Source organism: Leucoraja erinacea, chromosome 38 (genome assembly GCF_028641065.1).
Source record: "Leucoraja erinacea ecotype New England chromosome 38, Leri_hhj_1, whole genome shotgun sequence".
Classification (NCBI taxonomy): Eukaryota; Metazoa; Chordata; class Chondrichthyes; order Rajiformes; family Rajidae; genus Leucoraja; species Leucoraja erinaceus.
In genome coordinates, this window is record NC_073414.1 from 5,813,840 (window position 1) to 5,924,796 (window position 110,957).

The following is a 110,957-nucleotide window of genomic DNA, read 5'->3' on the forward strand; positions in this document are numbered from 1 at the left end:
ACATAGCTATTTAAGAAAGAACTGCAGATGCGGGAAAAATTGAAGTAGACAAAAATGCTGGAGAAACTCAGCGGGTGCAGCAGCATCTATGGAGCGAAGGAAATAGGCAACGTTTCGGGCCGAAACCCTTCTTCAGACAAATGGTACAATGCCCATCATTGCATGAGGTTTTGAGTTCCTCAGCAGGGATATCTTGATACAATTATATGTGTTCTTGGAGAAAGGACTGGCCATGGTTGAGGAGGCCAAACTGTATCTGCATTGCCTTTTGCGTACTGGTGTCAGCAACAGCTCTGATGAATGAATGAATGAATGATGCTTTATTGTCACATGTGACAAGTCACAGTGATATTCTTTGTTTTGCATACCCTCCAGTCTGAAGAAGGGTCTCCACCCGAAATGTCACCTCTTCCTTCGCTCCATAGATGCTGCCTCACCTGCTGAGTTTCTCCAGCATTTTTGTCTACTTCAATTTTTCCCGCATCTGCAGTTCTTTCTAAAATAGCTATGTACGCAAAGTGTTGCCACATAAAGGGCACCGAGAAAATTACAAAGTATTCCATTGTACGCAAACATTTTTTAACACGTTCTATTTGTAGTCGTCACCCTGTGATTGCTTGCACCTTGCAACTAAGCTCTGCCCAAGACCACAAGAAATTGCAGGAATAGATAGATAGATAGATAGATAGCCTTTTATTGTCATTCAGACCGAAGTCTGAACGAAATTGCAGCAGTCATACATATAATAGCATACAATAAAACTCATAGGCTCATAAACCCACAAAGCGAAACCAATGTCTTTACCGGGTTTGGTTGATGGTCTGGGCTGCGTCCACAATTCTCTGCAATTTTTTTGCGGTCCTGTTCCCAAACCATGCTGCGATGCATCCCAATAAAATGCTTTCGACAGCACATCTATAGACATTGATGAGAGGTGTTGGGTACACACCAAACCTCCTAAGCCTTATGAGGAAGTAGAGGTGTTTATGTGTGTTAACTTAGAAACATAGAAACATAGAAAATAGGTGCAGGAGTAGGCCATTCGGCCCTTCGAGCCTGCACCGCCATTCAATATGATCATGGCTGATCATCCAACTCAGTATCCTGTACCTGCCTTCTCTCCATACCCCCTGATCCCTTTAGCCACAAGGGCCACATCTAACTCCCTCTTAAATATAGCAATGAACTGTGGCCTCAACTACCTTCTGTGGCAGAGAATTCCACAGATTCACCACTCTCTGTGTGAAAGGTTGTGTGTTGAAGTTTTCAACCACCTCTATTTAGGAGCTGTGAATGTATACCGGGGCATGCGTACCACTTTGTTTCCTGAAGTCTATCACTAACTCCTTTGTCTTGCAGACATTGAGAGAAAGGAGCTGAGAACGCATCCTTGCTGAGCACCAGTATTGAGGATTATCGTAGAGGATGATTTGTCAACCTTCAACACACTAGGGGCAATTTACAGCAGGCAATTAAACTTCAACCCTTCACAACCTGCGCATCTTTAGGACGTGGGTGGACACCAGAGCACTCGGGGAAAACCCATGTGGACACTGGGAGAACATGCAAACTCCACACAGAAGGCATCCAAGGTGAGGATGAAACCTCAACCCAATAGTTTGCTTTTACATGGAGCATCCATAGAACTTTGTAGAAGTTAAGAATATAAGGCGTGCTCAAACAATAAGATCTGAGTGGCACAGATGGTAATGAGAACAAAACAAGTTCTTTGGACTAATTTTCAAATAATCACTGATTTCCACGAACAGATTGTATCTGCCATAAATAAATTCCAGTCAATCTGCAGAGGTTGAACTTTAAGCAAAACAGAAAGAACTGGAGGAAATTAACGTTAGTTCCGGGGATGTTCCCACCCCAAGTTTATCTCCTGCTGTACTATATAAGAGATACTACACAATGCTCATAAGTTCAATCCGTGTCCCGGAGTCCCCAGAGCAGAAAGAAGGAAGGCGAGATCCAGCAAGATGATGAAACAGCTGCCCATCTATAACCCGGTATGAAACTCTTATAGAAACTTACAAAATTCTTAAGGGGTTGGACAGGCTAGATGCAGGAAGATTGTTCCAGATGTTAGGGAAGTCCAGGACAAGGGGTCACAGCTTAAGGATAAGGGGGAAATCCTTTAAAACCGAGATGAGAAGAACTTTTTTTTCACACAGAGAGTGGTGAATCTCTGGAACTCTCTGCCACAGAGGGTAGTTGAGGCCAGTTCATTGGCTATATTTAAGAGGGAGTTAGATGTGGCCCTTGTGGCTAAGGGGATCAGGGGGTATGGAGAGAAGGCAGGTACGGGATACTGAGTTGGATGATCAGCCATGATCATATTGAATGGCGGTGCAGGCTCGAAGGACCGAATGGCCAACTCCTGCACCTAATTTCTATGTTTCTATGTTTCTAAACAGCAATCCCACCCTGTCGGACGGACCCTGTTGTTGTTTTGTTCATTGGTTGTTTTCCCTGACAATGTCCGCGGCGATTATTTCATTGTTTCTCCCACTTTTTAGGATATTGAGTCAAAGGCTCAAATGGGGATGAGGGTTTGGGTGAGGTTCTGGGTTAATTGGAGAAGTGTGGGAGGGCTGGGGAACGCAGGGAGTAGGAGCAAGGGAGCGAGGGGAAGGAAGAGGAATTGAGAGAATGGAAGATAGTGAGAGAGAAGAGTGTGAGAGGATGTGAGAGATGAGGTAAGGGAGTAGGAATGAAGGGAGTGCGGAACAGAGAAAGCTGGGGAAGATTGAGAGGGAGTGGGGAGAGCGAGAGGAATGTGAGGAAGCATGAGAGGGTTTGAGAAACGGACTGGGGAGAATAGGAGGGTCTGGGGAGCATGAGAGTGAGTGGGAGAAATTGGGAGAGCGAGAAGGATTGGGGCAAGTGATAGAGGTTGGGGAGAGTGAGAGAATGATATGCAATCTTCCTATGATCTTTGCTATGATCTTTGGTATTCAGCAAATCCTAATATTGTGAATAAAATATCAATGAATGCAAAGGCTGGCAGGACAGGATCAAGGATTCCGTTTAGTTCAGGAGCAACCTTTTTTACATAAGGGGCCAGGACCCTCCGAGTAACAACAATTTGTTTTGTTAGGTTTACATTTGTGTCTGCTAATGGACAATAGGTCCAGGAGTAGGCCATTTGGCCCTTCGAGCCAGCTCCGCCATTCAATGTGATCATGGCTGATCATCCACAATCAGTACCCCGTTCCTGCCTTCTCCCCATATCCCCTGACTCCGCCAAACAAACCACGATGGAGAAGGTGAGGACAGCCTCTACGATGCCCATATAGAAATGGATCATCATTGCCTGTGGCAGATTGTACTTCCTCAGCTGCCGTAGGAAGTACATCCTCTGCTGTGCATTTTTGACTGTGGAGTCGCTGGTAGCCCCCCCACTTAAGGTCCTTGGAGATGATGGTTCCAAGAACTTAAAAGACTCCACAGATGTGACTGTGGTGTTGTTGATGGTGAGTGGGGTGAGCTCTCCTAAAGTCTACAATCAATTCCACTGTCTTAAGAGCACTGTCAGAGTCAGAGTCAGAGTCAATTTAATTGTCATTTGGACCCCTAGAGGTCCAAACGAAATGCCGTTTCTGCAGCCATACAATACACACAAATAGACCCCAGACACAACATAATTACATTTTTACATAAACATGGAAGGCCAAATAAACTTATCTCTCCACTGCACTCTCTCCCCCCCGATGTCAGAGTCAAAGTCATAGCCCCCGGCTGGCGATGGCGATTGTCCCGCGGCCATTAAAGCCACGCCGGGTGATGCGAGGTCGCACACCGGGTCTTGGTGTTAGAGACCCCGGTGTGCGCTCGCAAAGTCCCGCGGCCGTTCCAGCCGCGCGGGGCAGTGATGTAGGCCCCGCTCCAGGAGCTCTTCAACCCCGCAACTCGGGCGGGAGAAGTCGCCGTTGCAGGAGCCCCGAAAAGCGGTCTCCCTCCAGGGATCCGTCGGCTCCCGGTGCCGCCGTCCGCAAACCCGCAGCAGCAGCCTCCGACTCAGCAGCAGCGGCAGCAGCAGCAGCAGCAGCAGCAGCGGCAGTGGCAGCGGCAACGCTCCTCCACCACTCCACCCGCTCCGGTCTCGGCCAGCTCCGCGACGGCAATGGTGAGTCGGCACCAGAGTCCCCGGCTTCTTCCCGTTGGAGGCCGCTCCTCGTTGCGGCCTCAACGACACCTGAGACCCGACGAGAAAAGGTCGGGTCTCCAGTGCAGGGAATGATTCAAAAAGTTTTCCCCCCCCCCCCCACCCCCACCCCCATCCCCCCACACACACACACCCAACATAAAATAACAAAAACTACATGAAAACACAGACAAAAAATAATAAAATGCGGACAGGCTGCAGAGGCCGCTGCTGACCAGAGCCGCGCAGCCTACCGGATACGCAATGAGCTCTAGGTTGTTGCAATGGCACCAGGATGCCAGCTGTGACACTTCCTGTCTGTAGGCAAATTCCTCCCCATCCTGGATCAGTCCAATCAGGGTTGTGTCGTCCGCAAACTTGAGAAGCTCGGCAGAGGAGTCTTTGGAGGTGCTGTCATTGGTGTAGAGAGACTAGAGGAGGCAACGAAAGCTGTGGGAGCATGCGTTCATGCGTGCGCAACTGATCCGGCCCAGCATGAAGTCGCATTTTGCCCAATCTGGCCAGTGACCAAAAATGAGTTTGACACCCCTGAACTAGACCAAGCATGGACCCGATGGGTCCCCCTCCCCCAACGCAATATTCCCCCAGTAGCAATCACCTATACACAACGCTGGATGTTAAACTGCCGATCCCAACCCAGCAACCCTCCCCCAACTACGCAGGCGTGGCTGATGAATGCCCGTTGTGATGCCAGAGATCGCCATTGTACGCGTGTCAAAATGGCGATTTCAAAATGGCGGCGGGCCCAGGTTCCCTGAGACATGAAAATTATTTCAGGGTTTCCGCAAGGGTAAAAAGGTTGAGAAATGCTTCTGTAAACACTGACTCTTTGGGATAAAATGAGACTTTTATTATTCTAAGTATATTTGTTCCTCTTTCAGGTAATGCCCTTTATTGGGAAAATAGTGCGCGGACTTCAGGATGGGAAGATAGTGATAATTCAAGGACAAGTGCCAGAAAAAGCTATAAGGTAACATAGTTAGCAGTTTGGTAACATGCGGCTGTCACTCTACTCAACAACGTACCTCGGTGACTGCCAATCACCACCCCCCCCCCCCCCCCCCCCCCCCCGGACACTTATTATTATTTTTTTTAATTCAAATCGTTTGCTATGTCGCTCTTCAAGGGAGATGCTAAATGCATTTCGTTGTCTCTGTACTGTACACTGACAATGACAATTAAAATTGAATCTGAATCTGAATCTGAATCTAAAGAGTGTGACACCTTCTCCCACCAACAGTCCTGGAAGGATTTTATATTACATTTTACTAGTTTCCCTAGCTCTGACAACTCCCACACCATTTGACATCTTCTTTGCTAAAGGAGCAACAGCAATTTATCCATTTTCTCCAAGCTGACATGCGTCTATTTCTTCCCACCACTTCCCCTCCACCTATATTCCTTCCTCTGGCTCAACAATTCGCAACTCTACAATCCTCATGTTTCACACCATCCTTTTTTCTCATCTTTGGTCTTTATGGAACAATCAGTCTATTAATACCCTCCTTCACCCGTGTTCACCTATTACCTGCCACGCTATATCCTGTCCTTTCTCACTCCGAGCTTTCTTCCCCCTCCCACACCCACACGATCAGTCTGTAGAAGGCTTGACCCAAAATATCACTAAGCCATGTTCTCCAGAGATGCTGCCTGCCCCGCTGTTAATCCAACACTTTGTGTCATTTTAACTGACAGGTAGATACAGGTTTAGTTTATAGTTTGGAGATACAATAGACAATAGATAATAGACAATATATAATAGACAATAGGTGCTGGAATAGGCTATTCGGCCCTTCGAGCCAACGCCACCATTCAATGTGGCTGATCAGCCACAATCAGTAACCCGTTCGTGCCATCTCCCCATATCCCCTGACTCCACTATCTTTAAGAGCTTTATCTAACTCTCTCATGAAAGCATCCAGAGAACTGGCCTCCACCGCCTTCTGAGGCAGAGAATTCCACAGACTCACAACTCTCTGTGTGAAAATGTTTTCCCCAATCTCCATTCTAAATGGCTTACCTCTTATTCTTAAACTGTGGCCCCTGGTTCTAGGCACCCCCAACATCGGGAACATGTTTCCTGCCTATCCAAACCCTTAATAATGTTATATGTTTCAATAATATTTCCTCTCATCCTTCTAAATTCCTGAGTATACAAGCCCAGCATCTCCATTCTATCAACATATGACAGTCCCGCCATCCCGGGAAGTAACCTGGTGAACCTACGCTGCACTCCCTCAATAGCAAGAATGTCCTTCCTCAAATTTGGAGCCAGAAACTGCACACAATACTCCACGTGTGATCTCACTAGGGCCCCGAACAACTGCAGAAGGACCTCTTTTCTCCCATACTCAACTCCTCTTGTTTTGCTCCTATACTCAACTCATCACTGCCTGCTGCACCTGCATACTTACTTTCAGTGACTGATGAACAAGGACCCCCAGATCCTGTTGTACTTCCCCTTTTCTAAACTTGACACCATTTAGGTAATAATCTGCCTTCCTGTTTTTGCCACCAAAGTGGATAACCTCACATTTATCCACATTAAACTGCATCTGCCATGCATCTGCTCACTCACCCAACCTGTCCAAGTCACCCTGCATCTTCATAGCATCCTCTTCACAGTTCACACTGCCACCTAGCTTTGTATCATCTGCTAATTTGCTAATGTTACCTTTAATCCCTTCATCTAGATCACTAATATATATTGTAAATAGCTGTGGTCCCAGCACCAAACCTTGCAGTACCCCACTAGTCACTTCCTCCCATTCTGAAAGGGGCCCGTTAATCCCTACTCTTTGTTTCCTGTCTGCCAATCAATTTTCTGTCCATATCAGCACCCAACCCCCAATACCATGTGCTCTAATTTTGCCCACTAATCTCCTATGTGGGACCTTATTAAATGCTTTCTGAAAGTCCAGGTACAGTACATCCACTGGCTCTCCCTTGTCCATTTTCCTAGTTACATCCTCAAAAAATTCCAGAAGATTAGTCATCCTGCTACTGCTATCCAAATATGCCGCTATTTCATCTTTTATGATTGACTCCAGCATCTTCCCTACCCCCGATGTCAGGCTAACTGCTCTATAATTCCCTGTTTTCTCTCTCCGCCATTTAAAAAAAGTGGGATAAAATTAGCTATCCTTCAATCGACAGGAACTGATCCTGAATCTATAGAACATTGGAAAATGATCACCAATGCGTCCACGATTTCCAGAGCTACCTCCTTAAGTACCTTGGGATGCAGACCATCAGGCCTTGGGGATTTATCAGTCTTCAGTCCCATCAGTCTACCCAACACCATTTCCTGCCTAATATGCATTTCTTTCAGTTCCTCCGTCACCCCAGATCCCCTGGCCACTAGTACATCAGGGAGATTGTTTGTGTCCTCCTTAGCGAAGACGGATCCAAAGTACCTGTTTGTACAAGTTCGGATCCAAAGTACAGCACGGAAACCTTCGGCCCACCGAGTCCGCCCCGACCAGCGATCCCCGCACATTAGCACTATCCTACACACACTAGGCACTAGGCAAATTAACCTACAAACCTGGAGAGTGGGAGGAAACCAAAGATCGCGGAGAAACCCACGCTGGACACAGGGAGAACATGCAAACTCCATACAGACAGCACCCGTGGTCAGGATCAAATCCAGGTTTACGGCGCTGTAAGGCAGCAACTCTACTGCTGCGCCACCGTGCTGTCCCTGAAAGGGAAGCTTCCAAATGACCTCCCTTCAATAACTATATTAGATACAGGTACATTCTTCAAATGGCAGTCTGCCTTTGGGAAACATCCACATCCTAGCCAGAGCTATTGCTGGTGACCAAAGCTATGTGGGAGTTATGAGTGTCTCAGAGAAGCTGATTGATTGAACTTTGCTTTGCAGATTTGAAGTGAACTTTGTGTGCAGCAACTCCAAACATTTGGACATTGCTTTTCACTTCAACGTGCGTTACGATCAATCCACCGTGGTCTGCAACACACTGGAGAATTACAATTGGGGAACTGAAGAGATAAAGCACCAGATTCCCATCAATGCCAGATCCTACTTTGAACTCATCATTAAAACATGCAATGATCATTTCCAGGTATGTAAGCTAGCTCCACAGTTATAGTCGCACCCTAACCTTGGCCTGAAAACCTGTAACCTAGAGCGGGCCAATGGATTAAGTTTAGTTTTATTATTATCGTCACATGCACAGAGATACAGTGAAAATGTTTTGTTTGTGTGTTGTTCCATCAAATTCGATAATACTACACATGAATACAATTATGCCAAACACAAGTACAATAGGTGGAGCAACTAAAAAAACATGGGACCTCAGTACTTTTGAACATTTAGATCAATACCATCAACACGGGGCTAATGTTGATGGGCATCTTTGCCAAGTTGGGCCAAAGGGCATTTTACCTTGCTATATGACTTTATAACTCAAGTCAAGTCAAGTCAAGTCAAGTTTATTTGTCACATACACATACGAGATGTGCAGTGAATTGAAAGTGGTAAACACAATCATAACACACATATACCTTTACATAATAAATAATGGAAGGAAAAACGTTAAGTAGAGTTAGTCCCTGGTGAGATAGGCGTTTACAGTCCGAATGGCCTCTGGGAAGAAACTCCTTCTCAACCTCTCTGTTCTCACCGCATGGCCGAACCGCCACTGGACCATCCCCGTCCCTACCGAGTGCCTCTCCCTCGTCCGGGGGCGGCTAGAGATGTCGGGAGTCAGACTGGAGCAGCGCTCCATACGCACGGCCAGCGCGGAGAAGCAGCGCTAACTCCAGCTCAAATCTGCCTGTCCCGTCGGGTTAATCTACAGTCATGGACTGACGGGACACAAGAGAGAGTCAAGAGAGTCAAGAGTCAATTTAATTGTCATTTGGACCCCTAGAGGTCCAAACGACACCAGGCCGGAGCAGTGAAGTTAGCGCTATTTCTCCACGCTGGCTGTAAGCCTGGGCTACCACTCCCTTCTGACTCCCGTCAGTCCAAGGCTGTGAGTTAATCCCGGCAGTACAGGCAGAGTCTGGCTTTTTTCTAAGTAACACGGATGTTCTCTTCTTCCACAGGTCTCTGTGGACGGGCAGCATTTCCTGGAGTACAAACACAGGTTGCCCATGATGAGTGTCGGCACCCTGAATGTTACCGGAGATGTTCATGTGAATGCCATCACCTTCAAAGAACCAGACGTGGGTATCACACTGTTTACTTACCGAGCACAAGCCCGGTGTGGAAGGGCAGAGACTGAGGCAACCAGACCCATCACTCGTGTTTAGCACTGCCTCTGCTAACGATGGGAGTTTGGTTGCAAATTTGCACAGGCTGCCTCCTCACACAGCAGGAGTACACACATAGGAGGCCCAGATGGTCTGGCATCCAAATTAGTAGGCCATTTGGCCCCTCAAACCTGCTGCCCCATCTCTAAATGAGATCAATGCCAACCTGCTCTTAACTTCAACCCCACATCCTTGCCCACTCACGGTGACCTTCCACACCTCAATCCTCAAGATCCTCTCAACCTCAGTCTTAAACATATTCAAATAATCTGCTTCCACAGCTCTTTGAAGAAGAGTTTTAAAGACTCACAGAGAAAAGAAAGAGTTTAGTTTAGTTTATTGTTACGTGTACTGAGCTACAGTGAAAAGCTTTTGTTGCGTGCTAACCAGTCAGCGGAAAGGCTATACATGTTTACAATTGAGCCATCCGCAGTGTACAGATACAGGACAAAGGGAATAACTGAGTGTAAGATAAAGTCTGATTAAAGATAGTCCAAGGGTCTCCAATGAGGTAAATAGTAGTTCAGCACTGCTCTCCAGTTGTTGATAGGACGGTTCAATTGCCTGGTAACAATGTCTGGCCTTGTGTCGGACTTTATTTGAATGCATTGGGTTTTGACTTTGTTGAAGAATCTTACCAACATAGGATACGGTCCAAATGCAGATAAATGGGAAGAGTGTGAATGGGCAATAAAAGGTTGGCATTGATGTGGTGGGTCAAAGGGCCTGTTATTGAGCTGCGTGTCTCTATAGTGTTCATTTGCCTTCTGATTTTGGACTGGACTACTGCCATGTGTTTCAAGAGTCCGAAACCCTTTCTTTGGATTTCACAAGTGATGCCAAGTCCAATTCATTCATGTGCTTGGAGAACCTATACCCTAGAGTTTCCCGCCCCTCCCCCCCTGTTCAAACACCTCCTGGGATTTATCACTCCCAAAATGTAACCCCTCCCAGCCCCACAACACTCTGAGGCATTCATTCACCTTGAGGTCTTCCCTTTTGTCCATCCCCGACCCGGCTCCAAACTTCCTTAAACCCCTCATCAATATTATGACTTCCACCAGTCCCTGCACACATCAAACGTACCAGGTCCTGCACTTGCAATCTTCCCAGAGAGTAACATTGAACATAGAATACTACAGCACAAGATTAGGCCCTTCAGCCCTCAATGTTTGTGCTAAACATGATGCCAAGTAAACTAATCCCATGTGCCTACTTGTAATCCATATCCTTCCATTCCCTGCATATCCACGTGCCTGTCTACAAGTCTCTTAAATGTCACAAACTGCAAGAAGGTGGGAAGACTTGGTACAAATGGTGTGTTTTAAGGTCTGCCGCAAAGTACCAAGACTCCACATCCCGTTTGCTGCATTTGGACAAGGAATGTAGAACATAGAACAGTACAGCATAGGAACAGATTCTCCAGCCCACAATGTCTGTGTCAAACACACCAGAACCAACTCTTATCTATCAACACATAATCCATGTCCATCCATTCCCAATCCAAAAGTCTTTTAAATGCCAATATCCATCTGTTTCCACCAGCTCTGGCAGTTCCAGCCACTCACCACCCTCTGTGTCAAAAATCCTCTTGTCTTTGTCCTTGGTTGGATTTCCAAATTAGTTTGGCTATTCCTCTCTTCTGGGTCTTTTACTAAGGAGAGCTGGGAAAGTTGTTGAACCTTCACTGTCCTGTGTATACAGGTACCATAGAATCATACAGCATGTAAACAGGCCTTTTGACCCAGAGAGTCCACACCAGACATCAACCACCCAGTTGCACTAACACTACATGAATCCCGTTTTATTCTCCGCATGTTCTCATTAGCTCCCACTAGGTTTTACCACTCGCCTACATATGAATGGCAGTGACCATGTAACCTATCTACCCGCGTGTCTGCGGGAAATAGAGAGAACTGGGGGATTGGTTCGAACAGGGAGAACATGAGAACTCCACACAGACAGCTCCCGAGGCCAGGACTGAATTCAGGCCTGCGGGACAGCGGCACTACCAGATGCGCCAATGAGATCTCGTTGATCGCCGCTCCTGCTCAAGCAGGGGTTACCACTTATCTTCCCGGCTGATGCAAGTCATGTGATCTCAGTGGGCATTTTATCTTCAACACAGCTGTCTGCTTGCAGGAAAGCAGCGGGAGAGATGGTTCGAGTCCAGGGTGTGGTGTTAGGTAGATTTGGAAACCTGGGATGTCAGGCTAAAGTGGTGTTCACTGGATGGGTACTAAGGAACATCACAGTCACACGTGGCTTGGCCTGGCACATGTTATTATTACCTTATCAGTCTGAAGAAGGGTCTCGACCCGAAACATCACCCTTTCCTTCTCTCCAGAGACGCCGAGTTACTCCGGCATTTTGTGTCTACCTTCTTAATACTTTTATGAAATTTCCCAAGGAAAATTTGAAACAAGTTTATTCATGGATAACCCCTTGAGATGGACAGTCATCTCGTTTTCGAGGGGGTCCAACATAGAACATACAGCACAAGACATAACATACATAGAGGCTCTCATTGACCCACCTTCTCACACACCAATCCCAAAACCCCTCCATCCCCACTTGTTATAGTTTATAACAATTGTTAATTGGCTTTACATATCCAATAATAACAATAGTTATGTGTTACAGCATAATGTTGATGCACAATACCATATACCACCTATCAACATTATTACATGATATATTATTTCATGATATTGTGACATAATACAATATAAGACCTTGTTACACTATGCAATACAATAATACATAAGTGTAATGGCCATGCATATACAATAGTTATGCCAAATGATCACACACACAAAATCAATTCCTTGCTGCCTCATAGTGTTTCTTAGTGATGGTATCCAGTGTTTTGTGGCTTTGTTTAAGGGGTTTGCCAACCCATGGAGTAAGTACTAACATTTTATGTTATTGTTTTACAGAGCACACCTGCCCCAGTGACTGTGTCTAATCCAGTAAGTATTTGTTCAAGAAAGAACTGCAGATGCTGGTAAAATCAAAGGTAGACACAAAATGCTGGAGAAACTCAGCGAGTGTGGCAACATCTATGGAGAGAAGGAATAGGCGACGTTTCGGGTCGAGACCCTTCTTCAGACTGATATCAGGGGAGGGGGTGAGACAAAAGAAAGTAAGCGGAGACAGTGGGACTAGTGGGAGAACTGGGAAAGGTGAAGGGATGGAGAGAGAGAGAGAGCAAGGGCTACATGAAGAGGTTCTAATAGCACCCCTCGTTCTGTTGTTTGCCATTGTTTAATTATTTCCTCATCATTTTCTCCCTCCCGTTTAATTTTATTCCAACATATAACCTACAAATCCCCCCTCCCCTTCGCTCCCTTTTTCCCCTTCTCATCCCTGTGCCCCATTTGGATGCTCCCCATTTCTCCCTTTCCCCCTCCCTCCATTCCCTTCCACCTAGAGTCCTGCATCTGGCTTCACACTTCATGCCCCTTCTGTCCTCATCTCCTAAACACACACTTTATGTAGTTTTGACACAATCATAGGGAAAACATGCAAACTCCACACGGACAGCTCCCAAGGTCAGGATTGAAATCATTTTCTCTGGTGTCAAGAGGCATCAGCGCCAACTGCCACACCACAGTGCCGCTACATTTTATATGAATCATCGCACAGCCTTTATGAACTCACACACCCTCTCAATGATACAACGTGATTAACTCTCTCCCTGGCCCCAGCTCTCCGTATTGCTGTCATCTTCTCCAGCCCTACAGGCTTCAGCTGCCCACACTGTTGAGCTCATTGCTCAAACTCAAAGTGGTGGGCGGCGCGACTCTCGTCAGCAGCGGCCTCTGCAGTCTGTCCGCGGTTTATTATTTTTTGTCTGTGTTTTAATGTAGTTTTTGTTATTTTTTGTTGGGGGGTGTGTGTGTGTGTGTGGGGTGGGAGGGGGGGGGGAAACTTTTTAAATCTCTCCCTGCACTGGAGACCCGACCTTCTTTCGTCGGGTTTCCGTTGTCGTTGGGGCCGCAACGAGGAGCGGCCTCCAACAGGAAGAAGCCGGGGACTCTGGTGCTACGACTCACCGTTGCCGTCGCGGGGCTGGCCGAGTCCGGAGCGGGTGGAGCGGTGGAGGAGCGCTGCTGCTGCTGCTGCTGCTGCTGCTGCTACCGGAGAGTCGGAGGCTCCAACGGCAGGTCTGTGGACGGTGGCACCGGGAGCCCGCGGCTCCCTGGAGGGAGACCGCTTTTCAGGGCTCTCGCAACAGCGACTTCCCCCGTCCGAGTTGCGGGGTTGAAGAGCTCCTGGAGCGGGGCCTTTACAGCACCACCCCGCGAGGCTTGGAATGGCCTCGGGACTCTGCGAGCGCACGCCGGGGGCTCTAACACCAAGACCCGGTGTGCGACCTCGCATCACCCGGCGTGGCTTTAATGGCCGCGGGACAATCGCCATCGCCAGCCGGGGGCTTTGACTTTGACTCTGACATCGTGGGGGGGGAGAGTGCAGTGGAGAGATAAGTGTTTTTGGCCTTCCATCACAATGATGTGATGGATGTTTATGTAAATTATGTTGTGTTGTTGTGTCTTGGGTCTATTTGTTTGTAATGTATGGCTGCAGAAACGGCATTTCGTTTGGACCTCAAGGGGTCCAAATGACAATTAAATGTATCTTGTATCTTGTATTGTGATGGATATCTTGGGTCATTCCTTAGGTTGTTCCGTACAAGGCCTATATCGGAGCCATCCGTCCACAGCAGCTGATAAAGATTGTTGGGACTGTGAACACCAATGCTACCAGGTAAGTTCTGACAAGTGTCTTCAACCTGAAACATTAACTCTCTCTCTCTCTCGGTAGATGCTTCAGTTGTTCCAGCATTTTCTGTTTTCTTTAAGCTCTGTGTGTGTGTGTGTGTGTGTGTGTGTGTGTGTGTGTGTGTGTGTGTGTGTGTGTGTGTGTGTGTGTGTGTGTGTGTGTGTGTGTGTGTGTGTGTGTGTGTGTGTGTGTGTGTGTGTGTGCGCCTCTGTGTGTCTCCGTGTGTGTGTGTGCGTGTGTGTGTGCGCCTGTGTGTGCCTCCGTGTGTGTGTGTGTGTGCGCCTGTGTGTGTCTCCGTGTGTGTGTGTGTGTGTGCGCCTGTGTGTGTCTCCGTGTGTGTGTGTGTGTGTGTGCGCCTGTGTGTGTCTCCGTGTGTGTGTGTGTGTGTGCGCCTGTGTGTGCCTCCGTGTGTGTGTGTGTGTGCGCCTGTGTGTGTCTCCGTGTGTGTGTATGTGTGTGCGCCTGTGTGTGTCTCCGTGTGTGTGTGTGCGCCTGTGTGTGCGCCTGTGTGTGTCTCCGTGTGTGTGTGTGTGTGCGCCTGTGTGTGTCTCCGTGTGTGTGTGTGCGCGTGTGTGTGCGCCTGTGTGTGTCTCCGTGTGTGTGTGTGTGTGCGCCTGTGTGTGTCTCCGTGTGTGTGTGTGTGTGTGTGCGCCTGTGTGTGTCTCCGTGTGTGTGTGTGAGAGACAACTGTGGCCCAGCCTTAAGAAGAAAACCTCTCATGTGAGCACTTCAATCTTACCGGTGTCTCCCATGTTTATATCTCGTTACGTCTGCGTCAGGTTGTGCTCAAACCGTTTCTGTGAAATAACTTTGAATCTTTGAATATGTTTTACTAACATTCTTAGTTTAACCTCGTGCATAAAGTCTGTTTCAAAAATCCTGAGTCTTTTTTAAACCCAGAATAATCACCATCTCACCCATTGGGGCAGGTTAGGAGATTATGAGAGGCATCTATCGACTTCTTCTTGTCTTCTTCTATCAAATCTTTCTGCAAAGTGGTGACCAGGATGAGAGTTTATTTAAAGTGTGTAAGAATTTCTTCTCACAGAGGGTGATGAATGTCCAGAGGTTTTTACCCAGGAGGTTGCGAAGGTTAGATTGTTGGAGGAGTTTAAAAAGAAGATGGATGGCAAAAGATTGATGAGGGCAGAGCTGTCGGTTCTATATGTGGATTTCAGCAAGGCATTTGACAAGGTTCGAGATGGGACGGTGCTCTGGAAGGTTAGATCGCATGGGATTCTAGGAGAGGCTAGCTGACTGGATGGAAACATTGGCATCATGGAAAGAAGCTGATGGTGATGGTGGAAGTTTGCTTTTCAGACTGTAGGCCTGTGACTTGTGGTGTGCCTCAGGGTTCAGTGCTGGGCCAATTACTGTGTGTCTTCTATATACAGGGACCTGAGGGGTAGTTTTTTTACACAAAGGGTGGTGGGTATATGGAACGAGCTGCTGGAGGAGGTAGTTGAGACAGGGACTATCATAACCTTGTAGTAATTCACTAGTTGTGAAGAAAATGATCTTTATTGGCAGATACAACTGTTAAACAAACGCACGGTAAGTGAGAGCTCTGAACTTCCCTAGCAAACGCCCGCCAAACTCAGTCACGTGATCATTTTACCTCTCTGACGAGGGTTCGATCCATAAGTGGCTCAACCACCAGATGGCGCCACAATGTTTAAGAGACATTGGGCCAGGTACATGGATAGGATATGGTTAGAGGGATATGGGTCAAACACAGGCAAGTGGGACTTGTTGATGGGGCATGTTGGTCGGCGTGGGCAGTTTGGGCCGAAGGGTCTGTTCCCACACTGTATGACTCTCTTCCCTCCAGTCCCTCTCTCAATTCCTCTCACGCCTCCTCACATCTCCTATGACTCTGTGATTCTATACATTTTTGAAAGATTGGGGTACTGAGGGCACAAAATGCACGATGAAGCTATAAAAATACAAATGGATTACTAAGGTAGACAAAAATGCTGGAGAAACTCAGCGGGTGAGGCAGCATCTATGGAGTGAAGGAATAGGCGACGTTTTGGGTCGAGACCTTTCTTCAGACTGATGTTGGGGGGAAGCGGGTAAAAGAAAGGAAGAGGCGGAGACAGTAGGCTGTGGGAAAGCTGGGAAGGAGGGAGTGGAAGGAGGGTAAAGCAAGGGCTACCTGATATTGGAGGTCAATGTTGGGATGTAAAGTCGCCAAGCGAAATATGAGGTGCTGCTCTTCCAATTTGCGGTGGGACTCACTCTGGCCATGGAGGAGGCCCACAACAGAAAGGTCGGATTCGGAATGGGAGGGGGAGTTGAAGTTCTGAGCCACCGGGAGATCAGGTTGGTTATTGCGAAGTGAGTGGAGGTGTTGGGCGAAGCGATCGCCAAACTTGCGCTTGGTCTCACCGATGTAGAGCAGTTGACACCTGGAACAAATGTCTAATGGAACAAATTACTAATGTCCTCAAAACAAATTACTTACCGTCATAGATGTTTTCTTTTTTTCAAGGTTTTCCATTAATCTGATGACGAGCTGCTGGGATAACATTGCCCTGCACATCGATCAAAGATTCAATGAAAATGCCGTGGTGCGGAACAGCAGAATCCAGCAGGAATGGGGTACAGAGGAGCGAGCTTTGCCCTTCCTCCCATTTGTGCCTGGCCAGACGTTTGAGGTACGTCATCCTCCTGGGCAGGGCCCAGGCTCGGAGTTTGCAGGCGTGCTGTAGATTAGGCGGCTGCCCTCGAGTCAGCAGCGTTTACCCTGGTAACGCTGTTGTTGACTATTTCCAGCTCGGGAAAGATATCCAGAGTGTGGTAACCGTACCCTTACGGTATTTAACCTGAAACGGTAGTCCTTGTGCAATTGTCACAAATAAAAAGGGCATCACGCTGGTGCAGCTAGTAGAGCTGCTGCCTCATAGCACCGAAGATCTGGGTTCTATCCCGACCTCAGGTTCTATCCATGCAGAGTTTGCACCTTATCATAGAAACATAGAAATTAGGTGCAGGAGTAGGCCATTCGGCCCTTCGAGCCTGCACCGCCATCCAATATGATCATGGCTGATCATCCAACTCAGTATCCCGTACCTGCCTTCTCTCCATACCCCCTGATCCCCTTAGCCACAAGGGCCACATCTAACTCCCTCTTAAATATAGCCAATGAACTGGCCTCAACTACCCTCTGTGGCAGAGAGTTCCAGAGATTCACCACTCTCTGTGTGAAAAAAGTTCTTCTCATCTCGGTTTTTAAAGGATTTCCCCTTATCCTTAAGCTGTGACCCCTTGTCCTGGACTTCCCCAACATCGGGAACAATCTTCCTGCATCTAGCCTGTCCAACCCCTTAAGAATTTTGTAAGTTTCTATAAGATCCCCTCTCAATCTTCTAAATTCTAGAGAGTATAACCAAGTCTATCCAGTCTTTCTTCATAAGACAGTCCTGACATCCCAGGAATCAGTCTGGTGAACCGTCTCTGCACTCCCTCTATGGCAATAATGTCCTTCCTCAGATTTGGAGACCAAAACTGTACGCAATACTCCAGGTGTGGTCTCACCAAGACCCTGTACAACTGCAGTAGAACCTCCCTGGTTATCCCTTTAACCTTGTGGGTTTCCTCTGGGTGCTATGGTTTCCCCCCACATCCCAAGTATTATGTGTTTGTAGATTAATTGATATCTGTAAATTGCCCCGTGTGTGTGTGTGTGTAGGAAGTGGATGAGAGAGTGAGATAACATAGAACTGGTGATCGATGGTTGGCATGGACTCAGGGCGGCTGTTTCCATGCTGTATCTCTGAACTAAACTAAGAGATCATTCTTCATATCTCACCATGGCATTTTGGTTATTAGTAGCAGAAATTGAATGAGATTCAGTCAATGATTCCATGACACTCAATTGTCACTTCTACCTAGGTACAGTGAAATTATTTGTTTTACATACACTTTGGTAAAATCATATGGTAGATCTCACAAAGAGTTGCCATGTTTCTGCCAAAGTTACAAAAAGTTCAATGACCAGTCTTACCTTTTTGAAGTGGCGAACAAAGCTTGCGGTTGCATGTGGCCCCCTCACTGGGTCCCCCGATAGTCTTGGCGGTCCCCTGCTGGGACCCCCTGTGTTCTCAGTGAACAGTCCACTTTGTTCTCGTTTTTTTTTGTTGACTGCCACCCAGTCAGCGGAAAGACTAAACATCAAGTTCAAGTTGAATTTCACATTTATTGCGCCAATTAAGGTACAGTGGAATTTGATTTACCATACAATCAAAAAGAGCACAATACACAATAGAATATAACATGAACATCCACCACAGTGGAATCAACATTCTTCACTGTGGTGGAAGTCAATGACGTTCAGTCAAACATGATTACAATCAAGCCATCCACAGCGTACAGATACAGGATTCTGGGAATAACATTTGGTGAAATTCAGATACAGTTCAGTAAAGTCAGATTGAAGATAGTCTGAGGGGTCTCCAATGAGGTAGATAGTAGTTCTGGACCGCACTCTAGTTCGTGATCAGAAGGTTCAATTATTTAATAACAGCTGGGAAGTAACTGTTCCTGAATCTGGCGGTATTCGTTTTTCACACTTCTGTATCTTTTGCCCATTGGCAGAGGGTAGAAGAGGGAGTGACTGGGATGAGACTGATCCTTGAATATGCCGGTGGCCTGGCCAAGGCAGTGTGCGAAGTATAGATGGAGTCAATGGAAGGGAGGTTGGTTTGGGTAATGGTCTGGGCTGCATCCACAATTCTCTGCAATTTCTTGCGGTCTCGGATGTAGCTGTTCCCAAACCATGCTGTGGTGCACCCTGATAAAATGTTTTCTATGACTCATCAGTAGAAACTGGTTAGAGATGTTGGGGACATGCCGAACATCCTAAGCCTTCTAAGGATGTAGAGGCGTTGGTGTGCTATCTTGGTCATTGCTTCGATATGCCTGGACCAGGGCATGTTGCTGTTGATATTTACTCCTAAGAACTTGAAGCTTTCAACCTTTTCTAATTTGGCGTCGTCAATATAGGTGTACCGCATTGCTTCCTGAAGTCGATCACAATCTCCTTTGTCTTGCTGACATTGAGGGAAAGGTCGTTGTCTAGGCACCAGGTTACGAGGTTCTCAAACTCCTTCCTGTACTCAGTCTCGTCAGTATTTGTTATCCGGCCTACTGATACATGATACAATTGATACAATTTATTTGTTGTCATTTGAACCTCATTGAGGTTCAAACGAAATGTTGTTTCTGCAGTCATACACACAAGAAAAAGAACCAAGGCACAACACAATTTACACAAACATCCATCCCAGTGAATCTCCTCCTCACTGTGATTGAGGCAAAGCCTTATCTCTCCCCTGCACTCCTCATTCTCCTCCCGATGTCAGAGTCAAAGCCCCCGGCTGGTGATGGTAAGTGTCCCGCGGCCATTAAAACTGCGCCGGGTGATGCAAGGCCGTGCTCCGGGTCTAGGTGTTGGAGCCCCCGGCGTGCACTAGCAAGTCCCACGGCCGTTAAAGCCGCGCCGGGCGATGTAAGGCCCCGCTCCAGGTAATTTTCAACTCCGCAACTCGGGCGGGAGAAGTCGCCGTTGCGGAAGCCCCGAAAAGCGGTCTCCCAGCAGGGACCCGCGGGCTCCCGGTGTCACCGTCCACCAGACCTGCGGTTGGAGCCTCCGAATATCTGGGGTCGGGTCGCAGCAGCGCGCCAACACTGCTCCTCCCGCTCCGAACTCGGCCAGCTCCATGATGGTAAGTAGGTCCGCAGCTCCGCGACTGTAGCCCCAGGTCGTTCCGGTTGGAGGCCGCTCCACGGTACTCGGCCCCAACGACAACGGACACCCAACAGAGAAAAGGTTGGGTTCTCCGTGCAGGGGAAATATTTTAAAAGTTTCCCCACCCCCTGCCCCCCACACACATACCCAGTTAAAAAAAAAACTCTTTAAACTACATTCAAATGAGACAAAAATTAAAAAACGACAGACTGACTGCAGAGGCCGCTGCGACGTGAGTCGCGCCGCTCGCCCATTCAACTGCAGCGGTGTCGTCTGCGAACAATGTTTAGGGTTGGAACCCTTCTTCAGACTCAAAGTCCGAAGAAGGGTTCCCTTCACAGATGCTGCTTGACCTGCTGAGTTATTACAGCACTCTGTGTTTTGTTCCAAATTCCAGCATCTGCAGTTCTTTCTTTCTCAAGAAAATGTTCTTTAATAAGTTAAAAGACTTTTATGATTTATCTGTAATTCTTTCTTGGCAGATGCAGATCATGGTTCAATCAAGCTGCTACGCAGTCTCTGTCAATGGAAGGCACCTCTTCAACTACAACCACAGGCTGGAGCCCCTGAACCAGATTAATAAACTGGAAGTCCTTGATGATGTCAGCCTTTCTTTTGTGCAGTACTAATGTTTTGAAGTAAACAATCTGCTTTATCCAGAAAACAAAATCAGCATAATCTTCCCAAATTCTCATTTTTAACCCTCTACTTATTTGGTGATCAATCCTCTAGATTGCTTATTGCATCTGAACCAATCAGAATAATGTAGCATCATTAACCCCAGCTTACTGTATACTTTATATTAACACCCACTTCCTACATTAAGTAGTCTTGGAAGCGGTAGTGATGAACTAACAACCTGCTGTACCGCTCTGCTATATGTTATAATTAAAGATGACTTAAACTCAAGATCCGTGGTCTTTCCATCATTTACAAATCCATAGTTGAACATCCATTTCACATCAATCAACGCATGGGTGAAGGTGAGGAAATGTATAATAAAATTGCTCAAATGATAAGTTCTTGTGTTAAGTTGCAAGAGGAGAGCTTGGAGTTGGGGCTTTCAGAAATACATGCCTCCACAAAGAAATAAAGAACAAAGAACACACACACAGGAGAACAGATGGCTTATCATAACATGGAAAGGTTGATCTGAATAGGCATATCTTTATTTATTGCTTTGAAGCAATAATCATGCTGTGAGAAGTAACAGTTGGTTTAGGTTGGTGTTTATAATAGAGGTTGTTAATAGTGCGGGTGACACAGGGCCCTCAGTAGGAAATAGAGTCATGCAGCGCAACAACTGCCCCTGCAGCCCAATTCATCCATGCCAAGACTGTGCATGAGTGTGCATTCACCCTATCTATTCCCCCTCGTAATTTTACACACCTGCAAGATCAACCCAACTTTCTACACTCCAAGGAATAAAGTCCTAGCCTGACTAATACCTTCCTATAGCTCAGGTCCTCATATCCTGGCTATATTCTTGTAAACCTTTGCTGAATACTTTCCAGTTCAGGCCAAAGGCTTTTCTGACAAGAGATTTAAGTGATATCCCACAAAGACAAAACTCTCTGGCTGTTGCCTTGTGTTCGCAGCCAGGGGAAAGTTCTGTATGATTCTAAGGTCCATCAAAACTGAACTCAGTGCAATGGTTACAGTAAATGCTGTTGAATTCCCCACTAAATATTTAATTAACTCAGTCCCAACAGTGTAGAAGGGGACTGGGACTTGCTTTTATTATCTTTGAGAGATCATTTTGGTGAGTTTGCAAGCCATTACTCCATTACAGGAAACAGACCTAATGATGGATAGGACAGTCAAAGAGGGTATAGACTAAAGATAAGAGGGGAGAATTTTAAAGGTGATCTGAGAGACATGTTTTTCCACAGAGGATCGGTGATTACCTGGAATGAGCTGCCAGAGCAGTTAGTAGCGGTAGATGCAATTACAATGTTTAAGAGAAATTTGGACAGGAAAGTTGAGGATTATGAGCCTAATGGAGGTAAATAGAATTATAGATAGGCATAACGGTGGTATGGATGCGGTGGATTGAAGAGTTTATTTCTGCTCTTCATGATTCTATGAATATTTGTTCTATCGCAACTTGTTTCAGTGATTGCATCAACATCCCAAGTTCATGAAACATGCATGGTCAGCTGTTGAGATATTTGACCATCAAGAAACACATTATTAACCACGTTCAGCATCTTTGACATTCTATTATCACAAGAATTGCTGATTAGTTGCTTAGAAAAGTTTTAACACCCCTGCCATGGCTACCTGGAATAATAAAAGAAACTGACCGGAGTATCAAAACAAAATCAAAGAATTAAATAACATGATATGATAGTAATTATTGGATCATAAAGTAGATGTACTTTGCATTATGACTTAATAAAACTCAAAGCAAACATTTACTGCCCCAGCCAAGCCCTAAACCTCCACAATAATAAATTGTTGGTGGATTCTTTGGAAAAATAAATAAATAATGTTTCGGTCTGGATTTATGCCAGAAATGATTCAAGATTCAAGATTCAAGATTCAAGTTTCAAGATTCAATTTAATTGTCATTTGGACCCCTTGAGGTCCAAACGAAATGCCGTTTCTGCAGCCATACATTACAAACAAATAGACCCAAGACACAACATAATTTACATAAACATCCATCACATCGCTGTGATGGAAGGCCAAAAAAACTTATCTCTCCACTGCACTCTCTCCCCCCCCCCCGATGTCAGAGTCAAAGTCAAAGCCCCCGGCTGGCGATGGCGATTGTCCCGCGGCCATTAAAGCCACGCCGGGTGGTGCGAGGTCGCACACCGGGTCTTGATGTTAGAGCCCCCGGCGTGCGCTCGCAGAGTCCCGCGGCCATTCCAAGCCGCGCGGGGCGGTGCTGTAAGGCCCCGCACCAGGAGCTCTTCGACCCCGCAACTCGGGCGGGAGAAGTCACCGTTGTGAGAGCCCTGAAAAACGGTCTCCCTCCAGGGACCCGCGGGCTCCCGGTGCCGCCGTCCGCCAGACCCGCAGTTGCAGCCTCCGAATCTCCGGAGGTCGGGCCGCAGCAGCAGCAGCAGCAGCGCTCCACCACCGCTCCACCCTCTCCGGACTCGGCCAGCTCCGCGACGGTGACGGTGAGTCGTCGGCACCAGAGTCCCCGGTCTTCTCCTGTTGGAGGCCGCTCCTCGTTGCAGCCCCAACGACAACGGAGACCCGACAAGAAAAGGTCGGGTCTCCCGTGCAGGGAGAGATTTAAAAGTTACCCCTCCCTTCCTCCCACCCCACCCGCACCCCCCCACACACACCCCCCAACAAAAAATAACAAAAACTGAGATGTTACCAGAAAAGGATAAGCAAACTAGGATGATTTAGGATGAGACAGTGATCCATCTTCAGCCCCGACCCCGCACTTTCTACATCCCTTCCTAAAAGCCTTTTAAACAGCACCACTATATCTGCTTCCAGTACCACTCCTGGCAGCGTGTTGCAAGCACCCACCACTCTCTGTGTAAAAAAAAATCTGCTCCAAACATCCCTGTCAACTTTGACCCTCTCACATTGGTCATACCAAGGTAAGGACTGCACAGGGAGAAGGGAGTCATCAAGTATGTCAATTTTCATGCGGTGCAAAACAAGGCCATATCAGTCCATTGAATCCATGTAACTTTATGGAGCAATCTTATTCCCCCATTAATTTTCCATCTCCCTATTCTCCCCACTTTTCCAAAATGGGTGAACAAGAGGAAGATGCAAAAGATGCATCCTGGCAGAGACAGAGACTGGCCTTGGAAGAAGAATTCACCCTTTCACCTGATTTATCTGTTGTTAAACTATATCAAAGCAATTAACATTCCCTAACTGGATTAGAGTTCCATAATCATAATTGCTCGCTGAAACAAGATTACTAAGAAATGTACACATAAAATATTATTTGTATCTTGCTCGTTGAATACATTTTATATGATTGCAAAAAAGCAACCTGCTTTATTGGATATCTTGCCAGGGAGGTAAAACAGCCCAGATCATTCAAGAGGGACAAAAGCATCTGGAATTGGAAGGTGCTGGTGACACAGGGCCCTCAGTAGGAAATAGAGTCATGCAGCACAAAAACTGCCCCTGCAGCCCAATTCATCCATGCCAAGACTGTGTTTTTAAGAAAGTTATGGGCTTTTAACTGTCCTCGATCACAACTTTTGTGGTAAGTCAATGGAAAAGCAATAGGGAACAAGATGATAATTTCCGAGTATGAAAATGGCCATAACTTTTTTAATACTGAAGATATGAAAGTGAATTAGGTGTCAAATTAAACTTATTTTTATGCTTTATCTGATGGGATACATTGCAGACTTGATTTTTTAAATCTCAACATTTTGTAACATTGCTACATCAATGAAGGTAAACATACCATATGTCTTCTTCACCACTCTATCTACTGGTGTTGTTGAACATGGTAAAATAACGAACTGGATGGAGGTATCTGATGCAATTTTTTGAAAAAGGTGAATTTTGTTTGTTGCATGCAGCCACCTGGCGATCAGTGGAACAAAGATTGCGAGCATTTCGTTGTCTCTGTACTGTACACTGACAATGACAATTAAAATTGAATCTGAATCTGATCTGAGCAGGCCACACGCCAGGTTGGGCGCCGCCATATTTGATACTGGCATCCGGCATTGTGACGGGAGTCACGTGAGAGGAGTAGCCGGAGCGGGGTTTCCGCGCGCGCGCTCGTGCGTCGCCGGAGTCTGGCCGTTGGAGTTTGGGGGTTTGATTTTGAATTTGATTTTGAACTTGAAGGTGAAGGGGAAGCCGTTGGCCGTGCGCGCCATGCCCAAGAACTGCGCGGTGAGGGAGTGCACGCGGCACGCGGGACAGCTGGCGGCGGACAACAGGAGGATCAGCTTCTACAAGTGAGTGGCCTCGGGCCTGGGCCTGGTCTCGGTCCCGGCCCCGACCGGACACCGGTGGGTGGGGGTGAGGATGGGTGTGTGGGGCGGGGTCTGGATGAGGGTGTGATCGGTGTATGGATATGAGGTGGCTGAGGGCGAGCGTGGGTGTGAGTGCGCGTGAGGGGGTGTGGGTTGGTGTGAGTATGGACGAGGGTGAGGGTGTGTGAAGGTGAGTGGGTGAGGGTGGATGTGTGTGAGGCTAAGGGTGGGTGTGTTGGGGCGGGTCTGCATTAGGGTGTGATCGGTGTATGGATATGAGGTGGTTGAGGACGTGGGTGAGTGTGAGTGGGTTGGGTGTGAAATGGTTGATGGTGTGTGAAGGTGAGTGTGAGTGAATGTGGGTGGGTGAAGTGAGTGGGTGAGGATGGGTGTGAGAGTGGATGTGGATGAGAGTATGAGGGTGGGTGAAGTGAGTAGGTGTGGGTGAGAGTGTGAGGGTGTGTGAAGGTGAGTGTGAGCGAATGAGGGTGGGTGTGAGAGTGGATGTGGATGAGAGTGTGAGGGTGGGTGAGAGTGTGCGGAGGTCGGTGGGGTGTGTGAGTGGGGGTGAAGGTGAGTGGATATGGGTGTGAGAGTGGATGTGGGTGAGGGTGTGTGGGTGAGGTGTCGTGTGAGGGTGGGTGTGAGAGTGGATGTCAGATTCAGATTCAATTTTAATTGTCATTGTCAGTGTACAGTACAGAGACAACGAAATGCATTTAGCATCTCCCTGGAAGAGCGACATAGCAAACAAACGATGTGGATGAGAGTGTGAGGGTGGGTGAAGTGAGTAGGTGTTGGTGTGGGTGAGAGTGTGCGGAGGTCGGTGGGGTGTGTGAGTGGGGGTGAAGGTGAGTGGATATGGGTGTGAGAGTGGATGTGGGTGAGGGTGTGTGGGTGAGGTGTCGTGTGAGGGCATGGGTGTGTGTGGGTGGGGGTGGTTGAGGATGTGTGGATGTGAGCGGGTGGGAGTGGAGGGCAAATCCGCTACTCTCCCGCCAGACCAGCCCCATCAGGACAGCAGCAGCAGCCCATTCGTCCCCTCTAACAGAGGGCGGCCATCCGATAATCTGGCATCGTGGGGTTTTAGTGTCAAACTGGCCGGTTCCCTGGGCTATTGGATGTTGCTAATAATATCCACACTCAGTGGTTCAATTGTCACATATATCTGAGCACAGTGAAATTATTTTTGCATCCAGTTCAGTGGCAACTCTACTATCCATCAGGTATAGCAAGAATCATACTAAGTATAAGAATGCAAGATTGTAGACCAGAATAAGTACACAAGAGTTGCATGCTTTATGTGCCATCCTGTAACCTTTAAGTCTGAGGTATTATATTGGCCATACAGTTCTGATATTTTCAGAGAACCTAGTTATTATAGACGGAGATAAAAATATGAAAGCATTGGTCTCAAATACACACGTGGTTCATTGGGAGGTTTTACAGAGATATGGGTCAAACGTGACAAATGGGACTAGTTTAGATGGGGCATCTTATTTGGCATGGATGAGTTGGGCCAAAGGGCCTGTGCTGTGTGGCTCTATTCCTGACCCCTGGAGCTCTAGCTGCGACCCTGGCATCGCACTCTGCACTCTGACCTCAGCTGTGCTCTGGACCCCAGGTCTGGCCGCATGCTCCAATGGAGTTCTGCCTCGCATTCCTAAACTAATTGTTCTACTTGTGTCGCACACTATTGTCATGGTTTATTTACACTGTCATTTTCTTTTCACTGTTGTAAAATTCATGTATAACTAATGTTATTGCGTGTTTGTTTGAGTCTTTTTGCCTGTTGTGCTACTGCAAGTGGGGTTTTCAATGTCCCTGTACCTTCCCTTGTGCATTTGGCATAAACCCAACGACACAAAATGCTCGAGTAAATCAGCGGCCTCGACTGAGGTCTCAACCCAAAACGTCACCCATTCCTTCTCTCCAGAGATGCTGCCTGTCCCGCTGAGTTACTCAAGCATTTTGTGTCTATCTGCAGTTTAAACCAGCATCTCCAGTTCCTTCCGACACATTTTGACTGATAAGTGAGCCAGATGCCAGATCATTGGGATTTCCGATCGCATGCTGGATAATTGGAGTTTTGCTATATTTACTCCTTCACCAATATCATTCAACCACAATAACTCTGTGATCTTGTTGAGTATGCATTGGGTTGATGCATTGTCTATGTTGGAAATGTGGTTTTACTCTAGAGGGCTTACACTGAGTGAAGTGTTCTGGAAGTAGTAAATCTTTGATTCTTCCTTCAAACTCCTTTGGATAAGAAGAGACACATTACTGATGAATCACTGGTTAGAAAAAAAAATCATAGAAATGTACAGCACTGATGTGGGCCCTTTTGGGCCCACCCTCTCTGTGCCAACTTTGATGCCTGTCTACATGAATTCCATCTGCACATATCCCTCTGTGCCTTTCTAAGACGTATCCAAATGCTTTTTAAACATTGTAATAATATCTGCCTATACCACCTTGCCAGTTTGTTTAAGATATTCACCATTCTCTATGAAAAACCTATTGTTTGGATCTCCATAGGTGTCTCTCGCCTTTAACCTGTATCCTCTGGTTCTTGACTTCCCTGCTCTGTGCGAAAAGATTCTGACCATCTAAGTACCTCAGAGACTTTGTAAACCTCAGTAAAGTCATTCCAATGATCCAGTGCGAATAAATCCACTCTATCCAATCTCTCCTTTTTACTGCAGTCTACAATCCCAGTCACAGGTGTAGGGGTTATGGGGGGGAGGCAGGAAAATTGTGATTAGGATAGATAGATAGATAGTGATTAGGATAGATAGATAGATAGATAGATAGATAGATAGGCCATGAGTAGACTTGATGGGCTGAATGGCCTAATTCTGCTCCAATCACATATGAATTTATGAACTCAACAGCCTGGTGAGTCTTTTCTGCCTCCCTCTATAGCTACCACATCCTTCATGTAGTACAGTGAGTGGAACTGTACACAGCACTCGGTATAGTCTAACCATTGATACAATCACAACACAACATCGCTATTCATTGATAGACAGAAATATGCTGAACTAAATCTGCGGGTTAGGCAATATCTGCTGTGAAAAATGGATGGGTGACGGCAATTGTTGTTAGGGGCAGTGTGATCCTAAGAGGGATACGTCATTGTGAACTGTGAAACTGATTGTTGACTTAGTGGAGGAAGGTGGGAAGGGTTTCTCCCCCCCCCCCCCCCCCCCCCCCCCCCACAAACAATCAGTCTGAAGAAGAATCCTGACCTAAAATATCTCCTATCCATCTTTGCCAGAGATGCTGCCTGTCCCATTGAGTTATTCCAGCATTTTGTGTCTTTTTTTGTAAACTAGCATCTGCAGTTCCTTTTATATTAGATTCTAATATCCATTACTTCAACCAATGAAGCCAAGCATACCAAGTGCTTTTTCACCACCCTATCCATTTGTGTCACAATTTTTGGGGCTATAGACGCACACCAAGGTATAGCTATTACATCAACGCTCTCAGGGTACCTGCCATGCCCATGTCCTGCCAGAATTTGATCTCTCTGAGTGCATTACCTCACATTTGTCTGGATTAAATTCCATCTGCCCCTGCTTCGCCCACCTCTCCAGCTGATCTATGTCCTGGCATATTCTTAGACTGCCATCTTTGTTGCAAACGGTTCCATTGTAATCATAATCTTTCCACTGACTGGTTAGCATGCAACAAAAGATTTTCACTATACCTTGGTGCACATGACAATAAATTAAATTCAACTCCACTCTAGTCAGAAAAACACTTATCCATCTTCATCTGAAAAAGGGTCTCGACCCGAAACGTTGCCTATTTCTTTCGCTCCATTGATGCTGCTTTACCCGCTGAGTTTCTCCAGCATTTTTGTCTACCTTTGATTTTCCAGCATCTGCAGTTCCTTCTTAAATATTCATCATCACTGCTTCTTTACCACCAAGCTAGTTCTGGATCCAATTTCTTAACACCCCTTGGTGCGCCTTAATGTTCTGGAACAGCCTACCATGTAGGACCTTGTCAGAAGCCTTATTAACGTCCACATAAATGATATCCACCTGCAAATCACCTCCCCAGAAAATGTAAGCAGATTTGTGAGATGTGGTCTTCTCTGCATAAAACCATGCTAATTTCTTCCAAGCCTGTCAAGAGTGTCTAGATTTTGAAGACAAGTCCACAATTTGACTGTAGACTTTGTTCCAATGTAATTGGCCTTCAGTCAGGGTATTGAGTCTAGAAGTTGGAATGTTATGTTACAGTTGTACAAGGCATTGGTGAGGCCGTATTTTGAGTATCGTGTTCAGTTTTGGTCACCGTGCAATAGGAAGGATGTTGTTTGCTGGAAGATTTACGAGGATGGTGCCAGGACTTGAGGTCCTGAACTATAGTTAGAGGTTGAGCAGGCTAGACTTTATTCCTTTGAGTGCAGGAGGATGAGGTGTGATCTTAGAGAGATAATGATAAGATAATGAGGGGAATAGAAAGGGTAAATGCACAGTCTTTTACCTAGAGTTTGGGAATCACGAACCTGGGGACATTGCTTTAAGTGATGGGAAATATTATATAGGAATCTGAGTGGCAATTTTTTCACACAGAGGGTGATGGATAATGGAATGCACTGCCAGAGGAGGTAGTTGATGCAGATCCTAAAACAACATTTAAAAGACATTTGGATAGACACATGGGGCGAAGGCAGGAGAATTGGGAAAGTTAGGGAAAGTTTAGAGGGCCAAATACAGGCAGATGGGACTAGTGTAGATGGGGTATCTTGGTTGGCATGGGCAAGTTGGGCAGAAGGGCCTGTTTCCGTACTGTATGACTTTATGACCCTAATATGTTTGGGGGCGCAGTTGACAAGAACAGTGTTAGGTTCAGAATTCATTGGGATGAGGAAATAAGATGTGAAGTACTATTCTGTTGAAGCTGCAGGAGCTGCAGAAATCCTCTAGATTTCATAAGAACAGCATAGTTCTCTGGCGTCCTGACCAATGTCACTAAAGCAGATTACATGGATACTTAATTCATTGGCTGTGTTTTGCTGCTGAGACGCCCTTGCAGAGATACATTAACTGTTGCCTTTTATGACAATGATTTGCATTTCAAACTTAATTATTTGTCCATTAAGCACTTTGGAAAGTTTAGGCTGTGTACATCTCCATGATGAATAAATCATGTCATTTTTATTGATTACTAGACCCCAACGCAGCCGTTCCCTACCCGTAGCCCCCACGGGAGACGTGGTCCTCCAACTCAAGCCGTTGCTGAACATAAGATTCCAGCACTCAGCAGTGCGGCTGTTTTTAAATGGCGTCTTTGAGGCGAGATGCGGGCGCCAGCAGCCATTATAGTCGCTGGCCAGCAGGAGGCGACAAAATTAGAAGGTGGTGGGGTGGGGGGAAGGATTTTATTAAAAATGTGTACATAAGCACAACAAAATTTAATGACGAGTGGATACTTGGAATGAAAAGTGAAATCTTTACCGAAATGGAAAAAATCAGGGGGTTTGTGGGTCGGGTGTTGGCGTGGCAATGAATCAAAGGCTGGCAGCCACAAGTCAAAAACACACACAGCCAGACACACACACAGTTTTAATATTATATATAGATGTTGTGTAGTTCTTCATTTCCCTATCTGGGAATGTCTGCACTAGATATATTAGTGTGATTGTAGGGAATAGATGTTGCACCATTTGGTTTCTTCTGAACTTGTGAATAAATCCATGTAAACCTCAGTTGCACACATTTGATGTATGGTATATTTTGTGCTACATTGCAGTTTATTTTCCAATATTTTTATCATTAAATCCTGCATAGATTACTTTGCTGATGGATAACGGCTGTGAAGCACTGAAAAGTTAATTTATGAGCTTGCCTTAAATTATGAGTAGCAGACTATTTCAATGCTAGAGTACAATTACACGCAGTACTTTTCCCTACATTCTTTTCGTAAGTTCCATCAGACATAAGAGCCGAATTAGGCCATTTCGGCCCATTGAGTCTGCTCCGCCATTCGATCATGGCTGATCTATTTTTTCCCTCTCAACCGCATTCTCCTGCCATCTCTGTCTAAATAATTATGCAATTTTCTCATTTTATTTATTCTATTTAATTTATTAATTATTGATATGAGCCTCTCTTTCCCATGATAAAGCAGTAGTTAATCTGACAACCATCTCAAAAATGAAATTTTATTTAATTCTTTTTGCTGATATTGTGAAGATTTTAAATTGCTGGGTCCTTTTGTATTGAATCTCCACTCAAAAGAAATGGTCAAATCACTTTATTTAACACATCACAATTTTAAAAATGGTAGCTTCCATTCCTCCACGAGGGGAGTACAATACTCCATGAGAGGAGTAAAACACACAGTCTTTTAAGTATTCACACCGCTTTTGAGCTGGTAACTTAATTGACAACTAGATTGGATGAATCATGGAGAAATCCTTAATTTATTAATGAAAACAACAGTGTACTTGAGACGTCTTGAGAGTGAGTGCAGTAGAATTAATGAAAATGTTACAAAAGACAAGTGCTCTGAATAAGCTATTACCTACAGTAACAGAAAGAGCCCAATGTCTTTTTTTTGAGTCTCACAGAAGCAACTTTTTTGTTTTGATTGAGGTTTCCATCGAATGACAAAGAAAGACTCGCGCAATGGCTTTCAAATATGAAAAGGGAGAAATGGGTTCCATCCCAGTACCAGTACATCTGCAGTGAACATTTCACTCCTGAAAGCTTTGAATGGAGGTGGGGGACACGATACTTGAAGGCAGGTGCCAAACCTACAATTTTTTCTTTTCCGGAGCAGCCTACGGTACGTTTAGTCTCAATAGGTTTGGATTATTCTGCCATATTTACATGCCCCGAAAGTGGATTAATACTGGAACTAAATCTGACATTGCTTCAAATGTAATGAGTGGTGCAACCAACCTCTAGTGTATCAAAAAAGAGAGATGATCTAAAATAGTGAAGATGTAACAGTTTAAGGTGAATGACAGAAATTGGGAATTAACGTCCCATTATTAATTGAGATTTGAATTATTTTATTTATTAAGGTTGGACATAAAAGTAACTTCTGCCAGTAAGAGTTTAAAAACCCAACTTTATCCATTGGAAAGGAAAATTGCTGTTGTTGTCCTGTCTGGCTTGTCACTGATGTTGAATCTTAACTGTTTCCTAACGTTCCTCTGGTCAGTGTGAACTGGCATTTCCATTTATCTCCACGTGCAGAGAGTGAAGTGTATTTTACAAAAAATCTGGCCGACCACTAAATGAAAGCTGCAGTCTAAAAGGTGCTCAAGAATTAGTAACCTTAGACTTGGATAAATGTTATATTAAATATCATATTTTTGCATATAAAGGATTTGTTAGAGAATCAGTTATAGAATATAAGACAATAAAAAGGGCACAAAATGCTGGAGTAACTCAAGGCAACATCTCTGTACAACATGGATCGATGATGTTTTGGGTTGGATCCTTCTGCAGTCCTGACCCGAAACATCTCCTAACCATGTTCTTCAGAGATGCAGCCTGACCTGCTGAGTTACTCGAGCACTTTGTGTGTTTTTGTGTAAACTAGCATCTACAGTTCTTTGTTGTGATGTTTTGATAATCAAATGGATTCAAGCTACAATTGAAGAAGCATTCAAAGCCAGGTTAAGCTATCTCAACCCAAACATGTGAACGCTGTCACGTATGATATTCATATTTTTTCAAATACAATTTTGTGGCCTGCAAGATTATTTAAAGCATGACTTTATAAATTGCATTTACTCTGGAATGCACAAATTCTGAAGAAAGCCATCAGGTTGAGGCTCTGAAGAAGAGAACATAAAAGCTATGTGGACAGGTACATGGATAGGAAAGGTTTGGAGAGATGTGGGCCAAACATGGGCAGATGGGATTAGTATTGATGGGGCATCTTGGTCGGCAAGGACAAGTTGGGCCGAGGGGCCTGTTTCCTTGCTGTGTGAATCTTAAGAGATGGAACAGTGAATCACTGACATATTTTATGCATATTGTGATGCCTTCATGAGTTGAGATTAGCCAAGCTCATTACTGGTCGCACCCTTGCAACTAAAAATTTTTTTTATTTCAACAGTGAAAACTGTTTCAAATTGAGGTGAATAGTCACTTCCATTGCAGCTTAGCTATTCTGGAAGTTATTCCATGGTCTGATGCAGATTTGTCTTAATTGCATGCTCACTTGAACATACCATGTCAATTTACTCTATCAACAACAAAGATATTATTTTCTTCTAAGGTGAGAGACACAAAGTATTTTCATTTCTTTTTTAAATGGACAGGTTACCAACCCGATTCACAACTCTTCCAGAAAAAATGGCCAGCTAAAATTTTGGAGATGACTTGTTCCATTCTGTATTACGAATGTGTGAGATTGTACCAGAACCTGATGGTACCAAGCATCAGATCTGTCTAAAGATGGGGTGAACCTCACCTAGGAGTGTTTCTACCGTCATGGTTCATTCATTGATCTAGGAAATTATCATTTTACTTGCATTTTCCCATACTGAATTAAATACTGACTTGAATTAACAAAGCACACGAGTATGGTATTTTAATCTATGCTGGTTCATTTGTGTCCTTTGTTTCAAAGTGGTATAGCTTATAGTGTAATTAAAATGGTATGAAGTTTAATACATTGAGATTGTCACACGGTGGCTGTTGAATATAATAATTTGTATGTCCTATAAGAACAGATCTGCAAATTGATAGAAAACACAAAATACTCTATATTGACCAAGTAGGGCAGCAGTTGTGGAGAGAGAGTTAGCATTTCCAACCAGTCATTGACAATTAAACTGAAATATTCAATTACCTGCCCAGATGTTGCCTAACAGCTGACTGTTTCCATTATTTTCAATTTGTTTCACTTTTCTGGTGAATGCATGGTGTTTTACTATAAGTCTACAAGCTGTTCTCTGACATTCTGCTATTTAGACTTCTTTTCCTGCATTTGATTGTCCAATAATATACAGTGGTCTCTTTCTGTGCCATCTCTGGCAACAGTTTGCTGAAAATAAATGCCTTATTCTAATAGGAACTAATAAGTGGTCATGATAATTGATTGTACCAGCCAAGTCTTTTTCGCTTGTTGCTGGATGCTTTGTAAATCAGAAGGTAATCAGAAAAAGTAAGTTATCTCAAATCAGAAAATCGGCAGTGTTGATAGTGAAGAGGATAGTCCCAAGTTAGAGAATGATATTGATCAATTGATAATACGGGCAGCGCATTGGCAGATGCAGTTTAATCCAGCTAAGAGCAATATGGTGCGCTTAAGGTAAACTTAAAGTAGGACAGACTCATTGAATGATAGAGTCCTCGGAGGTATTGAGAAACATAGGGAACATTCGAGGTATGTCCAACCTGAGATAGCAGCATGGATAGATAAAGTGGTGAAGAAGGCATGCTAAATTACCTCCTCCTAACATTCTCCTTCATTAATCTGGATCATGGCTGGTTGGTTAATGTTTGAAATCATATTTTAAAACGTTCTAATACTAAATTATATTGTTTCTCTATGTTCCTTTTGAAGAAACACACTTTCACACTTGAGTACAGTTCCACCTGGCTTAGTTCAGTTGCCCTGCTTTTTTGGCTCCATAGAGGTGGTAGGTTCAAAAGCCCTCTGTAAGATTCAACGGCACAATCTTGGTAATTGTAGAGATGTTCTCCAGGTACCCTGACTAACATTTGTCTATGTAATAATGTGACCACATCAAAGTAAAACACTTTGAACAATATTAATTACAGAAATATACTTGCAGGAAATGCATTGTATCCAGCTCCACATCAGCCAAATCATCTAACTTTCCAAAAGGACATAATGTAATGGAGTAACTCAGCAGGTCAGGCAGCATCTCTGGAGAACATGGATAGGTGATGCTTTGATTTGGGACCCTTCATCAGATTTAAGCAGAGGAGGTTCTCCTCAAGGCATGCCTACTTTGAAGAGATTCTCCTGCTTTGTCCAACGAGTTCTGTGAGACTCTCTCTCACTCCGTGATTTCTGTTGCTCTCCTAATCGACACGAGTCTGAAGAAGGGTCCCAACCTGATACTTCGCCTATCCATGCCCTCCAGAGATGCTGCCAGACCTGCTGAGTTGCTTCAGCAATTGTGTCCTTTCATGTAAACAAGCATCTGCAGTTCCTAGCTTCTACAACCTCGCCTTCCAGTTCTTGATCTGTAGCCTTGTACGCCCATCCAAGTGTATGTGTATAAAGGGTTTCTGCCTCTGCTACCATTGAGTCAGAGAATCCATAACACTACAGCTGTGAGTCAAAATCAATTTCCACAACCTCTATTAGTTTAAATTCTACTTTTTTTTAATGTTTCTATTAAATAGTCATTCTTCATTTATGAGCTAAGATGGTGCATGTTCAAATCTATTACAAGGCAAAGGACGTTCTGCTTGAATCATGTTCCAATTTTTCCACCATATTATATTTATAATTGAGAAGCATTGATCTTTTGCAGACTGCACGCCCACCAATATAACAGTAGCTATACTTCAAGAGAAAAGAACATTTATTTTTCTATATAAAATTCCTTGGGTCCTGAAGTCATAAAAAGGGGCAGATAAATAAAAGTCATCTTTTGGAAGAGATTAGTAAACATAACACATATAGTCATCCAACTTAGAAGTTCTGGTCCATGGTATCATATTCTGCCATGCTTTGCCCACGTCAATTGGGTCTTGAAGGCAGCTTATGCAATTTTCTTTTAAAATATAGTTTTAAATACCTACCAATCTATTTTTGAAGAATTCTTATTATTGGACAAATTACAGCCAATTGTTATTGTATGTGCCAGTGACTTTTGTGATAGTTACTGTACTCTAGGTACACATATAACATTGTTGCTGTGTTTTTTTGTTTAGTGGGTTTTGTTATTTATTACTTTAAAATTAAACATTTGAAATTGAATTTTTAACAAGTTCTATCTCTTAAATGAAACCTTTCAGCAGAAAAGGAAAGCTGTTGCTCGATCAAATGGAAATAAACGGCAAAAAAAGAGGTTGGAAGCTCAAACCAATGAAGAAGAACTGCTGCAGCAAGAGCAAACTGTTCCAGTCCAGTCTCCTGATTCAAAAGCACTCACAGTCCTAACCATGTCATCAGAATCGACTTGTTTAACTGAGGTAACTGCATCTGCATCAATAATTGAGTTTGATAAGGTTGTCATGTCCTCTGTGGATCCTTGTGACAAATGTATATCTGAAACTATTACACCATCTACCACAGCTTTATCAAATGAGGTAGTGAATTATTTTAAACCACTTCAGATGAATAAAGATGGACCATCTCATACTTTACTAGAAGAGCAGTCAGTGTTACCATTTGAAAATGTTGCAGCAATTGAAACTGTGCAACTTGCATCAACGTTGGCATCAATTGAAACCGAAGGAATTACTGCAATAATGCCATCTGTCAAAACTTTACAGTTTACGCCGATGCAAACATGTGATGATTCAGAATCTGAGTTAACATTAATAGAAATAGTATTACCGGAACAAGACCAGCAAAATGTTGAGACATTGTCAGCCATCCAGCAAGACCTTCCAACACCAGAACTTTCAACCATTGTAACATCTGCTTTTAAGAATGTTACTGCTTTAGCTGTAGATTCAACTTCACAAGTGTTATCACCCACAAACCTGTCTTCTCAGACATCTCAATTACTGACTGCTGCAGCTGAGCCATTGAAAGCTGTCTCTACTTTTCAAACAGAAGTAACGTTGCCCTCTACACTCATTATGCCAATTATCTCAACTCCACCAGTTGACCAGAACCACACAGCTACCCCTCCTGCACCAGTTATTGCAGAGGCAGAAACGGTCTTGACCACACAAAATGATACGCAGGAAGTACAAGATGAACATTCGTATCACAAAAACGATCTCACCATTGAACAACTTGAAGAGATTGTTGCTACCCTGCAGAAAAAAGTAAAAGTTATACAGCAGCGAGAGAGGAGAAATTCAGCCCGGCTGAAAGCCATGGAAAATCTTGTGGACCAACTGAAAAAGGAGAATGTTATTTCAGAGGAGAAGTTAAAAATAATGGAGATGGTAGGTGGAATTAAATTTAGGCTTATTGAGAGTCCTAAGTAACAGCATGCAGTGCCATCACGGTTGATAAAAGTTGCAAAATCAAGTACGTAGTAGTGATAAAGTGAGAGACTAGTTCACTATCTGTTCTCCTGGCTAGCCCTAAGAAGAGGCTGTTGAAGGGTCCCGACGCAAATGTTGCCTGCCCATTCTTTCCACAGGTACTGCCTGACACACTGAGTTTCTCCGGCACTTTGTGTTTTGCTCAAGATTCTAGCATCTGCAATCTCATCCGTTTCCTGGCTAGTATCTTATTTTTAACCCTTCATAAAAGTTTGGTGTGTTTAGAAACTTGTTTAGAAATTTGGTTGTAACTTACATAAGAACAGTTCAATACAGTTCAAATGTATAAACTAACAAACATTTGTTCTAAAAAATGTAACTTTTAAAACACGATTTTCTTGCCAGTTACGAGTTTTTGTAAAGGGACTCAAACAGCTCTTCCATATCCATCTAGCACTTGTTCCATTCCCACATTCGGGGACCCAAACAGTCTTTCCAGGTGAAGCACTGAATCAATTGCAGTTCCTCCAATGTAAAGCACTACATTCAGTGTTCACAATGTAGCTTCCTCAACATCAGATAAACCAAACACAGATTGTGAGCACCCAAGTTCACCCTGTAGGAGTCATGTTTAATTAATTATAATAATAATAATAATAATATCTTTATTGTCATTGCACGTCAGTGCAACGAGATTTAGTATGCAGCTCCAACCAATGAAAAAGAAAAGTAAAATAAATAAATAAGCTGTGTGTCGTGACCATCCGAGGGAGACAGTCCATGGGGGGTGGTGGGCACTCAGCAGGGCCGGTTCAGAGCCGCTATAGCTGTTGGAATAAAGCTGTTTCTGAGTCTGGAGGTTCGGGCGTAGAAGGCCTTGTAACGTCTGCCGGAGGGAAGTAGTTCAAACAGTCCGTTACAGGGGTGTGATGAGTCTTTATGGATGCTGACAGCCTTCCTGAGGCACCGTGTGTGGTAGATGCCCTCCAAGGCTGGTAGCTCTGTCCCAATGATCCTCTGCGCTCTGTGGACGACGCGCTGAAGAGCTCTCCTCTCCGCCTCCGTGCAACTGAGATACCACACAGAGATGCCATACGTTAATATGCTCTCTGTGGTGCAACGGTAGAACGTTGTCAGCAGCTGTTGGGGCAGACCAGTCTTTTTTAATGTCCTCAGGAAGAACAGTCATTGCTGTGCCTTCTTGACCAGCGCAGCAGTGATGGTGGACCACGCGAGGTCCTCTGAAATGTGAGTGCCCAGGAACTTAAAGCTGGACACTCTCTCCACACTTTCCCCGTAAATGGCGATTGGGGCGTATTCTCCATTGTGGGACCTCCTGAAGTCAATAATCAGCTCCTTGGTCTTGGAGGTGTTTAGTGACAAGTTGTTACGTGTGCACCAGTCCGCCAGGTTCTGCACCTCCGCCCTGTATTTTATTTCATCACCGTTGGTGATCAGCCCAATCACTGTTGTGTCGTCTGCAAACTTCACGGTGGTGTTGGTGTCGAATGCAGGAACACAGTCGTGAGTGAAGAGGGAGTAGAGCATGGGGCTTAGTACACAGCCCTGTGGTGTGCCGGTGCTCAGGGTGATAGTGGAGGACAGGTGCGGGCCCAGTCTCACTGCCTGCGGTCGCTCCGTCAGAAAGTTCAATCGCATATCGGCGAGCTGAGGCCTAGCTGGTGGAGTTTGGTGGTGAGCTTGGTGGGGATGACCGTATTGAATGCAGAGCTATAGTCAACGAAAAGCATCCTCACGTACAAGCCCTGTCTGTCCAGGTGAGTCAGGACAGTGTGAAGAGCCAGAGAGATGGCATCCTCTGTTGATCTGTTTGCCCTGTATGCAAATTGATGAGAGTCCAGTGAGGCAGGGATGCTGGATTTGATATGGTAGAGGACCAGCCTTTCGAAGCACTTCATTGGGATTGGAGTTGGGGCAACCGGGCGGTAGTCGTTCAAGTTGGTGACTTTGGACTTTTTCGGCACCGGCACTATGGTGGCTGTTTTCAGGCACTTGGGGACCGTTGCCAGAGATAGAGATAGATTGAAGATTCTCGTGAATACCTCCGCCGCACAGTCCTTTAGTACCCTTCCCTGTACTGCATCCGGGCCTGCAGCCTTGCGTGGCATCACACCATTCCCAAATTGATCTATCCGTCAGTCACCGCTTGCAATGTTACAAATACTTCCCTGAGGAACAACACCTCCATCTTCCATCTTGGCATGCCACAACCTCCTAAACTCAATATCAAATTCTCCAACGTTTGGTAACACACATATTCTTTCAGTTTGTATCAGAATTGGCCATATCTGCCGTTTATCATTTTGACTGTGTTTTTATTTTTTAAGTCTGATCTGCTGGGCATGCCAACAACCTTGATATTAGTAACATATTGCACAGTCATAGAAGCATCATTATCTCATCCTAATTGCTGCTCCTACTGCGACATTAACTCATCGTGTTTCACCCTATGAGCAATATTTCCTTTGTCTACTTATTCTTCCCCTACTTTCTCTACTCCTGTAAAGCAACTTGTTTTCTCTCTTACCCAGTTCTGTTGAAAGGCCCTAACATGATAAATTAACTTGCTCTTTCCACAGGGGCTGATTGACCCTCCGAGAGCCTCCAAATTTCTTTAAATGTGGCTTCCCATGATTAGCAACACCTCAGCTGCCAGACCCTAAATTTAATAATACCTACAATAAATATTTGTCTTTTCATTTCCTTAAAATTTACCTCAATGACCATGTTGCTTTCTTAAAATTATACCCAGTAACACTGTTTCGGATATTGTACTACATTTAAATGCTAGTTTATATTTGTCTTCATTCCAAGAGAGAATCTTAAGTTTAACAAAATAAAATAAATCTGAAAATTGCACTGAAGCACAGGGTTATGTTTGTTTTGACTTTAATATTTTGTTTTAATTTAAATTCTATTGAATGCAATTTAAATGGTTCTCACTAATTTTCTATATTAGATTGCCTTATTTCACTTACAGTTAATGGAAGCACATTTGATGGGAAGTGCTAGAAGGTGATGCTTCATATTTTGAAACTAAACATTTGAGCTAGAGTTTGTATCAAAGTTGTGCCCATTTAAGATTTGATGGTACTATCTCAGTCAGGACATTTCCTGCTTATATAAACATCAATGTAATTTTTAAAATTTTGGTTTTATCATTCGCTACGTTGGCTAGTAGAGTTGATTGCATATTCAAATTCCAATGCATTTTTGAAACTATAAATTGCTGTCAGAGAGGGAGAGTAATTGAGGTGAGGGTTTGAGGAAATCGTATTCCTGATAGCAAGAACTGCACAAACTTTGAGCAATATCATCATACATTTGGGATCTATACACAGTAGTTGTTCAAAGCCTTACCTTGATGTAGCTCGAGTACCTTGATGCCTGACCATGAGGTATACCATGAGGACTTAATGTAGGGTTAAGGTAGGTGTGAGTTTCTTCATGTATATTTTTTGAGGTATGCATATTGACTAGAATTCATTTCACATATACCTATTAGTTTTAAATTGATTTTATAGCTGTCTTTCTTGCTCCCAGATTTTCTTTACATTGCATTCTTTGCATTGCATTCTTATTGTGTATAAAATGTGAAAATGTTAACTGTTAGATGACAAAATGCTTACCATGAACATTAGCATGCATCATAAAGAAGGAAATAGAAATTGAGAGTGGAATTCAAGAGTTTAGCACATCATCAACGTTGGAGCAATTGAATTCAGGGATCATAAAATAAAGAAAACAGACAGAAAATGCTGGAGTAACTCAGCAGGACAGGGAGCATCTCTGGAGAGAAGGAATGGGTGACGTTTCGGGTGGAGATCCTTACATCAGTCTTGATCCTCGTAATATTCCTGCTCTATTCAGTGATAACATATTTTTGATTACCTTTGTAAAATCAGCCCTGAGCATCTCTTGCATATACAGTTACAATTCCTCCACTTGCTCTCAATTTAGGTGGTCCATTGATATTATTTGTTTAAGTATCCTTCATTCTGTCCTCTACAAAAACATTGGACTAAGCATACCACAGAGTCACCAAAATGTCTCCAAAGATCTAAGAATTAAATTAGAGGAGTTATATGAATGAAAAGTAGTATTCTCTGGATTATAGACGTAAATAAAGTTCTGTTTTTTTTTTAAATTAGTGGATTAAAGAGGGCAAATTCACACAAAAAATAGAACACACATGGGAACTTCCTCACACAGTGATGAATACTAACTCCGTGAATAATTTTGAATCCGAGACTGATAATGTTTTCCAATGAATATGAGAGGAGATGATAAAACAAGGGGAGTATATGATATGATAATATGAGAGGAGGTGATAAAACAAGGGGAGCTACACCTTGTTTACTAAACTCACGATATTAATGCTCAGTAGAAGAAGGTTGATGGGTTGAACTCATAATCCTATGTTCTAGTGTGATGAGAAAGCTTGGTAGCTTTCTCATAACACAACGTTCCAATCTGTACACGCTATTACAGTTACAGACTTACGAAATTTGGAATCAATTTGTTTTCTTTCTCTACAGTACTGTAAGCTGAGGCTACTGTATCCACCCATGTGTTCAAATCATCTATTATGTTCCGCAGAAAATAATCATGTCACTGTTAAGCATTATTCCAAATGTTTTAACCTTTTACACTTTTCTACATGAAAACGTTTGCCACCCTTCAGTCGAATTCTTTAATCCGATAAAACAATCCACGTTTAATTGGTTTGTTCTGTTGCTACCAGGTTTCACTCCCCTTTTCCAAATCAATTGTGTACGTAGTGAACAGGTATAGCCTCAACACTCATCCTGGAAAAGCTGCTGATCACTTCTTTCCAAGACGTACTGCACCCATGATTGAGGTCCTTTACATTGTGGAACAACTTTGGTTGCAGTCACGGTGATAATTGTCCAGATGTTACATTGCAGGGAGAATCGAGACTTTAAAATTTTATATGGAGCATTTTGACCTTAAGATATTGCATAACAGGGATTTTTTTTTAAATCCAAAGCTTGCATTTGAGAGCTGGGCCTCTGAAGAATGACATCCAATCTTGAAATAACAGTTTTGTTCTATGAAATAGAACTGTTTCAGGATTATCTCACAAATTAATATAGGGTGCCAAGAGTGGACGATCTACAAGGGATTGAAAGGGATAGCAGGGATTTAAATTTACTTTTTAAAAAGCAAATAATTTTTATGTCTAATATAAGGGACAGATCATTAACCATACACTTGTTAACTAATGAGAAAGATGAAAACATGATTCCAGCTTTGGATTAATTTTGTGAAAGGATCTTTCTTCATTCTCTGCCTTAGGAAGCAGGGCTGAGAATGTGAGTATGTGTTTTGTTAGTTTCTGTCTAGATTTTTAGTGCATCAAGCTATCATGAGATCATTTTTAAAGTGCTAGCTTTGTTAACCTGCAGTACTATGCCAGAATAATAAAATAAAATATTTTAGTTTGTGTACCATGACAGTGTAACTTTATGAATTTTATTACTCTCCTGGACATTTGTGGGAGGATCTCGCAAGGTTAAACTTAAATTTGAAAAAAAAAGTACACATTTTAAAAGCTGTACTTCACTGTCATAATGGCGTTAAGAAGTTGTGTTCTTTTATGCCTAATCATTGTTTGTTGTTGTAATTTTCAGACTTGCTCACAGACAAATGCTCAGGTTATTAATCCCTCCAATACGGTCATGGTTATTTGTGAAGACAATGGCAATCTGATTTATACACTTCAGGAGTCACCAATTGAAGATGATGACGATGTTCTTTGAAGAAAGTTTACAGCTTCAAGAATACCTGCTTACTAATCACTGCAACAGTTGTTGCATGTTTGTTTGTTTGTCATTCATTCGTGAAAATGCCTGTTTTTTTTTTAAATGAAAAGATTAAATTATTTTTTTATTTCTACCATTTCTCTGTTATTAGTTTTTCTTAATTCAGCTGCAGTAGTGGTTTGACGATGATCTTGACCAGATGTAGAGCGATGTGCTTTAATGTTCATCAAGTTAAGAAATCTTTGGGAGCTACCATTTATGTGCTATTGTGTGATCAATATACTAACAACAGTTCGGAGGGCTACACTTCAAACATCTAACCGTGAAAACTTAACGCACAATATGAAAAGCAACCTGTTTAATCAGCTGAATTGCTTGTTCCTACCATTTAAAAATTCTGCTTGCTTTATTTATCTTTACGAGTTTTTATCCCTTGCTCTTCATCAAAGATCAGAATTTCTTCCTGGTGCTTGCTCAAGCAGACATTCAAAGAGTCATAGCCATACAGCATGGTAATAAGCCCTTCGACCAAACTCGTCCATGGTAATCAAGTTGCCCTACATAAGCCAGTCCCAGTTGCCCATGTTTGGCCCATATCCCTCTAAAGCATTTCTACCCATGTACCTGTTCAAGTGCTTTTTAAATGCGAGCCTTAATGATAAATATTTTTGATCCTGTTGGTTACAAATAATTATTTTCACTAGGAGATAACTTCCCAGGTTTGTAGGTTAATTGGTTTCTGTATATTGTCCCTGGTGTGTAGGATAGTGTTAGTGTACGGGATGATCGCTGGTCAGTGCAGATTTGGTGGGTGAAGGGCCTTTTTTCTGCGCTGTATCTCTAAAGTTTGAAGTAGGTAGTATAACTGCCCCAGGAAAGATTAATGTGTTCTTGGATAGAGGTAAGAGAAGAAACGTATGAAAGAAGAACAATGCTCTTTTTCCTGTTATTGTCAACTATGCCCCAGTGGTCGTATTGTAACCTGGCCAGAAGGTAGTGGATTCAGCTTCCATGCTATAAACTTAAGTATATAATCGATGTTGACATTCCAGTACTGTACTGTTAAATACAGACTCCTGGATATACTATTAGAGCTGTCTTCACAGATGCTTGTAAAACATTGCATGGTACTTTCTAAAGTAGAGCTAAGAATCTTTCTGTGGTAGCCTAAATAATTTTTAACTGAAATGACTATCGTGTTGTTTACGGGGAAAGTGTGTGAAAATTAACGCGATTCCTGGATTACACAAATTATTTTTTTAAACTTCTAGATTGATTATAAAATGTCAAAGGACATTCTGCATTTTGAGACATTTAAGGCTTTGCTTACTCCAACAGATGGTCAAGATTTTGTATCTGATTCATGAGAGGAGAGTAAAACATGTCAAGCAGGTTGCTGCAGTAATCCAGAAGGTGGAGATAGAGAGAACTATTGTGAATGGTATTCACTGACTACTGCTGGAAAGTCAGGAAGAAGCTTGACTATAGAGCTCCACCATGGAAATGATAAGAGGCCAAAAAGTAACTCAGCGGGTCAGGCAGCATCTCTGAAGAACATGGATAGGTGACGTTTCAAGTCGGGATCCTTCTTCAGACAGATTGGGGGGGAGAGGGGAGAGGGAGGGAAGAAAGCCAGGAGAGAGGAGAGAAACTGAAAAATAGGTGCAGGAGTAGGCCGTTTGGCCCCTTGAGCCAGCACTGCCAATCAATATGATCATGGCTGATCATCTAAAATCAGTACCCTGTTCCTGCTTTTTTCCCATATCCCTTGATTCCTTTAGCCCTAAGAGCTAAATCTAACTCCCTCTTGAAAGCATCCTGTGAATTGGCCTCCACTGCCTTCTGTGGCAGAGAATTCCACAGATTCACAACTCTCTGGGTGAAGAAGTCTTTCCTCATCTCAGTCCTAAATGGCTTACCCCTTATTCGTAATCCGTGACCCCTGGTTCTGAACTCCCCCAACATCGGGAACATTTTTCCTGCATCTAGCCTGTCCAATCCTTTAAGAATTATATATGTTTCTATAAGATCCACTCTCACCCTTCTAAATTCCAGTGAATACAAGCCCAGTCAACCCATTCTTTCATCATGTCAGTCCCGCCATCCTGGCAATTAACCTGGTGAACCTACGCTGCACTCCCGCAAGAGCAACAATGTCCTTTCTCAAATTCGGAGACCAAAATTGCACACAGTACATCAGGTCCAGTCTCACCAGGGCCCTGAGCCTTGAGGCACCCCACTAGTCACTGCCTGCCATTCTGAAAAGGACCCGTTAATTCCTACTCTTTGCTTCCTGTCTGACCAGTTCTCTATCCATGCCTACCCCCAATACCATGTGTTCTAATTTTGCACACTAGTCTCTTGTGTGGGACCTTGTCAAAGGCTTTTTGAAAGTCCAGATACATCACATCCACTGGCTCTCCCTTATCCATTCTACTTGTTACATTCTCAAAAAATTCCAGAAGATTAGTCAAGCATGATTTCCCCTTCATAAATCCATGCTGACTTTGACCGATCCTGTCACTGCTTTCAAAACGTGCTGCTATAACATCTTTAACAATCGATTCAAGCATCTTCCCCACTATCGATGTAAGGCTAACTGGTCTATAATTCAGTTTTCTCTCTCCCTTATTACTTAAAAAATGGGGTTACATTGGCTACCCTCCAGTCCACAGGAACTGATCCAGAGTCGAGAGAACATTGGAAAATGATCAATGCATCCACGATTTCTAGTACTCTGGGATGCAGACCATCAGGCCCTGGGGATTTATCGGCCTTCAGTCCCAACGGTTTACCAACACCATTTCTTGGCAGGACAAAGGATGGCAAGTAATAGATTTATCACAGACAAGGGAGGGTTTTGATAGGCAGATGGATGGAACAAAGGCCAGAGATAAAAGCAGGTGTGGGACAGACGGATGGAAAAGTTGTGAATTCTGATGCCAGAGCAAGGAAAGTAGGGGGAAAAATAGGTGGGAGTCCAGTTGGGGCAAAGGGGAGGGGAGAATAGATTAATGCTTGTTATCTTTAAGCTAATAGGCAGAGCATTCCAGTGGAATCATTGTAATATTTCTTTAAAGTATTTGGACAAACAACGTTTCACTCGATCTGGTGATGGAAGAAATGGCACTTCATTCAGCCTCAACTAAATTGTTTTCTGAGTCAGAAGTCAAAGACTTGATCTGATTAAATTAACGTAGACAGACTGGTACAGTATGGACAAAATTCTGTTTTGATGGAAATGCTGTCCTTTGGGTGCATCATTAAACTAGGGCTCTCACTTATTTTGTTCGACAGTGTTGAAAAATCCCGTGGTGTTATTTTGAATATCGGAAAGGAGTTGATCATGGTCTTGCCCAATGTTTATTCTTGGCATTAATTTTTTTTAAATAGTTAAGAGCATCCTCACATCTTTTTGTGTGGTTAAGATCCTGTATTTGATGGCTGCTTATTCACTTTGGAATTGCTAAATGTGAATATATTCAATTTAAAAATGGAAAGGGGGAGCAGTTAGGGTAATGTAAAGAAATAAGGATATGGTGACGTTTCAAGTCGGGATCCTTCTTCAGACAGATTGGGGGGGGAGAGGGAGGGAGGAAAGCAAGCCAGGAGAGGGGAGAGAAACTGAAAAATAGGTGCAGGAGTAGGCCGTTCGGCCCCTTGAGCCAGCACTACCAATCAATATGATCATGGCTGATCATCTAAAATCAGTACCCCGTTCCTGCTTTTTCCCCATATCCCTTGATTCCTTTAGCCCTAAGAGCTAAATCTAACTCCCTCTTGAAAGCATCCTGTGAATTGGCCTCCACTGCCAGATTCACAACTCTCTTTTTGTGTGATTTTTTTTTTTCCCCCTCCCGAGTATGAATCATCTGCCTTGCCTACTTAATTGAGGCAGGAATACTTTCAAAGTTCTTGATTGGATGTAAAATGCATCAAATGTACTATAAAAATGCTTTTATGCATTTCTTTTTTGTAGTGTATTTCTAAATTAATCCAACATTGTGGCATTTAGTTGGATTCGCAATATTCAGATTCAGAGGAAAATGTTCCCATCTTAAGGAATTCATTTATTTATACTAAGCACTGTACAATTGACCTGAACAAGAGTTAAGTATCAATGTCCTAAAACAACTATATTGAATTAACAACATTGTGTTGAGAATATTTATATATGTTTTATGTTCCATTATTCCCGAAGTGCTTTATATCTGTCATATTGTGAATTTAAAATGATTTGTTGCTTTTAAACCAACCACTACCGTGTGTTTTGACGGTATCTTTGAAGAATCTTGAGCAAAAAGCTAACTGCTTGAAGGAGGGTCCCGACCCAAAGTGTCATCTGTTCGTTTTGATACACAGATACTGCCCAACTTGCTGAGCCCTTGCAGCAGTTTATTTACTTTGTATTTTATGTTCATTCCCAACCTTTCTGTTGATGACAGAAGGTAGACAAAAATGCTGGAGAAACTCAGCGGCTGAGGGTTGAGACTCGAAGGGTTGCCTATTTCCTTTGCTCCATAGATGTTGCCTCACCTGCTGAATTGCTCCAGCATTTTTGTCTACCTTCGATTTTCCAGCATCTGCAGTTCCTTCTTAAACTTTCTGTTGATGACTACTGCTTTCCATCCTGCATATTAGCTGTCAACATTGACAAATTCTTGAATGGCTGGACAAAGTGACAATTTTGCTCAGCTATTTTTACTGTGTTGCATACTTGTCTGAAGAAGGGTCTCGACCCAAAACATCACCCATTCTCTCCAGAGATGCTGCCTGTCCCACTGAGTTACTCCAGCTTTTTGTGTCTATCTTTGATAAAACAATGGTTGGTTAAGATCCCGTATTTGATGGCTGCTTATTCACTTTGGAATTGCTAAATGTGAATATATTCAATTTAAAAATGGAAAGGGGGAGCAGTTAGAGTAATGTAAAGAAATAAGGATATGGTGCCTGCAATGAGCTGGAGTCAGGATGGCCACCTCCCAGGGAATTAAAGATGTATAATTTTTTTACTACTAAAGCATAGTGACTCATTTTAAAAAAAACTACTCTGCTGCATCCTGAATGGTGAAGAACGAAAACAATATTGGATTTTACAATTCAGATATATTTAATATCTATTAAAGGATATTGATTTTCATTGAAACAAAATTTGTATTTATTTTAGCATTCTGGAATTTTAACATCTATCTTTCCCATTATGCAATTCCAGTTAACCTTAATTGCCAAAATGACAAAAACATACTTTTTCGGTGAGATGGGATTTTGGATTGATGCTGGTAATCTGGGGAATTATGTTGTGGTGATCTTTTATGGCCAGATTACAGCAGTAGTTTCTAGTGTTTCAAAGGTGAAGTGCAACTGAAATGCAAAAACAATAAGCATTTGAAGGAAATCTGAAAGAAAGACAAAAACTGCTGGAAATCCATCATTGACACTTTTCTGGAATAGCTGTAATTTCAATAGTGTTATAGTGAGCAAAGTACATTTTATCATAATTGCCTTTTCTGCACGACAAAATATGATTATAATGTAGAAACAACGAGCTGCAGATGCTGGTTAATAAACAAAAGGACACAACGTGCTGGATTAACAGCGTCTCTGGAGAACATGGACAGGTGACATTTCGAGTCGGGGGGGGGGGGGAGAGAACTGAAATAGGATCCGAAGCGTCATCTATCCTTGTTCTCCAGAGATTATGTCTGATCTGCTGAGTTACTCCAGCACGTTGTGTCCAAATAAGATTACAAATTTACCACAACTTATGGTTTTAGCCTATTTTTGATTATCATAGAAACAACTTTTGAATTTTAAGTGAATACCATAACCTCGTTTGGATAATAAATTACATACATTTCACCTTCGGAAAAAGTTAAACTTAACGTTGGCTATGTTGTTCTCAGTACACCTCGTGATCAGAGTGCGACTGGCGAGTGACAGAGATTGCGAAAGCCTGAATGCGATTATTAATTCTTAATCTCTCCTGTTTCTATCACTACAGGCAGAGGTGTGAAACTGAACTGGAAGGGTTGAGTTTGGCCAACACCACCACCATATCTCGAGAAAGAAACGTTTTGCTGGCAGCTCAAACTCTCTTGCCTTACACGGATATTTTAAAAAAAAGTTTGGCTGCACAGTTGTGCGGGCGAGCAAGCCTGCATGTGGGCGGGATGGAGGAGGTGGAGAGACCAGTCGATCGTGGATGTGGGACTACGTTTGCAACGCGATTAAAAAAAAAATCAAATCCTGACATGTTTTTTGTTTACTCCTTGTGGCAACCTCGTTCGCTCGGGAGGCGGTAGATGATTTGCACCAGTTAGTTGCTGTTTGCAGCCTGACCATGCTTGCACGGCCAGCAATGGGGTGGGATTAGCGTGCCAGGAGGGTGGAGGTGGAGGTGGGCAAAGATGCCAATACAAGTGGCAACCGAGTCTGCTGCACCCATGCAATGCCACCGCGGTACCACGTGGCCGGCGGTGGGGGTTGGGGGGGACAGGGGGGGGAGAGTCACGTGGTGCGGGCGGGAGGGCGCGGGCGGTGCGTGTTGTTTAGAGGCCTGGCAGCGGGCTCGAGCGCATCGCCTCGCCTCACCTCACCGCCGGCGGGCGAACGGACACCCGCGGGGTGGTGGTGGGAGAGGGAAGGGCAGTGGGACCGCACGGCCAACGCCATCCCGCTCACGGCTGCGAGGTAATAAAGCGCCTGGGGGGTGGGGGAGAGTGACCGGCGGAGAGAAGCAGGCGGACAGGCCCGCTGGTGGCACTCGAGGCCCAGGCGCCTTTTGTTCGGACTGTGAGTGCGTGTGTGTGTGTGGGGCGTGGGCCTTTGGCAGCGCTCACTCTCACCACCCCCACCCTCGCCACCTCCACCCACCTCCCCCCCCCCCCCCCCTCCTCCTCCTCCTGCTCCTGCCGCGGTGAGAGGAGCAGAGACGGCGAGGTGAGCGGTGAGCCCACCCTCTTACTTCCCACCCTCCCCCCCCCTCTTGCTTCCCTCCCACCCTCTCTCTCTCCCCCCGAGAGCGGGCTGTGCTTGGCCCGCACCCAGTCCACTCCAGACCCAGACCCAGACCGCCAGACACGGAGCACGGCCCTGTACAGCAGGGCCCCGGCCCGACCGCCTCCCACAATGGAGAAATGGAGAGCAATCACATGTCCGGCTACTCCCAGCGGTTCGCTCCCCATTGTCTCCCCGTCTCCCTCGGGGGAGGGTTTTCTTTGAACGATCTACCTCCCAGCTCTTCTATTTTAACTGGCCAAAAAATCACAGTCAAAGCCCGCTGCAGAACCGGTCCATGTGAAGTTGGCTGCCGCGAATCCAGCGCGTAAATTGCACCATTTATTTTCCCCTCCCCCTCCTCCCTCCTCGCTGCCCGCTTTATTAATCGGAGTTCTCGCCGCTTTCACTTCTAGGATGCCTTTGCCGAGTCGAGTGTGGAGCAGCCGCCTGACCCTCGGCGATGGCTGACGGCGGCCAGGAGCTGCCGGCCTTCTCCCGCCCCCCTTCCTGCTCCATGGCCGTGCATTGATTGAGGCGTCGCTGCGAACTGCAGGCTGCCTGCCCAACGGATTGCAAGCGCATACCTCTTGTCGTGTATCCACACACGTACACACACACACACACTTCGCCATGGACGGGAAAAAAATTGATGACATCGCTCCCGGCCGTCTTCGCCGCCTTGAAGACAACAATGGCGTGATGAAGTCTCCTCCATCCTGCCTCAAGTCCGGGAACGTCAAGGTCTATCTGAAAAAGTGGAGCATCTGGGACAAATTTTACAATTTGGGTACCGAGATGAGAATGTCCAAACGGGGAAGGTTTATGTTTCCATACTGTGAATATTCAGTCTCCGGGCTGGATCCCGAGAAAAAGTACATCATGGCAATGGATATCTCTCCAGTGGACAGTTACCGCTACAGATACAATGGATGCAAATGGCAGATAAATGGGAAAGCAACCCCACATGTAATGGGGAGGCTTTATTTCCATCCAAATGGGAGTGTTTCTGGAAAAGAATGGATGCTTAAGACATTGTCTTTTGCCAAACTCAGATTGACCAATTGCCCTACAGCAGAAGAAGGCAATGCAATCCTTCATTCAATGCATCGATACATCCCCCAATTCCACATTATTGTAACTGATGGAATCATTGAGAAGCTAAACCTGAATGATCCCCGTGTCTACACATTTGTCTTTCAACAAACTGAGTTCTTTGCTGTGACAAAGTATGAAAATAAATTTATCAGGCAGCTAAAACATTTCTATAATCCCTATGGCACTGCACTACGTGACCTAAAGACCTCCAAACAGGTAAATAATCAGCTATAGATTTTTGGTGGAAAATTGTTATTGCATATAAGAGTCGGGTGTCATGATGCAGCTCTGTAAGATTTTGGTTAGGCTGCATTTGGAATATTGCCTGCTGTTCTGGGTACCCCATTACAGGAAGGATGTGGAGGCTTGTAGATGGAAGGCGCAGATACAATAATTGAGTTTGAGGCTTTTAGATAGGCACATGGATATGGATCACGTGCAGGCCGATGAGATTAGTTTATCTTGACATCAACTTCAGCACAGATCTTGAGGACCTTACGGCCTGTTTCTGTGCTGTACTGTTCAATGTTCCAAATGTGACCAATGGCCTTGCCCAATGAACTTGGTCACAATTGTATTCATCAAAGAGCAGTTAACTTTTAATAATAATGTAAATCTTGGTGCTTGCTCTTGATTTTTTTCCCCACAAGCAGTAGCTCTACTCTACAACCAAAAGTCTAACCTCCTTTTGCTCTGGTTTTTTATTTCATTCTTCACATGTGTAAATTATTAAGTTTTATTTGTAATTGTCTACTGTATATTGTGTTGTTACTTGCGAGCAAAGCACCAAGGCAAACTCCTTGTATGAAAACATACTTGGCTAATAACATTTATTCAATTCAATGATTTAAACCATCTCCGTTGGCACATTCTTGTAGAATTTTATTCTGCTGAGACAATACAAATTAAAGAATGCAGACTCCACTAGAGTCCCTTAAGGGCCTATCCCACTTGTACGACCTAATTGCCGACCTCTGCCGAGTTTGCCCTTGACTCGTACTCGCAGCATGGTCGCCATGAGGTCATGGGAGGTCTTCGTAACTCTTCATTATGCTCGTGAGTGGTCTCCGCGTACTCGTGTCCTCAAGTAGGTCAGTGTGATATGTCTTGCTGCCGATGCAGTAATATCCGATGTGATTAAAGCATAAGCATCTTATAGTTCTGATTGCAGTTGTGTCAGTGCATCCACTGGATCTACACATCCAGTTGTTGATAAAATTATACTATTTGCCAAGCTAGTTTTGTAACTAGCATTCAGTGTAATAACAAATGCCTCCCTGGTATGACCACCAATTTTGCTAAATTGTGTCCAACTCGTGCAACTTGAAAGTAGTTTTGCCATTGATTGTCCTATCAAGCTACACTACAACAAGTCAATGAGGCATCTTGCCAAAGCGTTTCAATATTTCAGGGCTATGCCCTGTTCTCTTATCTCCTGAAACCTCCCCACTTGCCCTTCCATTTGACATGCCTCAAATGTAAGTAGCTTGTGCTTAGCTTATGAAGATAAGTCAACCAGGGAAAGCATTTGCTGAGAGGCAACCACTTTCGTCACTTGCAGGTTTTTTTCACAAGTTCACAAAGTATGGTAGAATTAGGCCATTCGGCCCATCGAGTCTACTCTGCCATTCAATCCGAGCTCTGTCCAATTTTCCGGCCTTCTCCCCATAACCCTCGACACCTGTTCTAATCAAGAATTTGTCTATCTCTGCCTTAAAAATATCCATTGACGTCCCCCACAGCCCTCTGTAGCAATGTGTTCCACAGATTAACTCCCCTCTGACTAAAGAAGGTCCTCCTCGCTTCCTTTCTGAAAGAGCGCCCTTTAATTCTGAGTGCCCTTTAATGACCCCTAGACTCTCCCACCAGTGGAAACATTAGATGTTCTTGGGTTTGTCAAAAGTTCTTTGTGTTTGTCCTTTGGGAATTTTTTGAGAATGGTCCTCGTGTATTGATTTTACTTGTTTTATTATGGAAACTACCTAATTGTATCAGAAATGGGGAAATTCCTGTCTGGAAAGTTGACTGGAATCCCAAGTGCATGAACGGTCCAGAGCAGTTTGTGATTCTTTCCAGCTTCTCCCTATGAAGCACTGAATGATTGTTCATTTTTTGCTCACAGGATGGTGTGAATAGCCGAAAGGCTAGGAAGCGATGTGAAAAGAAGTCTTTCCTCAATGTAGTAAAAATACACGATACCACAAATAATAATGAGGAGTCTGAGCAGAAACTGAAGGCAATTATTCCCCTAAAGGATGGTGCAGGAAAAACCCAAGAATGTACAAATAACCAAGGACTTATGAAACAAATGAGAAAAATTCCACCTGTAGAAAATGTACAAATAAAACAGTCATTCAGTTTTGAAGGTCAGTAATAGGAAGTCAATTACTTCACAGAATATTCTCCTATTGTGGTCCTAAATGCATTTATTTAAATTCCCAATCTGGTTATTGCAACTTATTTTCATACCGTGCAGGTTTCTCCACTCAAAGATTCTTCCTTGTTAGATCAACGTTTCATTCTTACTTGGCACCATGCTGTACCTTGCTTGAGCTATTATTTTTTCAAATGTTTTCTAATTTGTTGGCCACTGAGATTAATTATTTCAACAGTGTATACCACCACCATCGTCCAAACCACCCAATCTAGTTTGTGTCCCCACTAGATTATTCTATTATTTCATCCTTGTCATATTTGACACTGTCTTACAAAACAACACCCTTTAAAAGATTAAATCAATTAAAGGCCGTATTCAAGCAGCATTAGCACGGAAATTTCTTGCCTGATTCTGCTCTTATGATCGTATCCATTACAACCCAAAGGTTTCAGAAATGTTTCAGTATGTGAATCTATTACAGTTCGCTGGTTCATTACACAGAACAGCAGAGAGGCATGTAGATTGAACTAGAACAGAATAATAGGACAAAACTTGGGGGGAAGAATAAATGTCCAGCATTCCAATGTGCAAATTGAGGAATGTTTTCTTGAATTTCCTGAGACACAGTGGTGACACAGTGGTGCTGCGGTAGAATTGCTGCCTAAAGGAGCTGTCCCACTTAAGCGATTTTTACTTGCCGGCACCCGTCACAGTCGCAGCAGGTCGCCGAAAATTTTCAAAATGTTGAAAATCCAGCAGCGACCAGAAAAAGGTACGACTCTTTGGGCGACTACTCACCACCAAACAGGCATCACCCCACAACATGTCTTCTTATAAAATCAAGCAATCTTTTAAATAAAAAACAAAGCTTCTACTTACCTCCAACAGATTCTCAGGACAGGATAGCGGAGATTGAAAATCTTGAACAGAAACTACGGGATGAGCTGATATGGAATGGATCACATGAAATACTGCATCCAGTTCTACAAAAATGTTTGTACACTTTTTTGCTGTTTCCTACTTATGCATGTTCCTTTTGTTAAATTTACATTTTAATCCTTTTAAGTTCAGCATTTGAGCAGGGGTTGACTTTAATTTCCTTAGTATTCAACTTAAACATTATATGAACTGGTTTCTGCCTTTGGTATTTTACACTTCCAAATGTGGTTAGGTCAGTAATTGCCATTTAAACTTGCAGAGAAGATTAAAGGGAGACACGGTGGCACAGCTGTAGAGTCACTGCCTTGCACCGTCAGAGACCCGGGTTCCATCCTGAGTAGGGGGGGCTGTCTGCACAGAGTTTATATGTCTCCTGTGACCGCATAGGTTTTCTCCAAGTGCCCCGGTTTTCAAAAACGTACAGGTTTGTATGTTAATTGGCTTCGGTAAAAGTTGTAAATTGTCCCTGGCGTGTAGGATAGCGCTAGTGTCCGGGGATTGTTGGTCTGCGACAACTCGTGGACCGAAGGGCCTATTTCCGCGCTGTATCTCTGAACTAAACTAAACTAATTTTGTGCTGGTGAATTGGGGAGTCTTTTTTCTGAAGTTGGAGCTGAGTGGAAAGAACTTCACTTGGAGTGTGTCTGCGCTACAGCTGAAATGGTAATGCTTGTGTGGACACCAGATGCTAGAAACTGAAAATCAGGAAAAGAGTACAGATGCTGGAAATCTGGAATAAAACTCAGTAAATGTTGGAAACATCAATGGAAAGAGAAACAGTTAACTTTTCAGGTCCAAAATCCTTTATCAGAAATATATGAAGAATAACAGTGATCCCAATATCAACCCCTGGGGAACTTGATGATTCATTTCTTTCCAGTCCATAAAAAGCATTTCATTCTGTTTCCTTTTACTGAGCTGCTGCAAACCTTTTTATACCATGGTGTAAAATCTTGATGAAATGCCAAATATGTGCAATTAGCAATCGTTGACAATTGCATGTCATTAAAAGATTGATATACGCTTAAAAAAATCTGTGTTTAAAGGCCACATACTGTAAGGTAACAGAAAATAGGAGACTTGGAGAATTCTGCTGTTCTTATAACACTGGCACAGCATCTTTCTTTGCCTGGCCTGACTTCCATGTTTCCTGAGACTATTTATACCCTCCGCCAAAAAGCCCAGGGTTAGCCCTCAAAAATGTGCAGATATTTACATCCTTGTGCCTCTCTGAGTGGCATGACTATAGTCAGGAGGTCAAAGTATATTGCTTGCTGGTGAGAACTGCTGTTGTACCATACTATAATACCTTCCATTGATGCTTGAGTTACTAGGCCTAATCCATGGTCTTTTAAAATAAGTGAACTGATCCTAATTACTTAATTGATCTCGCTTATTGTGCTTATGCTCGCGCTCTCATTTTCTCTAGCTGGCATAAAACTAAGTGGCCTTCAGATCACCGAATGGCTAAACTTGAAACATTTAGGACATGCTTTGTATCATGGACACTCTGTTCCCAGTTCTGAGCAGAATGCTGAATTGAATTATTCCTCCTTTTCTGGAGCCGAGTCACATGGAATGCGAGGTAAGTAAAGCATTCAGTCTAAGTTTTAATACAAAGTGTTCTCTTGGATAATGTGGTTTGTGCAGCCAAGATTTTGGTGCCGTTAAAGGAAGGATTACAGATGGATAATGATCTCATTCTTGCATTGCCCATCTGAATTGAGCAGATTGGCTGCATTAATAATACTTCAGGCAATATCTGTGGAGTGAATAATCTGACCATGTAGGGTTCTAGACATGAAACATTAACCTCAGGAGCGACTTTCACCCAGAGAGTTGTGAGTCTGTAGAATTCTCTGCCACAGAAGATAGTGGAGGACAATTCACTGGATGTTTTCAAGAGAGAGTTAGATTTAGCTCTTGGGGCTAACGGAATCAAGAGATATGATTTTGGATGATCAGCCATGATCATTTTGAATGGCGGTGCTGGCTCGAAAGGCTGAATAGCCTACTCCTACACCTATTTTCTATGTTTTTATCAGAGAGCTGAGACATCTGTGGAAGATTAGACTGTTAAATGATTAGTTTAGACTGTTATGTTTAAGAGGGAACTGCAGATGCTGGAAAATCAAAGGTAGACAAAAATACTGGAGAAACTCAGCGGGTGAAGCAGCATCTATGAAGCGAAGGAAATGGCAAAGTTTTGGGTCAAGACCCTTCTTCAGATTAGACTGTTAAATGATTAGAGTCCGTTGGAGTAGCACATGGGAAGTGGCAGGATGGCTGATATAGACTTCCAGCATTGCACGCCAGTACTTCTGCAGGGATGCATTGGTTCAGCCTGACCCCAGGGTGAATAACAGAGATACCAGGAACTGCTGATGATGGTCTGCTCTCAAGTAAAAATAAAATAAAATACCAGAAAAGCTCAGCAGAATCGGCAGCAACTGTGGAAGGAGAAACATAAGTAATGTGTTAGTTTAAATACCCTTTGCCTGAATAAACCCAATATTCTCCATTCAGCTGAATCCATTGGCACTGGTTTGGATGCATCTGCTGTAGATATTTTGAGGATAGGGGATCAAAAGAGGAAAATCAACTTTGAATATAAAGTTCTTTATGCCACTTGTGACTGGGCCTCAATTTAAATTGTGTTTCTCTTGACTCAGTCTTCCTTAAACTTTAATCCTTTGAGGATTTCTGCAAACAAATGGTCCACAAATATACCTGCAAATCTTTTGTGTATTGGTCCTCAAAATCACAAACATCTAATCACTTGAAAACTTGTGAAGGAAAGAACTGCCGATGCAGTTTAAATCGAAGGTAGATGCAAAATGCTGGAGCAACTCAGCATCTCTGGAGAGGAATCGGTGACGTTTCGAGTCGAGACCCTTCTTCAGTCATAAGACATGTCTCGACTTGAAAACTTGTGCTAATTTTAACAACAGCTCATGGTCAGTCCTGCTTTGGTAAATGATATTGATATTGGGAGGTATGTTAAAATATCAATACATAATGACATCAGAAAAGAGCATACATGCTGGGTTTGTGAGTTTCCGTTATATTTACATATCTTGTGAATTTACTACTTGCAGAAACCGGAATTCCATTTATCTCCCGGACAGGAAAAACCAATGATCTCACCAAGATTAAGGGTTGGAAGAACAAATTTAATCTGCAGCCAGGGTCACCTGATGACAAACCAAACCCATTACCTTCAAGTAAGCAAGATTTAAAAAAAATATTTTGTGATTATTTTGTAAAAAGTCTGACAAGGCAAGTCGATTGTCATGGATTGGTGTAAAAATAGAATATTTGGAATTTATGTGCTTTTGTAGTGGAATAGACAAATCAAATCTGTTCTGCCTTGATTTGAATTCAGATTGGTGAGCACAGAAGCAAAGAATGAATGAAAGCTGGCTTTAGTTGCGATTTGAACATTTTTTTTTGTTGACCTGGTTTAAAGTTAAAAGAATGAGAGAGCCGCCAGGAATTAATTGTCAAAGCAACAGGTGTGGTTGACACTTTCAACAAAAAATCTATTGAGACGGGGAAAGAGTCAAGCCAAATGTTATTTTGTAGAACAAAGAGCATAGAACAGTGCAGCACCAGAACAGGCCCTCGAGCCAAAAATATATGTGCCAAGCATGATGCCTAGACCAACTCTTATCTGCCTGCTCATAATCCATTCTGCTCTGGAAGATTAGATCGCATGGGATCCAAGGAGAGATAGCCGACTGGATAAAAAAAATTGTATCATGGCAGGAAGCCGAGGGTAATGGTGGAGGGTTACTTTTCGGACTGGAGGCCTGTGCCTAGTGGAGTGCCTTAGGGTTTAGTGCTAGACTCATTGTCACCTGTATCAATGATTTGGATGAGAACGTTCAAGGCATGATTAGTAAGTTTACAGATGACACTAAAGTGAAGGCCGAAGGACGTGTTTCCATGCTGTATGAATCCGAATCTATCCCTACATCCCTCCATTCCCTGCATATCCATATGCCTCTCAAATGTTTCTTAAGTGCCGCTGTCATATTTGTCTTAATTGCCATCCTGGCAAGGTCTGTGCTCCAAAGCTAATTTTCATGATGATACCAACCTTGTGGACAGTCTAGATCTGTTGCGGACTGTTGGCTGGGAGGAGATTGTAGTTAGTAGTCATGCAGCAGAACTTGTGGAGCCCAAAGGCAGTGGTCCAGCATTCCCCAATGGATTATTCCTGCTTGTCGGGCTGTCTATGGTTGGTTAAATAGAGCCACAGAAGTATAGTTGACCTCACCCCAGCTTGATGACTGTGAAATATATAGAGGAGGATGTTTTTTTTCTTCTTTAAATCATATAAAAGACGAGGGTCATGAAGGTTCAGAGGGACAGTCCCTATTGTGGAGATAACTTGTACAGAAACTTAGAGCATGAATCTACTCATTCCTTTCCTTAAACTAAGCTTGAATAGATTTTGTATTGGTCTATTTCAATTTTGAATTGTGGAAATTGTATTTAATTCAATATTTAAAAAAATTGTCTTGTCTCTCAAATCGATACCTTCAGTTTCAGTTCAGTTTATTGTCACGTGTAAAGTTTATTGTCACATGTACCGTGAAAAGCTTTTGTTATTCATGCTTCTTTTTATACGGTTATTTATGATTCCTTTATGCTTGCTTTTAATAGGTGCCACCACTACAGTTATTAAAAATAGATCAGCATTTGTTAGTGATCTGCTGGATGAATACCTGGAAAAAGAAGGGAAGATTATTGAACAGCAATCTCTGCTGTATGACTATGAGATGCCTGAGATTGGTTGTCGTACTCCGAACCTCTTTGATTCACCATGTAGTATTCAACAAAACCCTACTACCCATTCACCTGACTTGGCTCTGCCACCAAAAAACAAATCTGCACATTTGGAAATGCCACCTGTGCTGGAGAAACACTTCAGCGTTACAAACAAAGGGATATTCATCAGAGATGTACAAAGCAACAGCGTGCGTGGGAAAAAAAGGCGTAAAAAGCATAACAGCAGTTCTGTGGGTAAAAGGTCAAAAATACCCAATCAAAATAAAAATGCGTCAAAACTATCGATTAAAGATGACCCGACTCAATTTCATGTCACACCCTCACAAAAGGTGAGCAATTTAGTATCAACCTTTTTTCTGTTTTTTTATTAATTTTATACATTTTCTAGTGATTTTATTTCCTTCCTTGCTCTGTATTTTCACCCTTGATGTGACATGAGCCAGGAGCGGGATGAAATGCTGCTCGCTTGCCTATGTGGAGGCTACTTTGACAACACCCAAGCTCAGTAGCTTCCATGACAAAGCAGCCACCTGACTGGTAACCCACACAACATTAAACATACATTTGCTTCGCTGCTCATTGTGGCTACTGTCTTTATGGTCTAGAAAATGTTCTAAAGCAATTTGCCAGGGAGTCTTTCCAGAACTACGATTCTTGGAACTTTTCTTACTGTTTTTTCTTCTTTTTTTTAAAGAAACAAATGAAACCAAATCCAGCAAACCTTAACGTCGTGCATGTGTCATCAAGAACCAAAGGTGGAAAGAAATCTAGTATTTCAGAAAGTCAAAATGAAGCCACATACGTTCCAGGTGAGGATATTGAAAGAAATATCTTTGAGATGTGAGGAATCATGGAGACAATGTCTTAAATTAGAAATATTTTTTAATGCATTTTTAAGTGAAAATCTTACATAATCATAAAATATGCAAAATAATTCTTGTTTATAGAATTCTCATCTTCTAAAACCCGGGCTACCAATTTTTTCAAGAAAAATATTGCATATACCCGAGTTGGAACTTAGCCTGAATTTTACTAATAAAGGGTGTAAAAATCCCACCTTTGGGTCCTGTCAGCATTTTACATGAACCATTGTTTAAATGCAAGTTTTGTCTGAGCAGTGTTCTGCAATTGATATTGAATGTTAATTTGTGTTTACATTGGAGTCAATCAGTTGAGAAACAGGCCCTTCAACCTGTTCAGGCATGTTAAAGTTCTGCTTTAACATGCCTGAACTGACCAGCAAGTCTCTGCTATGTTTGACGATTCAACATACTTAAACATTACTCCACCATCGTCTGGGCAGTGTTTTGCAGATTTCATCCACCTGGGTGAAAATAATCTTTCACAAAGGCCCTCTAAACTCGAACCCCTAACCTTAAACCTATACATTCTGCCATAGGACTATCTGCATTAAGGCACAACAAGCTCTCCTGGGTGTACGGAAAAAAATAAACTCCTAAGCTTTTCATACTGGTGATGCTTTCCATGACTGGGGAACAATATTTTTTAAATTAAAGTCCCCTTCCACTGTAACCCTTCCATCTCTGTGATTTACGCACATATCTGCCCCTCTTATCTCCTGCTGACATTTCTGAAGCATGCCATATACCACCGGTAAATTATCACTCAAGGTTTGTTGCTAAGTTATACCCCTTATGGGCTAATTTGTGGAGTCTTCGAAGATATCTTCCCCCAATACTTAATTTACTGACTCCTAAATAAGTTGTAATACCAACTCTTTTTACATTCTTCCCCCATTCATGCACAAAGATTTATACCCTGGAATGTTGAATTACTAGTCCTGCCCTTCCTTCAACCATGACTCTCTAATAGAAACAATAAGCAGAAATGTTACCTTAATATTTCTGGTCCATAAAACTTTATATTGGTAGGCACATAAACTATAAGCTGAGAGCTGATTTAAAAAAAAAAAAGGCCCTTTTAAAAATAAACGAAGTTGTGAAATCTAACTCTTATGTCAATTTGCTTCTCGAATTTTGTGCATTTTCTGCTTCCATTCTGTCTCCTTTTCAGTTATAACCTTTTTAACATGTTTCATTGCTAATTTTGCTAAATAAATCTTTGCACTTGGTTAAATTTTGTATATATCTATAAATATATATGTGAATTATTCCCTTCTCAAGTTTAAATGTAACCCTGACACAATCACAAATGTTTAGCCAAAGGGGACTGAAGCTGGTAAAACTCTGCTCTGGTTGCTGCTTTGCGATAAATGCTCTTTTATTTTTGACAGGGGGCAGTTATATCTTATTCTGTTTAATTCTTCATTCAATGTCCTTGATCTCTATGCTGGCTTCCTAACCCCTTGTATACTATTTTCATCAATTCTGGAAACAAATGATCTCAATAATCGTTGCTTCCGTCTATATTAAGGCATCAATTAGTTTTTGCTTGCGGATCAGGAGTCAGTAGCGCTATTCCATACCTTAAGACTACTGCATGAAGGCCCCAGTCCATGCAGATAGTTACCAAGTTTGTATCATTTGTTTTTGCATTGTGTATGAAATATTTTGTAATAGATAGGGCTAAGATAACATGTTAATTAATTTAATATTTTTATTGCTCTAATACCGTTTCTTCTCCATTATCTGCTCACAAAAAACACTTTTGCATTGTTATTAACAATTTTCTTCCTCTTGCAGATGCTAAAAATGTAGAGCGAGAAGAAAGGTGTAAGCAGCTACCATTGACGCCAAACAAACCACCTGACTCTAAAACAGTTGAGATAATATCCTACTGTGCATGGAACGAAAGTCGTGTTAAGATAATTAAGCTGATCGCAGAATGTGCAATGGCTAAAAAGCTTCCCTGTACACAGCGGTTAGAGACAAATATGAAATTCACGTGGAAAAAAGGGAAGGGACTTTGTCGTTTTCCCCTAAGAAGCAGGTTGATTTGAGAGCATCCATCCAGAATTTCTCTGACTTGGAATGTGTATATGACAAGCCAATGGTGCAAACTATGGTGATTGAAGCTGTGGTTGGCAAATCTGCTTTTAAAACAAAACTGAATAATTTAATATCCAAGGTGAGAGCTTCACTTTTTATATATTCCTTCCTGCAGCAATCAGTGGGATCTCTGATTACCATGCCACCTAACAATGTGCAATGTTCAATTCAGTGACCTGGGTCAAAATTTGTTAAGACTATCCTAACTATAGGCCTTTTGAGCAAGGACTTTCTTGAGCGTTAGTGTTCTCTGGGGCTCATCATACATTTGATTAACAAGTTTTCAATTACTATATCTTCTGGCTAGCAAGCTGTGTGTCTTTCTTCAATGGATTTAGTTTAGTTTCTAGATACAGTGTGGAAACAGGCCCTTCGGCCCACTGAGTCCATGCCGACCAATGACCAACACTATCCTACGCACTCTAGGGGCAATTTACATTTATACCAAGCCAATTAACCTACAAACCTGTACGGCTTTGGAGTGTGGGAGGAAACCGAAGATCCGGGAGAAAACCCATGCGTTCACGGGCAGAACGTACAAACTCAGTACAGACAGCACCCGTAGTCAGGATCGAACTGGGTCCCTGACGCTGCAACTCTACCGCTGCACCCTGTGACACTGGTTCAATTTAGTTTGTGTAAATTACAAACTATAGCATTTTGTTCCGATGTCCCTTCATTAATAGGCTTCTGAACAGTCCTTTCATAAGCTACAGCTAGATTCACCTCTACCCCATTGCAGAACATTGGACTTTGTCCATGGAACTGATGCGCGACAATGCTGAGAACTATATTCGGCACTCTGTATCCTCTCCTTTGTTCCATCTATTGTACTTGAGTTTGAATTGACTGTATCTATGTTTGGTATATCTAATCTGGATTACGTGCAAAACAAACCTTTTCACTTTACCTTGGTACATGTGACAATAACAAGTTTCAACCTCATTGGAGATTCAAATATATTCCAATACCACAGTAGAGCAGCGAGGTGTTCCTTCATTTAGTGAATGTGATAAGGTTCTGATTAGTTGCAAAATAATGCAATACAGATTTTGGAGAGGAAATTTGACAACAGCTAGTAGTATTGTGTTTAATTACGGAGATCCTGACTTGAGCATTGAACAGTGTGTGCATTGTAATAGGAAACCAGAGACCGGGGAGAAGGGGTGTGTGGGCAGGCTGTGAAATGTTGTAGTAATGGAGGGGAGGAGAGGATGTCTCTAAAATCATTCCTTCCTTCACTGATGGCATAATTCAGAAGATTAAATATTTATGTTTATATCCAACAGTTCACCCATAACATGTTTAACCTGTTCCATAGCTGTGGAGAATGTTTGGTTTTTATGTTGCCAATATCTTCATTGTAGAATAAAATCAATGCCTTTACAGGAAATTTATCTCAATGTTTTTGTAGTGTTTTACTAGATTTGTGATTTGTATATTATGTTTTAGGCTTCCAAGAATAATTCCAACCAACCACCCGTCGAACAGATTAGTTCACCAGTTCATGTTGTGATGGATGTAGAAAAAAATTCATCGTCACCCGTAAAGTCCTCTGGTGTAACCAGTTGCACTGCCTCCCCACCCAATAGCGTGACTAGTAAGTAAATACTCTTGGTTCACTACCTGTATTTGAGTGCCTTTCATCCTATCTTTTCATAACAGTCATTTCAATTCAGGTGGTAGCTTTTTAAAGCCGAATGAAATCTCCAAAACATCTTTGAATATACCTCATTAAAGTGATTAATACTCTGAACTTGCTTCAAAGTCTTCCTTCTACATTTGTGTATTCAGCAGCTCTATGATGTGCAGAAGTGTAATGGATTATTTTTCCAAGTTACTGGCATTTGATATAGGACGCTACATCTAAGGTTATTGTGAAAAATAAAAGCCTACAGTTTAAGGATAGAAGATTGACTTTCATTAAGTTGGTACTAGATTTTTTTTCTTCTTCACTGTGATGCAGAACAGGATGACTGAGAAATAAATTTGCCTACTTGTGGTCTGCTTGTTTTTTGTTTTAAAATTCTCTCATTTTATTGTTTGATGGCAGAATTTTTAGTAATGGACACAAGAAACTGCAGATGCCTGAATCTTGAGCAAAAAAGTAAGGTGCTGGAGAAACTCAGTGGGTTAAGCAGCATCTGTGGATGGAATGGACATATTACGTTTTCTGACTCAAAGTTAGAAGAATGTTCCTGACCCAACGTCATCTGTCCATTGCTTCCGCAGATGCTGCGTGATCCGCTGAGTTCCTCCAGCACTTTATTTTTTGCTCAGTATTATATAATAGTTTGAGTGGAGAATTGCCCCTTCAGACACCTCTCCTTTTTACGCAATGACGTATTCTGGCACGTTCGATGCTGGGCTGGGAGATAAAAAGCAATGCAAGATGTTCTGTGGTCCTTGAACAAGCATGATTGACAGATCAATTCTTCTCTCCTCCTGTATATTTGCTTTCTCATTTGAGCAATTTCCTCTGTTTAATTAATCACATCATGCTGCTAACATCTGAATATCAGTAGTGAATCAGTTACATAATACATGAAACAAACCCATAACATGTAATATAATCTTTAGTACCAGCAAATTAATGTAAATGTTCGTATACAGTAATTAGATACTTCACATTCATATTTCATCTTTTCTGCAGCAGAAGATAAAGCTCAATCACTTCCCGTGTCGATAGACCAGAAAAAGGAAGATGTCTTCACTGCAACTACTGACGCTACGGTGAAAAATGTTCCCAAAGCCCCCACCTCTTCTAATAAATCTGCCGTCACTACATTCCAGAAAATTGGGGCTTTGAGTAAAGTGATAACCAGAACAACTCTAACACCTACTTCAAGCTGCTTTGTGAATCCTGTTGCATCACAAAATAAAATTGAAACCTCATCTACTCCAATCCGTTACCTTTTGTGTAAGACCAATTCTTCTGGATTGTCTTTAGGTAGGCTTGATATTCATGATTTCTAATCATATTTGCTATCATGTAATCTATTAATGTGTTATTTGTTCTATATGATAACTTTAAAGTTTGACTCATGCAGAACTAACAAAAGATATGGCATGTAGAGGAATAAGAGGATTTCAGATGGACACATGGAAGTGCAAGAAATAGAGGAATAAGGATCATGTACAGGCAGATGAGATCAGCTTAACTTGGCATCATGTTTGGCGCAAACATTGTGGGCTGAAGGGCTCATTGCTGTGCTGTACTGTTCTATGTCCTATAAGTGTTTGGGTATTTCTATTTCTCAATCAAAAACACCATGAAACCGATCTGAAAAATCTTGAGTTCAAATAGACATGCTAATTTGGCCACAACATGATGTAATCCTTGCATTAAATTGGTGATCTAGGTTTTGTCGGATAAATAACAGCTAACCTTCTGATAGTTTCCATTACTTCCCACATGAAATGGCAACGTTTGGGATTTTATGTGTATCTAAACTTTAAAACTATTTTTCAAAAGTTTCTGATGATTATTTTGCTATATGCAGCCAACTCCTATAAAACAAGAACAATTAGTTCAATCAGCATAAATTTCATTTTTTATAACGCAGCCCTGCTATCTTCTTCTTTCGTGTGACGTGCACAGCCTAAAGTTGGTGGACAACTTGTTCTATTTGATCTTCCATTTGTGCACGTCGAGTTGATTGCATTAGTCGAAACAGGGCGGACCACGTGAAAGTTGCAATCTGCCACCCCAGCCCTTCTATTACATATACCGACAACTTTGATGCATGATGTTCGCTTTTAATAGCATGTTATTTTGTAATGGCTGTACAGAAGATGTAGCAACAGAATATTTTTTCACGTCTAGTGTTCGCAAGTTCATAAGTAATAGGAGCAGAATTATGCCATTCGGTCCATCAATGGCCCTTTGCCATTCCATCATGACTGATCTATCTATCTCTCCCTCCTAACTCAATTCTTGGACCTTCTCCCCATACCCCTGACACCTGTACGAAAATATCTAATGAGTAATTTGAATAGTAGTGACTTTTTTAATAAACATTTGTAATATTGCATATGACCTTAGTTTTATACAATTTTTTTAGTACGTTGGGTACTATTTCTGGCTTCCTGGCTCTGAGAATGTATTAATATAATTGGCTGGTCATCCATTTTACCAGCTTTTGGCCACACTGACCCATTTGAACACGATGTACTAATTTCCCAAAGCAAAATAGTGCAGTGTGGGAACTTAAATAAAAACACATACTATGGATTAGGGAACATCTGGGGCAAAATAAATAATTGACATTTCAGATTGATGATTGTTAATCCCAAACACACTGTGTGCATCTTTCACTATTGTATTGATTTTGAATGATATACGACTTTCCTGAGTCTTGAATTAAAAGGAACTAAAATGCTCTGACATTTATTTCACTATCATAACCTTGAAAATGCATTGGCGTGAGTAGGAAAAAGAATGTTTTTTCCTCAGAAGATGTCTACCGTGGAAAAATTACGTGAATTGTTGGCTTCTCCTGTAGTTTTTTTTTAATGGTTCATCTTTCTGTTAGGACCAACTGACTCTCTTGATCAAGATGGCCGACAGTGCTCCGTCGCCCTCCCAAGCACCTTGAAGCTACAGCCAGGAGAAAATCTAATGCTTCGGCCTGTTAAGTCTGCAGATGGCCGACAGTTATATAAACACTCCAGTGGGAAAGTATTCCAACTAGTTTACACCAAGCCTCCAGGACGAGTCCCAGTTCAACAGTCTGACAACCCTCAATCATCCATTCTAGGTATGTAATGTAGATATGCGCAGAGTATTCAGTACTAGAGTTACTGTGTGGTCAGGCAGCAGCCCTGAAGAACATGGATAGGTGGTATTTTGGGTTGGGACCTTTCTTGAGTCTGAAGAAGTGCCCCGACCCGAAATGTCACTTATCTGTGTTCTCCAGAGAAGCTGTCTGATCTATTGAGTTACTCCAGCAATTTGTGTCTCTTTTTGTATAAAATAGCATCTGCAGTTCCTTGTATCTCCAGAATATTTAGTACTGCTGAGTTGTATTTGCTGCTCAAAGTCTATCTAGGCTTGCTTTTGGTAACCCCCTTACTATAATAATTAGGGAAAAGCTATGATTGTCCAAAGTGTGATATCAGAATAGTACACCTTGATATTTTTAACCACCAAACTAACATAGTGGGAAATTATAGCCATAGAATATTATGCAAGGAATAATATAGGGAAGGTTCTTAATGTCTCAATGTGTAAATGCATTATAGGTATGGAATACCTGATAAGTCTAGATGCAGTGAAGTCGGCAAAAAAGGTACTACTCGTGATTAATTATAAGATCCCTTGAGGGAAAAATGTGATAGACACAAGGAACTGCAGGTGCTGGTTTACAACAAACAACAAAAAAGACACGAAGTGCTGGAGTAAGTCAGCAGGCCAGACAGCAGCTCTGAATGACACCTCCCCCCCCCCCCCCAGTAGTAATTTTTTTTAAATGCCTGGCACCTTCATGCTTGTGAACATTTCATAGTTGCTGGGGAATCTTAGACCTTTACCTGATTGTTCTTTTTAACTGCTGATTTAATTGTAATTTGATAATATGTTTGCGATTTTACAACGTGGTTCACAATGCATTGCCTCACAAATCAAAGATCCAACGATTGGTCTAACTTCCAGCGGCGGGGTGAATTACGAATTATTACTTTGAATGAAAGTTTTGTTAGAGCACATCAGTTGCCAAACAGAATGGTCTTTCATCTTTTTTGAGGATTTCACATGCAGTGTGTCCTTTTGTATGATGGTTGCAGGTTAATTGTTTATTTAAATAATACTTTGACCATTGCCATACAGTCTAGACAGAATTGTTGAAGATTAGTATTGTTTTAATTCCAGGAAGCTCTCCACCGGTCGATGTGCTTGCACCTTCTACTGCTGCTGTCAAAGGTGATGGTAACACTCCTCGTTGCAAAACGGCTGCTACAAGTTCCGAATCGTACACTAAAAACAGTGTGGAAAGCAGTGCTGGGACAGGTTTATCCACCTCTTTATCTTCGTGTGACGTTGTCACCCGTGATGGAGCACCGCCACAAATTCAGAGTAGCTCTAAAGCTTGGAATATGGTGGATGAAGTTTCTTCACTCCAATCACTACATCCCTTTCCAGAAGACACCACAACAGAGGTCAAACAACACAACAGACCACATACTATCATTCCAAGGGCTGATTGCCAGTCCAAACCAAATAGTGATGAATTAAACAATGATACACCTGACTTAAAAATGGAAATTGATCCATTGAAATTACCTGAGCCAGAAGAATACAATGAAAGCCCTGGTACTGTCGAAGGTTTTCCTATGAAAAATAGAGGCATTACTGTCACTGGAACTTACGAAACAAAATGGGCACCTGAGATTGAGGAGGATCACAAAACGACTGATCACGCATTACAATTTAAATGTGACCTTGATGTCCACAACTCCAGAAAAACCCTCGTTAAGATGGAGAAGGAGGTGTCGGAAATAAATTCCTCTGAGCTGGTTGATCCTGACAGTTCTGAAATATGTGCCGTGACGGTTAAAGAGGAACCTTTGAATGAAGAGGAAGGCAATAGTTTTACCACGTTAAGAGAAGATACGTTTAGAAGCTCCAAGCTCTGGAACCGATCATTCAATTTAAATACAGAAGCTGTGACTGAGGCAGAATTGGGGGTAGAGGTATGTATAGATGAATAAATACTTCTGAAGAAACAAATTATTTTTACCAGACATTGGCTTTACCATCATGGCAATGGAAATGAAAGCTGGAAAACTAAATGGATTAAGGATTATATTTCTGTGGCAATGCCTTTGACTTAAAAATTAAGTGCTTGTTGCACACAAAATAGTTGTGGATATTTAGGTGGTAAATATTTTCAGTTTAGTGGTGGTTAAACAAATGTTGTCAAGCACACATCTACTCAATGGAGAGTTATTTCCCTCACCCATGGGGGATATGAGGAGGAGGGGGGTGGGGGGTTGGTTGCAGCTTATCAGAAGGTGATGTGGGTTTTTTAAACCCTCCTAGTCTGATTCCATTTTTGTTTGGTCCCCAGTCAAGTCAAGAGAGTTTATTGTCATGTGTCCCAGATAGGACAATGAGATTCTTGCTTGCTGCAGTACAACGGAATAGAGAAGGCATAAATACAGAACAGATCAGTGTGTCCATATACCATAAATACACACACACACACACACGCACACACACACACACACACACTGATAAAGTGCAATAGGCTGTTATAGTTCGGAGTTTGTTTGAAGTTCTGTTTAATAGTCTGATGGCTGTGGGGAAGAAGCTGCTCCTGAACCTGGATGTTGCAGATTTCAGGCTCCTGTACCTTCTACCTGATGGCAGCGGAGAGATGAGTGTGTGGCCAGGATGGTGTGGGTCCTTGATGATGTTGGCAGCCTTTTTGAGGCAGCGACTGCGATAGATCCCCTCGACGGTAGGGAGGTCAGAGCCGATGATGGACATGTAAAGTTTGGTCCCCACACCAATTCCTGTTCTCTTTTGAGCAATCATCCGAAACTTCTGTGACTGAGACACTTTCAAGCTCATTAAATAAGGAGACATGCCAGAGCAAGGATGTAGTCAGAGTTAGTCATGAGCTTCAGATAAATATACGATGCACTTCATTTACTGAGCAGAGTCAGTAACCTTTATGGATTTACCAGTATGCTGAAGCAATTGGATGGCTTTATTTAGGATTTTAGATTGGTTTATCAGTTGTGGGGGGAGGGGGGGTAGCATGTTGTGATATAGCTATTAATGAAAATTACGAATTTTTTTTTTGTGGGGCATTTTGTATTCAGTCAACCAAATTCATTCAGGTAGGAAGTGAAGTTGGTGAGAACGGGAGAGAATTATAAAATAATTGTATCTTGGAGGATGGATGTCCTCTCACAAAATAAGAAGACATTTCAAGCAACTTAGATGGTGAAGCTGGCAGACACTTACCACCTAAATCAGTAGAACTGCCAGTTTTCTTTCCCCATAAATGCTTGAATCTGTTTGTCATGTGGTAGATTAGCCAGGACATGATCACTGCAATGTCCCACTCCCAATTCCTTGGGCGGCAGCAACTCCTTCAGTGCAGATCCTGAGGAGATCTATACATTTGTCTTACTCATTTCAAGAGATCTTCCACAATGCCACATCGCAGAAGATGCTGTTAAGCTTCATGAACTGTTAGCAGAATCGCTGGGGAAATATCAGTTTAAATGATGCTGCGACTAGTTTTAAGTTGCTGTACATGAGACTTCTTGCAAGCATTTGACATTTTGAAGAATATCTTCCATCTGGGTATTTGTTTTTTCTGCCACATCTATAACTACTGTGAGTTATTCTTTCCCTGGTAGACAAAAGTGCTGGAGAAACTCAGCGGGTGCAGCAGCATCTATGGAGCGAAGGAAATGGGCAACGTTTCGGCCCGAAACGTTGCCTATTTCCTTCGCTCCATAGATGCTGCTGTACCTGCTGAGTTTCTCCAGCACTTTTGTCTACCTTTGATTTTCCAGCACCTGCAGTTCCTTCTTAAACAGTTATTCTTTCCCTTGCAGACTCATTCCAATAGTAGAAGTAGAGTTGGATTTGGAAATCTGATGTCCAAATCAGCGATACCACGAAATTCATCAACTGACAGTAAACTGGATGTGCCACACAGGTCAGTAACAGTAAGGAGCAATGAAAGTTCCAACTTAAATCTCTATTATACTAAAACTCTTCCCTTTGTGCTTAAGATTCTAAATGTCTGTGTGAGCCAGGGTTGTGTTGGCTTACTTTTAACTCCTTAATTTGTATCTTCTTCCAAACGCTTGGCCACAGCCTTCCCTTTTTCACACATGCTACTCACAATTTCTCTGCCGACAGGATACATATCTTCCCGTTGCATTTCAACCTATATTTAACACATTTTACAAACAGCTTCAAATGATTAAAGTTTTCAACGTTCTCATTTAGAAGGAAAAAATTCCGACTGATGTCACAGTCGACTCCCAAGTCACGGCGGGACACTCCACGCGGGAGGGGCACTCAAGCGCTTCATACACAAAAAAATTCTGACTGCCGTCAGAACGGGACACTTCGCGCGGGAAGGTCACTCAAGCGCTTAAAACACACGAAAAAAATCAATCCACTCGCAAGTCGGGTCCTCGGGTCGACACCCGCTGCCTCGCTCGGGTCCACGCCCGCCCGCTGCCTGGTGGGGAGGCGGTTGCCGTGAGCCGAGCCTGGCGACTGGGCCTGGGCTGGAGCTGGAGTGAGGGCCGAGCTCGAGGCTTGGGATGGGGCCGTGACCGGCACCGAAAAAGAAGCCGCCGGTGCATCCAAGGACAAGCCGGGGTCAGGGACCAGCCCGGAGATAAGTTGGGGCCTGGACTGGAGACCATGTAGCGGCCGAGCTGACAGCTGAAGTCTACAGCCAGGGCCGGGCTGAGTACGAGAGCCAGGCCGAGTTCCAGGCCCTGGCGCTGCTCTACGACCTTCATAGGTGCTGCGGCAGGGAATGGGAGTGAGGAGAAGAGGATGAGGGAAATGAGGAGGAGGGAGATAGGCTGGGGCTCTGCCCCCCTCCCTCTCTGCCCCCCTCCCTCTCTGCCCCCCCCCCTGCCCCCCTCCCTCTGCCCCTCCCTCTGCCCCCTCCCCCCCCCCCCCTCTCCCTGCCCCTCACCCTCTCTCCCTCTCTGCTCCAATGGTTCCTGGTTCCTATTTGGTCTAGTCTATTATAAAGAGCAGTCTAGCGAAAGTAAACCTGAAGTAGTGTTTCAGCCTAGGATAGGTATCAGGATTTGTAATGGGTATAGATGTATTTACATGTGGCCTGATCAGTGGCTGGAAAGGATTTCCAGAATATTGAGCACATTGAAGAGGGAGCCAGATGTCATAATGATGTTGGTGGATTTGTATTCCACAAAGATGCAACCAAATAGGATGGAAACTCTTTAAAATAATCTATAATGTGTAATCCCCCTATTTATTGTATGTACTGAGAGGGTGATATTGATCATAAACCTCTTGTAAATAAGTTTCCATGTGAGTTTTAAAATTTTACCTTCAGTGGCACAGTTGAAAGGATGTTTGGTTGCAAGTAACATGATGGTTATCTCTGCAAATAATTTGACGAGATTTTATTAATTAAAGCAATGATATCTAATATCTTGGCTAAATTCATTGGGCAGTAAATTGCAGGCAATAGCAATTGACCTAAACTCAATTTTGACCTAAATGCTAAGTCTTCTCTCAGATATGTGGGAATAAGGGAATTTCCTGGAGAAATCTGTTCCTAACGTCATTTGAGAAGCTTGTGCGATGTAGATTTGTCATGTCATGAGGTGCACAATTACTGATAACAGTTTGAGCAGTTGGCTAAGCCTTAATTACCATACCATCAAAGCTGAATATTTTTGATAAACCGATGTTTTAACAAAAATTCTATGATTTGGGAAAAAGACTTTACAAATATTACCAAACTTGAATAAAGATCAACTTGATTAAATATCTGATATTCAAACAAATATAAATTGACAGACACCTTGATATCTGATGGATGTTCTTCACCATTGAAATGAATGGAGATGTTCTGATGTTAGTTGAAACTAGCTCGGATCATTGAGGTATTTTTGTAATGCCCCCAATTTATTTCAACTTCCCTTCAACTTGACCCCACTCCCAAAATTCCTACCTGAATTAAGACCTGTCCTTGTATCTCTTCCCTCTACTTCATCCAAGGACCCCAACAGTCCTTCCAGGTGAGACAAAGATATACATGCACCTCATCTAACCTCAAGTGTAGACTTGGTGACCGTTTCGTTAAACACTTGCGCTCGGTCCGCTGAGGCCTACTGGATCTCCTGGCTGCCAACCATTTTAACTCCCATTCCCATACTGGCCTTTCCTCCATTTCTTAAAACGCCTCTCTTTCTTCACCCCCCCCCCCCGCTATAAGTCCATTAAGTAGTTTGCAGTTCACAACTACCGTATTTCTGCGAATTTGACACCCCTGGCCTAAAGGAAGCGTTTCAGTACAAAAAGGCAATCCAATCAGAAGCGACGACGCGTTAGCACGGGGATTTTCTCCATTTCAAACACCTGGTCTAGGTAGGAGCTGTGTAAATTCTGTTTAAGTTGTTTAACTCTGTAAATTGTTTAACACAGTACATTGTTTAACACTGTCAATTGTTCAAATGTATTATGGCATTTGCGAAAAAAAGGCTTTCTTACACCATTGGCTACAAGTTGAAAGTTATTGGATATGCCAAAGAACATGGCAACAGGGCTGCTGAGAGACGTTTTGGACCACCGCCAACTGAGAAAATGATCCGTTATTGGAGGAAGCAAGAGGACCTGTTGAAGCCTGTGATGAGATTTAAACGTAGCCTACATTGCTCTGCAGCAAAGTGGCCAGAACTTGAGGAAGAAATTAAGAATTGGATAGATGAGGAGAGAAATGCGGGCAAGTCAGTGTCAGCAATTACTATTATTAACGAATCAAAGTTGAGGGCAGCTGCACAAGGTCTGGATGATTTTCAAGGCACGTCAAGTTGGTGCTAGAGATTTATGAAGAGAAATGGACTTTCAATGAGAACTAAAACAAGAACTGTTCAAAAGATGCCTGAAGATTATGAAAAGAAAATCAATGCATTTCATAGCTTCATAATCAATGCAAGAAAAGAGAATGACTATGAACTGGGACAAATTGGAAACATGGATGAGGTGCTGTTAACGTTTGATCTAATGTCAAATGAGACGGGGGATATCAAAGGCTCCAAATCAATAATTGTAAAGACGTCTGGACACGAGAGAACCCACTACACTGCAGTGCTATCATGTTGTGCGGATGGGACTAAATTACCACCACTACTCATTTTTAAGAGGAAAACCATGCCAAAAGACACAATTCCACCTGGGATTATTATCCACGTGCATCCAAAGGGATGCATGGATGGGGATGGAACGAAGCTATGGTTGGATAAGGTCTGGTCACGGCGTCCCGATAGCCACATTAAAAAACCATCCCTACTTGTGTGGGACCAGTTTCGGGCTCACCTATCTATGGCTACGAAAGAAAGGCTAAAAAGAGGGAGGTCGAAAATGGCAGTGATCCCTGGTGGATTAGCTTGCCAACTTCAGCCTTTGGACGTATCCATCAACAAGCCCTTTAAATTGTTTATGAAAGAGGAATGGAATCAGTGGATGAGGAGCAAAAACCATGATCTAACAAAAACAGGTTGTTTGAAAAGGCCATCCATTGCTCAGGTGTGTGAGTGGGTTTTAAAATCGTGGACCCGTGTTAAGACCGAAATTGTCGTCAAAGCTTTTAAAAAATGTGGCATCAGTAACGCGTTGGATGGCTCAGAAGACGACTATCTCTTTGACGATAGTGATGCTTTGAACAGCAGTGATGACCCTGATGAATTACCGGTAGCCTTTGCAGATTCGGAAGATAGTAGTGAATATTCCGGATTTGAAGATTAAAATGTTTTTCATTTTTGTAATCTCTGTAATCTTTGTTCCGTGCACAATTAAATGTGATCTTTTCCAACCGCTGTGTTTTTTTATTACCGCACCGGTATATACATTATCTGTGTTTTGTACTGGAAATGGCCGCGAATGGAAATGGCTGCCACCATGGTAAATGGAAATGGCCCCTACCATGGTGAATGGAAATGGTGGTCACCATGGTGAATGGAAATGGCCGCCACCATGGCGAATGGAAATGTCTGTTTTATTTATTTTTTAATTAGCGACTTCACAAATCCCTCCTGGATTCACATCTGTTTCTATATTTAACCTTTGTCCAAAAATATTCCTGTCAAGGAACCTCCTTGCCTGGGGTTGTCTGTGGTCAGTCGTGCTTTGTCCTGCCTCTTTCCCCCCCCCCACTCCCCCAACTATAACCAGTCTGATGCAGGGTCCTGACCCGGAAGGTCATCTCATTTTCCCCCAGTGATGGTGTCTGACCCACTGAACTACTCCAGCATTTTGTGTCTATCCTCAATAGCTTTCTCTGCAGTCTTCTCTCCAGCTCACTTCCTATGCGGTCTTCACTCTGCAGAATTGTGAAACCTCAGAGAAATTACCTTTTCTGTCTCACCTTAAACTATGGTTTAGGTTTACTGTTGTTACATGTACCAAGCACAGTGAACAGTTTTGGTCATTGTCCCCATTTCGATAACCTGCTAAATTTACAGATAAAATCTGGTTTTGGATAATCTAATTTGCAAGAATTTTAAGAAATGAAGTTTTGTAAACATGCAGTGTTTCCATTTATTTTTTTTAGCTGTTGCTAAAATTTGAGATCTGTTTAAGCTAATAAGTTGTTGCAATGGACTGCATAAGCCATAAACTTTTCCTATTCTTTAGGGGATATTTCCAGCCTTCACAGTCGTCCAGCCACTCCACTCAAAGAAAGGTGAGTCCAATCCAATGTTTGGTTATGTTGCATTATCATTACAATACGCTTCATTAAACCTCATTTATCATTACAATAGACAATAGGTGCAGGAGTAGGCCATTTGGCCCTTATAGCCAGCACCGCCATTCAATGTGATTAGTTAAGATACTCATTGTACCTCAAACACCAATACTGACCTTTATCCTATGGGCTCAACTGGCTTCTTAATGGTTTTGTTATTCTTAGGCATTTGAGTCCTCTGTATTCTGTCAAGCTCGTAAGAAGGCAATATTACACAACATGAGAGAACGTGAGTCCCGTAGGATGATGGAAAATCGCTTTAAAATACTAAAGAACAAGCTTTTTGATGACCGGCAAATTGCATCAAAGGGTACAATCCTTGATGAGGTTTGTGAATAATTTGATTAATGTTCACAGAGTAAGGAGTGGTGAGATTTTTTCCCCCCCATTTTTTAGCTGTTTTCACCGTACCTTTCTTGCATACATTGATCTTCTAAGGCAGTGATTCTTAACCTTGGGGTTGGGACACCCACGGGGGGTCATTTGGGGCTTTACCGAGGGACATGAAGGGGTTATAAATAACATATCCATTTGTTGAGCCCATTTTTAGGAACCTAACAAAGGTACATACCACATACAGTATTTTGTTTGTGTATGCGCGTACGTATGCCAAAATGGTTAAGAAACACTGTTCTAAGGGGTAGAAACATAGAAATTAGGTGCAGGAGTAGGCCATTCGGCCCTTCGAGCCTGCACCGCCATTCAATATGATCATGACTGATCATCCAACTCGGTATCCCGTACCTGCCATGTCTCCATACCCTCTGATCCCCTTGGCCACAAGGGCCACATCTAACTCCCTCTTAAATATAGCCAATGAACTGGCCTCAACTACCCTCTGTGGCAGAGAGTTCCAGAGATTCACCACTCTCTGTGTGAAAAAAAGTTCTTCTCATCTTGGTTTTAAAGGATTTCCCCCTTATCCTTAAGCTGTGATCCCTTGTCAGATATCTTTGACAATTAAGAGATCTTTCTGGTGTCATTTAGTGCAGTCATAAGATTATTTATTAAATTAAACAGATCCCATTTCTGGCTGCAAATCATTTATTTGACTTGCCTGCTGGCATTTTAATCGCAGAGCAAGTAAGTCACACCACAAATACAACTCCTGTTAATACAAAATGATGTTTATTCAAAAATAACTCGTATTATAAAGATATTTATGCAATACAGTTTTGGTCGACCTTAGATTTAGAATAAATGTTTAAGAATGAACTGCAGATGCTGGAAAATCAAAGGTAGACGAAAATGCTGGAGAAACTCAGCGGGTGAGGCTGCATCTCTGGAGCGAAGGAAATAGGCAACGTTTTGGATTGAGACCCTTCTTCAGACTGATGTGGGGGGGGTGGGGCGGGAAGAAGAAAGGAAGAGGCGGAGACAGTGGGCTGATGTATGGAGCGAAGGTATGCCTACTTTGAAGAAGTTCTCCTACTGTCAGCCCACTGTCTCTGCCTCTTCCTTCCTTCTTCCCTCCCCCCACCCTCACTTCAGTCTGAAGAAGGGTCTCGACCCAAAACGTTGCCTATTTCCTTCGCTCCATAGATGCTGCCTCACCCGCTGAGTTTCTCCAGCATTTTTGTCTACCTTTGATTTAGAATAGATAGCAATGGGATTGAGAAGAATAGCAAGTGGTCAGGCATTGGAATGGTTTGGCAACCACTGGACTGGAGAGAAAATCCAAATGTATCCTGTGCCACATCCAGCATCTAAGTCTGCACAAACCTTTTTGAAGTTAATGTTGTGGATAAAAAAATGTATGAAGTCATTTGCAAAATTCTCCCAAATGTTAAATTGGACATTATTTTTGGTATTTCATGTTTTTGCTTGTGGTCTACAGGCTGTTGATGTAATCACTAACTTGGATAGACAGTCTACAAATCTAACAATGGAGAAGCAACTACTTCTGGGGAAACAAAAGATCTTGTTGGAAAAGATTTCCCTTTTATCTGGTAAGATCATTTATGTTAAGCGCTGAGAAATATTCTACTGACAGAATGATTTGAAATGTGCTATTGATTTCCATTTAAACATAAAGTTCATTGAAGACTTGAGAGGGTGGATTCTGGGAGACTCCTTCCCATATGTGAGCTAAGGATCATGAGTCTGTAGCAGTGTGCTGACCCGAATCGTCACCTGCCCATGTTCTCCAGGGATGCTGCCTGACCCGCTGAGTTACTCCACTTTGTTTCTACTTTTGGCATAAACCTGCATCTGCAGTTCCTTGTATCGAAGGATCATGCAGTTGGATTAAGAGGATAGTTGTGTCTTCACAATTTTGACACCATGAGAATCAAGTGACAGGGTGGAAAGGAGGAATGGAAATTTTCGTTCAGACATGATCTGACTGAATCCTGAAGTAGTCCTGATAGGGTTTCAGACCTGCTCCTGTTCCTACTTATTTCTTCCCTCAATGGGGATAGTAGTCCTATGGCAGGGATCGAGATAGGTTTAACCTTAAAACTGCTGGCAGCAGAATTGTCCCGAGATTAAATGGCGATTCGGTTATAACGAGAGCAATGGGGGAAATTAGTAAAGGAACCAAAGAGAGGAGATGGTTTAACAAATTGAAATACAGTGTCTGAAAGTGGTGGAAGCAAAATTATTGAAAGTAAATAAGAACTTGAAGGAAATAATGGCAAGGTTTTGGGGAAGGGGTGGGGGAGTAGAACCAACTCTCGGAATCAGCAGAGGTACATCTCCTATGAGCTCAGTTTTGGGAAAGTTCTTGCCTCACAGGACTCATCAGACATCCATGCTCCAGTGATGGGATGTGGAGAACACTGATATCAGACTGAAGCCATTTAAAACTTTAAGAACAATTGTGTAATACAAGCTGAAAATGCTGGAAGCGCTCGGAGAGATGATTAACATATCAGGTTGACGACTTTTCATCCGAAGTGCAAAAACAAGCATTTTCAGTTGCAGAGAGAGGAGAGAAAAGAAAGAGCATGTCTGGAATAAGGCAGAGACCAAGATTGTTCAGGTGACCACACTCTGTTGATGCCACCAAAGAGAAGATAGTAATTCCTTGTGAATCTGTTGATCTGTCTGGGAGGATGCATGAGGGCAGCAGAGAGGGAAAACAAAAACCGTGATAGAATTGTGAAAAACAATCAGCGGCAATTGCTGTAAATGTTAACTAAAAGAGAGCGCTGGAAATATTCAACAGATCAGTTAGTACCTGTAAAGAATGAAAAATTGAGTTAATATTCCAGCTAGAATATCTTGTATTAGAAGTAACAAAGGCATAGTTTATCTAAAATAATTGAATTTGGTGTTGAGTTTGGAGGATTGCAACCTGTTGAGGTGGAATAAGAGTTGCTCTTCTCTAGACAACATTGGGCTTTGTTGGAAGATTGGTGGAGGCTGAAGAACAGATGAGAATAGAATGGAGATTTAAAATTACAGGCAACTGAAAGCCGACTGTGCACTGAATTATGTTGCAGAGAAATAACATAAGCCACTGTAAGTGTGCAAAATATGAACAAATCTGAGGGAATATGAATCCTTAGATTTCTGCAAATAGACTGACGCTTTACTTTTCTCAAATATTCTATAGTTGATTGATTTATATGAATTTAAGCGTAGAAACTGAAAGACTCTCTTCCCCTGCAGAAATGGAACCAATTGTAACACAAGGCAACACTGAAGCTGGTGAAATAATTGAAACTGGAGAGGCTGTGAGTTTCTCAAGTGAGAGAGATTCCTCTTCTCAGAATTCCTTCGGGATGAAATGGTACTCGGAAGGTGGTCCTTTGGAGGTCATGCCTGATCATAGAGAAGATAGTGGGGTAACTTATGAGACTAATTCAGCCAGCTCTGACGATATAGTTGCAGTTAAAGTTGGCGACTATTTAAGTGAGAAGTATAACAGTCAACTGGACTACCCTGCTGGTACTAACACCTTTTCAGTGAAAGAAGAGGACATTAATAATGAGGAATGCTCCGCCTTCAATTCACTAAAGGAACACTGTTTTGGAAGCTCTAAGTTTTGCAATTTCTCTGATTTTGGCACAGATATGGAACCGTTGGATAATATCAACATGGATGCACAGGTATGTGTAGACGCGGCCTTTATCGAATTGAATGGCTCTTTGTAATGTTGACTTGCATAATGATTACGATACGATTAATCTTTATTCACCCCCGGAGAGAAATTGGTTTGCCAACTGTCACAACACACAACAAGGTACACGAAAACTTGTAATTAAAAGTGAAAAGGAAAAGACAAGTGACTGTTGGCTGGCTGCCGTGTGCACAGCGCTTCACCGGAACAAACAAACAAACACAAGACTTATCCCCAGCACAGAGGATTCTAAACTAGAGTGCCTCCCACACACTGGGTCGCCCATTGCTCTCCCACCGTCCCTCACGGCGGTCCACTCACGCCGGGTCCCCATTGTCTTCCCTACCCACACACACACACACACACACACACACACACACACACACACACACACACACACACACACACACACACACACACACCACACACACACACCTCACACGCTCATCAGCCGTTGATCGCGCGAGTCGTTGTCCCCCCCGGCCGCCGAGACTCTCCATGCCGTCGTTGCTCTTTCTGCCCAGTCACGCCTCGCCGTCCAGTGAGTCGGACCTACCAGGGCTCGTTCCAGTCGGCAGCGGTGGCACGGTTGTTCGGTGGGTGGATTGGGTCTGCGCGGCTCCCCGGGACACAACTTCCCAACTTATTTTCAAGATATTGTGGAAACGTAAATTCTTAGGTGGACTCAACAGGATCATAGATGTCACCTTTTGAATGGCCTCTTGTGTTTCTATTCATCCTGTAATGACAACATACTTTTTCATCAGTTATGGTGGGGACAAGGTAGGGACTGGGGAGCAGGACCAAATGTCCAGAGCCAACCCAAAAGCATCACCCATGTTCTCCAGAGATGCTGCCTGACCTGCTGAGTTACTCCAGCACTCGGTGTTTTTTGGGAATAACCTGCACAATTCTACTCGATATATTTCTACAAATAATCCTAGTTATTTGGGGATTATATTTGGAGTTAGCTATAGCTAAGAATCGAGGCTTCAAGTGGAAAATCATACTCTAGGTCCAGTTTGGCATCAGGGGTATTGTAGATGAGCCCAACTCGGATAATGGGGCAATAAAACAAGTGCTGGAGGAGCTCAGCAGGCCAATGAGGGTTGGAGTAAAGGGGAGGTGGATAAATAAATCCTACAGTTTCCTATTTTCACTGGAACTGAGATAATCATTGTATCCTAATGCCCAGAAAAGTAAGTAAAGCTTCAAGCTCAGTGGTAGATCCACTTGAGAAATGCAAAAGCATGCTCTAGCAAACAAAAAAGTCCTGTAACTTGCAGTAATTGTTTCCTCTATGGCAGATAATATCCTACCCCTTGATATTTAACTTTTCAGGAGCATGGTGACCCAGAGTACGGTTGGTCAGCAAGAAGGAAAGCAGCACATCACAAACTGAAAGAAAGGGAATCACGCAAACTGATGGAGAGTCGCTTTAATATATTGGAGAGCACAGTTTTCAATGACAAGAAGGCCCCAAAGGGAGCCATTCTCGTTAAGGTTTGTTTAGAAAATGTCTGAACATTTACTTCCTTATTTGTGCACAGAAGAAGAAATCTTTCTTGTTCTGTTTGAGCTCAAAGCATGACCTGTTTATGTTTTGGCAGTTTAATCGCTATTTTTTTTTTTGAGATGTGATTTGTTGATCTGCCTGTTCTTCAGCATAATATTTTGAATTTCTCAACCATTCCAACTCGACTGCTCCTCCCCCATAAATCTGCTTCGCATTTAACCATTGGTCTCTCTGGAACAAACTGCTGGTTAGCGTATGGTCATTGTCCCCCCGTTTCCCCCCCCCCCCATTAAGCCATTGCTTCAGCAACATCAAAGTAGTCTATCAGAAACGATAGTAATATCATCAGTCTGACGAAGGGTCTCTACCTGAAATGTCACCAATTCCTTCGCTCCATACATGCTGCCTCACCCGCTGAGTTTCTCCAGCATTTTTGTCTACCTTCGATTTTTCCAGCTTAAACATAATATCCCTTCTACATTGCAACTGCATTCAGAAAATAAATGTTGCTGCATGCTTGTCTTTGAAACGTCTGGTAGTATTGTCGAATCTGCCTCTATATGGTTCCTCTTGGGCAACATCATTGAAAGACGCAGCACGAAAGCAGGCCCTTTGGCCCACCAAATTTACACTAACCACCCATTTACCCTAATCCTGTTTTAATCCCTTTTTTTAAAATGTCTCCCTATTGTCTCATCAAAGATTGAAGTTGGTTGGCAGGAATTCCATCCAACTAAGTAGTGAGATGATTGAATCCCTTGTATTTTACTTTGTCTACATACTTGTGAGCAAAGATCCTATAGCACGCAAGATAGACCACTCCTTCTCAATGCAATGGGCTGACGTGTAGTACGCAACGGAGCGGAACGTGGGCCTTTTTTTCATCCATTTCAGTAACGACCCGACCCGACTCGCAGTGTAATCAATGTTGCAGGGAGAACAGTTTGTGTTAATAAATTATAATTCTGAAAATGAGGAGAAGATTTTTACCAAAGAACTTTGATTTTAACGAGGATGTTTCCGTAACCGGCTTCCGTCTCCGCACTAGTATCTTTGCTCCGCTACGGGATCTTTGGGGCGGAGACGGAAGCCGGTTACGGAAATGGGGCCGAAAATGGCCCATGAATCTGCCCATGACCATACTACGTCTTTTTCGTCGAGTGATCTATCTTGCTCGCTGTAGGATCTTTGCTTGTGAGACTGCACAAGACCTTTTGCAGCCATGCCAATATATTTGATTCTGAAGTAAGCTTCAAATCCCACATTCTCTCCATTATGAAGACTACTAATTTTCTTCTTCCAGACACACCTAATTTTACTCCCAGAGCAGTTCATCTGATTAGACACTTGCCAATTTCTTGCTACCACTGTCTGACCAAACTGATGGTGTTCTGGCTGATATTCCATCTGAAAACATTCTATGTTGAAGCCGCGTCCATTGATCTATCGCCCCTTTCCATTCTGATGCCACTCGTTCCCATTTCTACAACCTTCTCCAGCTCTACAATCCTCAGATTTCCATGATTGCATTCAGTTACAGATTCTCGTGTTGACCCGTGGCTCTTTCAATGTGCTGTGAAATCTTTTGGGGCCAGTAAGTAGGACAGATGAAGACCTTGGGTTTCCCATGTCATCCAGGCGTTGATACCCCTCAAGCTACAGTACTGTTAAAGATCTGTACTACGCCCAGCGCATGGCCACAACCATTGAACCCACATGCCTCTAGCATGGTAGTGAGTGCTACCAATGAAGCATTGCTGATTCTCACTCCAAAATGGAAATCAAATACCCTGCTCTTTGTAATGGTGACTGAGGAGGTAGTGAAACGTCAATCCTACTGATTTGTCTAAAATCCCATACATGATGATCACTAGAAACATAGAAAATAGGTGCAGGAGCAGGCCATTCGGCCCTTCGAGCCTGCACCGCCATTCAATATGATCATGGCTGACCATCCAACTCCGTATCCTGTACCTGCCTTCTCTCCATACCCCCTGATCCCTTTAGCCACAAGGGCCACATCTAACTCCCTCTTAAATATAGCCAATGAACTGGCCTCAACTACCTTCTGTGGCAGAGAATTCCAGAGATTCACCACTCTCTGTGTGAAAAATGTTTTTCTCATCTCAGTCCTAAAAGATTTCCCCCTTATCCTTAAACTGTGACCCCTTGTTCTGGACTTCCCCAACATCGGGAACAATCTTCCTGCATCTAGCCTGTCCAGCCCGTTAAGAATTTTGAAAGTTTCTATAAGATCCCCCCTCCATCTTCTAAATTCTAGAGAGTACAAGCCCAGTCTATCCAGTCTTTCTTCATAAGACAGTCCTGACATCCCAGGAATCAGTCTGGTGAACCTTCTCTGTACTCCCTCTATGGCAAGAACGTCTTTCCTCAGATTAGGAGACCAAAACTGTACGCAATACTCCAGGTGGGGTCTCACCAAGACCCTGTACAACTGCAGTAGAACCTCCCTGCTCCTATACTCAAATCCTTTTGCTATGAATGCTAACATACCATTCGCTTTCTTCACTGCCTGCTGCACCTGCATGCCTACTTTCAATGACTGGTGTACCATGACACCCAGGTCTCGTTGCATCTCCCCTTTTCCTAGTAAAGCATTAACCCATAATGCAGGAAGCTGATGCGGACTACATACCAGGTATCCCGATTTCAGTTCACATCACAATGGCTATGAAGAATGTAAATGCTTCATCCATGTATTAGGATTTGACCATTTTGAGAACGTTATGTTTGCCATCTGCATTGCCTACTTCCATTTCTGGATTAGTTACATAATTTTGCTGCAATACATTTCATTTGGTTAAAATGGGAACCTCTGTTGTTCGTGTCAGGAGATATACTTCATTGCAGTGTGTTAGAGGATCTACAGAATAATTCTGAGTATTATCTAGTTCGGCATTTTTGTCTTGATTTTATCTTCTCAGGCCATTAACGTGATCAGTGACTTGGATATACAATCAGAAAAACTCTCCGTGGAAAGGGAACTACTAATGAAAAAGCAAAATGAATTGCTGGAGGAAATTTCACATCTCTGCCGTAAGACGTGTTTTTGCTTTAACTTTGTGAATAAAGAAATCAATCAGATTGTTGCAACTTAGATAGACGCAAAATGCTGGAATAACTCTGGGTCAGGCAACATCTCTGGTGAAAAGGGATGGGTGACGATTAGGGTCGGGACCCTTCTTCAGACTCTTGTAACTTAGATCTACAATACTTAATTTATTGCAAGAGTGGAATTGCACTATCTTTTGACTTATCTCATTGCATTTTGAAGGTCAGTGAAGAAGATACTATGTTTGTGTATTCATGGACATGATGGTCAAATCAGCTATTTTAGTTTTGTTGTGATGGTGTGCAGGACCTTAATTGAAATAGTTCTTGTTATTGGGAATGTGTGTTCCAGAATGAAGGAAGACAATTTGACGTCCTGTTACAGATGTTTGTGACAACAACAAAAAAAACATTGTAGATATGGAAATATATGTAACTGGGCTGATAATCCAAAGAATGTATTCAACTCTCACCATGACTGAGGTGTCGGGGGGTTTTGGGGAGAAGGCAGGAGAATGGGGTCAGGAGGGAGAGATAGATCTGCCATGATTGTATTCCAGAGTACACTTGATGGGCCGAATGGCCGAATTCTGCTCCTATCACTTATGACTTATTACTGGTTGAAAATTTGAATTCTATTCAGATGCAGATGTGGAATGATATCTGTAGGAGTAATCGTGAAGCAAATAGTTTCTTGTAAAACTCAGATGGCTGTTTTGGTTACAAGCGTGTCAGTTTGATATGGTGATTGGGTATTATTAAAGCAAAGATTGATAGGTTCTTGATTAGTAAGGGCATCAAAGCTTATGGGGAGAAGGCAGGAGAACGGGGTTGAGAGGGTACAATAGAGCAGCCACGATCAAATGGCGAAGTCTGAGGAAGGGTCTAAATCCAAAACCCAGCTGTGTTCACCGGGAATGCTGCCTGACCTGCTGAGTTACTCCAACACTTTGTGTCCTTTTGTGTATTAATGAAGATCTGCAGTAGCTTATATCTACAATTGCGGAGCAGACTTAATCGGTCAAATGGCCTAATTCTCCTGCTATGTCTCCTGCTTATGGTTGTGGTGGATCTTTAAGGGCCTGTCACACTTGGCAATTTTTTTTTCGGCGACTGCCGGCGTCATTGACTGACGTATCAGGGTTGCCGAAATATTTTTGAACATTTCAAAATCCAGCGGTGACAAAACAAATGTTGGGACACTTGAGGAAACACAGCGCGTCAATACATCATCATAGCGCATCACCACCGCATCACTCCGCGACTTTTTTGGTGACCTGATACGTCAGTCAATGATGCCGGAAGTCGCCGAAAAAATCGCCAAGTGGGACAGGCCCTTTATAACCATATAACAATTACAGCATGGAAACAGGCCACCTCGGCCCTTCTAGTCCGCGCCGAACGTTTATTCTCACCTAGACCCATCTATCTGCGCTCAGACCGTAACCCTCCATTCCTTTCCCGTCCATATACCTATCCAATTTATTTTTAAATGATAAAATCGAACCTGCCTCCACCACTTCCACTGGGTCCTCATTCCACACCGCTACCACTCTCTGAGTAAAGAAGTTCCCTCTCATGTTACCCCTAAAGTTCTGTCCCTTAATTATCAAATCATGTCCTCTTGTTTGAATCTTCCCTACTCTCAATGGAAAAATCTTATCCACATCAACTCTATCTATCCCTCTCATCATTTTAAAGACCTCTATCAATTCCCCCCTTAACCTTCTGCGCTCCAAAGAATAAAGACCTATAATTGCTATAAAGATCTTTTATTGCTACCTGCAGCAATCCAGTACTTGGATGTAACAAACCACCACTAGGAATACTACATGATCTGTAGCTGTTGTGGAAGGGCCAGCTGAGCTGATCTAATCAGCTTCTTCCTTTTGTAGATCCGAGGCCTGAGCTTATTCAGGACCATCTGGAGGATGAACAATTCATCGGTGCAAGGGAGATGTTGGACATACAAGCCTTAACCTTCCAGAAATCTTCTGATGCTCGATGGCTTGAAAACAGTGATCATTCTGAAGATTCAGTAATGAAAGATGGCATGGTTTCAATGATGTCAGAAGGGCATAGTGATGAAGGAGTTAAATGGGAGCAAGATGAAATGAAGGTCAGCAGCCTGGATACTATCAAGATGGCAGGAAACCTCAAAGAGGATTTCCAGGAGCTTGTGAATACTGATGATTTTGACCTCTCTACAATAAGAAGAAAGTCTTGTAATGGTAAAGATGAAGACACTTTCTTCACTGCGGGGAAAGAATCGTCTTTTGGGAGTTCTGATTTTGGCAGTCATTCAGATTTCGACTTAAATATGGATGAAATAAACGAAATTGATGTGGACATATTGGTATGTATTAAGAAGCTGTTGAAATAAACGTGCTCAGTGTCTATAAAGTGGCTTTAACATACTGAGTTATTCAGTACAGAAAGAGACCTGTTGACCCAACATGTTCATGCTCAGTACCCATCCCTACAAATCCCGTTTACTTTAGTGGTATAACATGGAAACAGGCCCTTAGGCCCACTGAGTCCATGCTGACCATCGATCATCCATTCACACTAGTTCCATGTTATCCAACTTTCACATTCACTCCCTACACACTAGGAACAATTCACAGAGGGCCAATTAACATAGTCTTTCGGATGTGGGATGAAACGGGTGCACCCGGAGAAAACCCCACGCAGTCACAGGGAGAACTTGCAAACTCCACACAGACAGCACCCATGGTCAGGATCCCAGGACAAAATGTTAAATCTCTTTGGTCATCCTTATCCATTTGTTATGTCAGCTCTTGTGGGAAGAGCACTTGTTAACTGCGTTCATCTTTAAAGGCTTCGCTGTGAATGATTTGCACTATTGGTTGTGGAGAATCCTATTATTAAGACAATCATTTCAATTTTCATTGTTATAATTCCTGCAGACGCATTCAGAGAGTGAAATTATGGAATTTGAGATGGAGGATGGGGAAATAAATGACGGATCCTCGTCGTCTGAGAAATTATGTGCCCCACTCAGGTCAGTGATTCCAACAATTGCCATCATTCGGTTTTCAAGGAAACTTGATTTGAAATCAAGTTTACTCAAATTCATCTTTGTTTTAGAGAAGAAATGTTTTGGGTCAGCTGTCAACATGTGCCCCCTATAAAGCATTTCATAGGGTAATGTTCGTAGGAAAAATGGATAAATTACCCGAGAACAACCTGGAAGTTTGGGGAAAGTGAACATTTTTACAGACCTGAAATGTCCACATTTCGGTTACTGATTTTGCATTGGATGGGGATAAAAATGATAAGATGAAGATAAAGGAAAGGTCTATGATAACAGAATCCCCGGGGAGGTTGAATGGCAAAAGGATTAAATGGTATGGCAACAGGACAAGAATAAAAGCAAAGTTGCGTGGGTCATTTATAACTGCAATTTGAATCAGATAATCATCTATAGGGATTGTTTTCCTGCTCCCACACTTGCCATTTGTACCCCTGGAGCTGTCCTTGGTGTTCCTTCAAATTCTTGGTAATGTTACCAATGCAACATCCAGCTTTATTTTGCTAAATACTCTTGGAACATCCTCACTGGTATCCATTTGTTGCTCTGCCAAAACTGAATGGGTAGCAATTTTCTCCAAATAAATGTGGACAGGACAAAAATCATTGCCTCAAACAGAACTGAAATATTGCACTAATCTTTATTCACATTATTCCCTTTATCATGTATCTCTACACTGTGGGTGGCTCTATTGTAATCATGTATTGTCTTTCCCCTGAATGGTTATCACGCCACAACGGCTTTTTTTAAATCTGTACCTCGGTACACATGACAATAAACTAAACTCAACTGTGTACCTCATCTCCTTCCCTGGAAACATCTAATCATGACTGTTTTCAACCATAACCTTAAGATGAGCCCATTTATGGCATCAATAAACCCTTGCTTCCTTCAGTTTTTAATATTTTAAGGCACTCTGCAGCAGACTTTTATCTACCCTTCATAATCTTGGTTATCCAAAATGTAATTCTCCCAAATGTGGCCTCTTCTGCGTGTCCCCATTTTTAATCACTGATCCGCTGACAGACATGCTCTCAGCTGGCAAACGCCATGTTCTGAAATGCCACAAAATTTCTTCTCCTCTGTATATTTTTCCTCCTTAAGATGCACCTTAACAATTGCTTCTTTTGGGCACTTGACAATATCTTTTGTGGATGTGACCCGAGTGGGTTTTCTCCAGGATCTCCCACCATCCAAAGACGTTTGGCAAATTGGTAAAACTGTAAATTGCCTGGTGTGTGTGTGTAGGATAGTGCTAGTGTGCAAGGATTGATGGTAGGAGCGGATTCGTGGGCCGAAGGACTTGTTTCTGCGCTGTATCTCTAAACTAAGCAAAACTAGATTATTCCAGCTTTGAATGTTTCAATGGTTACTTTATTGTCACGTGTACCAGGTACAGTGAAATACATTTTTTTTTGTACACAGCTCAGCAAGACTATCCCAGTACATCCTAGTTTATGCACTAATTCTCTGAAAAGTGTTATGTGATGTTAAGAGTGCTATATAAATGTTTTTATAAGTTGTAACAAAGGTCATCAAATGGGGAGTATTTTCTTCTTTCCTAAACCCAGGTATGCTGAGGTGAACCATTCAGCTGAATTAGCTGACTGCCCACACCGCGATTTGGACTTCGAACCTTTTGGCATCTCTGGTCTCTATGCTGCAGAAGTGAATTTACTTGGGGTAATTTTTTGTACGAAAGCTGACTTCTAACTGTGCGTTGTAATTATTCAATATTTATTTTGTTTAGGTGGCATTTTCATAATTATTCACAATCTCACAAGTTTTCACCCAAGATAAAGGTAAGCGGCGTTGCCCAGCGTCCTGCATTCACCTGACATGTGCATAGTCTAATAGGATGTTAGTTCATTGTGTGGCTTTGGTAAAGGAACTATAGAATCATAAAATTATGGAACACATTACCCATCCGCTGGTATAAGCCCAGTGCTTGTTCTGTTCTCCATAACATTGAATATTTTTATTTGTCAACAAGTTTCACAGACACGTTCTCATTACAGCAGGCACTGCCAATGCTGTCCCTGCAAAATCCTCTGTATCCACTGCTAAGATGTGAGATTATGTTAATGACTTTCCCAGGCTAACATCACAACACACCCGATCCATGCCAACCTTGATGTCTGTCTCCACTATTCCCATTCGCCCACATTAGGCCTGCATCCCTCTAGATCTTCTGGGCAGTCTTCATGTAGGGTTTCTATTATCAGACACTGACTATCCTTTGCCCTCACGGATGAAGCCTGACCCGCTGAGTACTTCCAGCAGGTCTTTTATTACCTATGATTCCAGCATCTGCAGTATGGTGTGTCTCCACACCTTTATTATCCAAATACCCCTCCCAATTCTTTAAAAAAATTGTTTAATTGTATCAGCACCATCTCTGAAATTGTGTTCCAGATATTCATCTCCCTCTGTGTGGGGAAAATTGTGTCCCTCTGATCTCGTTTATTCAAGCCTTAATTCAATACCTCTGTTTGTGTATCTTTTGTTGGAGCCTTGGTTTAAATTTCTGTTACCCAGAAAAGGGGTTTGATCTTTCAACGTAGCATGCTATTTTTAGCAATAACAGGCATTTCCTGTGGATTTGGGCTCACCTGTCTATGCAACATGTAATCTATTTTAAAGAGCCACAGTGCATCTGAGCTGCGGAAGTTTAAGAAGAGTAAAAAGAATCCACTGCTGCATTCTCTGAGGGAGCGAGAATGGCGCAAACTGATGCGGAAACGTTTCAACAAGTTGCGGACGCTGCTGTTTGAGGATGAGAGGATTTCTAAGCGAGCCATCCTTGACGAGGTTTGTTAATGTCTCTTTGATTAGCTAAGCATTGTGATGGCTTAATACTGTCCTTCGGGACTAGGTTCTATCGCCCTAAGTTACCAAGAAATTGTGGAAGGAGAAAAGAGCCAATCTCTCCTGCTGTAGTATGTGTGTAACCCATCAAAAGATATTTGAGCTCTTAAAGGGTTATTGCATGAAAGTCTCTTCCAGTCCTAACCCAATTCCCTTAATGTCAAAGTTTAGCTTTCTGAAGAAATTCTTACAGTGCCAAAAGCTAGTTGCTTAATTAGATGTTTACAAACTGTATAACAGGATAATAAAGAATGAAGTTAGAATTCCTTTTTAATTTAATTTTGAAAAGAATGCTACTTTTACAACTCAATCGGTCTGGGTTTTAAATCACGTTTTCCACAATTGTGAAACATTAGGAGCACTTTGGCTGATGCACGCCAAGGTATAATAGTTGTATTTTCCAAACGGAAAATGGCCATACCAGAGCAAAGTAAAATGGGAGACTGCCCAGGGAAAGCACTTCCTAAGTCAGAGGAGCAGTAGGAGTGGAGGAAAGAAAACACACATTGTCATGCCTGTCAAATAATTGCTGATGACTAAGCTGCCTAAAATTTGTATAAATGGTGTAAATTGTTTCAGAATGTGTTGTTGCACTACTTCAGTACGTGCTGTCCAGAGATTTTGTCATTAATGGGTCAATGGTACTTTTGTCGCATGTACCTAATTACAGTGGAAATTATTGTTTTTGCATGCAGTGACAATCCTGCTACACATTAGACACATCATACTAAGTACAAAAATGTAAGATAGTAGACCACACTGAGCCTGTACACAAGGGTCGCCTTGTATTAGGTGCCATCTTGTACCCTTCAAAACTGAAATAAAAAAAATAAACGTTACTCTTTAGTTTGGCCCTAAAGGCCCATTGTCCTGGTGGTGGCATTTGGTTGGAGTTGCAATGATTGGCTTGGCCAGGCTATGTTTCAATGTCCTCCACCGGTCCATGCCGCTGCAGGCTGCAGGTTCCATGTGCTCAGCCACTTGCCAAACATCAATATACATCAGATTTATTTGAATATTAAAATACAGCAAAATTATGGAAAATAATAACATTTTGTGATGTTTCAATTTGTTTTTGCTGCCTTTACCATGTGCATCAGTACGTTCCTCAAGCTACACATTCAACTTTTTGTTCATCCCCACAGGGCGTCAATGAAATTGTGAAATTGTGTCAACAAAGCCAAAAACTCTGCTTGGAGAAGAAGCTGCTAATGAAAAAACACAAGGCGTTATTAAAAATAATATCAGTCCTTTCAGGTATTCTGCCTGTATTCATTTTAATTATTTCTGTGAGGGCTTAAAAATCAAACTGGTTGGAACAGCTATTGTTAATATTACCAAACCTATATAGCCACGAAGGTTCGGTGATATTGTGTCTACAATATTTGTAGTCGTTGGTTGCAGACCAGAAGCCTTGCGTAAAACCTTTTTGATCCAAAATACCAAAAATATGCAACACCTCCTTTTTCTTTTTATTCAGCTGTGAAGTGATAAGAGATGGATTTGTTTACTGAATGACTCCACATGTGGCAAAATGAGCCCACATACATTTGTCCAAACTTTTTTTTATTTCTTAATGCCATCATCTTGACTCCAGGTTCTTAGTCCTGTTGTATCTTTCAAACCATACCTTTGTATCCGTGTTGATGTTCCATTCCATCCTCCTCTTTCCTCTGGAATATATTATGGTGCTCCTTTGAAAGGTAATGTTGCAGTTATCAAAGGTTCCAGCACCTTTTCTCAAAAATGCTACTTTTCTCACAAATTTATCAACTTTAAAAGATATCATAAATTAGTTCTATCTACTCAATAGTCTCTCACCCTCCTACTTGCTTCACTTGTTCCAAATGAGTGTACCTGTACATGTTAAATTGTAATTTTAAAAGTAAAAATTCTTCATGTGTAGGAGGGAACTGCAGATGCTGGTTTAAACCAAAGATAGACACAAAAAGCTGCAGTAACTCAGGGTCGTTTTGGGTTGAGACGCTTCTTCAGACCTGAAGAAGAGTCTCGACCAGAAGCGTCGCCTATTCCTTTTCTCCAGAGATGCTATCAGACCCGCTGAGTTACTCCAGCTTTTTGTGTCCATCTAAAGATTCATGTTCAGTAACTTCCTGGAATCATGAATACTTTGGCTGCGATCAGCTCACTCCGTACGGTTCCAGAGTCAACCTTGAGAACATTATGCTCTGGTTTGGGTCATGCACTCTTTCTTTGAAAACTAATTATGAATTTCACGTCTGTTATACAGCAGAGAAGAAACTTAAGAATGAGAAAAGTGGTGAGAAGAATAGTGAGGATTATGAACATAATGGTGCCCCTGTTTCAACAGGACATCCTGTAAGTATGAAGAATTTCTGGATAGATCCATAAACTAATATTGAGTCTAGTAAAATATTTCCCTCTGATGTATATCTTTTACTGACTAGTTTTTTGTTATTCAGTAATGGGAGGTAGGTATGGGGAGAACTCTAACTTGAAATGACAAAAAAGTGTGAGAATAGCTATATTAAATACCACCAGGGGGCGCTGCACGGTGGCAGCATCGCCAACAGTCTTATCTTTTTGTTATTTTTAGTGTGTTTTAAAAGTTTGTTTTAATGTTATCTGGTTTGTTTTATGGTGGGGTGTGGGGGACAGGATCGGGGGAAACTTTATTTCAATCTCTTACCTTGCCAGAGATGCGATTGTTTTCCGAATCGTATCTCTGGTCGCTCTGCGGCCTAACATCATGGAGCTGGAAGCCTTGCTCGGGACTGACTCTGAGCCCTGCCGCGGGTACGTGGACTTACCATCGGAGCCAATCCCTTGCCTGGGATCAACGCTGGTAGTGATGGAAGGCGGGAAACTTTTTTTCCGCCTTCCATCACGGTGAGGCATGTGGAGGAGTCACTGTGGTGGATGTTTGTGTTAATATATTTTGTGTGTTCTGGTGCTTATTATTGCTATGACTGTGGCAAATGAAATTCCTCGTATGTTGCAAAACATACTTGGCTAATAAAATATGATTTGTGGTTTCAGCTGTCATCTGCTGCAATGGAGACCAGTGAAGAATCCACTCTGGTGCCGATAGCTGGTAAGATTGATTTCATCCCTCCCTCCCTCTGTAACATGTAACAAATCCATAACTATTCTTGATCTTCCTGATGCTGATTGGGAACCAACTATTATTTATTTGAAATGATAAAGCTGATACGCGGTGCATACAGGTATTGTATTGTATATCTTTATTGTCATTTCCTGAGTATTCGCATACCCAGAGGAAACAAAAACGTTGCTCAACCAGTGTCCATTCAGTGTACATGAAAAAATAAATAGAAATAAAAATAAAAAATACATGTCATGAACAAATTTAACACTCTACTAAACATGCAACCGCCGTTCCGACCGGCAGCGGCACAACAGTGGCTCTGCTGCAGTGTGGGGGTTTGTGCGCGATATTTGGCAGGGGGCAAAGTCCATTTAACAGTCTTATAGCCTGTGGGAAGAAGCTGAGGAGCATCCTGCTGGTGGTGAATCTGTGTAATTTATTGCTATAGACGGCTGAGGAAACCAAGTCTATTGATATTTTTAAGGTGGAGATTGACAGATTCTCCATTTGTAAGGGTATGGGGAGAAGGCAGGAGAAGAGGTTGAGAGGAATAGATAAATCAGCCATGATTGAATGGCGGAGTAGATTTGAAGGGCCAAATGGCTTAATTCTGCACCTTAACTTAGCCCACAGAGTCCGCACTGACCAGCGATTCCTGCACACTAACGCTATCCTACACACACTAGGAACAATTTATAATTGTACCAAGCCAATTAGTCTACAACCTGTACATCTTTGGAGTGTGGGAAGAAACCGGAGATCCCGGAGAAAACCCACGCAGGTCACGGGGAGAATGTACAAACTCCATACAGACTTGTAGTCAGGATTGAACCCAGGTCTCTGGCGCTGTAAGGCAGTAAATCTACAGCTGCACCACTGTGCCGCCCCATTTTTGTGCTCCTTAAGCCAAACCTTGCAACCAAATGAAGCTACCTCTATTCCTCGGAACTCCGAGGTGTTAAAATAAATTGTTCTTAAAATAAGGTCGGCATCGCCTTCTCCAGTGTAGGAGTAGGATTGAATTCTGTTCACAAAGATGCCAGGTAACAAGAATGCTGATTCAATCTTGAGAAGATTGTCTAGTTATTTCAGAATTGAATTGGCCATGAAATGTATCCAGCTGCCGCATTGAGCTGGGAATCGTGTGTAATGGCATGAAGTGACCATGCTATTTTATTCATGAATGTCACTTGATACAAAAGGCCTATGTTCAACCTCAAGACTCCTTAAAGCAAAATTGTGCATCGGTCAAAACTGCATCGTTGGGAGAACTCTCTCCTATAATGTGCTTTAAGACCTCCCAGAATTGATCTCCGTTTTCTCACATTGGCTTTTGGTGTTTTAAAAAATGGTATTTAATTTTTTTAATAAAATGTACTTGTCATAGGAACTCCTTTTCATCTTCTCCTTGAGAAAATTGCCGTTTCCCCTCAAAGCGAAGAGCTTAGAAGAATCAGTCCCATTGACCATCCAGAAGCACCTGGCACAAAGGGACTAATATCGAGGAATGCTATGGTATGCCACCAAGAGGAGACGCCTTTAACATTCTCAGGTACAGTAGCTCCTAAAGAAGCACAGTGCATTCAGAAAGTACTCGGACCCCTTCACTACTTCCATATTTTGTTACGTTACAGCCTTATTTTCAAAATTGATGAAATTTTTTTTTTTTTAAATGGTTAATCTACACACAATACCCCAGAATGAAGAAGCGAAAACAGGTGTTTAGAAATTTCTGCATTCTGGCGTATTGTGTGTAGATTGATGATTTAAAAAAAAAAAATTGAATCAATTTTAAAATACGGCTGTAAAGTAACAAAATGTGGAAAATGTGAAGGGGTCTGACTACTTTCAGAAAGCACTGCAGGTCAAGATTTTGCATTGTTTCCAAATTAAAGGATGTTGAAAATGTGAAATGTGGTCCATTTGTAAATTGCAACAAAATTGGTGAGAGTGGTGACCATTTTCCTGGGAAAACATGAACACCTAGCTGCAAAAGGATCCTTCCAGACGTCAGTGATGGACTGCAGGCCAATAATCCACTCAACATTTGGAAAATTGCTTGCCACTGAAGCAAGACACACAATTACTTTACAGCCATTGAAGCAGGAATCGGTACTAGAGTAACTCAGCGGGACCGGCAGCATCTCTTGATAGAAAGAATGGGTGACCTTTTGGGTCACCCATTCCTTCTATCCAGAGATGCTGCCTGCCCTGCTGAGTTACTCCAGCATTTTGTGTCTACCTTCGGTTTAAACCAGAATCTGCAGTTCCTTCCTACACATTAATAGGCAATGTAAGTAAGTTTATTGGCCAAGTATTCACATACAAGGAATTTGCCTTGGTGCTCCGTCCACAAGTAACAACATGACATACGGTGACAGTTATAAATGACTCTGAAAACGCTAAACATTAATAATAATAAGACATTAATTATAAAACGCTATTGATCAAGCATGTGAACCTACAAAATACCAATGTTGTACGATTGGGAATAATGCATGAGAGTCTTTAGTACATACCTCTCCACAAAGAACATTAAAATAGGTTAGAAAGACACGAAGTGCTAGAGTAACTCAGCAGGTCAGGCAGCATCTCTGCAGAAAAAGGATGGGTGACGTTTTTGGTCAGGACCCATCTTCATTCTGAGAAAAGGTCCCAACCCAACTCATCACCCATCCTTTTTCTCTTGAGATGTTGTCTGACCCGCTGAGTTATTCCAGCGCTTTGCGTCTACCATTGGTATATACCTCTATCTGCAGTTCCTTTCTACACTAAAATAGGTTACCTGTTTGAACATGGTTGTTTGTGTGAAATTATTTTCACATTACCAGTTACTCGGTAGATGATCCATTTAAAAATTAATGTAAACAAACATGACCAGACGAAAATATTATGTTAACATAAGAAACATTAGAAAAACATTAGAAAAATGCATTGAATGTCAGACAGTTCTGTATAAATTACATGTATACAGTCACCCGCAATAGTTTACAGCAGTGCCACTCAAAGGAAATTACTCAATCATTTTTGCACTCCCTGGTTACAGTATTGACTGTTGTAGCCTAGCATTAGATTATAGCTTTCAAGAAACCAGAGGTCACTCACAATCTGATAGACCCATTTATTCTTACCAAAGATGTACAGGTTTATAGGTTAATTGGTTTGGTATAAATGTAAAATTGTCCCCTGTGTGTGTGTGAGTAGGGTAGTGTTAATGTACGGGGATTGCAGGTTGGTGCGGACTCGGTTGGCTGAAGGGCCTGTTTCAGTGCTGTATCTAAACTAAACTAAATGATGACTGACTCCATGAGCAGCAGAGAGATTAAAACTGACATTGTTTGGTGTTGACCTTGCCTTGAAGATTCCTAATACTGTTGTAACTGAGTACTTCAGTGGAACTGATCACTGCTTGTAAATCAGTGTCCTGTTTGTATTGCCATCACTATATTTTTTGAACTGGTCACCTGTGACTGATTTGTAATATGAATTTTGACTTTTATTCAAACTCATTATGTGTTGAATCAACATGATAATAAAATATAATCTTTTATTTTACAGCTATTTCTAAATAGTAACTTGTGTTTTTAGAATGCATTGACATTTCTTTCCCTATTTTTGTTACAGACGATTATTTGCATGCTTCACCATCATCTCAATTGAGCAAGATACTACAGAGGCAAATAAAAAAATCAGGCCAAGTCCATGATACGGTGTCAAGAGTATTAGATGTAGCATCAAGAAACCTTACGACTGTGAAGGATGAAAAAGAACATGTGAACGCATTGAGCCAGAAATTCAAACCAACATCAGACCTGTTGCCATTCAATGGAGGTCAACTTGAAAAGCCAGCACAAGAAGCTCTCTTTTGGTCAAAGTCAACAAGCAATAACAGTTCTGCAGCGACTCTAGGGAAAGGTCAAACCGATTCTAGGTCAGCAGTACAAGGGAAACTGCAGGTTATCAGATCAACAAAGGGCCAGAATATCCTACAGAAACTGGCCAAGAAAGTGCAGGAGGCTGGAATAAAACCATGGACATGGAAATCAAAACGAGAAGATTCGGAGAACGTCCCGCAAACATTGTTTGACAGTGCCAGCAAGTCGATCCAGTGTTTCCAGAAGGCTTCCGTTGCCTCTGTCGATGAATCTCCCCTCACCCCATGTGTCTACACGGATATGACCGATGCGGACGGTAAAAACTTGCATAGACTTCTGCCAGACCAAATATTGGAGCCGGGTCCAGCCCTGAATAGAGGGGAGCTGGGGCAAATGGACCTGGATTCGGCCTCCTCCAGTGACTCTACCACAGGAGAACATGCAGTCAAAGAGCCCAAAATATTTATATCTTCCGTAGATATTCATTCTGCCAATGAAGCAAATGCAAATGGAGGTTACTTGTACCTGGACTCCGCACAGTAGTGAGAAGGGTTCCTTAATTGAGTAGCTCTGACTGTAACTAACATTGCTGGCTCTTCTCTTTCACTTGCACTCCTGTGCCGAAGATTTCTCCATGCCTTAATGGAAGACTGGCCAGAAAGGTTGAGCTTTGTTTTGGGATAGATGAGCTGTGACTCGGATTGGGCTTGCCTGAGGCAAGCTTCTGGAACATAACAGCAAGGGCTGCACCCTGTGCTAATGTTAGGTTTGACTCTTATGTTTACACACGGCCTTTTAAAGCTGTTCGAGAAAGTCTTGCTCTGCTGCTTTTGTGACTGAACAAAGGCCAAGTTCACTTCTTCTCCTTATTCTGCCCTCATCAAGGTTACTGTCTTTCCGGCAGGAAGAATGTAATCGGAGGGGTGTAGCCCTAGGAGCGGTTAGAACTGCAAGCTGCACAGCTGTTAACCTGGTTGCAATATTAGCATTTGCACAATAAGGTGATTGTGGGATGTAACTGAGAGCTGTGGAGTCAACCCAGAGTGAAAGTGGAATGATCTATGTGAAGAATGCACCCCCAAAGTTAAACTCCTGCAGAATTTTGTATTTATGGAGATACCAATAGTAAAAACACACCACTCCGTCCCGCCACATCCCACCTAGATTATTAGTTGCCGATTATTTAATGTGCAAAAGTAAATCATAAGAATGTTTTAAATGTGACCAAGTGGGCCCTAAGTCAACAGGTTATTGAGGGTCTGTAGGAATGGGATCATTTTGCAAGTTAAACTCTTGATTCCTGAAGACTGGGGTCCCCATTGTTCATGTTTGCTGTGCGTAAACTAGTCGGGCAGGGACGATATCTTTATAGTATAAAGTGCATTCCCTTGTAGAGAGTTAATTTTATACTAGCATACAGGCTTGGGTCTTTAACATGATCGTATATGGAGCACATTGCACAAAAACCTTCTCGCAAGAGTATCCTTCTCCTTGTGCAGCTGTTACTTTTGTACAGCACTTAGCAATTGTCATTGACATTTTTTTGAATGTTCCAGAATCTTACACTAAAGCTAAAATGGCTGAGAGGATATCTTGCTCTTTGCAAAGTAGCTACCTATGGGTACACTTTAAGTTAAAACGGTTATAAAGTTTTCATAGTTGTTATTCAGGCCTGTCGCTCCCCGAAGAACTCTCCATTGGGGTAACTTGACTAAGATGAGTCATTTTACTGTAATTCCAAGTGTGATGATCTGCAGTGATTTCCTTTTTGTGGTCCCAGCACTGGTTATTTACAGTTCCCCAGCCGAGAACTAGTACGGGTCCTGTTTCCACGTTCTCAACGAACCGATCATGGTATAGATTCCCAAACGCAGTAGTCTAGGTGAACCTTGGGACTATTCGGTGTCATTATGTATTAATGAACCAAGTTGGGCCCATGTGGTCGGCCAGTGTGAATAATGCTGCGAGTCTTTTATCCACTCCATCTTCTGTAGGAACCAGCAGGTCACTTGTGGTATCTCTACTGATGAATTGGACACTGCTCTCTGAATGTGGATTTCAGATTTACAAACTTTTCACATGGGTACAAGATCCATAGAGCTGGGATATTTGAGGAATTGTAGTTTAGTGCAAACACTTGGACAACCATTTTGCTAACCAATAGTTGGGTTGAGGTTATGATGTCCCTGTATGTCCTTCTATTTCTAGTGGTCCAGCACATATGTATGTAACTCAGAATTCGGTTCAATTTGTACCACAGCACCAGGTGTTGGTTTAGCGTTTGAGGGTCACGCGGTTTACAACGGTCTGTTTTAACACCGTTACCTCAGTGATGGACGAATCCTAAATGCGAACGAAGAAAATGGGTTGAAAAAAGTGACCCAAATGATGGCAAACTGGATTTAATCCTTGGTACATGTTCTTTATGATCCCGGCTTAAAATGTGGAGCCCAGAAAAATCCATTGGAACATCTTTTGGTTATGATTGCTAGTTTCTGTAATTTGGAAGAACTCCACTCCTTTATCTTGCATGATTATGGGGACTAGGTGGACGAAATTGGTCTGATGTAACATTTGAGTATATTCCTTGTGAAAGAAAGATTTCTGGAAGTGGTGAACAGGTGACAATACTTATGCACATTTTCAGTACTGTAACTGTTTCCCAATGCTGCATGTCAGGCACATCTTGCCACAATGGATTTAAAGGGCCACCAATGTTCTACCTCCTCATAATCTGACCTTGCACTGCCATGGGGAAATATCCTCGGACATCTTTTTTGTCCTGTTGCCCTCTTGATCTGCTTATATTTTATTTTCTGTGTGCACAGCCATCTCTGGCATTTGTTGTGTTTCACATTTTGTTTGAATGCTTTTTGAAATTGCCAGCCCAATGTGACAGTGCTTTGAAGTTCACGACATGGCACAGTTGTGTATCATGCTAGACTTAACAAAAACAGGCTGTGTACAGTTTCTAAAATTCCGTTGTATATTATAGCTAATCATCAGTCTGAGGAAGGGTCTCTACCCAAAACATCCCCATTCCTTCGCTCCATAGATGCTGCCTCACCCGCTGAGTTTCTCCAGCATTTTTGTCTAAGATTTTTCCAGCATCTGCAGTTCCTTCTTAAACTAATCATCAGATATGATCATTGCTGCAGAAAAAGTGGGACTGGCAGAATTCATTTACTTGGGTGGGATTAGTACATTGCAGATGCTGCACTAAATATATCTACCACACTACTGTTTAAATGCTAGTCACCGTAATCTCTCCGGTTGAATGTGAACTACACTAAGAATTAGTCGTCAATAATACATTGAAGTTTAGTTTTAGAACTGCAGTGATATGTTTTCCTCCCTTCCCCCCCCCCCCCCCCCCCCCCCCCCCCCCAAATTTCAAAAAACACAGCAGTCACAGTTCCATTCATACGAGAACGCCCAGCGTTAGACATTATTTTCCTATTGCCAAGGGTGAAATATTTGTTAAACCTGAATTTAAATAGTTGGATTTCAAAAAGGAACAATTGAGTTAATATTAAATTAACTCATTGTTACTGGTTGATTTACATTCAGTGAGGAACTACTGTTAACCAGTTTTCAAGTGAAATCCACGACACCTGTCCTGAAAACCCTTCTCCCCTCTCCTGCAATCAGTCTGAAGAAGGGTCCCAACCCGAAAAGTCATCTATCCATGTTCCCCCCACGGATGCTACCTGACACGCTGAATTACTCCAGCATTTTGTGTCTTTCCTTCGTAAACCAGCATCTGCAGTTCTTTGGTTTCTATATTCTGTAAAATCAGTTTGTTTTGTCCTTTTGAAGGTTGAGAGAAGGAGGGTGGAACTGGTTGAAACTAATGTTTGCTAATCGCTATTGTTCTGTTTTTCTCCCATTGAAAACCTTTTTTCCTGTTTTTAACTTAATTTTGTTTTGGTGCCCATTACAAAAAAACATTTCCAACCACTTGCACTAAATCTTTCCTTCATCTCAATATATCTGTCTTTGGAAAGTCAGATGAGGGGCAGCCACAGGGACAACAGCCAGTGATTAGACCAACTTGGATTTTTGCTGCATCTGTTAAAACTTGGGGTCAACGTAGTGTGTGTGTGCGTGCGTGTGTATGTTCACTTGTACAGGAGTAAGAATGAAATCTGCATTACCAAATGGGAAACCAAACTCTCATGAGGCAACGTTTTACTAATTTGTTCTATGTTCCTTTTCATATCTCTCGTTTCCCTCTCCCCGACTCTCAATCTGAAGGAGGGTCTCAGCTGGAAACGTCACCTATTCCTTCTCTCCAGAGATGCTGCCTGGCCCACTGAGTTAATCCATCTTTTTGTGTCTATCTCGTCAGGCAACGTCAGTTCACAGCACCTGCACACACCTCTCAACAGCTCACATAATCATTCTTGACGTGGGAAAGTTTATTTTTAATTCCTCTTTCACCTGCAGCATTCCAAACTTTTTGTTGTTGCTTCTCTTCTGGGCATCTTGCATTTTCCTTCCCATTTACTTTAGAATAAACCCTTGCTGCAGCTTATGAAAAATGAAAAGATTGGAACCTTGCAGCTTTGAGACACGCGGGCACCAGGCTTGAAATGCAAAGCAAAATATAATCTATGCACTGTGGCAGATATAGCCTGTCTTTAATCAGTTATTTAAAAATCAATTTTAGTGCTAATTTTAAGTTTATCTGTAGACTGCTTGGCCAATATACAAGCTAAGGGAGTGGATTATCTGCCAATTATATAAGTGATTACTCACAGGTAAATTTGTATTTGAAAATACTTTTGTTTTGTATCCCCATGTGATCATTGGCGTCATGGCTGTCACAGATATTGTGTGTGAATGGCCAGGTCCTGTGTTCTATCATCTGATGACTGTAGTTCGGGTTCAACCTCTAGCCTGGTCTGTAGAAAATGTACCCTCATATCAATTACTTAGCCCCCCCCCCCCCCCCCAACTAGAATTTTGATGAATTGTTTAATCATGGCAATGACATTGAGAATTGAAGGAAAGTAAGTTGCTTTGTCAATTGCTTACCCTCTAGTCCGAGTGAGCAAATTGTGGACTTAATCACTACTTGAAGACACGAGTCCATAATTTAGTCTAACCCAACTATTGTTTACGGAGTTGATATTCTTTGGGTAGGGTACTAAGCAAGATGTGAGGTAGGGATTAGAAGCCAGTATGTCAATGAAGGCAAGAGATCTTGTGCTGTCCTGGCCAACATTCCTCCCATAACTGGATATTACACTCAATGTTGATGAGCTCTTGGTTACCCAGATTGGCTGCTTTTATTTGCCTACATAACAATCACTGCATTACAAGAGAATTGTAAGTGTGAAGCTCCTTGAGACCTTCAAGAGGTGTAATTAGGTGCTATATAAATGCATTTAAAAAAAATAATTGTGACTGTGAAGATTCCAGAGCATGATTGAAACATTTAATGAGGAAAAGCTCCTTAATGTGATTTCACAATGTAGAAAATGTAGAAAACATGACATCAATTTTTTTTAATTCATGGTGTGTTCAAGTGCTTGTCTGCATAATGGAAGTTTTCCTTTCACGTCGTTGTAGTTCCTTGTGACTAAAGGATATCTTTTTTAAATGGCAAATACTGATTTGCTACTGAATTTATCTAAGCCAGTTTGTAAAGTAATACCAGTGTTATTTGTATTTTTAATATTTTTCAATGAAAGGTGCATCACCTAATGGTGAGAATTATTTTTAGTATGAATAATCTGTAAATACAGCAGACTCATTAAAAAGCATGTTTGCTGCAAAATGTTTTATTTGGCAAGATGTTGATCGTATTCACATCCAAGCGACAAGAAACTTAGCGTCTGATTAGTGATCTGCACAAGTATTGACCTCTCGCTCTCCACCTTAACTCCTGTTAATTTTTTTATCATTCCTGTTCACCTCAAATCTGTAATGCATTTTCACCATGCTCATTACTACATCTCCACTCTGTTACTATATGTGATTGAAATGAAGAGTTGGGCTTTTGGAGTTTAGAGATGCAGCGCGGAAACAGGCCCGTCGGCCCACCAGCGATCCATGCACATTCACACTATTCTACACACAAGAGGGACAATTTACAATTTTACCAAGCCAATTGACCTGTGAGAGGAAACCGGAGAACCTGAGGAAAACCTACGCAGTCACAGGGAGAACGTACAAACTCTGTACAGACAGCACCCGTAGTCAAGATCAAAACTGGGTCTCTGGCGCTGTGAGGCAGCAACTGTACTACTGTGCCTATAGACAAACATTGTCTATCCATGTCCTCCAGACGTGCTGGAGATAAATTCCACCTGTAAGTGACGGCTTTCAAATGTTCCTTTTGGTAGTTGAGGCTGTGGGTCTACTCAACAAGGATTGTGAAACTCCTGACATGGAGAAGTTCAAATCAAGAACAGCACTGGTCAGTGGAATCTTTGAAGGACATGGATAGGTAGGTGACACTTCAAGGTCTGAAGAAGGACCCCAATCCGAAACGACACCTAGCAGTGCCAGTCAGAAGAGGGATCCCAACTCAAAACATTGTCTATCCATGTCCTCCAGACATGCTGCCTGACCTGTTGAGTTACTCCAGCATTTGTGCTCTACAAGATTCCAGCATCTGCAGTTCCTTTTGTCTTGGAAGCTCATAGCAAAAGAGCATAAGATTAAAGCGAGTGGAAGGCTGGGATAAAATTTTGGAAGATTCCCATAAAAATCCATCTGCTTTATTAAAGTCCCTCAGAGGATGAAATTTGTCGTCCTCCTGTCCAGCCAGTGTGTAAGTCTACACCTACCAATGTGGCTGACTGACCTCCCTGCAGAAATGGCCAGCAATCAACTTGGTGCAAGGACTTGTTAGGCATGGGTATTAGACTCTGCTCTACAGTCAATGGCCACAGTCTATATAGGGAGAAATGAGGGAAAAAGGTTCCACTTTGAATCTTGTTTGTACTATGTTCCCGATGTTGGGGGAGTCTAGAACCAGGGGCCACAGTTTAAGAATAAGGAGTAAGCCATTTAGAACAGAGACGAGCAAACACTTTTTCACACAGAGAGTGGTGAGTCTGTGGAATTCTCTGCCTCAGAGGGTGGTGGAGGCCAGTTCTCTGGATACTTTCAAGAGAGAGCTAGATAGAGCTCTTAAAGATAGCGGAGTCAGGGGATATGGGAGAATTCACTGGATGTTTTCAAGAGAGTTGGATGTGGCTTTTAGGGCTAACGGAATCACAGGATGGGAGAAAGCAGGAACTAATTGGGGATGATCAGCCATGATCACATTGAATGGCGGTGCTGGCTCGAAGGGCCAAATGGCCTACTCCTGCATCTATTGTCTATTGTCATTGAGTGGAGTTTTAAGAAGTGGCAATGTCACTTATCTGAGGATAATCGAGAAGACATCTCTACCCAGAAGAACGAATGGAGCGTTGGGTGGAAAACTCCCCAAGAGCTCTAGTATGTTCAAATGCACTGGAAACTGCTGAAAAGCTGAACAAACCAAGCATCAAAGAACCAAATAAAGCAGCAGATCCTTGCTAATAATAAAATCAGAGATGGCATCCAACTAAAATTATTAAACATAGGATAGATTTTAGTTACAGTGTTGAAACAGGCCTTTTGGCCCACTGATCCATGCTGTCCATTGATCTGATACACTAGTTCTATGTTTTCCCACTTTCTCATTCACAATTTACAGAGGCTAATCAACCTACAAGTCAGCACGTCTTTGGGATGTGGGAAGAAACCCATGTAGTCGAGTCACAGGGAGAATGTGCAAACTCCACACAGACAGCACCCGAGGTCAGGATTGAACCCGGGCCTTTGGTGCTGTGAAGCAGTGGCTCTGGCTCCTGCACCACCCATCTCACTGTAATCTTTCAACTAGACATATTATTCAGTCCAAACCTGATGGAGGACTTGGTCCACAAAACTTACAATGTTATGGCACTGTAAGAATAGAAGTGACAATTCCAGTGGAATCTCCCTGCTGAGAATTACAGTGAATGTAACCAGAGCCTCCAGATAATTGTCGGACAGTAGGGTCAAAATTGATTCTAAGGAAAGATTAAGCAGTTTAGTAACATGAAAGGTGATCTTATTGAAATGTGTAACTTATGAGCGGGATGGTTAGGGAAGATATTCGGACGGGAACATGCATAGGAAAGGTTTAGAGGGAGACGGGCGAAATGAGGGCAGGTGGGGCGAGTTAGTAGGCATGGACAAGTTGGGCCAAAGGGCCTGTTTCTATGCTGCATGACTGTCCAAGATGCTACTTCCCCTCATTCGGGTAATCTAGAACTAAGGGAAATAGCCTTGACTCGATTTGGAAAACAGTAAGATATATTTTCAAATCATTGGAATTCTGTATTCAAGGCATAGACTTTAGGTGGAAAATCAGGGGGATTGGAGAACAGTGAGAAGGGAACTAAGGCCCAACATCAGTTTAGCAAAGAAAATCAAACAAGAAACATCTGCAGACGCTTGGAATTTGTTCCACCCACTGCTCACCCACTTCTCTACGAGCTGGACTAACTTGCTTTCTCTTTCTTAATTCTGATGAAGGGTCTCAAACCTGAAACATTTAGTACTTCTCTTTCCACAGATGCTGCCCGGCTGCTGAGTTTAAGCATGTTCTGTTTTTATATCAGATTAACCATGAACTTTTGAATGGCAGATCGGGTTTGAAAGGTTGTTCCACCGACTCCTGTTCCAGTTTCTGTGTGATATTGAATATGATATTGCCAGCAGAACAGCTCCAACAGAAATGCAGAGAACAGAAAAAAAAGAGATGCATGCCGATATTGACCCAACAACAGCATCTATCTTCTCTAGCTCTTTGCAAGCAGGCTGCTGGTCCTGCCACACTAGTCAAAGGATGAGTTAAATAAATATCAGCTCCTCTTATTTGTTTACAAAGCCCTTAACCTTAACCATGCCAAACTTGTACAAAAGGTAGAGCAAAGAATATAGTTATCAGCATTGTAGTATACCAGCTCCAGAAACAAAGTTCAACGTCCACGATGAGGTAGATTGGAGAATTGGGTCTGCACTCTAGCTTATTTAAAGACGATTCAGAAGCCTGATAACAGAGGGGAAGAAGGCAGCTCCTGAGGCTGGTGGTGTGTCCATTCATTCTCCGTAACAGGAGCAAGAGGAAGAAGGAATGGCTGGGGGTGGGAAAGGTCTTTATTATGCTGGTTGCAGTCCTGACGCAGTGTGAAATGTAGACGGAGACAGTGTTGGGGTATGGTCTGTGCGATGGACTGGGCTACATCCACAACTGTCATTTCTTTACTTCTTTGGCAGGACTGTTCCCAAGCCAAGCTGTGCTGCAACCTGCTTTTTATAGTGCACACTTGGCTTTTGAAGACCAAGTTTTGTATTAGTTGTTCACTGCTCAGTGTTAGACCTTGCTGTACCTTTTGGCCTGTTTAAAATCTAAACGTTTCCCAGTAGCTTCAGTCACAAAGTGGATGGATTCCACAAACCCACACAATCTACAGCAGGCAGTGAAGAAAGCGAATGGCATGTTGGACTTTATAACAAGAGGAATCGAATATAGGAGCAAAGAGGTCCTTCTGCAGTTGTACAGAGCTCTAGCGAGACCACACCTGGAGTATTGTGTGCAGTTTTGGTCCCCTAATTTGAGGAAGGATATTCTTGCTATTGAGGGAGTGCAGCGTAGGTTTACAAGGTTAATTCCCGGGATGGCGGGATTGTCATATGCTGAGAGAATGGAGCAACTGGGTTTGTACACTCTGGAGTTTAGAAGGATGAGAGGGTATATCTCATTGAAACATATAAGATTGTTAAGGGTTTTGACACGCTAGAGGCAGGAAACATGTTCCTGATGTTGGGGGAGTCCAGAACCTGGGGCCACAGTTTAAGAATAAGGAGTAAGCCATGTAGAACCGAGACGAGGAAACATTTTTTCTCACAGAGAGTGGTGGGTCTGTGGCATTCTCTGCCACAGAGGGCGGTGGAGGCAGGTTCTCTGGATGCTTTCAAGAGAGAGCTAGCTAGGGCTCTTAAAAATAGCAGAGTCAGGGGATATGGGGAGAAGGCAGGAACAGGGTATTGATTGGGGATGATCAGCCATGAACACATTGAATGGTGGTGCTGGCTCGAAGGGCCGAATGGCCTACTCCTGCACCTATTGACAATTGACAGCATTGGTCAGCTAATCCAGGAAGTGAAAGTTAATCTCCGAAGCTCTGCTGCATGCGACTTGCGAGAACAATGGGAACAGTAAATAACATGGAAATTATTATTAACCATTTTCCATAAACACAAGTACCTTAGACAAATAAATGGGTTGTTCTGAGTGCCATTTCAAGAATCGAGTTGTCAATAAAGAGCTTTGTGGCCCATGGGGAGATGGGATATTGTGAAGTACCGTGCCAAAGGACTATTGTGGGGGTTTTCCTGAGAACCTCAAAGCCATTCCTCAGTCAATTCAATTCATTCTACATGATTTTAAAAGCTTGGTATAAATGAGGTAATGGGAGCAGACAACATCCCAGTGATAGCACTGAAGACCTGCACTCCAGAACTGCACCTTGAGTCATCGTTTCATCACACCATCTAATGGACTAGAAGGAAAATTGCCCAGTACATTGCTGTTCACAAAATGACAGAACAAAACCAATTCTGCTTATTGCTGCCCAATCAGTCTACTCTCAATCAACAGCAAAGTTATGGAATGTGTCATTAACTTGCTTATTGATATCCAGTTTGGCTTTCACTGGGACCCAATCTTGCTAAACCCTTGGTACAAACATGGAGCAAAAATCTGAATTGTAGAGATGAGTTGTAAGTGACTGCCCTTGACAACGAGGCAGGTTTACACAGGAAACTAAAGCTGAAGTTGATGGGCATCAAAGCCTACTGAGTGCACCAATTACAATGCACACTGGGTTTCTTATCAAAGTTAGGAGAGGGACGGTGGTTCACTGGACGATCTGGATGGAGGTGACAGCTGCAATGGGTCTTTCTAACCGGTTGCAGGTTGGACTTATAGGACAATGGTGCCAAAACCTGGCGACTTGTATATGGTTTCAGTGAGCTATGCCTAGCACTTAAACAATATATAATATACCCAATATATAACAATATATGGTAATTTACTGAACTGTATGCAAAAAAAAAAATGTATCTGTACAAAATGATAAAGAACCATTGAATCCAACAACCTCTCCCCCACCAAGAATGACAAGAACACCAGGTGCATGGAAAGGCCAAATACAGTGTTTCCCTTCCAAGTCGCATGTCATCTTGATTTGGAAATATATCACTATTCCATCACCCTTGCTGGGTCTATATACTGGAACTCTCTACCACAAAGGCATTGATTCACCAGAGGGGCAGCAGTGATTCACAGTGGCAGCTCACTATCACCTTCCCAAGCGCAGTCAATGCTGGCGACATTCAGTCTACACAAAACTGTTTTCCCAATGTAGTAGAGGCCGGGGAGGTTAGAGGCAGGAAGTCAGGTGATAACACTTCCTGGAATACATTCAGAGTTGGCAATGGTACTGCCTTACCAAAATAAATAACCAGCACAGAACACAAGTTTAAAACTAAATATCACATGCTGCTGCAGTCCAGAAACTGAATCATTCCCACTTTGTGGCCTAGTGCTGTTTGCAAACTCAAACCATATCTGTAGCATCAGTAGGGTGTGTTTACATTTTGCCTATCCAAATCCAATCAGCCCTGCAATCGAATCACCACAAATCCAGCCTGCAATAACCTTCCTGTGTTTTTGATGATTCAGAATTAGAATGCAAGACTCATCTCCTAATGTGGGAGAGAATGCAGAGTTTCACCAGTTTTGCCACTGATCTGGATGAATTATGTTTGGAAATTGAGTTGGAACCTAATTGAAATATATTCTGACGCAAGAACATTTTTTGGACATGAATCTGTGTCAATTCCTCATGTGTGGTTTGAATAGACTTACTGGTGTGTCTGGACTTGCAAGAAAATCTTTCTTCCTGGGCAGGGCAGGCAAGACATTACTGTGAAGGGCAGAGTTTAACATGTATGTAACCACTGGGCGAAGTCATAATATTCTCTCCACAGATTTATTTGACAATTCTTCTCCCAGGAATGTTCAAACTTCTTTGGCACAGAAACTGAGATTAAAGATCAAATCTGTTGACATCTTCTTCTCTTCTCTTAGCTCACCCACCAGACCAAACTATTGATCATTTAAAAAATTGTAGAGCTTCTTCCCCCCTGTGTAAGAATCTAGATTAGCATGCATTATTAAAAAAAAAATACTGTATGAGCTGTCTGTTAGAGGCAGAGAAAAGGAGACTTTTTTCTTTTTGCCTCTGAGGATTGGGAGTCTTTGGAACTCTTCTCCATAGTAGAGAAAGCAGAATCAGAATAATTCTATAGCAGAGGTGGATAGATATTTAATAACCTTTCACTTCCTTGTTTATCACAGGCAGGCAGGAATATGGTTGAGATAATGTTCAGATCGCCCATCATTTTATTAAATGCCTAAACAGACCCAAGAAGCTGAGAAGCCTCCGACTGCTCAAACCTCCTCCAAGACATAATCATGCATCTTTCTTCAGTTTCTCACCTGCTCCAACCTCTCCACAATCTTGCCATTCGCTGCCTTAACATTACACTCACTGGCTATCCAGTTCTTTCATAGACTGACATTGTTAAATATTCTTGCTCAACCAGTACTGTAATGTAAATGCAATGTAAATGCCAGCGTCCCTTGAGGCCAAGAGCAGAAGCTGTCAAATGTGCCTGTGCCTCGTGACTGAGGTCAAGTGACCTTCTAGAAGTTTCAGTTGTTCAAAAAAAAACTCTTCTTGCACGATGTTGTGGATGTCGAACGTGCATTCATTGTGCTCGTCACAACATGCTCTTACACCAGACTTTCTACTGCAGTTGTACAGGGTCTTGGTGAGACCACACCTGGAGTATTGCGTACAGTTTTGGTCTCCAAATCTGAGGAAGGACATTATTGCAATAGAGGGAGTGCAGAGACGGTTCACCAGACTGATTCCTGGGATGTCAGGACTTTCATATGAAGAAAGAATGGATAGACTTGGTTTATACTCTCTAGAATTTAGAAGATTGAGAGGGGATCTTATAGAAACTTACAAAATTCTTAAGGGGTTGGACAGGCTAGATGCAGGAAGATTGTTCCCGATGTTAGGGAAGTCCAGGACAAGGGGTCACAGCTTAAGGATAAAGGGGAAATCCTTTAAAACCGAGATGAGAAGAACTTGTTTCACACAGGGAGTGGTGAATCTCTGGAACTCTCTGCCACAGAGGGTAGTTGAGGCCAGTTCATTGGCTATATTTAAGAGGGAGTTAGATGTGGCCCTTGTGGCTAAGGGGATCAGGGGGTATGGAGAGAAGGCAGGTACGGGATACTGAGTTGGATGATCAGCCCTGATCATATTGAATGGCGGTGCAGGCTCGAGGGCCAATGACACCTAATTTCTATGTTTCTATGTTTATCTGAATCTGAATGAGATTTAATTTTCATCTCATTGGCTTGCTCCTTTTTTTCACTGTTTTCAGAGCGTTTATCTTTTCACACGCAGTTATTTTAAGCTTTTTCTTGTTAACATCAGTACTGATATTGCCACTGAGGCTCTCAGTTTCCAGGCCTTTCATCATTTTTGATTTTGTCCGTGTGTTAAAACTCTGCTTTTTCTTTTTATCTCTCGGCATGCTGCCTTTCAGAGCTTCGCCAGAACCACCTTTTCTTCCTTGCTTCGGTTTCTCCCCCAACTCTCTTCGTTTGCTCTTCAGATCAGATCAGATTCAACTTTAATTGTCATTGTCAGTGTACAGTACAGAGACAACGAAATGCAGTAGGTGATGCAGATGATGAACCTTCCCAGGT

At 42.6% G+C, this 110,957-nt stretch overlaps 4 protein-coding genes across 10 annotated transcripts; all 4 read left to right on the forward strand.

Annotated features, from left to right (window-relative positions):
* Window positions 1-1,602: 1,602 nt before the first annotated feature.
* On the forward strand, window positions 1,603-22,326 carry LOC129714188 (galectin-4-like). Its single transcript, XM_055663703.1, has 8 exons — window positions 1,603-2,015; window positions 5,056-5,144; window positions 8,061-8,262; window positions 9,251-9,370; window positions 12,397-12,429; window positions 14,142-14,227; window positions 16,737-16,902; window positions 20,477-22,326. Exons 1-8 carry the CDS (start codon window positions 1,986-1,988, stop codon window positions 20,621-20,623), a joined length of 873 nt encoding a protein of 290 aa, XP_055519678.1. The 5' UTR covers window positions 1,603-1,985; the 3' UTR covers window positions 20,624-22,326.
* A 2,312-nt stretch (window positions 22,327-24,638) lies between these two features.
* On the forward strand, window positions 24,639-49,099 carry LOC129714186 (THAP domain-containing protein 5-like). 5 transcript variants are annotated; one of them, XM_055663702.1, is made up of 4 exons: window positions 24,639-24,904; window positions 31,543-31,735; window positions 35,908-37,014; window positions 48,865-49,099. In XM_055663702.1, the coding sequence occupies exons 1-4, from the start codon at window positions 24,822-24,824 to the stop codon at window positions 48,874-48,876; spliced, it is 1,395 nt and encodes a 464-aa protein (XP_055519677.1). In that variant the 5' UTR covers window positions 24,639-24,821; the 3' UTR covers window positions 48,877-49,099. The 5 variants fall into 5 exon arrangements, with proteins under 5 accessions (XP_055519677.1, XP_055519675.1, XP_055519676.1 ...); XM_055663700.1 differs by lacking the exon at window positions 48,865-49,099 and adding an exon at window positions 42,732-42,996 and having other exon boundaries at window positions 24,644-24,904; window positions 31,543-31,690; XM_055663701.1 differs by lacking the exon at window positions 48,865-49,099 and adding an exon at window positions 42,732-42,996 and having other exon boundaries at window positions 24,645-24,904; window positions 31,543-31,690; window positions 35,911-37,014.
* A 302-nt stretch (window positions 49,100-49,401) lies between these two features.
* LOC129714185 (MAX gene-associated protein-like) lies at window positions 49,402-61,990 on the forward strand. Of its 3 annotated transcripts, none has more exons than XM_055663697.1 (9): window positions 49,402-49,553; window positions 50,276-51,173; window positions 53,080-53,323; window positions 54,223-54,327; window positions 55,703-55,858; window positions 57,402-57,497; window positions 58,945-59,399; window positions 59,765-59,879; window positions 61,734-61,990. In XM_055663697.1, exons 2-9 carry the CDS (start codon window positions 50,493-50,495, stop codon window positions 61,988-61,990), a joined length of 2,109 nt encoding a protein of 702 aa, XP_055519672.1. In that variant the 5' UTR covers window positions 49,402-49,553; window positions 50,276-50,492. The 3 variants fall into 3 exon arrangements, with proteins under 3 accessions (XP_055519672.1, XP_055519670.1, XP_055519671.1); XM_055663695.1 differs by having other exon boundaries at window positions 49,403-49,553; window positions 57,372-57,497; XM_055663696.1 differs by lacking the exon at window positions 49,402-49,553 and adding an exon at window positions 49,784-49,802 and having other exon boundaries at window positions 57,372-57,497.
* On the forward strand, window positions 61,903-100,447 carry LOC129714184 (uncharacterized). The gene is made up of 21 exons (XM_055663694.1): window positions 61,903-62,118; window positions 63,492-63,639; window positions 64,693-64,989; window positions 66,575-66,799; window positions 67,909-68,729; window positions 70,614-70,717; window positions 75,415-75,463; window positions 75,692-75,853; window positions 77,364-77,475; window positions 79,142-79,581; window positions 80,934-81,095; window positions 84,054-84,165; window positions 86,076-86,536; window positions 87,111-87,205; window positions 88,986-89,037; window positions 89,879-90,046; window positions 91,249-91,360; window positions 92,355-92,443; window positions 93,125-93,179; window positions 94,582-94,746; window positions 96,819-100,447. The coding sequence occupies exons 1-21, from the start codon at window positions 62,041-62,043 to the stop codon at window positions 97,610-97,612; spliced, it is 4,701 nt and encodes a 1,566-aa protein (XP_055519669.1). The 5' UTR covers window positions 61,903-62,040; the 3' UTR covers window positions 97,613-100,447.
* Window positions 100,448-110,957: the final 10,510 nt, after the last annotated feature.

Excerpts from the sequence above, each read along its gene's own strand:
- LOC129714188 (XM_055663703.1), top strand. The coding sequence starts at position 1,986 with ATGATGAAACAGCTGCCCATCTATAACCCG. Across the intron at positions 5,145-8,060 it reads GTGCCAGAAAAAGCTATAAG|ATTTGAAGTGAACTTTGTGT; the intron begins GTAACATAGTTA and ends TTTGCTTTGCAG. Across the intron at positions 14,228-16,736 it reads GTGAACACCAATGCTACCAG|GTTTTCCATTAATCTGATGA; the intron begins GTAAGTTCTGAC and ends CTTTTTTTCAAG.
- LOC129714184 (XM_055663694.1), top strand. The coding sequence starts at position 62,041 with ATGGTGCAAACTATGGTGATTGAAGCTGTGGTTGGCAAATCTGCTTTT. Across the intron at positions 62,119-63,491 it reads TGAATAATTTAATATCCAAG|GCTTCCAAGAATAATTCCAA; the intron begins GTGAGAGCTTCA and ends ATTATGTTTTAG. Across the intron at positions 94,747-96,818 it reads GACGCCTTTAACATTCTCAG|ACGATTATTTGCATGCTTCA; the intron begins GTACAGTAGCTC and ends TTTTTGTTACAG.
- LOC129714186 (XM_055663698.1), top strand. The coding sequence starts at position 24,822 with ATGCCCAAGAACTGCGCGGTGAGGGAGTGCACGCGGCACGCGGGACAG. Across the intron at positions 24,905-31,542 it reads AGGAGGATCAGCTTCTACAA|GTTTCCATCGAATGACAAAG; the intron begins GTGAGTGGCCTC and ends GTTTTGATTGAG. Across the intron at positions 31,736-35,907 it reads CTTTTCCGGAGCAGCCTACG|CAGAAAAGGAAAGCTGTTGC; the intron begins GTACGTTTAGTC and ends GAAACCTTTCAG.
- LOC129714185 (XM_055663695.1), top strand. The coding sequence starts at position 50,493 with ATGGACGGGAAAAAAATTGATGACATCGCTCCCGGCCGTCTTCGCCGC. Across the intron at positions 54,328-55,702 it reads GCATCCAGTTCTACAAAAAT|CTGGCATAAAACTAAGTGGC; the intron begins GTTTGTACACTT and ends CATTTTCTCTAG. Across the intron at positions 57,498-58,944 it reads ACCAAACCCATTACCTTCAA|GTGCCACCACTACAGTTATT; the intron begins GTAAGCAAGATT and ends TGCTTTTAATAG.